This window comes from Macaca fascicularis, chromosome 8 (assembly GCF_037993035.2).
Source record: "Macaca fascicularis isolate 582-1 chromosome 8, T2T-MFA8v1.1".
Lineage (NCBI taxonomy): Eukaryota > Metazoa > Chordata > Mammalia > Primates > Cercopithecidae > Macaca > Macaca fascicularis.
The window spans coordinates 76,559,695-76,686,834 of NC_088382.1; the positions used below are offsets into that span (position 1 = coordinate 76,559,695).

The following is a 127,140-nucleotide window of genomic DNA, read 5'->3' on the forward strand; positions in this document are numbered from 1 at the left end:
TAATGAGTTAATTCCCTCAGACTTCTGAGCCTACAAGGCTAAAGATAGAATCTAGATGGTGATGAATTTACTGAGGTAATATAATACCAAAGAGCCCTGCCTGGATGACCAGTGTGCCTTTCCCAGATGACACCCTTATGCCACTGTTCAATTTCTTGACATTTCTATAGAATGGAGACAGAGGCCATATGCAGGCTGAGAATTCACAGCTGACTTCAATGTGGGGGTGGATTACTCACTGGGTAAATGAAGGGAAGGCAATACCACTAAGTGACAGAACAAAGGAAGGGCAGGTCAAAGTTGGGAAAAAGGAAATCTGCTTTGAATATGTGTTTAAGGCGCCAACAGGAAGTGTCATGTGAAAGTATCTGAAAGGCAGCTGAAAATCTGGTTTTAAATGAGGCTCAATAAAGGGGCAATGTTGTATTTACTGGTAAAATCACCATTAAGAGAGTTCTAAGTGAGAAAAAAGGCCTAAGAACAGAATGTTAAGTCTCTAAGGATTCTATCAGTCCTTATAAAGCACAAAACCAAGTGAAATGAGCAATGCCAAGTCAGCTTGTACACAGATGCTTTATTTTGGATGTTAATATGTCGACATTGTATGCAAGATTCTCTTACAATGGAGTTTTCCATATATCACAAAACTCAATTTAGTCAGGGTAATTGCTGTATTAATGTGAAAACCTTACAATAAAATGCAGTATTATATATGTGTAGTCAGTTTCCATGCAAGTATGGCTGCTACATGTATGTCTGGCATTTGTATAACATGCTGAAAGAAACTCAGAGGAACAAAACATTATAAAGGTGACTTAAGATGCCTGACATGTTTAAGATTAAAAATCTTGCAAAAAGCAACAAAGCAGTTAACTGAAGGATTCAACCAATACCAACCCAAATATGTGTTATGTCCAATAAGCCCAGACTTATCCACAATATATTACCATTTAGGATAATTTAATGCTCAAGAAAAAATATGCTTTAAAAATATAGCTCTTATAAGATATTATACTTTGGTGATTGCAGACTATGTATATCCAGGTAAGGGCTACATTAAAAACAACAACAACAAAAAACTATTATGTGCTATTAGTTCAAGGTAACTGAAATGATCCAGTATGAGTTTGCTACAATCATTGGTTTCACTAAGTGAAATTTCTGTGAGAAGTTCATTAATTAGAAAGCAATCAACATACTTAAACATGCTAAGAAGATTCAAATTGGTTTATCTATTTATCAACAAGGCATAATCTTAGTACCATACATTTTCTTCACTTCTCACTATATATATATGTGTGTGTGTATGTATATATATATAAAAAATATGCAAAAACTAGCAAGTAGATTTAAATAGCTTAAAACCCTTTTAGGTCTACTGTTCAAGAGCTAAGCATTAAAATACTTAGTATTTCCATTTCTATTAACATACGAACAAAGCAGAAAATCTTAACCTGCTTTCATTTTGTTTTTTAAGGCATAGTAGTATTTTGGTATTTGTAAGAATTTGCCTGGTAATGGTTGATTCCATTTAGTTAACTTGAGAACTTGCCATCATTTGTTTTTTATCTTTTCACACAGTGCAAGTGGTGGTCGCTCTTTCCTTCTCTCGTAGCAGCAAGCCGATTCTGCTATTTTCTATAGCAGCATACTTCAGGAGTGGAGAGGGAGAGAGTGTGTCAATTATAAATAATTCAAACTACAGTGTACAATTCTATTTACCTGTCAGTGTTTAAGTTGACAGCACACCATTATATGACTGAAAAAAATTACATATAATCTCTACCACAAAAGCAAATAAAAAATCTTTCAAGAAGAAATAAAATAAGTGCAAACACCTAAAACAGGCAACTGAAGCAACTGTTGTAACCTGTAGAGAAACACAAAACATTTAAAAAAGGACAAAATATTTTTATAAATAAAAGATAATGTTCTCCACTTCTGAAACACTGAGTAAATACAAACTTCTAAGTGCAGACTGTTTTTAGGGACCAAGGTACCATATTATTTTTTAAACAAAATGCAAAAATTTCAAAAACATATACAAATCACCAGATTAATGTATATGACCATCCCCGATATAATTTAAAAAGAAAATATTAAATTATTATTTAGTACATTTTTAGAACTACTTTATAACCAACATGATTTAAAGGGCATAGTGCAACATTTAGGTAGATGTGACATATAGTAGAGATATTGTATTCTTTGCAGCTATAACTTACTATTGTTTCATACTTAAAGTCAAAATTTTTCTTTACTGTGTTAGCTGTAATAACAGGAAACAACATTGGCTTCTAGGCACCCTGTATACGTATAAATATCTACATTTAAGCTTTAAAAATAAAAATAAATTATAAAAAACCGACTTCTTTCCAATTTACAAAGTCCTCCTGCTCCTACATACTGTACAATACATTCAACAAAATTCTCAGCTCTTCTGAGATTAAGAAAATACTATTTACTAATAAAGAAAAAACTCTTTTTTGAATGCTTTTTGTTTTCAGTACTATGCTCAAATAAATACATTTAACACTGTAGTTAATTTTACTGCTTCTGAAAAAAAAAAAATTAGTAGTGCAACTTTCTAGCCTTCCTTTAAATTCCTTTTCAATGTGTTTCTTTGTAAATGGTAGCCTAAGTAAATCAGCACGTGGGCAAAAGTACTTCATAAAATCGTGTGCTTTCCATACATAGACTAATTTCAGAAATCATATCTACTCTTACACCTATCTATAACAAAACTGCAGCATCAAGAGAGTAGCAACATATATCTTGTGAAGAAAATATGAGAATTTACTTTTAGAAATCCATGAACATTCTATTATTTTCCCATCTTGTTCTTTAAAAACAATTTTTTAAAATCTCATCTCTTAAAAAATAAACTATGAAACTGTCTACCCCTTAAGTGACTTACTAGCTTTCTGCCTACTATGTAGAATAGAAAAAAGATGCTGTATTAAAAGGGCTATCTTACAACTTTAAAAACAACTAATTGAGAAAAATTTCACTGCAACCTAATTTAGTAGAGATTGCAGTAAGGGAGGGGGGCATTTCATCAATTTTAATAATAATTACAGTATGAGAGCTCTTGAAGTACTACTGGTAGCTGTGTAAGTACTCAGATATCTTCTTGCTTGTTCAGTCATAATAAGTTGGTCTTCTGTCTTCCCATAAACCACTGTTTCCCATTCACAATTTGACTAGAAAGGAAATATTAATAGTGATGTGAAAAGTATTAAAATAACTATCCATATTATATCACAATTAGACTCTTAAAGTCAGTTATTTAAACTGATTAGATATTTCATAAGCAATAATTATAAAAATGTTTTAACAATGGCATTGTATTTTTTAATAATAATGTTTTTAAATATATACTGAAATATTTTTGATCAAGTTTTTAAAAAGTCAATTATTTTAGCTATCTATATTGCTTACAGGCCTATGAAGGCAGTTTAGAAGTCTTGTCCCCAACAATTCCCCCCAAATCAAATGAGTCTTAACATGGAAATAAATGTTAGTCATTACTGCTTCAAAATTTTGCAAAGGGTTTAAAGAGAGGATGTAATGTCAAAAAATGAGCCAAGAATGCTTTATTTAAAAATTAGGAAATATATTCATAGCAAAAAATCAAGTTTATGTTTTTTTCTTCCCTTATTATAAAGATTACTATGTTATAGACGTGATCTTCTATATAATAACTTTCCCCAAAAGTTCTATGTTAATTAAACGCTGGGAACTCAAATCATTTTACATGGATTAAGAGAATGTGCTACATGGCTCTTAGAAAGCAGCGGCTGAAAACAGATGTAAGGTGGTCATATGTGATTGCCAAAGATGTTTTCAAGGTATGCTTTAACATCAGGAATACTAATGCTGCAGTCACTGTGGCATAAAGAAGAAAATTTCCTACTCAATGAACTCTCAAATTCTCTGGGGTAAACTCTTAACGCAGTAAAAATTTTCCCAACCACAGTTACACACTGGCCACATCCCAACAGAAAAAAAAGGACCTTGTTTTACAACTTCTGAGCCAAAATGTTCACTGGAAACCATGGTACCAACAAAATCATGCTGAAACTGCTTCTAACCACTTACCCTTTTTCAGAATAGCAATTAGGGCTATACATATTTGTTACAGGAGAAGAGGTGCCAGAAGTAGATTTATACATCTTTAGTTTAAAAAAGATATAGTGCTGAGGAAATCACCAGATGACTCTTTGGTTACAGCTCCAATTGTTTAGTTTATATGTGCCCTGATGAATGAGTCTCTCAAACCCAAATGTGAATGACAAAATAATGGTAAATGTTTAGTTACTGTTACAATCAATTTTGAATTTAAAAGAAAAAGTATAATTTGTGATCAGTAAATCCAAAGTGATCATTGATTAAACAAAAACAAAAATCACTAAAGAAATTTATAAATCCATACCTGAAGATTCTTTTCCAATTTGACAACTTTGGAAGTGTTAGGGTTTGGTTTCTTTTTAGTAAGTGTGTATGTTTTGTTGATTGAATTTATATCTTGTTTTTCAGGAATCAAGTTGCACCTATTGTCATGTATTTCCAATAATGGTATCATTAATAAGGATGTAGTAAATATATTTTCTGACTAAGAGAGAAAAAAGAAAGAGGAAAATAACTAATTCAAAAATGGAGACAAATGGAGGTACTACTGAGTAAGTGGTAATGGAAGCCCTGTTTATTTCTCTCCAAGAATTTGGCTCTGCTGAAATTTCTAGCAATGTAATAATATTAAGTATTTTGGAAATGAACCAAAGATAAACTCTGATATTTAAAATCTTGAGAACTACAATTTTTTGACATCATATATAAGGCAGCTGACTCCTCTCATAACAAAAGAAATGTTAAAAAAGTAAATAAAATATTCTCTACAGTGAATAGTTTCTCTGCAAATTAGGCAAAATGATACTAAAATAAAAATCCTCCATGAATCTCTAATGAACTGGCTACACAATGAGTAAGAAATAAGAACCACTAGGACTTAAAGCAACCACTTAAAATAACAATAATAATAATCCTTTACAAACCTGCATGTCTGAAATGTCTTCAGTCAACAGTTGAGTGCCTGATTCTTCTTTTTCCCAATTATCTAAGACTAGTGATTTTCTGACTTTCTTCCCAGAAGCGGTATTCTAAAATGAGTAATTTGTTGTAGAAGCTTTATGGCAAAGTCTCTTGGATACAATAAGACTTTTAGTAACAATAATACTAGAAGATTACCTCTTGTTTGCAGCTTTTGTAGGCAGGTTCATCTTCCTCTTTGAGGAATAGGTCTGTTCCAGTTTCTTCTTTTAAAACTTCCCGAATATCTTCTTCCAAGAAGGCAAGTGGCTGGGACTAAATTGTTTTTTAAAATGTTGTAAAAAGTCATTTACAGCAATTCCTTTTTCTCCCTATACATAGGAAACCCATCTTTTATACTTTCCCATTATTGTCATAATTTTCTCCTAGGCCCTATAGATATATTAATTAAATTAATCCATTTTATAGCAAAACAGTATTACACATTTGCAAGTACTGAGTAAAGAATGGCAATTTCTTCTTTCTAGGCTACTAAACAAAAATCTTCCTTTTGGGGAAACCACTGTAGCTCCTGCTTCAGGTCAGGATCTTCAGAATTAAACAGAAAAGAAAGATGTTATTTCTCAAGTATTTTTTTTACATAAGAATAAGAAATACAGAACATATTGGAAATACACTAGCTCTTATTCTACTTTTATTGTATTTATTACACGGTATGTAATTACTAGTTAACATGTTTCTGTTACCACTAAGATTGTGAGATACTTGACAGCAGTGATCAGGTCGTTTTATACCTAGCCTAAGCATCCTTGTATACCTAGATATAAGATCCTTGTATATATAAGATATAAGATCCTTGTATACCTAGCCTAAGCAAAGAGCTGACACAGTATCCAAGAAGAGGGAGAGAGTGAGTGTGTGTGTGCACGTGTGTGTAGTGTGGGAGGGTAGGTTATGAAGAGTGTGAGCTAAGTGATGAAATAGTCTCAAAATATTATTCATCTAGCTTTCTGTCAAATAGGTAAGCACAACTTATAACCCAGAAAAAAATTTTAAAATTATATCTAACTTATACCTATCATAACCAAGATATACTTGAAAAGGTAATCAAACCTCTACTAAATAAAAGAACTGGCAGCACTTAATAACCAGCAGCTGCCCGGTATGGTGGCTCACGCCTGTAATCCCAACACTTTCGGAGGCAGAGGTGGGCGGATCACGAGGTCAAGAGATCGAAACCCCATCCCTACTAAAAACACAAAAATTAGCCGGGGGTGGTGATGCGCACCCCAGGAGGCTGAGGCAGGAGAATTGCTTGAACCCAGGAGGCAGAGGTTGCAGAGAGCCGAGATCACGCCACTGGATTCCAGCCTGGGTGACAGAGCCAGACTCCATCTCAAAAAAACAAACAAATAAACAAAAACAAACAAAATCAAAAAAACACCAGCAGCTTATGTCCCCAGCCAGCAAAGTTAGAGAGAATAGTATTCATATATAAATAAGATTTCACAGAACTTACAAAAACTTTTAAAATGAAAATAAAATGTTAAAAGTGTTCTCATCTAGACTGAGACATACAGGAATTATGTTAATGTTTCTGTATACTTCTCAAAGAGCTTATTATTATTATTATTATTTACTTATTTATTGAGATGGAATCTTGCTCTGTCACCCAGGCTGGAGTGCAGTGGCACAATCTCAGTTCACTGCAACCTCCACACCCCCCGACCCTCCGGTTCAACCAATTCTCCTGCCTCAGCCTCCCGCGTAGCTGGGATTGTAGGCATCTGCCATGATGCCTGGCTAATTTTTTGTATTTTTACTAGAGACGGGGTTTCACCATGTTGGCCAGGCTGGCCTCGAACTCCTGACCTCAGGAGGTAATCTGCCCACCTCAACCTCCCAAAGTGCTGGGATTACAGGTGTGAGCCACCACACCCGGCCTCAAAGAGCTTTTTAATGATGATATTTCACCAAGAACATAAAGTATTCTTTTTTCAAATTAACTTTTAAGTTCAGGGGTCCAAGTACAAGTTTGTTACATAGGTAAACATGGGGGGTTGTTGTGTAGGTTATTTCATCACCTAGCCAGGCGCAGTGGCTCACGCCTGTAATCCCAGCACTTTGGGAGGCCAAACCAGGCAGATCACGAGGTTAGGAGTTCAAGACCAGCCTGGCTAACATGGTGAAACCCTGTCTCTACTAGAAATACAAAAATTAGCCAGGGTGGTGGAGGGCACCTGTAATCCCAGCTACTTCAGAAGCTAAGGCAGGAGAATCGCTTGAAACTGGAAGGCAGAGGTTGCAGTGAGCCGAGATCACACCACCGCACTGTAGCCTGGGCAACGAGAGTGAAACTCTGTCTCAAAACAAAACAAAACAAAACAAAAACAAAAACAAAGATTATTTCATCACCCAAGTATTAAGCCTAGTACCCATTAGTTATTTTTCCTGATCTTCTATCTTCCCACCTTCCACTCTCTGAAAGGCCCCAGTGTGTGTTGTTCCTCTCTAAATGTCCACATGTTCCCAACATTTAGCTCCCATTTATAAATGAGAACATGCAGTATTTGGTTTTCTATTCCTGTGTTGGTTTGCTAAGGATAATGGCTTCCAGCTCTATCCATGTGCTTGCAAAGGACATGACCTCATTCTTTTTTATGGCTGCATAGTAGTCCCTGGCGTATTTGTACCACATTTTCTTTCTTTTTTTTTTCCCTCAATTTTTTTTGAGATGGGGTCTCACTCTGTCACCCAGGCTAGAGTGCAGTGGCATAATATCAGCTCACTGAAACCTCTACCTCCCAGGGTCAAGTGATCCTCCCACCTCAGTCTCCCAAGTAGCTAGGGCCACAGGTGCACACCACCATGCCCAGCTAATTTTTTGTATTTTTGGTAGAGATGGGGTTTCACCATGTTGTCCAGGCTGGTCTTGAACTCCTGAGCTCAAATGATCTGCCTGTCTTGATCCCCCAAAATGCTGGGATTACAGGCATGAGCCACTGCATCCAGCCCACATTTTCTTGATCTAGTATAGTATTCTTAAAAAGATCTGGAGTTTTTTCCCCCTTTAAGAATATAAATGTCCTAGAATAGGGCTAAGACAGATTAATTCATTCACTAGGAAGAATCATTCTCTTAATTGCTCTAATGTGTCAAAAGCAAAGAACTCCTCCATTTAATACTTTTCAGGTTTGATACTACCAAACTTAATACTTCTACAGAGTTTTTAGCCTTTTGAATAATTCATAGTAAATATTAAAACAATCAAAGTTTATTAAAAAGGCAACAGATATTTAAGATATACCTGATTAAAATTCCAAAGCCAATCTCCAAGAAGTGCATTTGACTCATAGTAAGATACAAAAGAAAGCTAAGTGGTTAGCATATAGTAGATGCTCAGTAAATAACTGGAGGAGGAGGAGGAGGAGGAGAAATGAGAAGTCAACTTACTGCAAAGAAATATATGAGCCTATAAATATTCTAGGAATTTTAATTTCTAAATCATTGCCTTCCTTTTATCTTAAATTGCTGATGCAAGTAATCTGTTTTGGCAATGGTCAAATTCTATCCAAAGAGCTGTGAGTGCTGCTGGTATTAAATTTAAAATGTCAGAAGGCTAGTAAACAAACTGACAAGGAATTTAGGTATTTGAAACCTATTACAAATGATACTTTTGTTTTTGTTTTTGTTTTTCAAACAGAGCTGCACTCTGTCCCTTAGGCTGGATTGCAGTGGCTTGATCACCACGCACTGTAGCCTCCACTTCCCAGACTCAAACAAACCTCCTGGGACTACTACAAGAGCATTCTACCACACCCAGCTATCAAATGATAATTTTTATTCCACTTATATGTTGACCAAATGACCCTGACTCACTGTAGAATTTTTTTTTTTTTTTTTTTTTGAGACGGAGTCTCGCTCTGTCGCCCAGACTGGAGTGCAGTGGCGCGATCTCGGCTCACTGCAAGCTCCGCCTCCCGGGTTCACGCCATTCTCCTGCCTCAGCCTCCGGAGTAGCTGGGACTACAGGCGCCCGCCACCACGCCCGGCTAATTTCTTTTTGTATTTTTAGTAGAGACGGGGTTTCACCGTGTTAGCCAGGATGATCTCGATCTCCTGACCTCGTGATCCGCCCGCCTCTAGTTTACATGCCCCTATGAAGGCAGGTGACCTTTTCAACATTTATTCCATCCCTAAAGCCTAGTGCAGTGCCTGGAACCTATTAGGCACTCAATCAATATTTCCTGAATTAATGATGAATTTTTAAAATAAACAGCAAAACACTGAAACAGACAGGCTAAATCAATCAGGTAATTCCACACAATGGAATATTATGCAAACATTAAAAATTATGGGATAAATATATACATTTACTTGGTTAAATTAAAAAATGGTGTTATAAAATAATAAAGTGTGGTCATACTCTTGTTTTATTTACGTATATGCATAAATAAAAACTCCAGGAAGCTCTAAAGGAAACATGATTGTTCACAGCAGTACATGGAGCTAAATGACAAAAAGACTCGATCAACCCTACTATGTACCCTTTAACACAGTATTTTGAAAAAGAAAGAAAAGACTAGTAGATGTGTGTGTAACATGCTTTTGGGCAGAAAATTAATTAAATCAAGTAAACTAGAATTTGCTAACGAATCTAACCAAAAAGTGACTAAAAATAGAAGAACATAACTAAACCCTGAAAGTCACCAATATTTTAAAAATTGTATTTCTAAAGAACTTGTCAGAAATCTGTAACTGCCTAAAATGCCCATCACTTTTCCAAGGTATTTCAAAGGCAGTAAGATATATGAAAGCACAGTAACTAGAACACTTCCCAGTCCTATTCATTCGTGAACTACTACCGCAAATACTATTATTAGAATAACAGCAGCAACCAAGCACACACTACTTGAAACTCAGACAAGCTCTTTTAATTGCATCAACTCTTTCAGCTTCACAGTAACAATTTGGGGTGTGTTTTATGATCTCCTTTGCATAGAAAAGGAAACTGAGCCTTTTCCTAATTAGTTTCCTAAAGAGGTACCCTGATTAGTTTCCTAAATATTATCATGAAAGTGCTTCAGTATATTAAAATTATTTTATTCTAATACATGTAACCATGACTGAAACTACTAAAATGTAAATTTCAGTATTAAGAAAAGCGTTTCAGCCGGCCGCAGCAGCTCACTCCTGTAATCCCAGCACTTTGGGAGGCCAAGGCGGGCGGATCATGAGGTTAAGAGATCAAGACTATCCTGGCCAACATGGTGCAACCCAGTCTCTACTAAAAATACAAAAATTAGCTGGGCGTGGTGGCGCAAGCCTGTAGTTCAAGCTACTCAGGAGGCTGAGGGAGAATTGCCTGAACCCGGGAGGTGGAGGTTGCAGTGAGCCGAGATTGAGCCACTGCACTCCATTCTGGTGACAGAGCAAGACTGTGTCTCCAAAAAAAAAAAAAAAAGAAAGAAAAATGAAAAAAAAAAACAGAAGAGTTCCACTGACACCTGATCTGTTTTCTCTGGATGCTATAAAGCTAAGAATTCAAAACAAGCCAAGCAAGGATTTACAAGTTAAAGAAAAAGGTGGACACAAAATTCAAACTTAAAAATTAGGCAAGGTGCAGTGGCTCACACCTGTAATCCTAACACTTTGGGAGGCCGAGGCGGGGGTGGATCACCTGAGGTCAGAAGTTCAAGACCAGGCTGGCCAATGTGGTGAAACCCCATCTCTACTAAAAATACAAAAATTAGCTGGGTGTGGTGGCGGGCACCTGTAATACCAGCTACTCAGGAGGCTGAGGCCTGAGGATCACTTAAACCCAGGGGGTGGAGGCTGCAATGAGCTGAGATCGTGCCACTTCACTCCAGCCTGGGCAACAAAGCGAGACTCCATGTCAAAAACAAAACAAAACAACAATAATAAAAAACTTGAAAATCAAAAGATAAAGCTTTGTATCTGTTTCAGTAAACATCTTTTTTAAATGTTAAAAATCAAAGTGATAAAAATCACAATGTGTTTTTTTAAAATTAGGAAAATTATTAAAAATAAAATGAATATACATACCACAATTTTAAGAGGTCCATATTTTTTCTCCTGAGCAGCAAGCGCATTCTTAAAAGGAGTAGGAGTTCTTGGTGTGGTACCCAATATAGATCTTCTAATAGTAGGTGTTCTGAAACTATCCAATCATTTAGATATTTATGTTATAGTCACAATCTGATTGCATACGAGTTAATGAAAGCAAAGCAATTTAAGCACACACTAAATTTTCTCACACACACACACACACACACACACACACACACATATATATATATATGCTTCATCTAAACATTCTAAGACTATTTTACAGTATGCCTGCCTATGGTAATTCTGATTTCAATCACTCATCTTAAAATAGAAAAAAGAATTAATACAGAAAAAAGTACTAGAAATGTTTTCATTGAAATCAAAGATACTATATTTAAGTTGGTTTTGACTGTCCTAAGGAGAAAACATAAGGCTATGATTTAAAAAAAAAAAATTCTGGCCCAGCCCAGTGGCTCACGCCTGTAATCCCAGCACTTTGGGAGGCTGAGACGGGCAGATCACCTGAGGTCAGAAGTCCAAGACCAGCCTGGCCGACACAGTAAAATGCCATCTCTACTACACATACAATATTAACCAGGTATGGTGGCACATGCCTGTAATCCCAGCTACTCAGGAGCCTGAGGCAGGAGAATCACTTGAACCCGGGAGGTGGAGGTTGCAGTGAGCCGAGATCTCACCATTGCACTCCAGCCTGGGCAACGAGAGCGAAATTCCATCTCAAAAAAAAAAAAAAAAAAAAAAAAATTCTAAGTCCTGTAGGAATAGGGATTATGATACATGCTATTTATATGCACAAAAAGCTAATCTACTGTTGATATTGTGCTCCCCATTTTCTCTAACACAATTATTTAATACCTACTTACCCTACATTTTCCTTTTGATCTTTGGGAGTTGTTTCCTTATGAAGAGGAGTTGTAATAAGAACTTTCTGCCCACAAATAGGGGTTGATGTAAATGAAGGATTTTCTATATTAAGTTGTTCATTTCCAGGACATGTGTTGAAAAACTAAAAATGGAAGAGAGTTTAAAGATGATTTCTAGAACATCAAAATCCCTACACAAATATTAAACTAAGATTTTCAAATTATTTCTTCATACCTCTTTTAAAAAGCTTATGAATAATATTACACTTATACTCCATGGAAATTATGCTCCATGAGGGTAGGAATTTTTGTCTGGTTTGTTCATTTTTGTCTCCCCAGCTCTTAGAACAGTGTTTAGCACATATAGGAATTCAAGAAACATTTAACAAATATTCAAAAGTTACCAAAAAAAATACTAAAAATTGTAAAAAGTGTATTATCAAATAGAGATCCATAGAAACTATAAACAGTTGCCGTGTTAAATCTAACAGTTTTGTACAACAGTGTGTAACTGAAAAAAGTTTTTTTAGCTCTTATTAATAAATGACCTTAAGTGGCTTTTTCTATGAGAGTATTTTAATTTAGAATATAATAACGCTTTGCTGATGAGAAATACAGCTGTCTGGCAAATTTGCCTATCTAGAACACAGAACCTCTAAGAAGTCAAAATTGGTATCACCGAGTCCATCTTCTAAATTATATAATTTACAACTGTGAAATACTAATTATATTCACAATACAATTGTGAAATACTAATTTATTTTTGTAGTCAAAAATTAGAAACAGTGGTATGAAGCCATAGAAATGGCTTCAAAGCTCCTTATAACTAGAATGAAGTCTAGCTCTATCACTTCTGGCTCTGAATACTTGAATTTATTTTACCCTAAGATTAGTAATCAAACCTTCTTTTACAGGATAAAATCCAAGCAGTTTGCCATGGCAAACAAGCATCTTTCAGACACTTCTACCTTAGAATTCACACTTCAATAAAAATTGCTAGTGTGCAAAACTCCAGAATAGAAAACTGCTAGTGTGCCCAAGCCTACTTCACTTTCCCCAGTGCTTTTTAACTCTGAGAGCAGGTCTGGGGGTGAACAGACTATTCACATTGTAGTCTATACAAATAGCATTCCCTGAAGCATGGGTGCACAATTTTTAGAGATCTATGTTCTGCCAGATCCTACTTATCTCCCTAGCCTCAAAATATACCTCCAATAATATCCCAGCATTCTCCATGTTTATTTGACCATTAAACTCCCTTCTTCCCCCTTAAACTTTGTAGCCTCTGCCAAACACTTTCAGAAAACATCAGCTCCATCTCTTACTAACTGTTGCCTTTTACAAGTGGCTCAACTTCAGAATTTTATTCCACCTAACTCCTTTTGAAAGAGCATCAACTGAGATGCTATAAGAAAAGTGTTTGGAGGCCGGGCCGGTGGCTCACGCCTGTAATCCCAGCACTTTGGGAGGCGGATGTGGGCAGATCACCTAAGGTTGGGAGTTCGAGACCAGCCTGACCAACATGGAGAAACCCGTCTCTAATAAAAATACAAAATTAGCCAGGCATGGTGGCGCATGCCTGTAATCCCAGCTACTGGGGAGGCTGAGGCGGGAGAATCACCTGAACCCAGGAGGCGGAGGTTGCGGTGAGCCGAGATGGTGCCATTGCACCCCAGCCTGGGCAATAAGAGCAAAACTCCATCTCAAAAAAAAAAAAAAAAAAAAGTTTGGCAAACAGCCTGGAGCATAGCAAGTGTTCAATAGGAAACTGTCCTAACATGAACATCTACTGTCCAGGGGTATTATAAGAGAAGAAAGTAAGTAGGTAGTTCTGGACATCCTTGGGAAACCTCTTGACACATTAAATTCTTACAGTAAGCAATTATCTAAGTTTCTTCCAAGGAACGTTAAAAGGAAAAATTCAGCGGGCAAACTAAATAAATTACTTTAAATAGGTAAGGTCACTTTAAACTTTATCAGGTGTATCTATCGCACAGTAGTCAGTCAGGAAACTGGATCTCAGTCTCAGCCTTGCATTAGATAACTTTGGGCAAATCAATTTTACCTTTCCAGGCTTGTTTTATGATGAGTTCTATAAAGATATGGGACTACAAGATAAAGAAAATGTCTCTCTAAACACTGTAGTATAATATCATGCAGAACCGGGAGCAGTGGCTCACGCCTGTAATCTCAGCACTTTGGGAGCCAAGGCAGTTGGATTACTTGAGTTCAGGAGTTCAACACCAGCCTGGGCAACATGGCGAAACCCCATCTCTACGAAAAATACAAAAATTAGCTAGGTGTGGTGGCACGCATCTATAGTCCAGGCTACTTGGGGGCTGAGGCGGGAAGATCACTTGAGCCTGGGTGGTTGAGGCGGCAGTGTGCCATGTTTGTGCCATTGCACTCCACCCTGGGCAACAAAACAAGACCCTGTCTCCAATATATATATATGCCACTATTACATTTTGTGAGATACTTTCTAATCTCTCAGAGTTCAGTATTCTCAAGTATACATTTAAACACATTATTTTTTTATGTTATCAAAGTTACCAACTGCTAGTAAGGATATTAAAGATCTAATTTAATCTAACTCATTGACATTTAGAAACATAAACAAAATCAACACCGCTACCTGTGAAGGAGAAAATGGTAGTGTTTTCAGTGGTGTATGTTTTAGCGCTGTATTACCACCATCGTTCAATAAGCCATCCCTAAGTTCGCTGCCTGGGGAAAGGCCCACTCGCATTTTTCTCTTCTTTCTGAGGATGGCTGGTGGAGTGCTAAACTTGGCTACATTTGGGGATGTTAAAGGAACAGCTTCACTGTTGCCACCATTACAAGTGTTTTTTTTCCCTTCAAGTACAAGACTGACGTTAAATTGGCATTCCATGGCTCCTTCATTGTGCTGAATTCTCATTAATTTAACTGGGGTGGATTTGATAGGAGAAGCAGCAGCATCAGAAATATCAAAACTGGTAACATCACTCCATGCTACAGGATCCTGCAATAAATTAAACTGTTAGTAAAGTTAATGCTATAACCTAGTTAAATCTGATCTTGAACACAGGATGATGATTTCCACAGAGTTAATTAACAACTCATTTTATCAGTGGAAACGCTTTCCTTGGACATTTTTTTTTTAAGCAAGGTCATTTGAGAGGAACAGATTATGGCTTTCCTATGATTCCAGAATACATAATAGTTCATCTAATTCAGTAGTTGAAGCTTACTGTCAAAGTATTTTAAGAAGAACAAATTGTAAGTTATTATCAAAAATTAAGTTATTATCAAAAAGTATAATTCGTTATAAAACTTCACATTCTACTCCACATCAGGAAGACACCATCAAATTCTGCATAATCATTTGGTAATGTGTATGGAACATGTTAAAAATGGTGATACACTTTGATCCAGAAATTCAATTTAACCTAAAGACATAATCATGATTTTGCACAAAGCTTTATATGTTATTCGTAATGCTGAAAAGCTAGACACTACCTAAATGTCCAATAATAATAGTACATTGGGTAAATATATTTTCTTATATTCATCTGATGGAATACTACAAAGCCCCTAAAATTCAAATTTAGGCCAGGCATGGTGGCTCACGACTGTAATCCCAGCACTTTGGGAGGCCGAGGTGGGAGGATCACTTGAGGTCAGGAGTTCGAGACCAGCCTGGCCAACATGAGGAAACTCCATTGCCACTAAAAATATAAAAATTAGCTGGGTATGGTGGCAGGCACCTGTAATCCCGCTACTCAGAAGGCTGAGGCAGGAGAAGCGCTTGAACCCAGGAGGCAGAGGTTGCAGTGAACTGAGATTGTGCCACTGCACTCCAGCCTGGGCGACAGAGTGAGACTCCATCTTAACAACAACAACAAAAAATTCAAGTTTAAAAAAGTTAAGGAAACAGAAACATGCTCATGATAGGGTGGAAAAAAAAAATCCACAAATGTAATACAGAAGTGTATTTTTGGGTTTAAAAATATAATGCATTTTCTAAGTATAGAACACAGACTGAAAGGAAAATATCAAATTATTAACTCTGGGTTTATGAAACATTTTAATTTTCTTTTTTACAGTTTTCTCTAGTTTCCAGCTTTCTCTAATGCACCTGTATAACTTATATAATAAAAAATGAATTAAGTTTTTAATTTTTAAAAATTCCTCAAAAGGCACATATTTGAGAAAATTTTAAACTTTTTTCCCCTAGAAGCCACTGCAAAATACCAGAACAAAATTAAGTATGGCATACAAAACATAAAACTGGTCAATGTCCAAAACTCAGTTTCTGAGCATGAAATCATGTAACTAAAATTGAACTTTTGATAATCTTACAATTTTTTACTTACAGATTCAATAAGTTCTAGAGTCTCTGCAAATTCTGGGATGGTCTGCAAAGAGGACAACACAGCGTTGGCCTCCACGGCCAGGAACTTTGTAGGTGAATTCTGCTGAGCAGACACAGGCTGATTTTCATCCATACTGTAAAACTCACTAGTGTGCTCGTCAAGGCTATTTAGAGTATTAGACATGTTATCATCCATGAGGAAACTACCAGACCAGCTAGAAAAACTTCCAGGCTGCTAAAAGTACAAAAGAAATTTTAATATTATTTGTCATTCTCAATGTAGGCATAAATTCAGATTTCAACACATTTCAATTAGGCTAAAAATATAGTAGCAAATATTTTGTCTTTCCTCAAATTGGTATACTTCTTTTCATTAAACGACATGCTTTGACTATGTTTTTTTCTAATTAAAATTTTTAATCTATACAATCATGATGAGATAAAACAAGCATTGACATACAACATAAAGTCCAAACTCTTAGAATTTGGCTACTCCCTTCCTTCCAAACTTAATTTCTCAACACTTCTACTCAAGAGCTATATATTTAAATCTTACCAGGTATATCTATTTATTCCTGGTAGTTATCAGGAATACCCAACTATAGCACTTGCAATTCTCCCAATGAATTATACTATTTTGACCTTGAGTGCCTTTGCACATATTGCTGCTCCCTTTATCTATTAATAAAATGCTCTGTAACCTACTGACCAGGGAAGCTATTCTTTTTTTTTTCCTGAGGTGGGAGTTTTCACTCAGTTGTCCAGGCTGGGGTACAGCGGTGCGATCTCAGCTCACTGCAACCTCCACCTCCTGGGTTCAAACAATTCTCCTGCCTCAGCCTCCTGGGTAGCTGGGATTACAGGCACCCACCACCACACTCAGCTAATTTTTTGTATTTTTAGTAGAGACGGGATTTCACCATGTTGGCCAGGCTGGTCTCAAACTCCTGAACTCAGGTGACCTGCCCACCTTGGCCTCCCAAAGGGAAGCTATTCTTACCACACAGTTCAAATACTGGAAAGTACTTCATCTGATTGTACACTTTTATCTGCTTCATTTATAATAATGTTCTAATTCATTTATCTTGCTAACATATAATCATTGTCCTTCAAGGCTGAGTTCAATTAGGACTTCTTCCAGGAACTTCTTCCACCTTTCCCTGGTGACAACAATCTAAATCAAGCACCTCTCCTATATGTTACCATAAACTTTGTGACTCACAAATTGTCAAAAGTCAAAGAGAGAATTCTAAAAATAGCACGAGAGACCATGTATGGTGGCTCATGCCTATAGTCCCAGCACTTTGGGAGGTCAAGGCAGGCAGATTGCTTGAGCCCAGGAGTTTGAGAACAGTTTAGCCAACATAACGAAACTCCATTTCTACAAAAAATACAAAAATTAGCTGGGCATGGTAGCACGCGCCTGTAGTCCCAGAACTCAAAAGGCTGAGGTGAGGGCATCACTTGAACCCAAGAAGTCAAGGCTGCAGCAAACTGTGATCACACCACCGCACTCCAGCCTGGGTGAGAGTGAGACCCTTATCAAAAGAAAATTAAAAATAAAAATTGCAAAGTAAAAGTATTACATCACACATAAGGAAATCCTTATTAGATAACAGCAGATTTATCTGAAAAAACCTTACAGGCCAGAAGAGAATGAAATGATATATTTGAGAAGTACTGAAAAAAAAAAATGCCTGCCAAGAATACCCAGCAAAGCTGGGGCATAAGCCACCAATCCCAGCCTATTTGTAGCTTCCTAACAAAAACAAATTAACTTTAAGGTAAGTATATGTCAGGTCTTCCTAGTTGCTCATGGTTTTTGCAGTTTCAAAACAGAAACTGCAACATAGGGAAATCCTATCTCTACAAAAAGTATATTTTTAATTAGCCAAGTGTGGTGGCACACACCTGTGGTCTTAGCTACCCAGGAAGCTGAGGTGGGAGGACTGCTTAAACCCAGGAGGCTGAGGCTGCAGTGAGCCATGATCGTACCACTGCACTCCAGCCTGGGCAACAGACCAAGACCCTGACTCAAAAACCAAAAAACAGAAATTGCTTTTCTTATAATACATATCTTGCCTATTATAATCAATAAATATCATTTTTATTAATATCCTCTTAAGTAGTATAAAGACATCACCAGTTGCCTCATAATACTATTTCAAGATTTCAGGTTATCTTTGTAGTAATTTTGCCTGAGTTCCCAGTCACTCTCAGTATTCTGTCCTCTCATTTAGTCCCAAACAAAAAAACAAAGAAACCCTTTTCTAAATGTAAAAAGGGGCGAGGAATGGTGGCTCAAGTCTGTAATCCCAGTACTTTGGGAGGCCAAGGTGGGCAAATCACTTGAGGTTAGGTGTTCAAGACTAGGGTGAAACGCCATCTCTACTAAAAAAATTTTAAAAATTAGCTGGGCATGTTGTTACATGCCTGTGATCCCAGCTACTCGGGAGGCTGAGGCAGGAGAATCACTTGAACCCAGGAGCCTCCTGGGTAGTTAGGACCACAGTTGTGCACCACCACACTTAGCTAATTTAAAAAAAAAAAAAAAAAACTTTTTGTAGAGCCAAGATTGCGCCACTGCACTCCAGCTTGAATGAGAGTGAGACTCTGTCTAAAAAAAAATAAAAATATAAGGCTCAAGGCATTATTTTAAATTTTTAAAAATGTTATTTAAAGGAAGGGTAGGGTGAAGGGAGGGATAGGGAAATATGCGTTAAAGAATACAAAATCACAGCTAGATAGAAGGAACAAGTTCTAGTGTTCTATATCACTGTAGGATGACTATAGTTAACAATATTAAATAGTTTCAAATAGTTAGAAGGGGAGATATTGAATGTTCCCAAGACAGAGAAATTATAAGTATGTGAGATGATGGATATGCTAATTAACATGATCTGGTCAATATACATCACATGTATGGAAACATCACTATGTACCCCATGAAAATGTACAATTATTTCCCAATTTAAAAATTTTAATTTAAAAACCTAAAAAAAAGTCATTTAAGTATAAACTTGTATCTTTCTTTTAACCAATCTAGCATAACCTGCTTAATTCTACTAGGATAATTACCTTTGATCCTAATTTAACACTCCTAGTCTCATCAACCAAATCTTACAATAGTTTTCACATGGGGTAACCAACACCCAACATCTATATAAAATTTTTTCTTTTACAAGAATTGTTTAGAGAGCATAAAATCTAAATGTTCCTTTTCCCATATATTTTTAGTGTTATTACTTTCTTTAATTTACTGAGCTCATATTCTAAATCTAGTAAATAGGAAAAAATTTTAAAGAGAATAAAAGTAATTTTGGAGCTTATAAATCCCTCTACATCTATTCGATTCTTTATTTTAAAAAGAATTAAACCCATCATTACATGGAATGTCTAAAATAACGCCAAAGCCTAATCTAAACACACATAATTTTTACAAATATATATGTGTGTGTATATATAGTTTACTTTACACCTGCTTTGCATTTATGACTCAAGAAGTATCCTAACACAGAACACTGTAAATTATGCTCAAAGAAATGTATATCAAAATCAGGCAACCTTGGGCCAGGCACAGCGGCTCACACCTATAATCCCAGCACTTTGGGAGGCCAAGGCAGGAGAATCACTTGAGCCCAGGAGTTTGAGACCAGCCTGAGCAGCACGGTGAAACCCTGTCTCTACAAAAATAAAAAATAAAAAAAAATTTGTCAGGCATGGTGGCAGGCACCTGTAGTCCCAGCTACTTGAGAGGCTGAGGTGGGGCATCATTTGAGCCAAGGTCAAGGCTTCAGTGATCAGTGATTACACCACTGCATTTCTGCCTGGGTGACAGAGCAAGATCCTGTCTCAAAAAGAAAAAGAAAAAATCAGGCAACCTGAAAGTTGCAAATGAAAAAAATAACAAAACCATTTTTACTCCATATTAAAATCTGCAGTCATACTGAGTATGCTTTCTAGCTGATAAAAATGACAAAAAGCATATATGAAAGATTCTAACAATACAAATAACACTTAAGCTTATTTCTTACTGATGGAATTCGCTTTCTTCTAACTTCATTCTCAGCTGACATAAGCAGCAACTCAAGTTCCTTTATTTTCTTTTCCTTATCAGGATCTTCATCAATGAAGGGTTGCTAAAATAAGTTAAATAAAAGAGAAAACAGGCTACTTACATAATTGCTTTATTATTAGTGTTCTCATGTTTATTTTCTTCTATGCAACATGAAATATATTTTTTCTAATAAAGCTTAATGCTACTAAATACTAAATATTCATTATTACAATCCCTCTGGTATCTAAAGAGCTGCTGGTAAATATTTTCAACTTAACAGATTTGGGAAAATTTTAATGCCTTAAAAAAATGTTGCATCATCTATATCAGCTGAAATGTATGTTTGGAATATTTTAGATTTTTAAATCTTAATACATACATTCTATACAATTTAGCAAAAATATGTCCATTCACAACTTGAATGCTTTACCTTGAAAGAATGAAAGGACTACCATACTGGTATTGTTAATCATCTTATACTTGTACGGTTTATATTTCTTAAACCCCACTTACACACTTTCTTCTTTAAGGTTAGAGTACTCCAAGTAGGACAGATCGTATTATTTTTATACTAGTTTAATAAATGAGGAAATAGATACTATTAGGCTTTTTAAAATGTGACTGAACACATTTCCTTTGGTTTTTGTTGTAAATAAAAGTTACCTGAATAAAGGCAGAAGTAGGCTGAACATGTTCTATACAATTGCCTTCAGGTGACACATACTGATACCCAGGTATCTAAAAAGTAATTAATGCATTTTATCACACATATAATGATATATAAATGTTTAAAATCTAAAGCAAATGACAAAAACTTTTGAAATAGTATCAACATAAAAAACTTAGAAAGTACCTGTATTAATTTTGAAATTTTATACCTATAATACTTTCTTATCTATTAAATAATAACTACAGCTCCAATCCTAGAACCTATGGATTAAAAGTTATAACACTTAGAAAAGACTTTTTTCCCCAGATGAAATATGAGAATTACTTAGCCTAGATTTATCAGCCAGTTTATTAAATCTGACATTTCCCATATATATTTAAACGTCTACTATTAGAAGGGTTGCTCTATCTCCTAGAGAAAACAAAGTAATTGTGTTCCTATGTGTCCATATGAATGAAGCACTCACAAGGACAGAGACTGAAGCAAGTTTTCAATGTTCATACCTCCTACTTTTATCACCACTCCATTCGAAAGGCTTCTCCTATTACTTGTCTTAGAAAAACAATCAGAATCACTCATATACTTTTAATAGATATACTTATGATAGGCTACGTATCATTCTGCTTCTTTCTTAAACATCTGTAATAAGAATTTTCAAGATACATATAAATTTAGTAAGCAGTAGTGGGAAGACATATGAGAGAAGGTGTTTTTAAAAGCCTTAAAATTGGGGCTGGGTGCAGTGGCCCAACCCTGTAATTCCAGCACTTTGGGAGGCTGAGGGAGTATGGTTGCTTGAGCCCAGGAATCCAAGACCAGCCTGGGCAACATGGCAAGACCCTGTCTTTACAAAAAATTAAAAAATTAGCTGGGTGTCGTGGAACATGCCTATAGTCCCAGCTACTCAGGAGGCTGAAGCAGGAGGATCACATGAGCTCAGGTGGTTGAGGCTGCAGTGAGCTGTGTGCGTACCACTGCACTCCAGCGTGGCAACAGAAAGAGACTCTGTCTCAAAAAAAAAAAAAAAAAAAAAAAAGGCTTAAAATTTAAAAATATAAATATGAAATTGTCTGCTTTCCATAATGATCTACCTAAATCACTATATAATGCAGAATTATTATGTATAACTTCTAACATAGAACTTAACGTTTAGAATATTCGATTAGTACCACTTATCGCTCAGCTTGCTAACTCCAACGAATTAAAAACTTATCTTTCCCAAACTTTTCATGAAAATCTGTGACAGTATTTTAAACCCATCTATTTTTTTTATCAAGTCACACATATAATAAAATTATCTTATTAGTTTAAATTAATTGAATAATGAATATATCTAAATTAAAAAGGAAACAATTCTTGTAGTACAAGAAATATCCTCATCTTTCCAACATATTTAGATTAAGACTGTTAAATACTCTGTTGGCCCCATGTATTATCTTTCTACAAGTTAAAAAAATAAATTTAAATGATAACCTTTCTAAGACAGAAGCAGAATGTTTCAGTTTATGCTGCTGAAATCTAGACTCTAAAGAAAAATGTAAAGAAACATAATAAAAACCTTAAGGTATTGAGTCTCAGCAGATATACTGTCTTCACTTGTTTTCCTATTGTTAATGAAAATGTCATTACTCTAAGTGGTTCTTTTAAAATGATGCTTAAAAAACTTAATGTCCACAAAATGTCAAAAATCAAATCTCAGGCATAAAAAGCACAGATTTTTAATATCTCGCCCAATTTTATCTTTTGGTAGACAACCACTAAGTCCTGACTTAATCTTTACAATTTATGTGACAAGAACCAAGAATTGCGCATTGTGAAAAATGGCATAACAGGTAGACAAGGAAATGTAAAACAAATCCCATGAAGACTCCTACACTAATATCTTCCAAGTAGAAAAATGCACTGTAAGGGACAACATAGAGCTTGCCCCATTTTGAGCTCATGTAATATCTACTTTAATGAATCATCTAAACAAAGACTAAAATTACCCAAGTGATTAGTTATTAGGGGGAAAAGCAAAGCTGAATGTCAGCAAAGGCCAATTAATTACCACACCCCCCAAAACAATTACTTGTTATTTTTTGCTACTTTCTCCTTTAAGCCATTTTATATATACCTACCTCTTAGAGATAAGCAATACTATAATTACACCAAAATTTTTTAAATGGAAAGTACAGTAGAATGTTAAAGCACAGATGACCATTAGCTTTGAATCATAAATGAAGATTCAAAGAATTAGAGTATTAGGAAATGTATATAGTTTCTTAATGTAAAAATTACATATAAAAGGAAACATTTTAATAAATCTGTTCTCAAAATACTTATAAATCAAAGTTACACATTTTTTTCAATTTCTCTATTTACCCCTTAATATGCATTGTACTTGTCCTATTAAGAAACAAAACACCTTCTCATATGGCAACTTAAGAAATTTTTTAAAATAATAAAGGTATTAAAAGTATGTGCCTGAACAGGTATGTAAAACTGATTCTGGGTTTGCATATGATCCATAGCTGCACAAGGTTTGTGTTGAAGTTTAGATGAAGATCGTTCTGATTTTACTCCATCTTGTAAATAGCCCTCCTGTTCCACTTTTCTTCGCATAGTAGAATTCCAATGATTTTTGATAGAATTATCAGTCCTAAGAAAGGAAAGGTACAATTTAAAAAGAAAAAAGGATTCCACAGATTTCAACACTGTGTAACTTGTACAAAATGCTTAAAACAAATTTTTACACTGATGAAATTAGATACTTTTTTCTTAATTTTTCTTTTGGAGTTTCTACTCAGGAATATAGGTGCTTTTTTTAAATTCAAAAGATAAACTGTATGTGTATATGTCAGGCATAGTTCTAAGCACCAGAAATATTGCAGTGAATAAGGCAAAGTAGGTCACTGCTCTCATGGAGCTTACACTCTCCTTGGAAGTGTGGAAGTGGGAAGGAAGGAGGAATAGAAAAACAAATAAATAAATAAATAATCAGTACAATGCAAATAAAGTAGGACAAGAAAAGTGGGTAATAGAGTAATTTTGGTTTGGTTAGAACAAATCAGCCATACAAGAACAGAAAAAAAAAAAAAAAGAGCATTCCAGATAAAGAGTATAGCAAGAGCCAAGGTCTTAAGCCAGGTACAAACATGATCATGAAAAGCAAATCACAAACTAAAGAATCCCGGTATTCTTTTTCACTTCTTAGAACAAAATATTTATGGTAAGAAAGAATTAATTGGCTCCCTTCTTATCTAAGGTTCCCTTTATAAAAATGTAAATCTTCAACCTATAGCTACTTATAGTGCAAATTTCATCCCTCATAAAATATACACATATAAAGCAGGTTTTCAGTAAATGTTAAGGCACTAAGCTAGGTTCTATGGAAAGTAGGAAGACGTACAAGAGATTAAAAGTATCTAGACCTGGTTTAATAACTTCAATAAAAAATTTAACACTATGCCTTAATATCTTATCTATAAAACAAAGATAGCAATGTTTGCTCTGTATACTTTCCAAGTCTATAAAAATTAAGAATACATGTAAAAGCACGTAATGCTATAACGTACTATACAGATAGAGACTACAGCAACAAAAGACAAATGCATGCCTTCTAAGTTATGAATTTTCACAAGGTTGTTGATCTGCTGTACTAAACACTACTAGAAAACATATGAATCAGTACAATGTAGAGTATACTTAGCACACCACTGCCTCTGAGGAAAATTTTGTATTTTAGCCACATGGATATATATACTAATTCCATGGTTTGGATCATACCATAATTAATTAAGATTGAATTTTCCCCAACACACTTCCATAGCAGTTTACTGCAGCTAGCATATTATTCCCTGGTCTTACACATAGAATGCAATATGAAAGAAATCTTAGATTTAGATTCTGTTCCAACAAAGTTTATACAAAGGGGGTCTCACTTGATTGGCACTGATATGTCAACATGATTTTAGGAGTGTATTAAAGGTTTATATAATCTAAAATCTATCATTTCATTGTACAAATTATTGCCATAAAATAATTCATTAAAAAAGCAATCATACCCTTTACCACAGAATTTAGTACAAATGGTCCCAAAAGGTTGCTTATGTAATATAGTCTACATTTTAATTATAAATTTTAAAAAGTCATAGACGACTTGCAAATGTATTTAATAGTAAGGTAATAAAGGTCATGTTTAAGTACAGAAAAATATATATACATTTATATAAGCACCTTCCTGGAAGTAGTTTAGCAATTTCTGCCCAACGATTTCCCAATCGCTTATGTGCTTCATAGATGATCCTGTCCTCCTCTTCTGTCCAGGAAGATTTCTTTACCTCAGGATTCAGATGATTATGCCATCTTTCTCTACACTGCTTGCCTATTCTTCCTTTTAAATGTTTTGCAATTAAAGACCATCTTTTTGGTCCATATTTCTGAACTAATTCAATAACCTAGGAAACAGAAAAACAAAGTTTAAAAAAGCATTACCTTGAAAGAATTTTAAAACATAATTCAAGAATACCACTTTAAATAAATGCATCAAATCCAAGCCACAACTACAATTTGTAAAAAAAAAAAAAAAAAAAATTACTAATAAATACCTCTTTAGCATTTGCCAGCTTCAAAAATTGATTCCAAATGCATCTAAAAATCCAAGGGGCTAATTAAAGACACTTGAAATTAAATTGCTCTCATACACTATTAACTTGAAATAACTGTAAACATGTTGAAACTTGTGCATTTTCTACTCTTACATCTATTTAAAAAAAAAAAAAAAAAAAAAAAAAAAGCTTCAGCACAAAGCCAAAAACAAAACAAAAAAACAATTTGGAAGCAGAAAGATTCTACCAAGTTATTGGGGCTGTCATTTCTTCCTTTCTCAAACTGAAAGGACACAGATTACATATTCTTTTTTCCACATTTTACAGTTGTTTTTATTTCACCTAAAATCGCAAGAATAGTTATTCCAGCCCACTTTACCTCACTGCCCTATGTCAAATATCACCTCATAAACATTTTATATTGGTAGACTAACTTTAATATATGTTGATATTTTCACTGTATGTATATCTATTTACTATCTTTAAAAAATAAAATTTAAGGCTTTGGTAAATGTATTTTTAAACAAGATCACACATTTTAAAACTTATGAGTAGCCATCAAGTAAATCAGAGCAGTCTAGGTGAAGTAACTTTAAAGTTTGTTCTGGCTGGGCATGATGGCTCAGCCTCTAATCCCAGCATTTTGAGTGGCCGAAATGGGCAGATTGCTTGAGCCCAGAAGTTCAAGACCAGTCTGGAAAACATAGCGAGATTCCATCTCTATTTATTTAAAAAAATTTTAAAAATAAGAATAACAAATAAAGTTTGTTTTGAGCAGGAGTAAGCATGCTCTAATGCCTCAACTGCATTAGCAACTTTTATGACTTAAAAGGCATTAACTAAAGAACAATTCCTAGTGGAGTGCAGAAAAGTTTCTATTCATCTCCGACTTTATAGCACAAACAATGACCTTCGTTTTTAAATTACAAAACCTTTGGAAACATGATGCTCTGACATCTATCTAATCCACGGCTCATTATAGGTCAAGAGAAAAAGTTAAGAATGACTTCTGTGCATATCAAGTTATTAGATGTAAAAATAAAATGAAAATCTGTTTTAAAATGTTAATTAGATTTTTGACAAAAAACTGTACCCTAACAGTTATGAAATAGAGCTCAAAACAAGGTAAGTAACCTTACAGCAAGTATTTTTCCTTCTGCAAACCAAACTCTCAGAAAGAAAGGGCTATATGTTATACTTGGTTTGACTCAATTTTTTAAAAACCCAACAACATTTCAAGACACTTAACATTCAATTCTCATGCAAGTAGCCTCCAGAGAACAAAATCAAAGTGACTTAAACATATATTTCATATGTCAAAACAACACATTAGGAAGAAAAAAACTAGTCTACCTATATAGTGAATATAAAGAGTATGAACACATTACCCTCTGATCTTCTTCCTTAGTCCAAGGACCCTTTATCAATTCAGGATTTAAAACTTTCTGCCATCGATGCTGGCACTGAAAATCAGAGCGATTCTGAAAAAATTTAGATGATTTTGTTATTAAACAACTGTCTTCCAGAAAGCAAGTCAGCCCGAATTTATGTCTCACATCCTTAGAACAAAGACTTCAAGAATAGTGTATTCAACAGCATTCTTTAAACATGTAACATTTATGTTACATGTCTGTGTCCCAATTTTTTTTTTTTTTTTTTTTTTTTTTTTGAGAGGGAGTCTCACTCTGTCGCCCAGGCTGGAGTGCAGTGGCGCAATCTCAGCTCACTGCAAGCTCCGCCTCCCGGGTTCATGCCATTCTCAGCCTCCCGTGTAGCTGGGACTACAGGCGCCTGCCACCATGCTCGGCTAATTTTCTGTAGTTTTAGGAAAGACAGGTTTTCACTGTGTTAGCCAGGATGGGCTTGATCTCCTGACCTCGTGATCCACCCGCCTCGGCCTCCCAAAGTGCTGGGATTACAGGCGTGAGCCACGGCGCCCGACCTATGTTTTTTCTTAATTACAGTAGTCAACAGGGCTTAGACTACAAATAAAAAACAATTTATTTAAAACTAAAGTGTGTATCTTTACACTACACCTTATAATACAGCAAACAGCAAAGATAAAACACAGATAACCGCCATAAAGAAATGGATTTAGAGCTGAGGAATAAAAAGCAGTGGACAGAAAACTATACAAAGCTGACATAAGAACTCAAATAGGGCCAGGCACGGTGGCTCATGCCTATAATCCCAGCACTTTGGGAGGCCGAGGCGGGTGGATCACCTGAGGTCTGGAGTTCAAGACCAGCCTGACCAACATGGAGAAACCCTGTCTCTACTAAAAATACAAAATTAGCCGGGTGTGGTGGTGCATGCCTGTCATCCCAGCTACTCAGGAGGCTGAGGCAGGAGAATCGCTTGAGCCTGGGAGGCGGAGGTTGCGGTGAGCCAAGATTGCACCATTGCATTCCAACCTGGGCAACAAGAGCGAAACTCCCGTCTCAAAAAAAAAAAAGAAAAAGAAAAAGAACTCAAATAGCCTATCAGTCTGGATTCATGTAGTTCAGCGGTACCTAACCATACAGTTTTAAAAAAATGTAAAGGCTTTACTATACTACTTCATGGGATCAAAAGGATGTTATAAATTATGACTCCAAGTTATTAAGAAAACATTACATAGTCTATATAGAAGATGCATGTTACATTTCAATTAAATTGGTTAAGTGTTCATACTTAAAAAGAAAATGAATTCACCAGAATAAGAAAACCTATGCAGTATCTGGGTAGAAACATCTCAAACTCCAAAAATTATAAATGAAGCCTTATTTTAGTCAGTTCAGAACCTGGTAACTCCTATATATTACAAGGATAATGACACCGACACCTAACACTTTATTAGTGATTCACAGTTTACAAAATTGTTAGTTCATAAGATTACAGATAATCTAGAAACATATAAAGGGACAGATACAAATGTTTTGTCTACCAATGGCTCTTTTGCCCAATGCACTTAAAATTATTTTTATTCAAACTCAGCTTCATTTATGGCTTCTGTACACCAATGCTGATCCATTTTAAGGCTGATACTTTCTTCAAAATAATCAGGTTGCTCCTGTATGTCCTTGTAGCATTTCTGTTAATGCTAATGTAAATAACTTTTCTAACCTAGCTTCCATTTATTGAACACCTGGTAAAAATTAAGAATTGTGCCAAACATCCTATATGTTATTTCTAGTTCTATACAACCATACTACAGAAACGAGTATGATTACCTAGATATTATAGATAAGGAAGGTGACAATCAAAGAGGCTAAGTAATTTTTCTACGCTCATAGAGCTGACATTTGAACACAATTCAAACTGACTCCAAAATTGACGCTCTTTCACATTACTTGATCTCAATTTCTGGGTTATGTTGAAAGGCATATGACAATATAGAAAAAACATAGTTAACATGGTTTATGAAACCCAAAGTAGTCAATATTTAAATTCAAATACGTATATTTTCCCTCACTACTCACAGTGTATTGAGGATACAAATAAGAGTATATGTGAGGGCTGGGCACAGTGGCTCACACCTGTAATCCCAGCACTTTGGGAGGCCGAGGTGGGCAGATCACCTGAGGTTGGGAGTTTGAGACCAGCCTGACCAACATGGAGAAACCCCATCTCTACTAAAAAAAAAAAAATACAAACAAAATTAGACGGGCGTGGTGGTGCATGCCTATAATCCCAGCTACTCGGGAGGCTGAGGCAGGAGAATCGCTTGAACCTGGGAGGCGGAGACTGCAGTGAGCCGAGATCATGCCATTGCTCTCCAGACTGGGCAACAAGAGCGAAACTCCGTCTCAAAAAAAAAAAAGAGTATATGTGAAAATACTTCATAAATTATAAAGCTATATAATGAACAGCAGGTGAATAGTAAGTAATATGGTAAACAATAGGCATAATAGTTTTTAAAATCAACATTTTAAAAGGTAAGCCTCAGATGATAAGCTTTTTTAAATAGGGCTTTTCTGGATTTTTTGGTTAGCTATCAAATATCTCTATATATTTCTCACAGAATGTTTTAAAGTGTATTAGCAAATATTTATAAGGTCCCACATAAATTTATTACCATTTTTGTTTTAAGTTAATAATCTTTTTAGGCCCCAGGATAAACACATTACTAAAAGACCAGACTTTCTAAGCCATTAGCAACCAACTATAGGCAGACCAAACAAACAGGGATGTTTTTAGGAAGGAAACCTAAAATTAAAATACGTGGACACATTTTTGAAAAATAGCAAATTTAACCCAATGCCTTAAACCAGCCATGTTAGAAATATAATTTAATATTTCACTTACTTGAAGATGACTAGCAATTAGAGTCCAATCATCAGTTCCATGTTGTTCAACCAACTTCTTTAATTTATCGTCCTATTAAAACAGTACGAAAATTAAAAAGCTTTCCCCCATCCTTTTCCTCTACCCCTAAATATAGGTAACTCTCCAGTTATATTAAGGAGCATCTGGTAACCATAGAATAACTAAAGCTATCCACTATAATACAAATTCCTCCATTTATTATACTGTTTCTGTAAGTCCCAATGTCATCTATTATTCATGTCTCTGGTTGAAGAAAAAGAATGTACAGTTAATTGATGCATACTTTTTCTCATATTTTGTTTTTAAATCTTTCATAACAACAGTAGGTTTTTTTTTTGTTTTTGAGATGGAGTCTCGCTCTGTCACCCAGGCTGGAGTGCAGTGGTGTAATCTCAGCTCACTGCAACCCTCTGCCTCCCAGGTTCAAGCGATCCTCCTGCCTCAGCCTCCCAAGTAGGATTAGGATTACAGACACATGCCACCACACCAGGCTAATTTTTGTATTTTTAGTAGAGACAGGGTTTCATCACGTTGGCCAGGCTGGTCTTGAACTCCTGACCTCAAGTGATCCGCCCATCTCGGCCTCCCAAAGTGCTGGGATTACAGGCGTGAGCCACCACACCTGGCTGTATAACTATAGTAATATTAATCCATAAATACATGTAAGAAACTAGTAAACTTTGTCAGATAATAACCTCATCCCTTGTCCATTTTACTCTGTTCCAGAGCTTCTTCAGTCCTTTTTGTTGTGGTACTTCATAATCATGATCGGCATACTGAAGGTCATCATCCTCATCCTCACTACAAAAAAAAAAAACACAATTTGTGAAATCAAGAATTTTATTTAAATTTGTAAATTCAATCATTGAACCTGTGTGTGCAGGTATGACTGAAGAAATCATACAGACTACAAGATGCATTCACAATGAGACTATTCAAAGTATAAAAAATTAAGAGTCAGACAATGGGGTGGGGTGTGGTACTTTTTTTTTTTTTTTTTTTGAGACAGAGTCTTGCTCTGTCGCTCAGGCTGGAGTGCAGTGGCACTATGTTGGCTCACTGAGAGCTCCACCTCACGGGTTCACGCCATTCTCCTGCCTCAGCCTCTGGAGTAGCTGGGACTACAGGTGCCCGCCGCTACACCCGGCTAATTTTTTGTTTTTTTAGTAGAGACAGGGTTTCACCGTGTTAACCAGGATGGTCTCAATCTCCTGACCTCGTGATCCACCCACCTCGGCCTCCCAAAGTTTTGAGATTACAGGCGTGAACCACCGCGCCCGGCCTGGAGCTATACTTCATACTGACACCAAACACATGGGGTTGGATATGCCACTATGGGAAAAATCATAATCTTGTATGTCATGTTAAGGAATTCGACCTTTACTCTTCATTTGACCTTTATTCTAAAGAGTTAAAGAACTTAAACACAGCAAAAGACAAAAGACAAATATCTTGTGTTTTAGAAAAATCAATGACAAGAGTGTGGTGAAATTGAAAAAGAAAAACCAATTAGTAATCTTCACAACAACCCAAGCAAGAAATTATTGGGGCCTGACAAATGGTAATGGAATATAAACCACAGCCAATTAAAAGACACAATAGAAGTGATCCAATTAACAATACCAACAACAAAAAATTTTTAACATCTAAAAATAATTTTAACATACAAGCTAAAGGTACAGTAAGTGACAAGACACTATTGTGAGACACAGAAGTCTTGAACAAATGGAAAAACATTCTGACTTTTTTTTTTTCAGAGAGCGTCTCAGCTTGCACTGTCGCCCAGGCTGGAGTGCAGTGGCTTAATCACAGCTCACTGTAGCCTCGAACTCCCAGGCTCAGGCAATCCTCATGCACTATCATGCCCAGCTAATTCTTTCTATTTTTTGTAGAGATAGGGTTTTGCCATGTTGCTCCACCCCCAAGGCTGGTCTTGAACTCCTAAGCTCAAGTGATCCTCCTGCCTCAGCCTCCCAAATCCCACGCTTGGGATTACAGGCATGCATCACCATGCCCAGCCTTCTGACCACATTCTTGGATAAGAAAACAATATTATAGATATGTCCATTCTCTAATTTAGGGAGATGTCCATTCTCCCTAATTCATAAATTTAAATAAAATGAATAAAAATACCAATAGATTTTGGGAGAGAATCAGACAAGCTGAATCTACAATTCATATGAAAAAAATCAAGAATAGAGAGAAAAGTTTTAAAAAATAATAATCAGAGAATTACCACTACCCAATATCAAAACACACTGTAAAGAAATAAAACAGAATGGTACTACCACACGAACAAACACATAGATAAATGGAACAGAACAGAACATTCAGGAAAGAAAAAAGACCCACATGGAATTTGGTAAATTATAACAGTAATATTTCAAATCAGTGGAGTAAAGGTAGACTTTTCAACAAATGGTGTTAAGACACTGGGTAGCCATTTTTTTAAATTAAGATGGGCCGGGCTTGGACACCTGTAATCCCAGCACTTTGGGAGGCTAAGACGAGCAGATCATTTGAGGTCAGGAGTTCGAGACCAGCCTGGCCAACACGGTGAAACCCCTGTCTCTACTAAAAATACAAAAATTAGCTGGGCATGATGGTGGGTGCCTATAATCCCAGCTACTTGGGAGGTTGAGGCGGGAGAATCACTTGAACCTGGGAGGTAGAGGTTACAGTGAGCCGAGATCACATCATTGCACTCCAGCCCGGGTGACAGAGCGAGACTCCCTCTCTATAAATAAATAAATAAATAAATAAATAAATAAATAAATAAACAAACAAACTGAATTAGAGGATTCTGAGTAGGCTGTGGACTGAACAAAGTCATGGCATCTGAAAATAACACAGTCTAACACTTACTTAAAACTCTCTAAGTACCAGACATTGTGGTAGTCTATGAAATTTTTCTCTTAATGCCTCACAACTGGAAGAGGGGAATATTATCATTATTCCTATTTCACAGAATAGGAAACTTTGACTTAGAAATGTAACCTCTTGCCCACAGTCACTACTTAACCACTATACTACAACATACTGGAAAAATAGGGGGAAAGTGCTAGGAAGCTGGAAAATACTAAAGACAACCTCAAGTTCATTTTGGAATCAGAACAAGGTTCTGGTTCTAACTTAATGACTCACTCTGTAACCGTGAACACATTAACCTCTCAGGGATTTAGTTTATTTGTTTGTAAAATGATAGTAATACCACCTACCTTATAGTGCTGCTTTAAGGATAAAATTAAATGAGAAAACATATATAACACCTCACACAGCATATGGCACAGAAAGGTGCCTCAATATTAGTATTACGTGCATAGGCTGATCACCTAATAGTATTCAAAATTATTTTTGCCTTACTAGATTCAACTCTTTCTCAAAAATTCATTCTGATTTCAAACAGCAAAAGTCTGAAGATTTGTTTAACCTTACTCTAACATAGTTAAGCGCATGCAAGTAGTTTCTAGTATCTATGTAAGTTAGTAATTTTAATCTTACAAAATTGAAAAATGAAGGTCCAGATTTAATATATACTGTCTATAGATCCTTTGCAGGAACGTCTAACTTCCATTGACTTGTCAATTCCATTGGAACAAAATTCTTCATATTTGACCAAGCAAAACACCAAGATTCTTCCATTTCCCTATGATCTGCTTCTACAGTTCAATGCACTTCAGTAGTCCAATGTTCTCTCTCCCTGAAGCCATTGTCTATTTGTAACAATAATCCACCAGTCATCCTTTCATACATGGCTGTTTTGTTTTGTTTCTTTTTTGAGATGGAGTCTCGCTCTGTCGCCCAGGCTGGAGGGCAGTGGCACAATCTCGGCTCACTGCCACCTCCACCTCCCCAGTTTAAGCAATTCTCCTTCCTCAGCCTCCCAAGAGAAGGAATTACAGGTGCCTGCCATCATGCTTGGTTAATTTTTGTATTTTTTTAGTAGAGACCGGGTTTCACCCTGTTGGCCAGGCTGGTCTCAAATTCCTGACCTCAGGTGATCAGCCAACCTTGGCCTCCCAAACTGTTGGGATTACAGGTGTGAGCCACCACGCCCGGCCCACATATGGTTGTTTTATTAAACTATGTTAAAAAAAAAACAAAAAAAAAAAAAAACAAAAAAACACCTCTACAGGCTTGATTAAATACCTGATACGTGCAGCCATTTTCAGCTATCAGAAATATCACCCGATTGGCCAAGATTAAATTGTTAAATTCAACATCTTCAGGGTCCAATGACTTCATAAATTTCTAAGAAAGCTACTGAATCAGATAAAACACCATACTGTAGCTTTCTGTCCTATTTGTGTGTACTAAGAGCACCTACCTTTCTTCTTTTTAATGTTTATCACATTTGCCAACCTCCACATCCAAAAAGTAAGCTCATGAGTGCAGACCATGTCTATCACGTTCACCTCTCAGGACTAAGCACAGTACCTGCCACTCAAATATTTGTAAAACTAATGAACAATCTTCCCTAACCTTCCAACTCCACCAAGTGCTCTATATTCCAAAATTATCTCACTCCTTTCCAACCCAACCAAAACTTCCACTTTCTTCAATACATGTGATCTCGAAGTGGATCTAAGAAAGAAAATGTTTTAACAAATGAAAATACCTCTAGGAAGAGGCAAAAGGCATTCTCATTTGTTAAAAGAATTTCAAAACCCTAAAAAACACCTCCAAGTGGTAGAATTTTAAGAAGCAGAACCTGCTGAAACATTTTTAAATATTGAATACCAGAAAACGTCCTTTGAAGGTTATCTACCGTACTGTTTAACCTTTCTTAGAAATGCCACCAGCAACATTACCACTTCCTGACACCCCAAATAGCCCTCAGGCATGCTTTCCACAGGGTCTCTTTCTTTTCCTCCCTCTCTTCAGATCCCCAAAGTTTCCATAACAGCGTATTTGAGACTGCTTTAAAATACAAGTTATTTCTAAGTCAAAATATTTTTTACCTTGGGAATTTGCCCATATAAATCTTGAGTATTCACAAAACTATCTACGTCACATTTAATCTATACGAAACCCACTTTAAGATTCTTACAAAATATTTTAAGGATATGAGTCCAAAAACATTATTTTGGTCAAAAACACGAGTTTCCAAAGAGTAATTTTCCTAAAAACTTTTTCATTTTAACTGTAAAATTTTGCCCCTTACTTTTTACCCACTTTATTGTGAGAAATTTCTATTTCTACATGAGGTTTCATTCTCTGTTTCGCATTTCAGCATGGTCATCAGTTTCAGACACTGAGTTATACAGCCCATTCAATGTTCAGTAAGCTGGGCTTTTTGAATGGGTAAGTGTCAGGGAGCAAGTAGAACTCTTAGAATTATTTACCACTGGGACTTTCCTAGAGTCCACCTCCTTCTTAGTTATGGCATCGAGTTATTTCTACATATATGTAAGTGAGTATTGAAAAGACAATGTTAACTTTCAAATACATATAACCAAAAAAAAGATCCTAGATATGTATCAACATCACTAGCTACAAAGAAAGATGCCTGAGAATGCCTATAATTTGCAAAGAAAACAGGGAAAGGATAAAACCCCACAAATCACTGCACCAATATCCCACTTTCACCATTTAACAATGAAAAAGTCCCATCACTGAAAAATGATTAGACATCATCAAAATGGATCTGTTCTGTCTACTTTTATATAATCTTTTGACATTTCTGTATTATAGCAATCAATGCTGATAATATGTAATAATTTAATAAAACTGGCTTCCTACTATGTAGTTAAATAAACCATTTCTAGCCTAGTGTAATTATCTAGAAGATAGCAAAATAAAGTGACATTATTTCTCTAGTCACAAAGCAATAATAGATTAATTCGGTCTTTGACTCTCCAACCCAGGACTTGGTTTCCAGAATGATTCTGCTAGTTTTCTTAAGTCAAAGAAAATATTTATTTGATAAATGTCTAATACATAACCAAACTACTATATTCAAATGGAAACAGTTTCAAAGATTGTGAAGTAAAGGGATTAGGGTGATTATGAAACAGTCAAAGGAAGCACACAAAAAAATTTATAACTCATTAGGCCAGGAAAATAGTTAAGAGTAACTTAACATTGGGGTGCAAGCTAACAGGACATGATAGTCATGACTTTGTGAAATAATACCCACTTGATGAAATAATTCACATGTGATGTTAAGATAAAACGTTTAGAAGTTCAATTTTAGAGGATAACAATTATATCACTTAAACCAGTAAATGAGGTATTCCAAGGAGGAAACTGAAATTTTAAAAAAATTTTTATTCTAAAAGAAAGAGAAATACCGGTTCTATAAAATTTGCTCTAGTAAAATTGCATCAAGTTGATAATATTTTAAATCACAAATTAACTCAAGTCCGAAATCTTTATCACAGACAAAAAAAATATATCTTTATTATACAATCTTGAGGACAAGTCCAATCATATTCAAGGTATGAAAATTTACCAGGTTGATTTAATAAAGTGAAATTAGGCCACCCAGTGGTTAATATGATGTACTGCATACATGAATATTTTATTTCCAAATCTGAACTGTGCAAGCCAGCATTATTATAGTAAGACAAATTTGACTTTACATAACCTTTGATCATTATTAATAGCAATACTAAAGAGAGTTCTACCTAGTAATTCCATAAACAAAAACAATGTGAGAAATTTTCTATTTCATTAGTATGTATATGCTTTTAAATGAGAAAAGATTACAAAATGTCTTCAAATATATATATTAAAGCTAGAAACTACCTTACAGACCATAAAATCCAAACTCCATACATTAACCAGATGAAAAACCGAGGCAGAGTTTACCAGCTTCCCCAAACAGTATTGCCAGTTAATGACAAAACCGATTAAAAGATCAGTTCTCATATTTCAGTATAATTTCATCCCCACCCGTTTTGCTGGAAACAACACAGTAAAATTGGTTCCTACACACACACATCTACATAACATTGAAAAAACATCTTCTATTTCAAGAGCTGGCTTTTATCTTTTCAGGTTAGTATAGTCATAGGCCATCCCAAGCGTAAATACTTTAATCTGTTACTAGTAAGCAGGTTTCTAAATGACTTTTTAAAAGTTTACTTTAAAGGGTAAAACTGATTTTCGAATCCAAAATTAATTATGTATATATAAATATGCTTAAAAGTCAAATATATATTAATAACAGATATATTAATGTTAGTATTGCCTGTAAATTGTCATTGCAATTCCCAGTGGGACGTAAAATTATTTAAAGTCACAATACAAATGAGTCTTCCTTTATGTAAATCTAGAGGAGAGATACTACAGCTATCTTAAAGGTCAAAACAGCTAACGTCCTGCAGTTATTTCACACTTGAGGTAACACTTAGTTTTCTACTTTTAGGTTTTCTTTTTTCTTTTTTTTTTTCAGATCACATAGGAAACGTATATTACAGGATTTATGCCTATGCTCTTAGGCAAAACTTTTATATAGCAAAGTATAGTTTTCACTTGACCGCTAAAATGGTTGTATACTGGAGATCTCAAATTACAACCTGAAGTAACTTTTATTTCTTTTCCCTTTCAGCTATAAATTGAGTTCAAATATATTAAGATACTTAGCTAAAAGGCAAGAGAGATTTTTCCCAATGACTACATTATTTTTGCTTCAAAACAATTCACATGCTATCTTCTTTTGTTTTTGGTTGAAGCACAAAAGCAGAGCATCTACTATCATCTAAGATATGTAAATCATATTTACGTATGCAAGAAATGTAATTTAGAGTATGAAACACATTCAAGTATGAAGACTTAAGAGATACATCATTCAGAGATGATAATTTCTCCCACATCCTCTATCTGTATACTCCCAGGGACAGTGTAGCTTCACCCCACCACATTTAATTACTCGGGATTTGACTCTTTAAATCACTCTATCATGTTTAAATTAACTTACACAACTGGCAAGGGATAAATGTCAAAAGTACAATATTTAGATTTCAAGCTCACAGTATTCTTAATAAAACAACTTACATAGGCAAACTAACATTAAGTTATTTCTCCTTTGTCTATTATTATGAAACATACACTTCATACATATGAAATTGACAGAAAACCCTTTGGGGAGGGGAAGGTTCTGACATTTAAACATTCATGTCTAGTCATAATTTTAATTTAACTAAATGCTGATGACAGAATTAGCCAAGAAACTGTTTCAAATAAGATTAACAGCAATACTGATAAGTAGATATCACACATTAATAAACTTGTTATTGAGTTAACATATTCAATTGTCATCTTATTTTTACATTTTTTTAAATTTAAAAATTCAAAAAGCCTAAACCAGTACTTCAGCAATCATAAATTACAAGAGGTTTAAATATCTATCTTTTCTGAAGATTGATGTTAATTGGGTCCTTGAAGTTCTAGAGGGGTGGTTCTTTCCTGAGTGATTTTGTCCCCCAAAATATATCTGGCAATGTCTGGAGACATTTTAACTGTCATGACTGAGGGAAGTGGAGTGTTCCTATCTCTACTGGGTAGAAGCCAGGGATGCTGCTAAACATCTCCCCATTACAAGAATTATCTGGCCCAAGATGTCAATAGTGCAAAGGTTGAAAACAGTTTTAGAGGGGTCTGTGTATACATTTATATCATCTCAAGGGTTTGCCCTATAACTTAGTACAAAACTAGTAAGTTTACCGGGACTTAAGGATTTCTGCAGAAGCATCCTGCACACAGCAGATATTTAACAGACAAAGCAAAAAACAATTATGTATAGTTACTGCCAATTTTTAGCAGAACTCTGCAGTGAATGACCCCCATTACTAAATTTCAACTTAGGAAACACATCTCTAGTTAAGATTTTGGGGCTGTGGATCTAGATAAAAAAAAATTTGGAAATTCTGCCAAACATCTTTTCAGGTTTATCTGATAATGCTGAAAATCAGAAGACACCCTATATTTTTGTTATCTAAGCAATTACTCCACATAATTTATGAGTAGCTGCTGTAATGGCATGTAAACAAAAAGTAGACACATAAATTCATCCTAGCACATTTTCCAGGCAAAGGTGGAAAAAAGTGCTTTACCTCTGTGCAACACTTAGGTACGGTCAGAGTCAAACACAGACACTCAAAATATTAAGTGAATCAAACACATTGTTTTATTTTAAGATCAAGCTACTAGTTGTTACTACTAGTTGTTACTATGTGACATGGTCCCAATAGAGGATATTAAAATATACATATATACATAAAGCTGAGAATATGGGTATGGAAATTACAGAAAACATCGAAAAGTTTCGCTCAGCTATTCCCCAGAGGATTTTCCACAACGTTTCAAGATAGCTAGGTTGGCAGAGGGGTGGCTGCCCAGGTTCACCGCGGAGTTCCTATTTTGACTGTACTGTCATTCAGAAAAGAGTCGCCCGAACACCATTTTCAAGTCCTCCTGGCAGGACACAGCCAGTTTTCTCTGCGTAGCGAACTCCCTAAAAGCGCTCAACTTACCTGGCAAGAAACCTGCCCCGAAGAAGTGGCAGCGTGAGGTCAGGGGCCTGGACACGCACTGTGAGGAGAGCCACGGAGAAACCTGGGCATCTCGTACGTCCCGCGCCTCAAACACCCTGGTCTCCAACTCTCCACACGTCGCGGCTGCGCTCCGGCCATCGAGGCCAAGCGGCCGCGGGCACGCGGGAATAAAAACCTCTGCCCTCGCCGGGGAGGGCCTTATGGCGGGAGAGGGCAGTGGGATAGGAAAGAGAATCTAAGCCGAGACGGCGCCGACAGGCCTGAGCGAAAGGGGTGCCACCCACCTGCGCGACCTCTTCGCCATCCTTCAAGTACCGCATAGGAGCGGGCTGGGCGGGGACGCGGGTCAGCCTCCTCCAGCCTCCGGCGAATGCTCCTTCTCCCTGATTCTCCAGCAGCTTCCCTCGCTCCCTCTGGAGACTGCCGAGTGCGGAACGCACGTCCTCGACAGGGTAGGACGGAGGGACAGCGGGGGCGGACCGCGACCCGCCCCCGACCCCGGCCCGCAGTGCCGCTCTTAGCCCCGGCCCGGCCCTGCCAGGGATGCCCCCAACATGTCAGGAGGCGCGATCCCGCCCTCCGCCGGCTTCTCCCGCCGCTTGTCAGCCTCCCCGCCCCGGTCCCAGACCGGCTCCGCCACAGGCGCCGACCCTCCCCTCTCCCCGCAGCTAGCAGTTCTGCAGGGCTCGCAGTCTCCTGCAGGGTTTTGTCCGCACCGCCGAATCTCGCGCCCAGCCTCCCTCAAGAGCCGCCGTTTGAATCTGCGCACGCGGCCCTGAACCCCATTGGCTGTGGGGACCGCACGCGGAGCAGCGGGGGCGGGGCGGGGAGAGCGCGCGCGGCTGAGGGCGGGGCTGGGGAGCTGGAAGCTGGGACTGGAACTCGCGGAGTCGGGGAACGAGCCCGGAGCCAGGGGGTGGGGCCGCGGGTGGGGCCGCGGGTGGGGCATGCGGGCCGAGCTGTCACAGGACCCGGAACGCGCCGAGAGGCGCACCGCGCGGGGCCTGCTGGGAGAGCAAGTTCCTGCGCTAGCCGAGGAGCGGGTCCGGAAGCGGCGCTGGAGCGGGTCCGGAAGCGGGCGGTGGAGTCATCCAGCTGCCCCAAACTTCTTAGGGTGAGAGGACTGAGTTTCTAGCGAGGTGGGTGGTCCCGCGGCCCAGTGTGGGAACGTCTCCGCAGCCTCGCCTCGGCCACAGCTCCTCGCTCCTTAGGTGTCTTCCGTCTCACTAGTTAGGAGGCGCGATTTTCAGACTTGAGACAAACCTAACCATAAATTTGCGCTGCCGTTATTTTTTAAGCAAAAATGTGAGCTATTTTTACCCAGACATCATAGCCACGAGAGTGACGGAGACTGGCAGGAAACCAAATATCACCTGTTTTCCTCAAAAAGCAGCTGAAGCGTGACAAGTGAAAAAAGTTCCTAGCGGGAGACGTGCTTGGAACGGGAGATAATCCGTGTCTACCGCTGGTCCTCAAGGTGCTTAATTTCGTGTCCGCTCTACGGGAAATAACGTGCGCGGCGGAGAAGCCCGGACTGGAGAATAACCCGTGAAGACGACAGTGGACTGAGCGTTTCGTCCAGATGAATGAGCATGGTAGTTAAGTGTAGAAGACGACCTTCTTTCCTCTGGAGAGACCGGGGAGGGGGGAACCACCGGAGGAGTTTCTAGCGGTTGCAGCTACTTGAGGTTCCAGTCTAATAACTACGAACTGTTCATTTCAAGTAGCATTAAAGTAGATTTGCTACAGTGACAATTAGACTTGGCTAAGGAAAATTTGCAAGGCAGCATGGTCTACTGCATAGAGCACTGAGCCGCATGTTAACACTGTAACAAACACTTGCTATTTTGAAATTTTACACTTCATCTTTTGCAAATCAGATGCAGGTGCGGAGTGAATTAAGCGGAGCTGAATTAAGAGAAGCTTGCATGCACTACTGTCAAAACCTAAATACACTGGCTCTGTTTTTTTTTTTTTTTTTTTTTTAACAGTTCCTTTTTTTAAGGTATGGATTCTGGGAAAGTAAGGGAAGGTAAAACAGCATTTCTTTTTCTCTCTCTCCTTTATTATTTATTTATTTAGAGACTAGGTCTTGCTCTGTCCCCCATGCTGGAGTGTAGCAGCACAGTCATAGCTTACAGTAGCCTCGAACAGCGATCCTCTTGCCTCAGCCTCCAAAGTAGCTGGGATCACAGGCGCGTGCCACAAAACCTGGCCAAGAGTTTCTTCCAGATCATTGCTTACTGGGTTGCTGGTTCAGTAAAAATAAAAAATAAATAAAAATTTAGAAATGAGTTTCCAAATTTCATTATGTTCCTAATGTCATTTGGAATCACTGTTTGACTGTTTTCTTATTTGCCCCTGGGTCATACATTAATGCACTTACTTATATCTAACAGGAAGCAGAGCTTCTGCTATATTTTAGGCTGTATTCAGTTTTATACAGAATATATTTTTTACAGCTTGAAGACAGATGTGTTGGATTTTGACAGTAAAACAAATTTCCTTCATTCCTACATATAGAGAAAAACAATTCCCAGAAAGATAACATTGTGAATTTACTTAAATCAGTTATAAAACTCAGGGCAAAGTGTGGAATTAAAGTGGTTCACAGTCATTTGAATACACATACTCAGATGTATTATAAACTAAGACGGGTTTTTTTTAAGCAAATATTTAGAGATTTTATTCAGAGTATATAAAGAATTCTCAAAACTCTGAGAAAAAAAGCATTTTAAAAATGGGCAAAAGATTTAAACAGATTTCACCAAACAAGATATATATATATACATATACATACATGACAGGCACGTTAAATGATGTTCCACCTCATTAGTCATTAAAGAAATGCAAATTAAACCACAATGAGATACTACTATACTTCTGTTAGAATTAGCAGTGAAAATGACTGACTCTACAAATGTTGGTAAAGATGAAAATGCTGAGCAAGTACAACTTGCATATGTTGCTGGTAGGGATGCAGAATTCAGCCGTTTTGGAAAACGTTTATAGTGGCTTTGTTTCATTTGTTTTTTAATTTTTATGGGTACATAGTAGGTGTATATATTTATGGGGTACATGAGATGTTTTGATACAGGCATGCAATGTGAAATAATCACATCAAGGAGATGGGGTATCCATCCCCTTGAGTATGTATCCTTTGTGTTACAAACCCCTTACACTCTTATTTTAAAATGTACAACGAAGTTATTGACTATAGTCAACTTGTGCTATCAAATAGTAGGTTTTTTGTTTTTTTTAAGAGTCTCACTCTGTCACCGAGGCTGGAGTGCATTGGCTCAATCGCCACTCACTGCAACCTCCGCCTCCCATGTTCAAGCAATTCTTGTGCCTCAGCCTCCCAAGTAGCTGGGATTGCAGGCATGTGTCACCATGCCCAGCTAATTTTTGTGGGGTTTTTTGTTTTGTTTTTTGGGTTTTTTTTTTTTTTTTTTTTTGAGACAGTCTCACTCTGTCGCCTAGGCAGGAGTCCAGTGGCGTGATCTTGGCTCGCTGCAACCTCTACCTCCCAGGTTCAAGAAATTCTCCTGCCACGCCAGGCTGATTTTTTTTGTATTTTTAGTAGAGATGGGGGTCTCACCATGTTGACCAGCCTGGTCTCGAACTCCTGACCTCAGGTGATCCTCCTGCCTCGGCCTCCCAAAGTGCTGGGATTACAGAGATGGGGTCTCACCATGTTGACCAGCCTGGTCTCGAACTCCTGACCTCAGGTGATCCTCCCGCCTCAGCCTCCCAAAGTGCTGGGATTACAGGGGTGAGCCACCATGCCTGGCCTAATTTTTGTATTTTTAGTAGAGATGGGGTTTTGCCATGTTGGCCAGGCTGGTCTCGAACTCCTGACCTCAGGTGATCCATCCACCTCAGCCTCCCAAAGTGCTGGGATTACAGGCATGAGCCACTGACCCTGGCCTGTTTTTAAAGGTTTTAGATTTGGGGTCTAGCTGTGTAGCCCAGGCTGGAGTGCAGTGGTGTGATTATAGCTCACTGTAACCTTGAACTCCTGGGCTCAAGCAGTCCTCCTGCCTCAACGTCCTAAAGTGCTGGGATTACAGGCATGATCCATCTGTGCCCAACCAGGGCCATTCTTCAGAGATGCTGGTGTGATTACTAAAAGAAACAATCTTCCTTGGTTTTCTTGCACTCCTATATACATCTTGCTGGGTGTGCCAAGATTGCAAGGCCCTGAGTACTCTTTTATACAGGCCGTTTCTAAGGGTTGTTTGCAGCTAGTTGCCTTGAGAGATGAGGTAACATCTCAGTCTGAGACAAAAACCAGGTTTACTTACTGCTTACTATAAAAGCAGTGGATTCCCAAGTTCAGTGTTTCTCAACTGTAGCACAAATCCACTCTATGCATGACATCCATCTGGTACCATTACATTGCCTCATGGGACCTGAAAGCAAGAATAACTGGCACAAATATGTCGATGCTCAAGGTGTTTGCTGTGCTGTAAGTAATATCAATACATTGTCCCCAACCTGAGAGTCTGGTGTCTTCTGGTAAAAGCATCCATGAGCCAGTAACAGTTTAACTTAGTTTGTAAGTAGGGTAAAATCAAATCCCAGACCTGACAGCTAGAGTGTCATGAATGAAGGGGCACTCACAACCCCTGTCACTCTCCTTATTGTATTTAAATCTCCATGAAGTAAATTTTTATTTTTCCAATTCGAATTTTTATTTTAGAATTCCTAAATTCTTCAGTCCAATTTTTACTGGATAAAGTGCATGTCTTGGGATTGAAAATAACCATCAGACAGGTGTGGTGGCTCACATCTGTAATCCCAGCACTTTGGGAGGCTGAGGCGGGTGGATCACCTGAGGTCAGGAGATCGAGACCATCCTGGCCAACATGGTGAAACCCCATCTCTACTAAAAATACAAGAATTAGCTGGGCATGGCGGTGTGTGCCTGTAGTCCCAGCTATTCAGGAGGCTGAGGCAGGAGAATAGCTTGAACCTGGGAGGCGGAAGTTGCAGTGAGCCAAGATTGCACCACTACACTCCAGCCTGGGTGACAGAACGAGACTCCATCTCAAAAAAAAAAAAAAAAAAAAAGTAACCATCATCAGATATAACAAGAAAAAGAGAAAGAAAGATAAGGAAGAAGGAGGGAAGGAGGAAGGAAGGAATGGATCAGACCCTTCTTTCATAGCTATAGTTGTGTTGGATGTGAAGCTCCAGAGACATAGAAAGCATTCATAGCTAATGGTGACCCCTTTCTGCTTTGTGAATGACTGGCTTTTGCTTATTTGGTAAAAGGTTAAAATCTTTGAAAATAACAATTTCAACGTTCTGATTTTTGGTTTTAGAAAAACCTACTTTTAAAAGCTGCAATACTGGACTCAAATACTGAAAAGCTAGTGATACTCTGCTGTTCCTCTTTAGTGAATTACTGATAAATATCACAGTAAAGACATTAGTGCAAAGTTGGTTCATTTGTACATATTCATGTAAATTACCATAATAGGGAGGTAGTGGTATAATGTAAAATTTCTGCACAGAGCACATAGCACCTGGTGCTATAATAAAGATTGAGAATCCCTATTCTTAGAAAAGAAATGCTTATTAATCTTATTTATTTCTTATTAATCGTATTTAATTCGATTTAACAAACAGTTCTTGAACACCTACTCATGCTACACGTTAGTACTACAGAGATAAATTTTGCTCTCAAAACAGTCTCAAGTATAGCACCTTAACCTGTTACCAGGAAAGTTAAGCATTCTGTCTTCTAAATTACTCTTATTTTTCAACTTAAGTTAATTTTTTTAGGTAGAACTAGCTAAAAGAAACTAACTAAAAGTAAAAGCAAAGTCAGATTTGTACATAGATCTCTAAATTGAGAGAACCAACTTAAAAAAAATTTAATATATGAAAATATACTTTAAAATCATGTACATGCAAATAAAGGGCATACTCATTATTTTAATAATATCTGCAAAGTATGTTTTAGATTAGCTATAACTTGGTAAATTAATTCTCAATATTAAAATGAATAGTCTTTTCCTCTACTATATAAATCTACAAGTCTTCTCCCAATTATACTTCCTTCCTTTCTTTTCTTTCTTTTTTTTTTTTTTTGACAGAGTTTTGCTCTGTTGCCCAGGTTGGAGTACTGCATGCAGTGCAGTGACACAAACATAGCTCACTGCAGCCTCAAACTCCTGGGCTCAAGTGACCCTACCACCTTGGCCTTCCAAAGTGTTGGGATTGCAGATGTGAGCCACTGAGCCTGACTCAATTATTTTGAATTCAGATCTATTAGCAAGTTCATATTCTATTATTCTCTCATACTGTAGTAATATGATCCATTCATGTAAAGTGTACAATTTAGTTTTTAGTATCTTCAAAGAGTTGTGCAACCATCACCACAATCAATTTTATGCCATTTCATCACCTCCTCCAAAAATCTGTACCCATTAGCAGTCATCCCCCATTTTCTCCCAAGGGCCTCAGCCCTAGGCAACAACTACTCTACTTTCTGTCTCTTTGTTTGCTTTTTAAACAGGGAAGAGCTAAACAGATTTATGTTTCAAAGGATACCCTAGGTGACCATGTGGAGGATATATTGGATTGGACATGACTAGAAACTGGGAGATGAGTTAAAAGATTTGCTATAAACTGGGTGAGAGACAGGAGCTTAAACTGATGCATTGGCAGTGGCGATGGAGAAGACACGTTGATGGAGAGAGAAAAAGGTGAATCCAAACTCTCAGGTTCTTACTTGAAAGACTGGCTGACTGGTGATGCTACTAATTTGGAATAGGATACAGGAGTAATTATAGATTGGTGGGTAGGAAGTGAGTTCCATTTTGGAACATGTTGAATTTTGGGTATTTGGTGCTTCCAGATGGAGAGAGATGTAGTTCACGAGTGGGGTTGGGATTGAAAATAAAGATTTTTAAATCACAGGATGTGACTAAAGTCACAGGAGTAGATGAGATTGCCTAGGAAAAGGGTGTAGAGCGAGAAACAGGGCTAAAAGTTAAGTAATGGGAAATGCCAACAAGGAACAGGCAAAAGAGCAAGACTTGCAAAGAAGTTTAAGGGATAGAAATCATGGAGATGATATAATATAAATCAAGGAATGAAAGTTTCAAATAAAAGGGAGAAATGAACTCAAATGCTGTAGAAAGTAAAATGGGACTGATTTCTTTCTACGGGTATATATTGGATTTAACAGGGTTTGGTGACTTTGTGGCCATCGTTTCAATGTCATGGTAATGGTAAAAGTCAGATTTCAAGAGGACTGACAACTGATTAGGTAATGAAGTCAAGGCACTCTGAAGATATTTGTGAGAGAAGGGAAGGCAAGGCAGTGATACATGGTTATGGGAGGGAGGGAGGGAGGGAGGGAGGGATGGATGGATGGATGGATGGATGGATACATTTAAAGCAATGATTTCAACCCTACTGGAGCCAATATCCCCTTTTTATAACAATATTTTCTATTCCCTATACCATACTAAAATGAAATTTATAGATAACTTACACATTACTTTTTTAAAAATTGTTTTTACTGCTCTATCTACAATATAGAGGACAGAAAAAAAATTTATAATAAAATCTCTCTTGGGCACAACTAATACAGCTGATATATATAGGTAGAGTCACTATGAACACAATATCTACAAATACAGACATCCATACATGGGCTGTATTAGTGTCTTAAAACTTTGAGCTGGGTTGCCTTCAGTAATGTGATTTTCTAAAATGGGGAAACAACTCTTGGTTCAGCCTGAACAAAATAAAATACAGTTTTTCCTTGGTTTACATGGTAGTTGCATTTCTGGAAATATTCAATTATTTTAAAATAGCGCAAAAAACACTTGTGCACTTAAGTATAAAAGGAAGTCTGGTTCTAGCTTACGTAATTATAATCAGGTGTTTCACTTACATGACTGGTTGAAAGGTGAATGGAATGCAGGATACTTCTTCCTCGTGCAGGACTGTCTCACACATTGCAAGAGCAATGTGTTCCCAGTCCCAGGACACTAAATGCCAGTAACCACTGTCAAGAAGCACAGATTCCCCTTAAACTTTCAAAAATTCACTGTGCCCATTAGTAATGCCTGGACATGCCAGGCCAGTAGAGAAGGAGAGGCTGGAAAAAGACAAGATAGATTATTATATCTGTTAAAGTAGAAGGTGATAACATTTAGAGTGGAGGTAGAAAGATCAGAATTTAAGAGAAGCACACATACTCATATCTTGGTGGATGTCATGTTTCCCACCAATTAGTAATAACCCTGCTTTGAGGATTTTGTGGCATGCTGGTAAGTTATCATTTTAATGCCCTGAATACCCTCTTCCCTAACTTGGAGTTCCTATCCTTCATTTTGAACCCTCGGTTAGTAGGCTTACTTGTAAATGAGGACTAGAGTTTGAACATTATGGAAAATTACTTTTTGAAGGAAACATTACTTTTATTATTACAGGCCAAAAATGTTGAAAATTTCAGCAAAGGTGTATCAGTTTCCTATTGCTGCTGTAACAAATTACCACAAATGTAGTGGCTTAAAGCAATACAAACATGGCCGGGAGCAGTGGCTCACAGGTGTAATCCCAGCACTTTGCGAGGCCGAGGCGGGCAGATCACGAGGTCGGGAGATCGAGACCATTCTGGCTAACACGATGAAACCCTCTCTCTACTGAAAATACAAAAAAATTATCCAGGTGTGGTGGCACATGCCTGTAGTCCCATCTACTTGGGAGGCTGAGGCAGGAGAATCGCTTGAACCCGGGAGGCAGAGGTTGCAGTGAGCTGAGAGCGTGTCACTGCACTCACTCTGGGTGACAGAGTGAGACTCCATCTCAAAAAAAATAATAAAATACAGGCCGGGCGCGGTGACTCAAGCCTGTAATCCCAGCAGTTTGGGAGGCCGAGACGGGCGGATCACGAGGTCAGGAGATCGAGACCATCCTGGCTAACACGGTGAAACCCCGTCTCTACTAAGAAATACAAAAAACCAGCCGGGCGAGGTGGCGGGCGCCTGTAGTCCCAGCTACTCGGGAGGCTGAGGCAGGAGAATGGCGGGAACCCGGGAGGCGGAGCTTGCAGTGAGCCGAGATCCCGCCACTGCACTCCAGCCTGGGCAACACAGTGAGACTCCGTCTCAAAAAAAATAAAATAAAATACAAACATTACCCTAAGGTTCTGGAGGCCAGAAGTACAAAAAGGATTTCATTGCGCTAAAATCAAGGTGTCAGGAGGGCTGTTTTCGTTTTCTGGAAGTTCTAGAGGAGAATTTGTTTCCTTGTTTTTGCCAGATCCTAAAGGCACTGTGCACTCCTTGGCTCACCACCCCTTCCTCTATTTTCAAAGCCAGTGGTGTAGCACCTTCAGATCTTTCTCTGACTCTCCTGTCTGCCTCTTCCATTCGTAAGTATTCTTGTGATTACACTGGGCCCACCTGGATAATCCAGGTTAATCCCTCCATGTCGAAATCCTTAATCACATCTGTAAAGTCCCTTTTGCCATGGAAGGTAATATATTCACAGGTTCTGGGTATTAGGACATGGACACTTTTGAGAAATCATTATTTTCTCTACCACAAAAGTGTAGAGCAAGGGGTCTTGGGTTTAAGTAGGGACACTTTAAAACATTTTTTTCTCTTTACAATTTTTCTTCCCATGCAGTTCAAGTGCTCTTATTTTTAACTTTAAAAGCCAAACTAAGAATTCTATAACTGCTTATGTTAGACAGTGTGATTTCTATTTATAATTTCCATCAAATTTAAAATAGCACCCTAAATGTAGACTGAAGATTAGCAAAAATATTGGTGGTGAGGGGACAGAGAATGGAGCAAACATTTCTCTATCCAAGATAGAGTTCTGAACCTGAGTTTTGTTTTCAGATTGAATACATAGTTTCATCATTTCTGTCCAAGCACTTTTATTTTTTGGAGCTATTTCCTTCTAGGATTGATTGGATTGACTGATTGATTGATTTTTTTGGAGACAGAGTTCACTCTGTCACCCAGGCTGGAGTGCCGTGGTGCGATCTTGGCTCACTGAAACCTCCACCTCCCGGATTCAAGTGATTCTCCTGCCTCAGCCTCCGGAGTAGCTGGGATTACAGGTCCACACCACCACGCCTGGCTAATTTTTTGTTTTGTTTTGTTTTGGTATTTTTACATGTTGCCCAGGCTGGTCTGAAGCTCCTGAGCTCAGGCAATCCGCCTGCCTGGGCCTCCCAAAGTGCTGGGATTACAGGTGTGAGCCACCGTGCCTACTCATTCTAGAATTAAAAAAAAAAAAAAAAAAATAGCTGGGCCTGGTGGCACCCCTCTAGTTCTAGCTACTGGGGAGGCTGAGGCGGAAGGATCCCTTGAACCCAGGCATTTGAGGCTGCAGTGAGCTATAATCACACCACTGCACTCCAGCCTGGGTGAAAGTGGGGTGGCTCACATGTGTAATCCCATCACTTCAGGAGGCTGAGGCGGGCGGATCACAAGGTTAGGAGATTGAGACCATCCTGGCTAACACTATGAAACCCTCTCTCTACTGAAAATACAAAAAATTATCCGGGCGTGGTGGCACGTGCCTGTAGTCCCATCTACTCGGGAGCCTGAGGCAGGAGAATTGCTTGAACCTAGGAGGCAGAGGTTGCAGAGGGTAAGAGTAGGTTAAAGAGTAAGATCTCATCTCTTTAAAAAAAAAAAAAAAAAAAGAAGTATAGTCTTCTAGGTACTGTATTAACCAGGGCTTTTCAAACCAGCATAAGCAAATCCTGGAGTATTGTCCTTTCGTTACAGGAGGATGGGAAGCAGTAGGGACAGCTGTGTGGATGGTGCATATTCCTGGGGAAGCAATTTAAAGATTTAGAGTAGAAAATGAATTACGTATTTTTTATTATTTACATAATAAAAATACAAATATATTTATCATATTTCCAAACTGAATTTGTAGAGATAAAACAATTCGCAAATAAAATGCCAAAAATTAGCCAGGTGTGGTGGCATGCGCCTGTAATCCCAGCTCCTTGGAGGCGGAGGCAGGGAGAATTGCTTGAATCCGGGAGGCAGAGGTTGCAGTGAGCCGAGATCATGCCACTGCACTCCAACCTGGGTAACTGGGCAAGACTCGTCTCAAAAAAAAAAAAAAAAAAGTGAATAGTGGGACATAAAACAAGATAGTTGAAGTGTCTGTTAATCTTGTCCACAATCTATTCCTACTTTCTTCTTGTGGAATAACTGCTAATGAATTTATACCCAGGCAAAAACAAGAAGCTTGTTCTCCAAATAAATTAAATTATAATGACTGCCTTGATTTCACTGGGTGAAGAAATAGGTGAAAAAACAATTACAATGTTTGCCTTGAAAAAACTCCAACTTCTAATTGGTGTCCCGGGGGGGGGAAAAAAAAACCCTTTTCATTTTATTATTTTTTTAATTATTCTAGGGAAAATGAAACCCTTTTCATTTTAATATTTGGGACCACCTTGGCTATTTATTTGCTTAATTAAACTATAGACTTTTAAAAAGGCACTTATGGCTAAAAGAACATAACTTGAATCCCATCAACCTTGACAAAGGTTGTAAATGTAATAAATAGGATAGTTGTATGTAAAAGTAATAAATAGGATAGTTGATTTAAAAAATTAGGAAGTAGAATGAGAAGATAAGGGATTTCAGAAAGTGTAAAAATGCTAATTTCCTCATTATTCATAGGGAGAGTCAAGAGATAATGTTTGAAATTAATGGATTAATAAACAGAGACCTAACTATATTATTTAAAGTTATAGAGAAACCTAAAAAGGGCAAGGGAACTAGTATTTTTCACAATGGAGGAATAAAATACTGTCTAAAGTCGACAAATCAAGAGATTGTACCTCTGATATCTTATTTAAGTTGTGGAGGTAACCACCAAAGATAGAACAGTTGATTTAGCAATTGGGATGGGAGAACTGGGTGCCTTCTATAGTTTTGAATTATTTTAGCCATGTACATGTATTCCTTTGAGAATAAGTTTTTGTTTGGTTGTTTTGTTTTGTTTTGTTTTTGAGATGGAGTCTTGCTATGTCGCCAGGCCGGAGTGCAGTGGCGCATCTCGGCTCACTGCAAGCTCCGCCTCCTGAGTTCACGCCATTCTCCTGCCTCAGCCTCCCGAGCAGCTGGGACTACAGGCGTCCACCACCTCGCCCGGCTAATATTTTGTATTTTTAGTAGAGACAGGGTTGCACCGTGTTAGCCAGGCTGGTCTCGATCTCCTGACCTCGTGATCTGCCGGCCTTGGCCTCCCAAAGTGCTGGGATTACAGGCGTGAGCCACCGTGCCCGGCTGAGAATAAGTTTTAAATGGGAAAAAATTAAAGCCTATTTCAATGAGAACTTTTCCAGATAGTAATTTTCCTAATTACCCCATGTACTAAACATAAATTTAATAACATTCTAACGTTTAGAAAAGAGCCAAATCACCTGCCATAAGAAAGATCACGTAATGATAATCCTAAATTGAAATGGAATACTGTAAGCACAATTTAAGATAGGCAGTTGATTACTAGACGCTTAGGCAGTCCCACTGCTTAACGGAAACAGAGGTGACAGATACTGGTATAGGCTGTGAGAAGCTATAGGAAGAACTGAAACTAATCTTTCTAGGTCGGGCACCATGATTTGTGCCTGTAATCCCAGCACTTTGGGAGCCGAGGTGGGTGGATTGCTTGAGTTCAGGAGTTCGAGACCAGCCTGGGCAACATGGAGAGACCCCCATCTCTACAAAAAATACAAAAATTAGCCAAAAGTGGTTGGTGTACGACTGTAGTCCCAGCTTCTTGAGAGGCTGAGGCACAAGAATCACTTGAACCCATGAACAAAGATCATCCGCAGCACTCCAGCCTGGGCAACAAAGTGAGACTCCGTCCAAAAAAAATAAAAATGCCAGGCGCAGTGGCTCACGCCTGTAATCCCAGCACTTTGGGAGGTCGAGGCGGGCGGATCAGGAGGTTGGAGATCGAGACCATCCTGGCTAACACGGTGAAACCCCGTCTCTACTAAAAAATACAAAAAATTAGCCAGGCCTGGTGTCGGGCGCCTGTAGACCCAATTACTCGGGAGGCTGAGGCAGGAGAATGGCATGAACCCGGGAGGTGGAGCTTGCAGTGAGCAGAGATCGCGCCACCGCACTCCAGCCTGGGAGACAGAGCAAGACTCCGTCTAAAAAAAAGAAAGAAAAAGGCTGGGTGCTGTGGCTCATGCCTGTAATCCAGTACTTTGGGAGGCCGAGGTGGGTGGATCACTTGAGGTCATGAGTTCGAGACCAGCCTGGGCAACATGGTGAAACCCTGTCTCCACTAAAAATACAAAAATTAGCTGGGCGTGGTGGCATGTACCTGTAGTCCCAGCTACCTGGGAGGCTGAGGGACGAGAATCACTTGAACCCGGGAGGCAGAGGTTGCGGTGAGCCGAGATCGCACCACTGCACCCCGACCTGGGTGATAGGGCAAGACTCAGCCTCAAAAAAAAAAAATAAAATAAAATAAAGAAACTAATCTTTCTATAGTCCTGCTAATGTTGAAAGAAATCAGAATAACTGAGGGCTTCTAATCCCTAATTTGATTCTGGCTTCACTGTTTTGCTTACATTTGTGTTATTCATCTATGTATCTAATTTACATTGGTCATATTACAAAGACAGCTTTTCATTTCAAAGGAGAAGCTTATGTATGTTACTTTTGTATACTCAGTGCAGAATCTCATTCCTTGCTAAAGGTTTTTCTTTTTCTCTAGCAACCCTATTTTCAACAGTTTTCTCAAAGTTCCTCATCCTTTTCTATTCAGCTGGCTCACTGCCCCCTTATAGGAAAGATCTGGAGTCTAAAGTATGGCAAACATAAGCATCCCATTTAATTTTGTTTGATAGACTGACCTAGTTAGTAAAATATTTTTGGAGATACTGAGTCTTGCCAATTTATTTTTAAGAAACAGGGACTCACTCTGTTGCCCAGGCTGAGTGCCGTGACACAATCATAGCTCACTTATAAACTTCCCCAGCCTCCTGAGTAGCTGGGACTACAGGCATGCACCACCGCACCCAGCTAATTTTTTTTCAATAGTGTTGGGGTCTCGCTATGTTGCCCAGGCTGGTCTTGAATTCCTGGCCTCAAGTGATCCTCCCATCTCTGCTTCCCCATGCACTGGGCATGATCCTCCATCCCTGGCCAGTTTGATTTTTTTTTTTTTTTTTTTTTTTTTTGAGACGGAGTCTTGCTTTACTGCCAAGACCGGAGTGCAGTGGCGCCATCTTGGCTCACCACAACTTCCGCCTTCCGGGTTCAAGCAATTCTCCTGTCTCAGTCTCTCGAGTAGCTGGGAGTACAGATGCATGCCACCATGCCTGGCTAATTTTTGTATTTTTAGTAGAGACTGAGTTTCACTAAGTTGACCAGGCTGGTCTCGAACTCCTGACTTTGCGATCTGCTGGCCTTGGCCTCCCAAAGTGCTGGGATTACAGACATGAGCCACTGCGCCTGGCTGGCCAATTTGATTTTTAAGTATCCTATCAATTATTTAGGTTTCAGATGGTACATCACCTCTCAGGAAGCATTCCCTAACCATTTCACAGGTCAGGTTAATTCCTCTTGCAGCATAATCCCACGCCACCCAATGCTCCCCCAATATGTACAGTTACTTGCTTGTTTAAATGTATCTCTCTCTCTCACTAAAAATGTAAGTGTAATGAAGGCAGGAAGTGTCTTTTTCAGTTTATCATTCCTTATGTTTAGCAAAGTACCTGACACATGATTCCATAGAAATAAATTTTCTAGGTGAGATGCATATAGCCCATGAACTATTTTTTGAGAAACATCACCTTTGGGAAACCTCCCCTCCAAAGCAGCAGACACACTTAGTAAACAAGAATTATTTTAGGTCCTTGAAAAACTGGACTTTAACCAGTGATTCTCAAATGTACCCAGGTTAGTCATGTAAGAAATTCTGAAACTCTTCCTTAAAGCACCTCCAAATTTACAGGAGGCAAGAAAACAAATTCAAGGAAGGAAGAACTTGGGATAGAGGACTAGGGTCCAGGAAGGGAACTAGTAGGAAGTGAAATTAAAGCTGTTGCTCATGCCTGTAATACCAGCACTTCTGGGATTTGAGACTAACCTGAGCAACATAGGGGAACCCTTTCTCTACAAAAAATAAATTAGCCAGGTGAGGTGACACACATCTGTAGTCCCAGCTATTTGGAAGGCTGAGACAGCAGGATCACTTGAGCCCAGGAGTTTGAGATTGCAGTGAGCTATGATGCCACCACTGGGCACTCCAGCCTGCACAGCAGAGTGAGACCATCTCTTTAAAAAAAAAAAAAAAAAAAATTTAAAAAAGCCAGATACTCTATACACTGAAATCAATTAAAACCATGTTGGTGTATCTGAAAACAAGCTAGATTGAACAATAAATGTAAAGACTTATGTGACCACCAAATTTTATTCCTTTGCTAAATTACAAATGTAGCATTAAAGTTAAGAGCATAGACCCTGGAGTCTTAAACATCTGGATTTAAATCTTAGCTCTGCCACCTAACTCCAGGACTTTAGGTAAACCAACTAATCAACTTGTTTCCTAAAAGATGATAATGATAGTACCCAACCACGAAGGGTTTTGACGGTTAATTTAATTATTGCATGTAGTGTTCAGCCTATTGCCCAGATATAAGGAAAAGAGTCACTAAACGTTAGCTATTACCAATGTGTTTTGTGATCATCTCCATCTTTGGGATGTAAGCTCTAAGGACACATGGAATTTGTCTCATTTGGAACTGTTTCCCAGGTTTTTAAAACAGGCATTTGATCAGTACTTGTTTAAAATAATGAATAACCCCTCTATTTAGTAGAGACCCCGTTTCTACTAATACAAAAATTAGCCAGGCATGGTGGCAGGCGCCTGTAATCCCAGCTACTCGGGAGGCTGAGGCAGGAGAATTGCTTGAATCTGGGAGGCAGAGGTTGCAGTGAGCTAAGATGGTGCCACTGCACTCCAGCCTGGGCAGCAGAGTGAGACTCAGTCTCAAAAAAGAACAGAAAATAAAAAATAAAATACTGATTCCATCAATCAAATATAAAAATGTCATCATTTTATAGGTAGACTTCGGACTATACCTGTTTCTATAAATAGAACAAACAGGGATAATCCCCCCCCCAATTCCTACATAATGTATCTGTTTTTCAAATAATTTATGTGGTATGACAAATGGGCCAAAGACAGGTTTACTTCTAAGGAGTGTGCAAATTTGAAGAGCCCATATGTTTTTCACCTCAGTGTATCATATACAGTTCAGAAAATCAATTAAAGACTTACTTCAGTTTTTCTATATACATTTTTAATGATTAGAAACAATCGATTATTAAGTCAGAATTGCAGTTACTGGGGTCTGAAAGAGCCAGACAATAAAAATAAAATCCATAATGAGCTGTTATAAGTAGGATGTTTATCTTACTCACTAAAGAGTTTTTGAGAATTCTATTCTGATGGTATGTGACCAATGGCATGCATATACAAGACCTCAAGTCCAAGTTTGGGATAACTGTAGTCAACACCTAAAGGAAAGGTAATTATGTTTAGTTTACATGGGGCTCATACCCATGTCACTTGTCCCATCAGCACTATGCCCTCTGCAAGTGAGACTATGACGACAATGGTAGGCAGAACAAAAGGTTAACAATTATGAAAACACAAGGTTACAGAAGAAATGGAGGCCTTGAAAGGCTCCAAGACTTGCCTTGGGTCACAGAGCACACTGTCGGTTCATGAGATTCTCAGTGCTGCACATGGTCATAAAGCCCTTGCATAAATGTTTGAATGTACAACCATCCATTTTTTAGTCAATTATGTACAAGTAAAATAAGTTTTAATGTAACAAATTACTTAAATAATGTGTGCCCTGTGAAGATTTATCCCACTTAATGGCAACTGAACTCTACCATATTACATTAACATATAACAATAGCGAATATTTACTATGTGTCAGGCACTCTTCTAATCATCAGATACGTGTTAACTCATTTAATACAGCCACCCTAGGAGCAGATGTGATTATCATCCTCTCACAGAGGAATGCACAGAGAAGTCACAGAAAGCAGCGTACCAGGACTCAGACCTAGAAAGTCTGGTGTCTAAGGCTAGACTCTAAATTACTGAGTTAAATGATCTAATAAAATGTATATTACGCATATACAGTAAAACTTAAAAGTAAGTATGTGTTGACTGCTAAGCTACACAAATGTTATTTAGTACTATTATCTGTAATTCCTTTCATTTATCACTAACCAGTATTTTTTTAAACCACCACAAAATCAAGTTCTCTATTAGAATTTGCCTTTATTTTTGAATATTCAGTAAGCATTATGGCCCAATTATGTAATATGTCTAAAGAAATTTTGCTGGCTGGGTGCAGTGGCTCACGCCTGTAATCCCAGCACTTAGGGAGGCAGAGGAGGGCAGATCATTTGAGCTCAGGAGTTCAAGACTGGCCTGGGCAACATGGCAAAACCCTGTCTCTACAAAAAATACAAAAATTGGCCAGGTGTGGTGGCACATGCCTGTAGTCTCAGCTATTCAGGAGGCTGAGGTGGGAGGATCACTTGAGCCCAGGAGGTTGAGGCTGCAGTGAGCCCTGATCGTGCCACAGCAATCCAGCCTGGGCAGCGGAGTGAGACCTGTTTAAAAAAAAAAAATTGTGCACTCTTTTTTCACTGGGTCCATTTCATCTAGCAATGAAATCTACATTAAGGGGAAAAATTACTATTCCTGTATGATAACTCACTTAAGTTCAACAAGAAAACTTTAAGAATTTCTTTATAAAACTGAATTATATGTTCATGCATTGTAATTCCAGGAAACTAAAGAATATAAAATTACCTTTAAAAACTAATGTGGAGAATTTCAGGGGAAAATCAGTATTAACTTATAGTTTTATTACTGATATAAAAGAAAACCCCAAATACTGTACAGTAAGGTATGTTGTAGAACACTATAATACACTATTACCAATTATTCATTACTCAAATGTAATATATACAGCAATCACGAAATCAGAAAATAATGGGCAACAGCCAGTGCCTTAAGGGTGACATAACATCTATACTATTTTATTGAGCAGTTAAAGCACTTGCTATTTTTCTAAATATTTACACTATTACTGCTTATGTTTACAAATTCTAAATATCGTTTCCCTCCAAAAAGTAGACTTTCCAGTTCTTGGCACTAATTCTTAAGTCAAATAAGCCTGGAAATACTGATAACCTTTTCATTATTTTATTGCTCTACCACAGGCATAAGGGCTCAGGACGAGATTTCTGCATTCTAAAGAAAAGTATGCAACACCTTAAACTTTTAAAAACTAAGTAATTGATACTCACAAGCAGGTAACATCAACTAAAACTTTTTTCTTTACTAATTTTTCCTTTTCTTTTACAAGAGAATAATCATTAATATTATACTACAAAAGCATGTAGTCTCCATAATTAAAAAATTAAATGTCAGATATACAAGTAATGGCATTTTCTCCAATAATTCACAATTTTTACAATTTCTGCTATTTTGGAACAAACATTAAAATTCCCACGATTTAGGTATCATTAAATATTAACTGAAACACTTAGCATCTCAAAGAATTATCAAGAATGGTAGAACTTGTAATTAACTCTATAACTTACATTGGTGATATAGTTCCCCTGTTATTTTATTTCTTAAATATACATTCTACTAAGCAATATTTTCATGTGAACAGCTCTGGTTTGAAAAATTAATTTATACTGTGAAGAGCCTTAAGATTGTACAATTTTGTTAAATTATATGATAACCTTGAATGGTAGGATACATTTACTCGACTTAGAATATGGCGTTCACTATTATTATTATAAATGGTCATTTTTAATTCACATTAAGTGGAATTTAATCCAGTTTTGCAAAGGCTTTGTTTTTATAAAAAGCTTAAGATGGAAACCTTGCTTTGAGAACCGTAAAACTCAAAATCTGTGCTGCAGTATTTTAAGTATGGACCAATTGAAATTACTATTGAAAAATGAAGACAAAACTGTATTGATATTCTGAAATAAACTTTATGCTGTCACTATATTGACCAGTTGAAGTGTAATTAATGACAGAAGTAAATTTTTTACCTAAAGGTTATTAGTGAGGTCTACATATTTAGAGAGTTATTCAGTAGCAGATAGTATTGGTAGGTAACTACATAAAACAATACTTTTATACATTTTGCATTTAGTAGCTAACATGTGATGTCAGTACAATTCTCAAAAACCTGTCATTAGTAGTATGAGTTGCTAGCAAGTGATCTTCCCTGAGGTAAGAGACCATATGCAAAAGTCAGTGTTCATCTCCAATGAAGATACTTAAAAATAATGGCATTAAGGACCTGTGGCCAGGAATTATGGATGCATTTCAGATTGATATCTTAATTGCAAGCAGTAGGCTTGACTGTAAAAACCAAACTAAAAATCACTGGAAGACACAGAGCCAGTATCAGTCAAAAAAAGTTAGTATTTGCTAACTTTCTCAGGCCTCTACCCTAACATTTTCCAATAAAATATCTGAAACAGAGTGAAGCGGGAGAAATGGGTTTGCTCTTTAACTAGTTCCTGAGTAACCATTCTCATGGAGTTAATTATATTCTATTTTAATATATGGCAGCATCTTGTTTTCTTCAACTTACACCAATTTCTCACTACCAGTATTCTAGATATATACTATCTTCAACACTACCTGGACTTTAGGTCATCAACTTAAATTTGGTATGATTAACTATAGAATGGATTATTGAAGAAAAAATTTACAACTTTATTTCAGTGTTTAGTGAAGCACTGCAAACAGAATTGCAGGAATGCATTTTAGTTATAATCTTACATCTAGGGCTAAAAAAAATTTTTTTTTACCTGAGATGTCTAGCTTGCACTCCAAGATGTGGCTATATCACAAATGGCAGTACTAGAAAAATAACCATTCTACAGTAATGTATTTGGTTATGAAAACCATATGGAAAGACAAAGGATGATATTTAAAAACTTAAAGAAACCCTATTCTAAAACTTTTTTGTGAGGATACCTGGCCTACTTCTCAAAAACCATCAATCACCCCCACCAAATTTTCAGCTGATTTGAAATAATTTCAAGAAATTTGATCACTTATCAGAATTGAGCCTTTTATTCATTTATCAAGGGAGAACCCAAACTGTTATTGTACTATTCATACCTAACTGGCTTTTAAATAGCATTGCTGTAGCTAGAGAAATAAAGTTGTCAGAGATTAAGTCCATCTTCTAACATTCACATACGCATTCTAATTTGCACTAAATGTAAGAATAGGGAGATAAAGTTTGTTTCTGATATTTTATGTTAATGCTATGAGAGATCTGTCAGTTATCAATGAAGAAAATATTTGTTACAGATGATTATATCATTTTACATGAAAGCAGTGCATTTTTTGATTAAACAGTTTTCCTGTATTTAAATCCCCCCCAAAAAAGTTCCAGTGGCTGAAAGAGCCAAAAATAATTATAGTGGTTAGTGAAGTGATATTTGTAATTTGTAGTTTAATACACAGAAGCCACCTTTACTAAGTAGTGAATAGTATTTGGTAGCTACAGCTCTTATTTTATGCAAAAATAGTGTACAATATAAAAGTTTAAAAATTTCCTGCTGTTTTGATAGGGAGAAGATGCTTGAAAGAAAATTTAGGATGAAGATAAAATATGAAGACAAAACGTGATAATGTGACAAAAACTAACCCAAATATATATTTTGTTCAGATACACCTGTAAAATGTCTAGATTCTCCATTCTTTCCTTATTTAAAATAGAGTAGTTTAAGAAGTGGGTTCAGTTAGAGATACTTTCACAGAAAGATGACCAAAATCTGCCTTATCTGGAAACACAAGTTAAAGTACTGTCTATATCCCTTATGAATCAACAGGCAGAGATTTTTAAACATCTGATAAAATACTTTCTGACATACATTTTCTTAGAATTACAAACACAGTTCTGCATCTGTTACATGTGCAAACAGAGACAGCCAGGCTTTGAATGCTCTAGGTAAGAGATTGTATTAACATACATTTTGTCTTTCAGCCATTCAAATTCAACTTAATTTCAGTGAACAGAGGAAAAATATGGGTTGAAATGTACATTTCAGAATACAGATTTGCAGAATAAAATAAAATAGTGCAATACCAATCTCAGGATAAACACTCTTTTGTTGTTTTTAAGGAATAAGCATGAAAGCTGCTTCTCAAGGAAACTGGCACTAAAGATTTGATGAATACACTAAGCAAACACCCAGCTGATCAGGGTGTGATGCAGTAAAATTTGCATCTAAACCCAAGTGAAGCCAACAAATACAGAAACTTATGGATTCTAAGAAAAAAAGAAAAGAAAACATTTTGGCTCAAAGGGGCGTAAATACACTTAGCATATACAGGCTTAAATACCACTGATCAAAATTGTAGAACAATTAACTCATTCATAAAGATAAACTCTTATTTATAAATTCTCTACTGCTACCATTATTTCTTTTTCTACCACACTTTGCAATCAACTTTTCTGCAAGATTAAAAAAAAAAAAAAAATCAGGTGGTTCTTGACCAAGCCAGGAATCAAAAATAATGGTAACATATTAATAACGCACACACACAATTGGCTGTGTTGACTCAGACAGCAACACAACTGAATCACATTGACCTCATCAATCTAGAAGAGATTTTTCCCCAACCTTGCACAAATCAGCAAAATGTTATATCATTACATTCTATTCTCAAGACATTTTCGCCAAGAAATCTCTATGAATGTGTTTACGTTCATGGAAACACTTGCATCCCACTGTCTAATAAATAATTGTATGAATTTTAAGATACAATTTAGTCCAGATAAAATTCAAGTTTACGTAAACCTTTTGACACTAGTATGTGAGATGGTTACCTTGATGACATCAACATTAGCAAAATCTCATTTCCCCTCCATTTCTAGCCTTTTCAGAAATCAAACATATTTAGTAAGACAATTTTCTTGTTGGAAACATTAACACTTTTGTGGAATTAAAATTACAAAGAACTTCCAATGAACCACATACATGGAAGAAAGTCATCTCAGCAGATCTAATAGCTAATTTATAGAAATTCAGAGCCAGCCTGGGCAGCAGTATATTAAAAGCTATGGCCAATCACACACTTGCTATCATGCACTGAATAACAAGATATAATCTTTGAATTACATACGTACAAGATTTTTAATGACTAATCAAGTTACGTGGCCCAGCCAACAAATATTACATATTCACAATAAACATTCTGCCTTTATTAGCCTCTAATTAAATCAAGAGTGATCCATTGGCTCAGTTGTGTTAGTCATCTCAGCATCTTGACTATCCATCTCTTCAAGCTCCTCCACGGAATTTCCCCTTTGTGCTTTTGACCTTGTGGCAAAGGCTGCTCCCAGTGCATCTGCTACACAGCCATCAGTTGTTTCTGTATTCAAATTTTCAGTACCACCAGTTAAAGGAAAAGATTCAGGCAAGCCAGTCTGAAGACTCCCAGACTTTGCAGAAGAACTCACAACTTCTATTTTCCTTTGAGGAAGATCAGATGGTGACTGCTCTGTACTTTGATCCCGCAAGTGCCTGTCCATTGAAGCCTGAATAGAAGAAACCATTTCCTGCAATTTTTTTCGCTGGGCCTCAACCAAATCAGGATCAAGCTGCCTGCCGTCTCTCATTGTTACTACTCCAGGAGCTATTCGAATAAGCTCACTATTACTAGAGGAAGCTGTGAATACAGAAGGCTCTGTTTTAGTGGAACTATTACTAAAGTCTGTCCCTGTGTTATGCTTTCTTACAACTGAAGTTTCCCTAGCTCTTGGATCAAGGTGTGGGTTACCAGATGCAGTTCCTAAAGAATGCCCTTTTCCCTGAAAGGCAGTTACGTTATGAAGTTGCTCAGATTTCTTTTTTACTACTCCACCACTACCTAGTTTTAATAGCCCATGTGAGGGACTTGATTCCCTACTTCTTGTAGTAGCCTCTGCTCGAACCTGACTTACAGCCTCTTTAACTAAATCTTCAACATCAGGACCAATGGGGAAATGTCCTGCAGCATCCACACACAATTCCAGTCTATCTTCAGAAGCATTATAGACAAAGGTTTTGCCAGGCAGATGTGGAAAAGTACAATGCTTGCCATCAGCCATTCCTAAAAAGGGGAAAAGATATTTAACATATTAAAATCTTAAGTTATTAACAAAAGTGTAGTCAAGACAATTATAGTTAAAATAGTGAATTTTAAATAACAATTCACAGATAACAGCTTTCAAAACAAAATTCAATCAAATTTATTGTATTACAAAAAAGAACCATCACCACAGACCCTGAAGTAGTTTTCCCCAGAGATCTTTTTTAAAAAATCATCCTATTAGCAAAGTTAAGAATGGGGCTTGAGGTCGTGCAGTGGCTCACACTTGTAAACCCAGCACTTTGGGAGGCTGAGGCAGATGGATCACCTGAGGTCAGGAGCTTCAGACCAGCCTGGTCAACATGGTGAAACCCCATCTCTACTGAGAATACAAAAAAATAGCTGGGCGTGGCAGCAGGCACCTGTAACCCCAGCTACTCGGGAGGCTGAGGCAGGAGAATCGCTTGAACCTGGGAGGCAGAGGTTGCAGTGAGCAGAGATCACGGCACTGCACTCCAGCCTGGACAACAAGAGTGAAACTCCATCTAAAAAAAAAAAAAAAAAAAAAAATTGGGGCTTGAGGCCAGGTACCGTGGCTCATGCATGTAATCCCAGCACTTTGGGAGGCAGACGGGTGGATCACCTGAGGTCAGGAGTTCAAGACCAGCCTGGCCAAAATGGTGAAACCCGTCTCTACTACTAATACAAAAAAAAAAAAAAAAAATACCCGGGTGTGGTGGCATGAGCCTATAGTCCCAGCTACTCAGCAGGCTAAGGCAGGAGAATCGCTTGACCTTGGGAGGCAAAGGTTGCAGTGGGCCAAGATCAAATCACTGCACTTCAGCCTGGGCGACAGAGTGAGACTCTGTCTCAAAAAAAAAAAAAAAAAAGAATGGGGATTGAAACAAACAGCTGAGCTATAAGGAAAACACAATATCAACAAATAAAAGAATATACTTTTATTACTAAAATTCAAATTATGAACTTTGCCAAAACAGTTATCAAGGCAAAGTGAGGTATACCTAACTTGTTACACAGTGTGTTGAACTAAAAATCAAGTCATTCTATTGAACTGTAAAATACCAGAAAGGTGTTTTCACAGTGTGCCGTAGATATGTATCTTTCACAAATATAAAAAATAAGAGCTTTCAAAGTAAGATATTCCATAGTTAAAGCAGTAGCTATGGGGCACATTTAGAAAAACTAAATAATGCACTATGACTTCAGTGTGAACTAACACTTGCTTGTAAAAAATTTAAAATACCTTATTCAATTAAATTCCTTTGAAATAATTCTTATTCATTTCTGGTAGGCCAGAACCACCCAAGTAAGCCAGGGGTTATGGATGCTCCTCACAAGGCTCACTGCTGTTTATTTCTCCTGGTCCACTAATGCAGCAGCAGAGGATAAAAATTTTAAAGTAAACTTCTCTTATTTTCTAGTCAAGGAGGTGGTCTCACTACAGGGTATTCAAAAATTTTACACTTGTTTCAGCCTGTGTATTAAAAAAAAAATGTGTGTTTTAAACAATCCACTACCTTTACATTTTAAAATTGTCACTCTAAGTATACTCCACATATGTGACAGTAAGACTTTTCCAATTTATAACATTATATACTATTTTGAAAAAAAAGATAAAGAACATTTTATAATATATGGTACATAGTAATATGTTTATGGCAAAATATAAAGGCAAAAGTAAACTAGTTAGAAACAAATGAAAGGGTAAGTGCTAGCTACAGAAATTCAGAGAGGAGGGATAATGAATAAACTCAGGAATGCTTTGTGGGCATTTGGCATTCTACAGTTTTGTAAGATATTAAGAATAGTTCTTCCTTCCCTTAAAAGAGCTTCAATGGTTCTAATGTACCTCTCTGAGAATATTCCAAACAACTAGCAAAAATAGCTCAGTTGCAAATGAATAAATAACATACATTAATTTCAAATAAACATTAATTTCAATGGTAGCTAAAGTATCAATTAATAAAAATCCAAGTAGAATTTCCTCTTGACACATTTTCAGCAGAGATAAATGACAAAAACAGACATGCCAAAGTTGAAGTCAGAGATGTTGTCTAAATACTACTTTTCTGGGCACATCTGGAATGAGTTTATTGGTTACCAATCCCTGTCCTCAGAGATCTATAAATTATAGCTCAGGAAACAAAGGTAGCAAAGAAGAGAATTTTATAAGGCCAAAACTGCCTCAAGGCAAAGCTTTTAAACATCCATCTGAATAGATAACATCTACTGAGCCTCACTATGTGCCAGGAACTAAAATAGACTCTGAGGATTTAAAAATAAAATACCATAATTCTTAGAAGACAGATACAAACAGATTATTATAATACAATTGGGTAAGTATAATGATGGGTATATTACTCATTTCACTCAATTATTTAAAGATTAAATGAGAAAACATTTAAGCACATTAAAAACATTAAAACAATGAAGCACATACCACAGTGCCTAATATCAATCAGGTAGTCAATATGTTTTAATTCTTCTATTAGAACAAAAAGGCCGGGCGCAGTGGCTCAAGCCTGTAATCCCAGCACTTTGGGAGGCCAAAGCGGGCAGATCACGAGGTCAGGAGATCGAGACCAGGCTGGCTAACACGGAGAAACCCCATCTCTACTAAAAAATACAAAAAACTAGCCAGGCGAGGTGGCGGGTGCCTGTAGTCCCAACTACTCGGGAGGCTGAGGCAGGAGAATGGCGTAAACCCGGGAGGCCGAGCTTGCAGTGAGCTGAGATCCAGCCACTGCACTGCAGCCTGGGCGACAGAGTGAGACTCCGTCTCAAAAAAAAAAAAAAAAGAAGAACAAAAAGGTTTTGTGACCGGGCATGGTGGCTCACTACTGTAATCCCAGCACTTTAGGAGGCCAAGGCAGGCAGATCACTTGAGGTCAGGAGTTCAAGACCAGCCTGGCCAACATGGTGAAACCCAGTCTCTACTAAAAATACAAAAAGTAGCTGGGCATGGTGGTGTGTGAGCCTGTAGTCCTAGCAACTGGGGAGGCTGAGGCAGGAGAACTGCTTGAACCCAGGAGGTGGAGGTTGCAGTGAGCCGAGATGGTGCCACTGTACTCCAATCTGGGCGACAAAGCAAGACTCTCAAAAAAAAAAAAAAAAAAAAAAAAGGTTATGCAGTTGTTTCCAGATTGCTACTGTGATGCTTTCCCTTGGCTATCTCTAGAAAGAGTCATAGTTCCACATAAGTTCATCACAGTATTACTTACAATGCAACAATGGAAAAAATCTCAATTTTCAACAAGAAATAATTAAGTAAATTATTTCCTATCTACCTGATGGAAGTATATGCAGCTATTAAAATTTAGATAAATAGGCCTGGTGCTGTGGCTCACACCTGTAATCCCAGCACTTTGGGAGGCCGAGGCGGGCAGATCATGAGGTCAAGAGTTTGAGACCAGCCTGGCCAACATCGTGAAACCCCATCTTTACTAAAAATACAAAAATTAGCCAGGCATGGTGGTGCGCGCCTGTAGTCCCAGCTACTCAGGAGGACGAGGCAGGGAGAATTGCTTGAACCCAAGAGGTGGAGGTTGTGGTGAGCCAAGATCGTGCCACTGCCCTCCAGTCTGGGCAACAGAGCAACACTCCATCTCAAAAAAAAAAAAAAAAAAAATTAGATAAATAAAAAAGCTGTGATGCCTAATATATACAGTAAAATGTGCATGATGCTGCAATAGCAGGAAAAAAAATCTAAGTACTATGATTACATTCTTGCCTAAAACATGTATGTATAAGACAAATATTTTTAAATGATAGGTGACGTTTCCCATTTCTATAGTTTCTGGACGTTTATACCGTTATTAAAAAACTCCAGCCAGGCGTGGTGACTCAGCATGTTGGGAGGCTGAGGCGGGAAGATCGCTTGAGGCTAGGAGTTTGATACCAACTGGGCAACATGGTAAGACCCTGGTCTCTACAAAAATACAAAAGGTTAGCTGAGAGTGATGGAGTACACCTATAGTCTCAGTTTTTTGGGAGGCTGAGGCAGGAGGATCATTGAGCTCTGGAATCTGAGGCTGCAGTGAGCTATTACTGAGCCACTGAACTCCAACATGGGTGATAGCAAGAAACTGTCTAAAAACAAAACAAAAAACAAACGCCCCAATTTAAAATATATATTTAAAAATCAATGGATAGGCCAGGCACAGTGGCTCACACCTGTAATCCCAGCACTTTGGGAGGCCTGGGCAACAGAGCAAGACTCCGTGTCAAAAAAAAAAAAAAAAAAAAAAAAAGGATATACTTTAAACACAATAAAAATACTGTTGTGATACTTTTAAGCATAATTGTTTATGGGTGTTTTTGGCAGGTATAGACAGAATGTTCAGATTTCATATAGTCCTTTGAATTTTAAGAAGCAAGGCACATTAAAAATTCTCTATTACATATCAACAATTCCATTACTTAAGGCCGGGTATGGTGGCTCACGCCTGTAATCCCAGCACTTTGGGAGGTTGAGGCAGGTGGATCACAAGGTCAGGAGATCGAGACCATCCTGGCTAGCACAGTGAAACCCCATCTCTACTAAAAATACAAAAAAAAATTAGGCTGGTCTGGTGGCGGGCGCCTGTAGTCCCAGCTACTCAGGAGGCTGAGGCAGGAGAATGGTGTGAACCCAGGAGGTGGAACTTGCAGTGAGCCGAGATCGTGCCACTGCACTCCAGCCAGAGCAACACTCCGTCTCAAAAACAAAACAAAACAAAACAAAAATTCCATTACTTATATATGCTCATGATATGTATGCTAGTATTTATAGTTAAATTATTCTTTACATTAAAAACCTAGAAACTACCCAAAAGCTCATGAGCAGAACAATGAATTGTGTTAAAAATAATACAACAGAATACTATGCAGCAGTGAAAATGAATAACCTATAGTTGAATTCATCAACATAGATGTATCTGAAAAAGTGTTGCTAAACTAAACAAGTTAGCCAGGTATGGGGCTCATGCCTGTAATCTCAGCACTTGGGGAGGCAGAGGCAAATTGACTACTTGAGCCTAAGAGTTCCAGCCTGGGCAACCTAAGGAGACCTCACCTCTACAAAAAATTTTAAAAATTAGCTGGGTGTGGTGGCACATGCCTATAGTCCCAGCAACTTGAAAGGCTGAGGCAGAAGGATCACTTGAGCCTGGGAGGCTGAGGCTGCAGGGAGCTGTGATCATACCACTGTGCTCCAGCCTGAGAGTAAAACCCCATCTCAAAAAAAAAAAAAAAAAAAAAAAAAAAAAGCCAGGCGCAGAGGCTCACACCTGCAATCCCAGCACTTTGGGAGGCTGAGGCGGGTGGATCACGAGGTCAGCAGATCAAGACCATCCTGGCTAACACGGTGAAACCTTGTCTCTACTAAAAACACAAAAAATTAGCCAGGCACGGTGGCAGGCACCTGTAGTCCCAGCTGCTCAAGTGGCTGAGGCAGGAGAATGGTGTGAACCCGGGAGGCAGAGCTTGCAGTGAGCCGAGATCCCACCACTGCACTCCAGCCTGGGCGACAGAGCAAGACTCCGTCTCACAGAAAAAAAAAGAAAAAAAGAAATCATAGAAGAAGGTATACAGCATAATTCCATTTTTATAAAGTTCACAGGCAAAGCTGAGTATTATATAGTTAAAACTAAATTTGCCATTCATTTCTTCATTTCTCTGTACAAAAACCTGCAAGAAAACTTACTATATACGTATATATAGTGGGGGACAGGGTCTCACTCTGTCAACCAGGCTGGAGTACAGTGGTGTGATCATGGCTCACTGCAGCCTCTACCTCCTGGGCTCAAGCGATCCTCCCACCTCAGCCTCACCTGCAGCTGAGACTATGGGCGCATGCCACCACACCTGGCCAATTTTTGTATTTTTAGTAGAGACAAGGTTTCGTCATGTTGCCCAGGCTGGTCTCGAACCCCTGAGCTCAAGCAATCTGTCCACCTTGGCCTCTCAAAATGCTGGGATTACAGGCATGAGACACCACACCTGGCCAAAAACACCATATTTTAAGTCAATTAATTTTATTCTATTTTTTGTTGTTGGGTTTGGGGGGGAATGGAGTCTGCTCTCAACTCTGTTGCCCAAGCTGGAGTGCAGTGGTGCAATCTCGGCTCACTGCAGCCTCCTCCCCCCAGGTTCAAGCGATTCTCATGCCTCAGCCTCCTGAGTAGCTAGGATTAGAAGTGCCTGCTGCCATACACAAATAATTTTTGCATTTTTTGTAGAGACAGCATTTCACCATGTTGGCCAGGTTAGTCTCGAACTCCTAACCTCAAGTGATCTGCCCACCTAGGCCTCCCAAAGTGCTGGGATTATAGGCATGGGCCACCGTACCTGGCCTGAGCCAGTTAATTTTAGAATACCTTTCCAAAAATGAAGAACAGAAATAGTAATAGTATAGTTTAGTTATAATGGGCAATACTGTTTTTCAAATGTAGATGTAACCATCTGTATGTTAAGGTGGATTTGAATAAAATAAGAGAGTTATGTATGTTCCTTTCCTGTTTTTGGAAGACGGAGGTAAATGGCTGAGGTTGAGAGAGGCTTGATATGTTTTGATTCTTTGACCACAGGATGATGATGAGGAGGAGGATGATGATAATTATAAAATGGGAGCTAAATGATGAGAACATACGGACACAAAGAGGGGAATAACAACACACACTTGGACCTTTCGGACGGTAGAGGGTGAGAGGAGGGAGAGGATCAGGTGGGTGCTAGGCTAAATATATGAGTGATGAAATAATCTGTACAACAAGTTTATTTACAACAAATCCCCATGACACAAGTTTACCTAGGTAACAAATCTGCACTTGTATCCCTGAACTTAAAAATAACAGTAATCACTTGCTACATGAATCTGTTATAAAAATACAGAGAAAAATTTACCACAAATATCAGAAAAAATTCTATTTTGGAAGGTACTTTTCTGAGGATGATCCATTTTAAATGGCTCTGTTACAGTCAGAATTTTAATTTTGCAAACAATAGCTGGAATTCTAGTAACAACAACAAACATTTGCTAAGTTTTTATTAGGTACCAGATCTTCTGCTAACTGGTGTATATCTACTATCTCCTTTGATCCTCACAATCACCCCGACATTATCATACTCACTTTACAAATAAACTGACACTTAGAAGTCAGAGTGCAATGCATCCAGAATTTGATCTCCAATGTTCTGACTCTGATACAGAAAGGAGGTGGTGAAATACTAGGCAGAAAAGGGCAGGGTCCCTGGTGGTGGCCTACCCTCAAGCCCAGACCTGCGGCCCAAAGTGAGAACATGTATTCCTGTTTTTCTGCTCAAATGTTGCTTTTTGGCCTGCCCTGCCCCCTTTCCTGTACCCATAAAAACCCCAGGCAGACCAGCAGACTGGCAGAGAAGGACAGAAGAGAAGAAAACAGCTGGATGTCACAGAGAAGTAGCTTGACTTCAGAGGGATAGCTTGACGGGGGTACTTCAGAGAAGAGTTTGGCTGGGGACAGCTGAACTCCAGGGGAAGACCACCTTTCCACTCCATCCCCTTTCCAGCTCCCCACCCCACTGAGAGCCACTTCCACCACTCAAAATCCTCCACATTCAGCACCCTTCAATTTATTTGTGCAACCTGATTCTTTCTGGATGCCAGACAAGAACTTGGATACCAAGAGGGTGGGTGCAAAAGGCTGTCATCCTGACCCTCCACTGAGCTGTTAAACATGCTATCAGTGGAGGGGAAAGTTAAAACAGCACACTGTAACACATGCCCTCTGGGGCCCTGGGGGTCACAGGTACCCCGCTAGACGCTGCTGCAGGGCCGCACAGAGTTCTACTCCTGCCGATGTCCAGAAGCACTCGTCCAGGCCCCTGTATCTGCTGCCTGTCCCATGAAGGGTTGAGAGCTGCGGGCTGAGTAAGCAAGCCAACCCCTTCACAAGCCCCTCCAAGGGGTCAAGGGAACTATCACGTTTCAACTCCAGAGCTCTAAACTACCTCTTAATGATAAATACCACATGCAACATTCTAAGAAATATGACCACTCTATTGAGATACAGTTCACATACAATTCACCTATTTTAAGTGTATAACCAAATGGTTTGGGATATATATGTAGTTTTTTTGGAGACAGAGTTTCCCTCTATCACCCACGCTGCAGTGTGGTAGTGCCATCATAGCTTGCTGCGACCTGGACTCAAGAGATCCTTCCGTCTCAGCCTCCCAAAGTACTGGGATTACAGGCATGAGCTACTGTGCATGGCCAGCTTTTAGCGTATTCACAGAGTTTGGAACTTTTAGAACAGTTTCATCACCCCAAAAAGAAACCCTGAACCTTAGTAGTCATTCCCTCTACCTCATTCTCAGCCCTAGGGAAGTCACTGATTGACTCTCTGTTTCTCTAAGTGTTCCTATTCTGGATATTTCACTATATGCTCTTCTGTGACTGGCTTCTTTCATATGGCATAATGTTTTCAAGGTTTGTCCATGATGTACTGAGTACCAATACTTTACTACTTTTTATTGCCAAATAATACTCCACTGTATGGCTATACCACATTTTATTTATCCAATCATCAGTTGATGGACATTTTAGTAACTTCCGTTTTAGGCTATGATGAATAATGTACCTACAAACATTTGTGTACAAATTTTGTGTGGACCTATGTTTCCATTTTTCTTGAGTATACCCCTAAGAATAGAACTGCCGGATCATAGAGTAACTCTACGTTTAATCTTTTGAGGTACTGCCAGAATTCCCAAGTGGCTGCACCATTTTTACATTCTTACCAGCAGTGTATGAGGGTTCCAATTTCTATATATTCTCGCCTACAATGCTTATTATGTGACTTTTGGACCACAGCCAGACTAGTGAGTATGAAGTATTATACCATCCCATTTTTGTTTTGATTTGCATTCCCCTGATGACTAATGATGTTGAGCATCTTTTCACGTGTGATTGGCCATTTATATATTTTCTCTGGAGAAAAATCTATTCATATCCTTTGCAGATTTTTAACTGTTATTTGTCTTTTTTGTTTAGTTGTAAGAGTTCTTTATATTCTAGATAAAAATCCATTCTCAGATATACGGTTTGCAAAAATTTTCTCCCATTCTGTGGGTTGTGTATTTATTTTCTTGATGGTATAATTTGTAGCACAGAAGTTTGCTTTTTATTTACTTTTTTCTCTTCTTATTTATGCTTTTATTTTCGTATCTAAGATTATGCCTAATCCAGGTCAATACATTTTATGCCTATGTTTTCTTCTAAGAGTTTTCTAGTTTTAGCAAGTAAACTTAGGTCTTTGATCCATTTTGAATTAATTTTGTATATGGTGTGAGGTAGAGGTCAAACCTGAGGTAGACATCAAACTTCAATATTTTGCATGCTGATATCTAATTGTCTGAGGATCACTTGTTGAAGATTATTCTTTCCCTACTGAATTGTCTCAGCACCACACTTAACATTTAAAAAATAATTTCAAACTAGAAACAAAACTATTTTGAAAATAGTAAAGATAGCCATCCCCATGCCACCCTCTTATCCTTCAACCCCCTCCCATACACAAAACACAACTGAAGGAAGTTATTTGCAATTGCATGGAAGACAGTGCATATCGATCCAGATTACTGGAATCCCCCATAATCAATCCTAATTAAATACTAACTTCTAAAAACCACTGATTAGTATCAATATATGTCAGAAATTAGAATTTAAAAAAGAATTTAAAAAAAAAAGTAGAATGAAAGATAAAAAGTTTAAAAGGGATGTAAACAGGCCAGGCACAGTGGCTCACGCCTGTAATCTCAGCACTTTGAGAGGCCGAGGTGGGCAGATCACGTAAGGTCAGGAGTTCTAGACCAGCCTGGCCAACATGGCAAAACCCCATGTCTACTAAAAACACAAAAATTAGCCAGGCATGGTGGCACGTGCCTTTAATCCCAGCTACTCGGGAGGCTGAGGCAGGAGAATCACTTGAACTCGGGAGATGGAGGTTAAAGTGAGCTGAGATTGCGGCACTGCACTCCAACCTAGGCAACAGAGTGAGACTTCGTCGCAAAAAGAAAGAAAGAAAAAAAAAGGATGTTAAAAAAAAGGGAAGGGAAGGGATGCTTAGAGAGAAATTTATAGCTTTAAATGCCTACATTAAAAAAAAATCTGTAGGCTGGGCATGGTGCCTCATGCCTGTTGAATCTCAGCACCTTGGCAGGCCAAGGTGGGTAGATCTCTTAAGGCCAGGAGTTCAAGACTAGCCTGGCTAACATGAAGAAACCCCGTCTCTACTAAAAATACAAAAATTAGCTGGGCATAGTGGCGCATGCCTGTAATCCCAGCTACTCAGGAGGCTGAGGCACGAGAATTGCTTGAATCCAGGAGGCGGATGTTGCAGTAAGCCAAGATTGCACCACTGCACTCCAGCCCGGGCAACAGATTGAGACTCTGTCTCAAAAAATAAAATAAAGAAATTAGGAAAAAAAAGAGCGAATTAAACCTAAAGCAGGCATAAGGAAGGAAAAAACAAAAACAAACAAACAAAAAAACATGAAAGTAGAAATCAATGAAACTGAAATCAGAAAAATAACAAACAAAAAAACCCCTATGAATCCAAATGTTTCTTTGAAAAGATCAACAGCCAGACCGGACAGCCAAAAAGAAAAGAAAAAAGAGGCACAAGTTGCCAAGATCAGAAATAAAAGAACTACAGATTCTACAGACATTAAAAGGACAACAATAGGGGAATATTAGAAACAAGTTTATGCCAACACAGCTGATAACTTGGATGAAGTGCGCAGATTTCTTGAAAGACAAAACTAACAAAGCTTACTCAAGAAGAAATAGATAATTTTAAGAGTATTCTATTAAAGAAATTAAATTTGTAGTTAAAAAACTGCCCAGTAAAGAAAACTCCAAGCAAAGATGGCTTCACTGGTGAATTCTACCAGTTAAAATAAAACTATTATAAAATCTACCAGAAAACAGAAGAAAAGAGGAGGCAAAGCTTCTCAATGCTATTTTATAAAGCCAACATTACCCTGATTAAACAGTCATTACAAGAAAACTACAGATAATTATCCTTCCTAAACACAATCACAAAAACACTCAACAAAATATTAGCAAATTAAATCCAGCAAGTAAAGTTGGTTCAACATTCAAAAAAATCAATGTAATTCACACTATCAACAAACCAAAAGAGAAAAACCATATGATCATCTTGATACATTTAGGAAAAGAGCATCTGACAAAATTCAACATCCACTCATAATATAAACTCGCAACAAACCCAGGAATAGAAAGAAATGTCCTCAATCAATCCTCAGTCTTACAAAAGGTATCTCTGAAAAACCTGCAAGCTGAATGCTTCCAAGATATGGAAAAAGGAAATAATGTCTACTCTCACCATTCCTACTCAACACTGAACTGAAGGTCCTAGCCATTGCTAATAAAATTGTCTTTTATTTCCAAAAGACATGATGATCTACATAGACAACGATCTGTTAAAAGTTGCTAAAATATGTGAGTTTAGCAAGGTCACACACGGGGTACAAGGGCAATTAAGGGCAATGTTTAAAAAAAAAAAAAAAAAATTTTAGGCCAGGTGTAGTAAAAAAAACAATTTTAGCCCAGGTTCACAACTGTAATCCTAGCACTCTGGGAGGCTGAGGCGGGCAGATTACTTTGAGCTCAGGAGTTTGAGACCAGGCTGGGCAATATAGTGAAACCCTGTCTCTACAGAAAATACAAAAATTAGCCAGGTGTGGTGGCCCACGCTTGTGGTCCCAGCTACTTGGGAGGCTGAGGCTGGAGAATCCCTTGAGCCCAGTTGGTGGTGAGGCACGGGTTGTGGGGGTTGCAGTGAGCTAAGACTGCGCCACTGCACTCCAGCCTGAGCAACAGAGTGAGACCCTATATCCAAGAAAAGGAAAAAAAGAGGCCAGGCATGGTGGCTCATGCCTATAGTCCCAGCACTTTGGGAGACTGAGGCAGGCAGATCACGAGGTCAGGAGTTCGAGACCAGGTTGGCCAACATAGTGAAACCCCATCTCTACTAAAAATAAAAAAATTAGCTAGGCATTGTTGTGTGCACCTGTAGTCTCAGCTACTCCGGAAGCTGAGGCAGGAGAATCGCTTGACCTCAGGAGGCGGAGGTTGTGCTGAGCCAAGATCGTGCCACTGCACTCCAGCCTGGGCAACAGAGCAAGACTCCATCTCAAAAAACAAAACAAAAGATAAAGAAAAAAGCAAGCCAATTTTATTTCTATGTACTAGAAATGAACAATAGGAAATTTGACATTTGTAGAAGCATCTTTTACGGTATCATCCAAAAAACAAGTATTCATGGTGATTTACACTAACAAACTATGTGCCAGACCTATATGCTGTAAACTATAAAATTTTGATGAGAGATATTAAAGACTTAATGAAGAAATATAACATTTTTGCATTTTTGGTCAGGCACAGTAGCTCATGCCTGTAATCTCAGAACTTTGGGAGGCTGAGGCAGGAGATGCCTTAAGTCCAGGAGTTCAAGACTAGTCTGGGCAATATGGCAAAATCCTGTCTCTACAAAAAAACACAAAAATTGGCAGGGTGTGGTGGTGCACACCTGTAGTCCTTGCTACTCAGGAGGCCGAGATGGGAGATCAACTGAGTCAGGAAGGTCAACGATGCAGTAAGCTGTGATTGTGTCACTGCATTCCAACCCAGGTAACAAAGTGGCACCCTGTCTCAATAAAACCAAAAACAAGAAATATAACATCTTCATGAATCAAAAGACTCAATGTTGTCAAAATATCAACTATCCCCAATTTGATCTATACAGATACTCCTTAACTTACAATGGGTTACAGCCAGATAAACTCACGGTCAAAATGCATTTTTTTTGAGACAGTCTTGCTCTGTCACCCAGGCTGGAGTGCCAGCGGTGTGATCTCGGCTCACTGCAACCTCCGCCTCCTGGGTTCAAGGGATTCTCCTGCCTTAGCCTCCCAAATAGCTGGGATTACAGGCGCATGCCACTGCACCTGGCTAATTTTTGTATTTTTAGTAGAGACGGGGTTTCACCATGTTGGCCAGGCTGGTCTCAAACTCTTGACCTCAAGTGATCCGCTTGCCTTAGCCTCCCAAAGTGCTGGGATAACAGGCCACTGCACCTGGCCCACAATGCATTTAATACCGTGATAAACCCATCATAAAGTCAAAAAATCCTAAATCAGGCACGGCCTGTATATTCAAATGCAGTAACAATAAAAATCCCAGCGGACTCTTTTTGAAGAAATCAAGCTGATTCTAAAATTTATATGGATAGGCCAGGCACAGTGGCTCACACCTGTAATCCCAATACTTTGGGAGGCTGAGGAAGGCAGATCACTTGAAGTCAGGAGTTTGAGATCAGCCTGACCAACATAGTGAAACCTTGTCTCCACAAAAATAACAAAAATTAGCCAGGTGTGGTGGCATATGCCTGTAATCCCGGCTACTCAAGAGGCTGGGACAGGGAAGAATTGCTTGAACCCAGGAGATGGCGGTTGTAGTGACCTGAGATGGTGCCACAGTACTCCATCCAACCTGGGTGACGGAGTGAGACTCCATCTCAAAAAAATAAATAAATACAGGAGTTCGAGACCAGCCTGGCCAACATGGTGAAACCCCGTCTCTACTAAAAACACAAAAAATTAGCCAGCTGTGGTGGTGTGCACCTGTAATCCGAGCTACTTGGGAAGCTGAGACAGGAGAATCACTTGAACCTGGGAGGCAAAGGTTGCAGTGAGCCAAGATCGCACCACTGCACTCCAGCCTAGGTGAAAGAGCAAGACTCTGTCTCAAAAATAAATAAATAAGTAAATTAAATAAATAAATAGGCCAGGCGTGGTGGCTCACGCCTGTAATCCCAGCACTTTGGGAGGCCAAGGCGGATGGATCATGAGGTCAAGAGTTCAAGACCAGCCTAGCCAAGATGGTAAAACCCCGTCTCTACTAAAACTACAAAAATTAGCCAGGCGCGGTGGCAGGTGTCCGTAATCCCAGCTAGTTGGGAGGCTGAGGCAGGAGAATGGCTTGAACCTGGGAGGCAGAGGTTGCAGTGAACCAAGACTGCAACACTGCACTCCAGACAGAGTAAGACTTCGTCTCAAAAAAATAAGCAGGTAAGTAAGTAAATAAATAAATAAATAAAATAAAATTTATATGGATAAACAAAGGACTCAGAACACCCAAAACAATTCTGAAAAAGAAAAAAAGATGGAGGACTCACACTGATTTCAAGAATAACTATAAGATACAATAATCAGGATGCTATACTGGAGAAAGGAGAGACATAGATCAACAAAACAGAAAAGAGATTCTAGAAATACTAATAGAACCACACATATAGTCAGTTGATTTAAGAAAAAGTAATTTCACTGAGGTATACTGTGCATATCACATAATTCATCCTTTTCAGGTGTATGACTCATGGTCAACTGATTTTTGACAAATATACCAAAATAATCCAATGGATAACATAAAGCCTTTTCAACAAATGGTGCTGGCACAACTGGGCATCCATACATTAAAAAATGAACCTTGACCCATACCCTGCGATATATTGAAAAATCAACTTGAAATAGATCATAAACCTAAATATAAAACCTAAAACTATAAACTCCTAGAAGAAAACACAATTGATCCTCCCATTTCAGCCTCCTGAGTAGCTGGGACCACAGGCACACATCACCACGCCCGACTATTCTTCATATTTTTAGTAGGGATGGGGTTTCATCATGTTTCCCAGTCTGGTCTTGAACTCCTGAGCTCAGGGAATCCGCTCACCTTGGCCTCCCAAAGTGCTGGGAATACAAGTGTGAGCCACAGTACCTGGCCAGTTACAGGTCTTTTAAAATGTGACACATCTATATCATGGACTACTACTCAGCAACAAAAAGGAATAAAATCTAGTTATTTGAAGTGTTTTTAAAAAACGAAGGAATAAACTAATACATGCAACAAGACAGATCTCAAAAGCATATTAAAACATAAATAGGCACATTTTTTCTGTATAGGGCAACATTTGTGCACCATATGGTTTCTTTCACAAGTATTCAATTCTGCCACTGTAATGTGAAAGCAGCCACAGACATGTAAACATGAGTGTGGCTGTGCTCCAGTGAAACTGTCTATCTATCTATCTATAATCTATCTGATCTAATTGATAATTTATCTAATCTATCTATAATCCATCCACTACCTATCTAATCTATCACCTATCTGATCTATCTAATCCATCATGTATGTATCTAATCTATCTACTCTATTATCTATCTATCTATCTATCTATCTATCTATCTATCTATCTATCTATCTATCTATCTATCTATCCATCCATCCATCCTCACTCTGTCACCCAGGCTGGAGTGCAGTGGCATGATCTTGGCTCACTGCAACCTCCGCCTCCTGGGTTCAAGCAATTCTCAGGTCTCAGCCTCCCAAGTAGCTGGGACTACAGTCGTGCACCACCACACCCAGCTAATTTTTTTGTATTTTTTGAAGAGATGAGGTTTTACCATGTTGGACAGGCTAGTCTCACACTCCTAGCCTCAAGTTATCTGCCCAACTCGGCCTCCCAAAGTGCTGGAATTACAGGCGTGAGCCACTGTGCTCAGTCCCAGTAAAACTTTTAAGTATTCAGCCAGGTACAGCGGCTCACGCCTGTAATTCCAACACTTTGGGAGGCTGATGCAGGAAGATCACCTGAGCTCAGGAATCCGAGACAAGCCTAGGCAACATAGTGAGACCTTGTCTCTACAAAAAATTTTAAAAAAATTAGTAGGGCATGATGGCGCATGCCTGTAGTCCCAGCTACTCAGTAGGGTAAGGGATGAGGATCACTTGAGCCCAGAGGATTGGGGCTGGAGGCTGCAATGAGTCACGATCATACCACTGCACTCCAGCCTGGGCAATAGAGCAAGACCCTGTCTCAAAACTAATAATAATAATAATAAATTATATAAACAAGCAGCAGGTCAGGTGCAGAGGCTCATGCTTGTAATCTGTCGCTTGTAATCCTAGCACTTTGGGAGGTCGAGGCGGGAGGACTGCTCGAGCTCAGGAGTTCAAGACCAGCCTGGGCAACATGGCAAAACCCCATCTCAACTAAAAATACAAAAAATTAGCTGGGTATGGTGGCAAATGGCTGTGGTCCCGGCTACTTGGGAGGCTGAGCTGGGAGGATCACCTAAGCCCAGGAGGTCAAGGCTGCAGTGAGCCATAACTGGGCCACTGCACTCCAATCCAGGAGATAGAGTGAGACCTTGTCTCTAAAACAAAAAAACAGGCAGCAGATTTGAGATGGCCGCACAGGCCACAGTTTGCCAATTCCTGTGCTAAATTAAAGATGCCAGACACAAAAAGTCACACTATAGGATTCTATTTACATGGTAATATGAAAAAGGCAAACATATAGGGGCAGAATCAAATGAATGGTTGCCAGGGCCTGGGATTGAGGAGAGTTGACTACAAAGAGGCACAAGAAAACTTTTTGGAGTGATGGAAATATTCTGTATCTTGATTACAGTGGTGGTGTTGGTTACATGACTATATATGCTATATATATGTGTTTGTCAAAATTCATATACAGTATACAAAATTTGTATACTTGTAAGTCTGAAAAGGATGAATTTTACCGTTTATAACTTATGTCTCAATAATCCTGTCTTAAAAGAAAAAAACAAGGCATTTTTTTGGTCTCTGATTAAAGAAAAACCAAGAGAAGAAAACATCTTTTAGAAAATTATCAACATTAATTATCGAAAAAATTCAAACACTGACTGGATATTTGGTGACATTAAAAAAAATTGTTCTTTTTTTAGGCTGTAATAATTTTTCTTTTTTAAAGAGTTCTTATCTTTAGAAATACATATTGAAGTTCGAAGGAGAAAATGAGAAGGAAAAAAAAGGAAACATGTACCAATGTACTTACAGGTGAAATTATAGTATATCTGAGATCTACTTTAAAATAGTCCAATTAAAAAGGGGACAGAGATGTACTAATCATTATTGAGGCTGGGTAGTAGGTAAATGGGGGTTCATTATATTATTCTTGCTACTTTTGTATATGTTTGAATATTTCTACAACAACCAAGTTGGAAGGAAAAAAAAGTGTATGAGGAAGAGATGAAAACAACAAAACAGATTATGCAATTAATGTCTACAATGGCCAGGTAGGTGAAATATATAAGCCAGAGCGGTAAGTCTGGGGCCGAAAGCATTAACATAAAATCTTTGAAAAAAATGTGTGAAGTCCAAACACATGGCCTGGCAACCTCTCTCTTAAGACCACTCTGAAGATACAGACATACACTTGTACACAAATCTGTCTTTACAAACAATGTATGTACAACGTGAAAGAAGCTAAATGTATAATGAGCTGTATCCTAGAACTTAGAAAGCAATCAGATATATGCTAAATATGGCCAAACATAACAACAACACCACAAATATTATCTGGTTCTTGAATACTAGCATTATAAACAAATCTGCTTCTAATTTCACAATTTGTCTTTAGTTGTCAAGAATCATACACATGGCTAGGCGTGGTGGCTCACGCCTGTAATCCCAACACTTTGGGAGGCCGAAGCGGGCAGATCACCTGAGGTCAGTAGCTTGAGACCAGCCTAGCCAACATGGTGAAACCCTGTCTCTACTAAAAAAAAAACACAAAAAATTAGCCAGGCGTGGTGGCAGGCGCCTGTAAGCCCAGCTACTCAGGAGGCTAAGGCAGGAGAATTGCTTGAACCCCGAGGTGGAGGTTGCAGTGAGCCAAAAGCATGCCATTGCACTCCAGCCTGGGGAACAAGAGCAAGACTTCATCTAAAAAAAAAAGAAAAAAAAAAGAATCATACACATGGCCGGGCACAGTGGCTCACGCCGGTAATCTCAACACTTTGGGAGGCCAAGGTGGGCAGATTACCTGAGGTCGGGAGTTCAAAACCAGTCTAACCAAATGGAGAAACCCCATCTCTACTAAAAATACAAAATTAGCCAGGCGTGGTAGCACATGCCTGTAATCCCAGCCACTCGGGAAGCTGAGGCAGGAGAATCGCTTGAACCCAGGAGGCAGAGGTTGCAGTGAGCCAAAATCGTGCCATTGCACTCCAGCCTGGGCAACAAGAACGAAACTCCATCTCAAAAAAAAAAAAAAAAAAAAAAAAGAATCATACACCCATACACATAATTTAAATGAGAAAAGAATAGCAACAAAGTGATAGATTTTTAGTAATACTAGCAGAAAACATAGCTGACCATGTCAGGGTAATAATCCATTTTAACTAGGCAAACTGCTAAAGAATATAAACCTAAAATTAACTTTGAAAATATTTTAGTAGAAAACTATATGAACTTTCTTAATCTTGAAATAGCTTCAGTAGAGCTATTATTTAAGAATAAAATCAAATTAACTATACCCATGGTTTTCTTCATAATACTGTAGAATACACCACCCTGCTGAAACATGTGAGGAAGTCCCTTTGCATAAGACCATACATCTTCTCCTGTAAGACAAAAACAGATACAGTATTAGCAACAAACAAAAGAGTTCCATCCCCGGCTGCTTTAGTAAAGATTAACCTAGAATAAACATCAAGGCAGAGCTCCTAAATGAGTGAAACACCCTGATACGCCATAGAGAGATGATACTGAGTGACAGGATTGTGGCATACTAGAAAATGCATGGCCTATCTAACTGTGCCAGTCATTGACAAGGGCTGTCATAGAAGAGTGCATGCCTAGCGTTTCAAGACCATGTGGCTTTTCAAGAGAAGCCCAAAATTCAAGTTTTTAATATGAATTCTCCCAATTTTAAAATGTAGGAACTAATTAAAAAGTGTCTTTAAAACCACATGAGTCAACAAACATGGTGGCTCATGCCTGTAACCCCAGTACTTTGGGGGGCTATGGATAGCTTGAGTTCAGGAGTTCCAATACCAGCTTTGGCAACGTGACGAAACTCCATCTCTACCAAAATAAACAAATAAATAAATAGCCGGACGTGGTGGCGTGTGCCTGTCATCCCAGCTACTTAGAGGGCTGAAGCGGTGGAGTGGCCAGGGGGAATCCCTTGTGCACAGGAGGTCAAGGCTGCAGGGAGCAGTGTTTGCATCACTGCACTCTACCCTGGGTGACAAAGTGAGACCCTGTTTCAAAAAAAGAAGAAACAAAACCACGAGTCAAGGTAGTCAATATTATGATGAACAAAATAGATCTGAAGACTCAATCCAGCTCAAAGGAAACTAGTCTGTAAACTCTGTACTAGAACAGATAAGATTATTAAAAGATATTTTTGGGCCAGGCACGGTGGCTCACTCACGCCTGTAATCCCTCACTTTGGGAGGCCGAGGCGGGCAGATCACCTGAGGTCTGGAGTTCAAGACCAGCCTGGCCAACATGGTGAAACCCCGTCTTTACTAAAAATACAAAAATTAGCTGAACGTGGTGGCGCGCACCTGTAGTTCCAGCTACTTGGGCAGCTGAGGCAGGAAAATAGCTTGAACCCAGGAGGTTGAGGTTGCAGTGAGCCGAGATCGTGCCATTGCACTCCAGACTGTGCTATAAGAGCAAAACTCTCTCTCAAAAAAAAGAAAAGAGACATTTTTGAAAGTAAAATACAAAATTGTAAATATAAATCTTATATTTATATTAAAACCAAGAAATAAACAGAAGGGGCTATTTCAATACTTATTTCAGTAAGAAATTTCAAATAAAATGTAAAGAATGATCATCACTGTTGAAGAAATCAATAAAGAATGGCAGGAACATAACAGTTACTATGGCTGTTTCTATTTGTTTCTTTATAGTTTACATTCTAATCTGCTAATGTATATGTACTACTTTTATAATCAGGAAGTTTTTAATTTTAACAAAAAAAGTTAACTTTTGTCTTCCCTACCTGAAGATTATATTGTTGGACCTGACCTCTGAATAATTATGACTGACAGTGCTAATTAATCACTATGTACTTACAATATCTCAGAGTTCTAATCCCGCCTCACATTCATAAACAGGATATGACTTTGTGTGGCAGCTGGCTAAACTTACCTTCAGTACACCAGCTTAAAGTAGGTAAGTTTTAGAAGACTTGACAATTAAAGTTTCAGTTAATCAAAACATTTACTTATAAACACTTCCTAATGATGCAGTTCTACTAGAATATCTATATTTAAGGGTGGACACACAGAAGTTTAATATTAATAAGAGTCTACAAATAAAGAAATATTAGTAACCACTGGTGGTGGCTCTGATTGCTGAGCTTACTATTAAACCTCACTTAGATAAATTATTTCTGTGAATGATAACCTTTCATTTCGTTATTGTCAATGTTGTCCTAAATGTACTTAATATTTTCTAAAATATTCTAGTATAGCATTTATTTGGAAGTCATATCAAAAAAATATACGGCAGTAATTTTTTTGATAAGAATCCAAACAGGGCTGGTCTGAAGGTAGTGAGTTCTCTCAACTAACTGTTCAGTTACAGTTAGAACTGCTTGTTCTACCATTTCCCCCTTCTCACTACCTGCACTTGACTAGTCCAAACAAACAAAAACCACAAGAATCTGAATAGGTGCCAAAATGGTGAACTCCTCAGAACTGACCAACTGATTAATAAGAAAAATCACATCTCTTAGTACTTTACATATCTAGTTATTCATAATTTAAATAGGCAAATCACTTAACTCTGCTGCAGTGTTTGTCAACCTTGTTTCCATTATCTCCCCCTAAGGAGCCTTTACAGGCATTATTTTTCTAGTCCTCCCCACGTCCTCATGATATCTGAATTACACATATATACTTTATATCTGCTTATGTACTGTATATATATCTTAGTTTTATATATTAATGATAAGATTTTTTCACCCTTTCTCCAAGAACAAATTTTCACCCCCTTCAAAGCAATATGGCCCCACTGTTCTATTACTTTAAGGGAAATACCACGTAAGCCTCTACTATCTACCAAGCTTTGAGCAGGCTCTTCACACAGTTTCATTAACTCATCACAACTAAGCTCTACGGAAAAGGAAACAAGCTCAGAGAGCTTAAATAACTCTTCCAAGATCACACAGCTAGTAAGTGCTAGAGCCAGGATTTGAATCTTGTATATCAGTCCAAAGTGTATACCCTCCTTTCCATTGACATTAAACCTCTACTGAAGGTCAAATTGGCCAGGCTCACACCTGTAATCCCCGCACTTTAGGAAGCCAAGGCAGGCGGATTACCTGAGGTCAGGAGTTTGAGACCAGCCTGGCCAACATGGTGAAACTCCTTCTCTACTAAAAATACAAAAATTAGCCAGGCATGGTGGCACATGCCTGCTATCCTAGCTACTCTGGAGGCTGAGGCAGGAGAATTGCTTGAGCCCAGGAAACGGAGGTTGCAGTGAGCCGAGGTCGTGCCACAGCACTCCAGCCTGGCTGACAGAGTAAGACACTGTCTCACACACACAGGAAAAAAGGTCAAGTTGTTTTGGCAAATTTGAAAGAACTATTCAGTCTTTTCTTAATAGAAATTCACGGCATCAACAACTGGTTGGAGAAAAAAGTAGGTAATTTCTTTTGGTAAACAAATATCTCCACTGAAAGTCATGTTTGTTGGTAAGAAAAATGAGGAAAGGGATTAGAGATCAGGAAGCAGGGGTTTTGACACTTTGCACAAGTCCTGCACCACTCTCATATGGCTCTCCACTGCATTTCTCTCCAACCCTCCTAATGCCCAGGTTCAATGCCTGGATTACTGCCACTTCCTCACAGCTGGTTTCCCTTGAGTCTTATCCCCCATAAATCCCTCCACTATACAGTCTTCAGAGTTAAACCTATAATGGTTCCCCAATGCCATATGGCAAAGTCCAAGTTCCTTTTCCATGGCATACAAGGCACTCTAAGAGTTGGTCCTTGCCTTTCCCATCTGACATCATACCATACCTTTATTTTTACAATGTTATACCACCAAACAACTGTTCCTATTCCCTAAAGGCCAATAATTGTTACATATTATTTAAAACTCAATCTAGGTATCACTTCCTTTAGGATTCTTTGGAGTGTTGATTAGGTAGGTACCCTTATTTGATGCTCCTACGTATATGAATACCATAGCCCTTATCACACTTTAGGTTAACTAACTTTCCTGTTTTACCTTCTAGACTAGGTTTCCCTTTTATACTTTTCAGATTCAGGGAAAGGTCAGTGGCCTGACTTTTTACCCCCAGGGCCTGGCACAGTGCTGAACAGATGGCAGCACTCTTAGTATTGGTTGAATGAATGTATAGATGCAAGCTTATCCAATCAGCCTTATTTTGTTGTTGTCCTGTTTTGTTTTGTTTTGTTTTGTTTTAGGCTTTTAGCAGCCTGAAGCTATGGTTTTAGTTTCTGTCTCTAGTGATAAGCAGAAAAGAGTGATGAGGAAGGGGCTCTAATGGTCCATCCCGAAACAAAAGCTAAGAACCCATAACTATATTCTCTCCCTTAGACACCCTTGACGGAGTGAATATTATAAATGAGGTTTTTCCTTTTAAACAGTGCCTGAAAGCAATCCAGAATAAACTTAATTGAAGCATCATGATGATAACCATTCTTCAATGTTACACATATAAAACACAACTAATGATTATATGCCACTGACTTTTCCCTGAATCTTGTTTTCTCTTCAAGAATCTAATAAAACAAAATAATAGCAAAGACAAAGGGAAATAGTTTTTCTAACATTTTATTTGAAAGCAAACTTTTAGAGAATAGGAACAGTTTGGAAAAGCTTCTAACAAATATGTTAATTTATATTTTTGTTAGTCTCCAATTATTTTTACTTTATAATCCAACTGTTTCTTCATACTACAAAAGTAAAAATACTTCTATCCAATGTACTGTGTATATATAAATATAGAAAAAAAACTATACTACTGCGAGCACCATAGATAACCTCTGTTAATTACCTTGCTTCCACAAATCCTTCCTCCTCATAACCTTCAACCTTCTACCTGACACAGTAGCTATATATGGCAGTGGTATTATGAACGTTTTTTCTTTTGGTTTATCCAATTTTTTTCCTATTTGATGTAAAGTAACTTTTGATATGTTAAAATACATTTTTTAAAATGTATTTTTCTAATTTTTTCTAATAAAATTATAGAGTTAAAGTTTAAAGTCATCATCAAAAAAAATTAAGAGATTACCATTCTAATTTTTAAATTTTAGGTGTTTATTTATTTTTTGAAATAGGGTCTCACTCTGTCACCTAGGCTGGAAAGTATTGGCTCAATCACGGTTCACTGCATGATCTCCTGAGCTCAAGCAATCCCCTCACCTCAGCTTCCTGAGCAGCTAGGACTACAGGCGTGTGCCACCACAGCTTGTAGAGACAGGGTCTCCATGTGTTGCCGAAGCTAGTCTTGAATGCCTGGTCTCAGGCCATCCTCCTGCCTTGGCCTCCCAAAGTGCTAGGATTATAGGCATGAGCTACTGTGCCTAGCCTTCTAACTTTAAATATTTTAAAAGGCAATTTGAATTTTTTACTTTGCAATTTACGGGACAAAGCAGTAAATTTAAAAATCTAACACCTAAATGAAATATATTTTTGTTTTATTTATTTATTTATTTATTTTTGAGACGGAGTCTTGCTCTGTCACCTAGGCTGGAGTGCAGTGGCATGATCTTGGCTCACTGCAGTCTCTATCTCCCACGTTCCAGCAGTTCTCCTGCCTTACCCACCTGGGTAGCTGGGACTACAGGCACAAACCACCACATCCGGCTAATTTTTGTGTTTTTAGTAGATACCGGATTTCACCACGTGGGCCAGGCTGGTCTCAAACTCCTGACCTCAGGCAATCCGCCCACCTCGGCCTCACAAAGTGCTGGGATTACAGGCGTGAGCCACCGCACCCAGCCTATTTCATTTTTGAGACAGAATCTTGCTCTGTCCCCCAGGCTGAAGTGCAGTGGAGCAATCTCTGTTCACTGAAACCTCCGCCTCCTGGGTTCAAGCAATTCTCATGCCTCAGCCTCCAAAGTAGCTGGGATTACAGGCGTGTGCCACCACTCTCGGCTAATTTTGTATTTTTAGTAGAAATGGGGTTTCCCCATGTTGGCCAGGCTAGTCTCAAACTCCTGATTTCAGACAATCTGTCCACCTCGGCCTCCCAAATTGCTGGGATTACAAGTGTGAGCCACCATGCCCAGCCAAAATGTATTTTTAAACCCCAAAAGAAATACCCAAAATGAACTCTGAAGTATTTACGACCATAAAGTACTTAACTTTATTTAAATTTAAAATTTAAAGAAACAATTCAAAATTGTTTAATAATTTGAATAAATGGTTCCAAATATAAAGTAGGAACACAGGACTGTTTCAACTAGACAGAATTCCAAAGGTATTTATTTGCTGAAAGAATTGTTGGCATCTCTCTAACCTTCCTGACGTAATCCTCGCATTTAAAAGTTTATCTACCCTACTGATAATCAAGATGGTTTATAAAAAAGGCATATCTGTTTCTTGCCTGAAATTCAGTCCCCTTAAGGGTATACAGTCACACAACTTTAGTGTCACCAGCGGCATTAATGAATATTTTTATTATACACAGACATGCACACAAACTCAATAGTGTTTAAATGAGTACAGAGTCTGAAAGGACACATCCCAATTTATTAATAATGATTTTATCTGGGGAGTACAAATGTTAAGAACTACCATATTTTATAGGTACTTGAATTATTTGAATTTTTAAAATTATATTGTAATTGAAAAGATATTAAAAATAAAAGTGATCAAAGAAGTTGGAACAGAATCTATTATTATCTAGATTTCCTTTTCTATCTAGAAAGGAATAGCATCAACATTTGACTTAATCTTCAATTATAATTATATAAAATCACCATTTACAATATATACATTTATCTTAAGATACATCTATGCATTATTTTTTATCAACTTTATAACTGCTCTCCTATTACAAATATGCTACATATAAATCAACAGAAGGGCTACCAGAAGGCATAGAAAGAATGATATGTGGCCAGGCACAGTGGCTCACGCCTGTAATCCCAGCACTTTGGGAGGCTCAGGTGGGCAGATCACGATGTCAGGAGTTCAAGACCAGCCTGGCCAACATAGCAAAACCTTGTCTCTACTAAAAATACAAAAATTAGCCAGGCGTGGTGGCAGGCCCTGTAATCCCAGCTACTCGGGAGGCTGAGGCAGGAGAATCGCTTGAACCTGGGAGGCAGAGTTGCAGTGAGCCAAGATTGCGCCATTGCACTCCAGCCTGAGCGACAGAGCAAGGCTCTGTCTCGGATAAAAAAACAAAAAAAAAAGAAGAAGAATACGCATGAGCACTATCTAGATTTGAAGCTGCCCCTTTACCCAACATTTGAAAAAAAAAAAAAAATCAAGGTGCAATAATAATACTCAGTTGTTGCCTAAAAAATAAGTGTCTCAGTCCCATGCGTGATTCTGGAAAATTCTTGCTTTTTTTTTTTGAGACAGAGTCTCACTCTGTCGCCAGGCTGGAGTGCAGTGGCCCGATCTTGGCTCACTGAAACCTCTACCTCCCGGGTTCAAGCAATTCTCCTGCCTCAACCTCCCGAGCAGCTGGGATTACAGGTGAGCGCCACAATGCCCGGCTAATTTTTGTATTTTTAGAGACGAGGTTTCACCATCTTGGCCGGCCTGGTCTCAAACTCCTGACCTCATGATCCACCCGCCTCAGCCTCCCAAAGTGCCAGGATTACAGGCGTGAGCCACTGCGCCTGGGTGATTCTGGAAAATTCTAAGGCATTTACAACATCAAGAGGTATTATGAAATTACAAAACACTGTGTATTTTAAATATATATATTAAAAAGTCACACAGTTCTTTCAGGAACAGAGAAAGTATATCAAAATGAAACAAGTTTCTCAACTCCTGAAAGGTTGGTACACTTTGTAGTAAAGCAAGGAAGTGTCACGTAGCCTAATTTCATTTAAGTAACTCCAAACTGACAAATTCTATTCTTCACATAAATCTGTTCTTACCTCTAGGAAAACAAAAAAACAAAACTAGAAACTTAATGAAATATAACACTAAGAAAAAATAAATTGGCCTAGATATTTATGGTGGATAATGTACCACCTATCCTATCTACCATGAAAGAAAACCTACAAATAACTGATCTACAAGAATTTTTTTTTTTTTTGGAAAGAGTGTTGCTCTGTTGCCCAGAATGGAGTGCAGTGGCGCAATCTCGGCTCACTGCAACCGCACCAGGTCTACAAGAAATTTGAACGACATATTTTGCAAAGCCAGAGTTAATCTTTTAAGTATTATGTAAATAATGAAGATGACTGTCTGCAAAAAGTTAAGTTCAATTACCTCATGGTCTGGATAAAAGAGATTAAAATGTGAAATATTATGGGTAGAATATTGTTATTCCAGTTTATACTTCCTAAGATTCAAAGTTACTAGGTTCCAGGAATGACTTGTACTAAGCCAAAGACAAATACACATACTTATTGTTTTATTAATATAAGTAATAGACAATCTAGTCAATGAATATTCTACTTAAAAACGAAAGAAAAAGCTCACGTCCCTGGCTATCATGCAGTCAGCCTATTTAGTGAAAACATACAGGCCGGGCGCAGTGGCTCACACCTGTAATCCTAGCACTTTGGGAAGCTGAGACAGTGGATTGTCTGAGCTCAGGAGTTCGAGACCAGCATAGGCAACATAGTGAAACCCCATCTCTACTAAAAATACAAAAAATTAGCTAGGTGTGATGGTGTGCACCTGTAGTCCCAGTTACTTGAGAGGCTGAGAATCACTTGGACCCAGGAGACAGAGGTTGCAGTGAGCTGGGATCATGCCACTGCACTCCAGGCTGGGCGGCAATCTGTCTCCAGAAAAAAAAAAAAAAATTATACAATCCCCATGTATATATTTGATTCTTAATCAAATGAGAAGTTCTAAAATGCTGTGTTGGTCCTATTTGGGGATTTTATAATTTTTATCTATTTAGAAAATAAAGCTGGAGATCTGCTGATGAAAGCTAAAAAGTATGGAACTCCCTCAGCTGAAGGCCTGTAGGTAAGTTAATGGAGGGCAAGGACTGACTCTCTTTTATCTTCGTACACTCAACATACATACAAGTTCACAGAATACACTGATTTTGCTGAAATATTGCATTCATTAATTCAACAAGCATTTACTTGGCATCTACTATGTGCCAGGCCCTGAACTAGGAAATAAGGTATTCATTAGTGAAGAAAATAGAGTACAGTCTCTGTCTTGATAGACTTTATAATATAGTGGGGGAGGCAAACAAATAATTACACCAACAAATAAGATTATTAAAAATTGTGACAGATGCTGTGAGGGACATCAACAGGGTACACTGATAGAGGGAACCCACTTAGAATGGTCAGCAAAGGTTTCTCAAACCCTTACAAGGTGGTGGTATTTAAGCCTAAACTTAAACGAGAACAAGCCAGCTATCTGAACAGCATAAAGTCTGATGAGCTATATTCTAAACTAACATAACACAGCTTAGCTCACATTTGGTAATTTACAAAGTAATTTCTGCACTTTGAAATCTGCAATCTTCTAAACAAGGTCTGTCATTCCTAGCCCTCTCCAATCTAAACATCAACAGTTACCCAGCACTCTTTACATATGGTTAGCATTTATCTCCAAATTGACTTTTGTAGAAACATCTTTTTTTAAAATTAAGAATATCTTCGGCCAGGCACAGTGGCTCATGCCTGTAATCCCAGCACTTTGGGAGGCCGAGGGGGGTGGATCATGAGGTCAGGAGATTGAGACCATTCTGGCCAACATGGTGAAACCCCATCTCTAGCAAAAATACAAAATTTAGCTGGGTGTGGTGGCGCATGCCTGTAATCCCAGTTATTCAGGAGGCTGAGGCATGAGAATTGCTTGAACCCAGGAGGTGGAGGTTGCAGTGAGCCAAGATCACACCACTGCACTCCAGCCTGGTGACACTGCGAGACTCCGTTTCAAAAAAATATACCTATCTTCTACATAATTCAAATACAGTTACAAGAGAACCAGAGGGAGAAAACTAATATGTATAAGGGACTAATATAGGCTATGCACTTAATACTTCAATTTGAAGCAGAAAGTATCTCAAGTGACACCATTACAAAATTAACAAAATGCTCTCTTTTACACCCAAATTTTGTGTTGGTAGTGGAAGCAGTTTTAAAGAAATGTATGGGTTTATACAGGCATAAATGTTGGATGTGAGGAGGGAAGGGATCAGAACAGAAAGACATTATCTTGGTAAACTCATTGCAGTCCATACTTAGTTCTCTCAGATATTCAGGTCCAAGAACTTCCACCCAAACTCAAAAAGTATTTATACACTAGAATTATATTTTATTAATTTTCATTATGAAATATATTATCAACCAGGCACAGTGACTCATGCCTGTAACCCCAGCACTATGGGAGGCTGAGGTGGGCGGTTCACGAGGTCAGGAGATCGAGACCATCCTGGCTAACACGGTGAAACCCCATCTCTACTAAAAATACAAAAAAATTAGCCGGCCATGGTGGTATGTGCCTGTAATCCCAGCTACTTGGGAGGCTGAGGCAGGAGAATCGTTTGAACCCAGGTGGCGGAGGTTGCAATGAGCGGAGATCATGCCACTGTACTCCAACCTGGGTGACAGAGTGAGACTCTGTCTCAAAAATCTATATATAATCATATTGATCAAACCTTTTTTTTTTTTTTTTTTTGAGATACAGTCTTGCTCTGTCGCCCAGGCTGGAGCGCAGTGGTGCAATCTTGGCTCACTGCAACCTCTGCCTCCCGGGTTCACAAGATTCTCCTGCCTCAGCCTCCCGAGGAGCTGGGACTATAGGCGCCTGCCACCATGACCGGCTACTTTTTTTTTTTTTGTATTTTTAGTAGAGACAGGGTTTCACCATCTTAGCCAGGATGATCTCGAACTCCTGACCTCGTGATCTGCCTGCCTCGGCCTCCCAAAGTGCTGGGATTACAGGCGTGAGCCACCGTGCCCAGCTCTGATCATATTTTTAAGGCTACTGCTCATAATCCTGCCCATGTCAATTTATTAGTCTACAATGGAGAATACAGCTTTCAAAGTGAACATGTCCTTATCTGCACTGTCACCTGTACATCAAAACTTGTTATCAGGAAGCTAAAAGTGTTAAGAATACATGCCTGATGAACATGGAAATCAGGCAAAGGGATAGAGATGTTTCAGTCAGGCCATAGTCAGGATTGATCAAATATTCCTACCCCTCGACAGAGATTACCTTTCTAGTTACCAGAATTTTCATGAACCCCAGATGATGTATCTTTTTCCTTTGTACAGCAGTATATAAACATTGCCGAATTTTGCTTTTCACTTTTTTCAATGTTCAGTGCTGACTGACCATCCATTCCATTTCTGCAGATACAGCCTTTCTTTAGCTGTGTTAATGTCATCTATTTAATTCAATTAAAAACATTTCAGAGTGCATACTACCTGCTGAGCACTATATCAGGTTCTGTGCATACAAGGATAAAGATAAGAGCCACATTCTCAAGACTCCATCTTCTATTGAGGAAGACCTTCTCTTTCCTGTTTTTGACCTGGGAGATTGCAGGTCTTTTACTTTATTTATCTATTTATTGAGACAGAGTCTTGCTCTGTTGCCAGGCTGGAATGCAGTCGCGCAATCTAGGCTCACCACAACCTCCAACTCCCGGGTTCAAGTAATTCTCCTGCCTCAGCCTCCAGAGTAACTGGGATTACAGGCACGGGCCACCTAAGATTTGTATTTAAGTACACTAGCATTTGTATTTAAGTGACCTTGATCACAAGGTCAGGAGATCAAGACCATCCTGGCCAACAAGTTGAAACCCCATCTCTACTAAAAATACAAAAATTAGCTGGGCATGGAGGCGTGGGCCTGTAGTCCCAACTACTTGGGAGGCTGAGGCAGGAGAATTGCTTGAAGCCAGGAGGCAGAGTTTGCAGTGAGCCGAGATCGCGCCACTGTGCTCCAGCCTGGAGACAGAGCAAGACCATCTCAAAAAAAAAAAAGGAAAAAAAAGAAATACATAAAGTGCGCAGGATAGCTCCTGACATATCCCCCAATTCACTTACTATGTCTGGCAAACTAAAATCAACAATTCCAGGTTCTAAATTTGTGCAGGGTTTTTAGATCCCCTATTTACTACTCCCCCAGATAAGCCAGGAGTAGTATTCATTTTGGTAGATTAAGGCCCAATTCACTGCCATATAGTACTATCAGAAAACAGAATCAAAACCCAGATCACTTTTCTAGCTGAAAGCTTTAATCTCAGCAAAAATAAAACCCTTCCAGTAACTAACACATTTAAATTTTACTTCATACTTTAAGACTTAATAAAGCATATTAACAGTTATTTCAAAACAAAGACTAAGCAAATACAGACACTGTAAAAAGTACACCATTGAACAGTATCTGAAATCATCTAAAGCTTTAAATTACACATTTGGTTGATAATATATTTTTCTTTATGCTGAATTATTAAAAACAAATACTTCTTTACATGATTACCATCTATCTCTGTTAGTTATGTTTCTCATGAACTACAACTTACAATAGTTCATTACAATTGATGGCAAAGACTTATTGAGTAGTGAAATTACTTAAATACAAATCCTAGTGTATGAATAAGAAAAATGTGATGAACTGGGAAAGGAAGAAAATGAAATGTAAGAGACTACTAGGTGGGAGTGCAGTGAGAATATAAACACCAGAAACTGCAATTCATCAAACAGGAAGTCCTGAAATCACATGACATACAGGAAAATAAAAATTAAAAATAAATGAAAAAGGGGCAAGGTAGGCAGGATCCATAGAGCCTACCAAAAATTTAAAACGCTTTAAATAAATACAAGTCTGTTTTTTAAAAAGCAATTGCGAGAATAAGACATATTTAAATAATCTGTTGACTATTATTGAGGGAATACCTTAACTTTCTATTTTCCTAATAGTTACTCAATAATCCTATTAACATCTATCCATTAACTGTCAAAATACTAAAAATAATTCTCTCCTGAAATATATAATTAAAAACTTACAATGGCCACAGATTTCTTTTCCCCCAAAGACAACAGGAAAACTCAGTGTATTATATTTACAATTAAGATATACCATCAGAATTAAATGTATCTTACCCATTAATGTTGCTAAAAGACACAAGGAGTACATTTCTTTTTCAGCTTGCTCCTGAAGTTCCTTAGATGACAGTTTACCAGTAACAGCAATATCTTCTTGTTTCACAGTGTGGGCTGAGTGTGCTGCAGCAGACTGACCACCTTCAGCTTTACTTTTTAGAATTTCTATTGTAATTCTGTCGCCGTGCTGTAAAGGAACTGGTTCCTTTTCCATTCCTGCCTGTGGTGGCATTAACTCTTTAGGAGGAAACCCGTATCGAATACACTGTAAATATGGAGGAATGTTGAACTCTCTGGCTATACTTTCCTGAAGTTCAAAAAAGGTTGTTGAAGACTTAAGGGTAACCATGGACTGTCGTCCATCATTAGTTGTGATTCGGATCTTCTTCTCCTTAGAAGTTGTAGGTGAATAGGGAGCCTTGGTAGGTGTAGCAGGTGCAGAGGATGGACCATCACGAATGGTACTGGGAGAAACAGTCCTGGGTTGCCCTTTTTGTTCTTGTTTTAACTTCTCTGTTTTCCGTTTCTGCATTACAGAAGCCTGTTCCGTAATATTCTGTTGAATAGTTCTTTCAGTTTTACTCATGTTTAACTCCTCCTTGTGCAAAGTTTTTGTTTTCTGTCCGGTAAGAATAATTTTAGTTGGGAGCTGAGACTCTGATTCTTGTCCTTGAACATCTCCAACTCTTTGGGCATGAGCACCATCTATATTTACAGGAGTATAATCATCGGGATTCTTTTTGGCAGTCTGATGCAATATAGTGTGGACAACTTTCTGAACTAGGATTTCACTCCCAAATTCACCTGGAAAGTGCTTGGTAACAAGTTTCATTGCAACATCGTAAACATTACTATTCAAAGATGAATCACTTTCATACTGGAACCAATATACTGTCTCTCTGACCACTCTTCCACCCCATTCTAAAGTAATAGGGAAAGCTTCTGGTAGATTGTCATACTCCTTACCATCCCAAAAGTGTTTGAATCCACAACCACATTTGCCACCAGTGGACCTAGAATTAGTTCTGTCTCCATCCAAATACACAATAGAACCATCTCCTCTGACCTTTCGCACAGATGTGCCATGGCACCAATTACAAGCTGTTAGGTTACTCAATCCATAGTCTGGTACCAGAACATCTTTCACTGAATCATATGAGCAAACCAAATTGTTCAAGGGAAAGCTATAATTTTTGTCAGTCCTCAGCTGTCCATGAGTACTTTTTGCCAGGTTATACAATTTCCCTCCAGGAGCCAACCACTCTGGAGGAACATGAAGTTCAGAAAGGGCACCACAGAGCAAACATTTGTGAAGGCGATTATCCATTACTGCTTTTTTAGCAGCTGCTGTGACTTCTTCAGGCTGAACTCCTATCACTCCAGTCCTTCTGTAGAAATACTGATGGACATCAGCAACCAAACTAGGATGGATACCATGTTTGTCCATAAAGACTTCTTCCATAGCAGCAACAAGCCTAAGTAAGTATTTATCTTGCAAACTTCTGTCACCTCCAATAACACAACCACCATCCTCTTCAAGTTTGATGTACTTTTTAATAAGGTCCTGAGGCACACCCCATGCTTTAGGAAGCAAATTCATAGGCAGTTTGGGCAAAGCAGCCCCTTTTATGCCTACCAAGGGGATATAATGGTTTCTACCGGAGCTGCTCCATGCAATACAGATTGGTTTGTTCAAATGACCATCTTTCCCAGTGCATTTCTCTGCAGGGATGAGCCCAGGTAGAAAGGTGGCTGAATAATCACCAGAGCTTCTCATGCCACTGAGGGAATCTAACAGAATAATAGGACGATGTAACACATTGGCAAGACCAAATATGTGGATATTCCTCAGGCCCAAGGGAACACCCTCAGGTGGTACAAACAGAGGGTCACACTCATTGATAATGTCCTCCCACTCAGCGGCATCAATGAAGTCATGGAACAGAGCTTGATATCGGGCCAAGTGCTGCTGAAAGTGCTGTTTAAGATTCTCTCTTAAGGCATGCCAGAAGAGCTCTCGGCCTACTAGAGCACGAGACACAGCATGCACCAGGCAGTGTCCATCCCCGTCCACATGCACTGGAATGAGACATTCCTGACTTTTATTGGCCCGCTTAATGTCCTCCAGAGTATCATGCAAATACAGGAGGCTTCCGGAGCGGTCCTTGCCATAGCCCACAGTGTTAACATGCTCTGGTTCTATGAGGAAGGCGCGGTCGCCCAGTAAGGCGCAATCGAACAGTTCGCCCTGGTTCATGTCCCGGAGAAGCTTGGCCCGGCCTGTCTGTTTGTCCATTCCATAGCGAGCTAATATGGGCGACAACAATTTGCAGTGATAGTTGGAAAGGCCCATCACCTTTACCAGTTCCGTGTTCTTCTTGGGTGCCCCCGTCACCCCGAGCAGCGCGTTCCGCAGCAGGTTGTGTAGCACTACGTCCGGGTCGGTCACCTCCTCAACCCCCAGCAGCTGTTGCTGCTCGTGCCGCTGGCCGCACTCGGTACACTCGATGCTGACAGAACCGGAGGCCGGGAAGAACAGACGCGCCTGGCACTTCGGATCCGGGCAGCTCCCGGAAAGGATTCTCCGGTCTCTCCGCTTCAAAAGCCCTCCCGAAGCAGCCGCCGACGCCAGGGACGACGGAGTCTGTGGAGCCTCAGGGGGAGGAGGTGGCGGCGGCAGCGGAGGCGGCGGCGGCGGCTGAGACATAGCTCCCGGCTCTCGTGTCTTGCTCCGCGTCCCAAGCGACCCTCAAAAGCTCATAGCCCAGACCCCCACCAACCCGACTCGGTCTAATCCAGGCCCAGGGTGAAACACTTTCCTTTCCCTACCAGCTCCTCCTCCTCCTAAGCGAAGGCGGAAGCGCCGGACGTTGTTTCTCTTCTTACTTCTCCACTGCCGTAGCCGTTGCCCCGAACGTAACGGCCACCACCCCACCCCGCACTCACACTCACTCACTCTCGCTCTCTCCCTCAGACACAGACATACACGCCCTCATTGCGTGTGCGCAGGCGCAGCTTCCGCTCTGCCCTCTGGGAATTAGAGTCTCCTAGCCTCTGTGCTGGCCATCGAGCCCTAGGATCTTGAGTCCAGAAGGAACTACAAGTACCGTGAGGCCAAGCGGTTCAGCGCTAGCGGGGAGGAGGAAGAGGACGGCAAGAGGAAAAGGGGCCAAAGAAAGATGGTGACTCGCGTTGCCTGCCGGTAGTTGTAGTTTTGCTGGGCTCCCCTTCGTCTTCTTCCCCACTCTGCAGCCCAAGCCAAAGAGTCTGAGAGACCACATTTCCTAGGATGCCGTGCGGTGCGTCCAGCTGCACTTCCTCCTTAGGCGGAGGGAAGGATTCAGGGAAGCTTGGTTAAAACCAGAGTTAAAGGCAGTGGGAGTCGAAGGAGAGGGTCTGAAGTTCACGACTACTAGAAGGGGAGGGGAGTGGAAAGGATCTCAGTGAAAAAGGTACAGTAAATAAATGTCCAGGGATACTGTGGGCTGGGAAATTGAATAAATGGTCCAATCTAGGCTGAAAGCCATAAGGGGGAAAATAGTTGATTCTCGGAAGCTCTGCCTTCTCCCCCTCTCTAGTGCGAGTCACTGAGGCGCCATTTGAGTTCCCGTTTCCTGCGTGTCTTGGCAGTTTACAGTACAAATAACGGTACCTTGGATGTCTGTAGAGTTTTATGTGCATGTACAAAGCCTCTTAACTAGGTTTAATTTCATTTGTTCTTTACCACCCTAGCCCCCTACAGAGTAATAAGAGCTATCATTTATAAAGTGCTTAATATGTGCCTGGACAGCATTTGCATAACACGATTATCATTTGATCTTAAAAATAACCTTCTTAGGAAACAGGCCCAGAAAGGAAATGACTTGCCAAAGTTCACGCAGCTGATAAGTGACTGGATAGACCTTCAGATCTCAATCCGTCCTCTTTTTACAGATAAGGACATAGGCAGGAAAGGTTAGGCCTGTATTACATAGAATAGTAACTAGCATTTGCTTACTATTGCCTTATAGTTTACATTTTAGTAATATGTTCACATGTATCATCCTCACCAGTCCTGTAATACCTTTACCAGGTGGTGTTGACTTCATTTACAATTAGGGAAACTGAGACTAAAAGGAATTAAGTAACTTGCCCAAGGTCAAGTCACCAGTTACGCTGGATCCCAATCTCAAACCTAGAGTGATTTTTATGCTGCTTCTTACCAAAAAATCCGGCCGGGCGCGGTGGCTCACGCCTGTAATCCCAGAACTTTGGGAGGCCGAGGCGGGCGGATCAGGAGATCGAGACCATCCTGGCTAACACGGTGAAACCCCGTCTCTACTAAAAATACAAAAAATTAGCCAGGCGTGGTGGCGAGCGCCTGTAGTCCCAGCTACTCGGGAAGCTGAGGCAGGAGAATGGCGTGAACCCGGGAGGCAGAGCTTGCAGTGAGCCCAGATTGCGCCACTGCACTCCAGCCTGGGCGACAGAGCAAGACTCTGTCTCAAAAACAAAACAAAACAAAACAAAAATGTTAGGCTCAGATCTTTTGCTAAGCCTTAGAATCTCCTCTTAGTGATGCAGGGATGTTTACTGTTAAGGAGTCAACAGCTTTATTCTTTTTTCACCTGTGTAGGAAACTGCCTCTTCATACAGAACAATATTCATATGTTAATTGAAAGCTAGTATTAATTATTTTTGTACATTCATCCCCTTTCACTTATCATTCCGGAAATTCTTGCTTTCTGGAAGCTTAGTATCACCTTGAGTAAGTGGACTACCTCAAAAGTTCTAAAACATTTGGCACAAACTAGAGACATTAGTGAAGTCCATGAGATCATTTGCGTCTTCTGTAGCTGCCCAGGAAACCTCCTGATTAGGTTTTGTGTGTGCGTGTGTGTATGTTTATGTGTATGTATGTAGAATTTGATGCTTTGAAATGAACCATCTGTAAAATAGAGGCCCATAAAGGGTATTAGTTTTGATGTGCACCTAATTGTTACAATTTTATTGAAAAGAAATTAAATATTTGAAAGAGAAATCCTTCGAATGTTATTTTCTTGCCAATTTTACCTCCATGATGGACCCAACCAAGAGAAGTGATTTTTCCTATCTTGGGATATTTTTCTTTATTTTTTATTTTTTTATTTTTTTTTTGAGACAGAGTTTCACTGTTGTTGCCCAGGCTGGAGTGCAATGGTGCCATCTCGGCTCACCATAACCTCCACCTCCTGGGTTCAAGCGATTCTCCTGCCTCAGCCTGCAGAGTAGCTGGGATTACAGCAATGCCACCATGCCTGGCTAATTTTGTATTTTTAGTAGAGACGGGGTTTCTCCATCTTGCTCAGGCTGGTCTTGAACTCCTGACCTCAGGTAATCCGCCCGCCTTGGCTTCCCAAAGTGCTGGGATTACAGGCGCCAGCTACTGTGCCCAGCCGGAGGGGATATTTTTCAATAAAGTTTTTCTCAAATAGTTAATGCAGGAAAAGTTGCTTATTCCAACACGTTTGGTGGTAACTACACAGATTGGTTTTGGCACTGATTTTTTATTAACAATTGAATGCTTTATGAGTAGAGGAATTGGATATCTCCTTTAAATGGAGATTATTTGATGCTGTGACTAAAAGGTTACACCTGCAGCGAAACTTTTTCTCATACAGAATCCAAATAATTGAATTAAAGCTTTGTAGCACGTGAGATGACAACAGTCTGCAATTCTTACACCATCATGTACTTTTATATCTTAACAACTCCAAGCCACATTTTTCTTATTGATGGTACATATAGTGAAGTAGATTTTTAAAATTGTATTTGAATGTGTCATTCTGAATCATACCTTTACAAAATAATCACTTCCCACCCCACTGAAGAAATGAGAAGCCTTTTTCTGGCTTGTCTAGATCGTTTTTTAAGTTTGTAGATGTACTCAAAGTTCAGAAAGTAAGAAAGCTAACATACAGGGGCAATGAAATTAATCATGCCAAGTTTAATGTGTGAATTAATTCTTTATTACTAGCACTTAGAAGGCATGGGTACCTACAAAGAAAAAAAATTGTTAGGTCAAAAATAGGACATACTGTTTCTTATAAGAGCATAGGAGGGTAGAAAGCCTCTCACCTGCTTATGCAAGATCTACAGGCTTCCTTCCTCCATCCCCCCCAAATTCCATGATCTTGCCTAATGAAGATTAACTTAACTACCTAATTAACTTTCACAGGATTTTTGTGGGGTAGATAATAGTTCTTGTTTTTAGTATTCCAGATGAAAAGAATAAGCTGGGCCCCTGACATTAGCTGTGCTGATACACATCTCTTCTACCACCATCACCCCAGCATCACTAATATCTAAATGGCCAAAATTCAGTTGAAATTGAAATTCATCTTTTTCATAGTTTCTAGTATGGCACTTGTAAACTCCCTGTATTGCTTTTAACAAACATGGTAAATGTAAATGCAGAAGTCACCCACTTTTACCAACAGAACAACTATCATTGTTCTTGATCTTTTATATTTTATATATATAAGGAAGGTAATCATAACTTTGGGGATTGCTGTAAGTTGGCCACATACCTGCTTATATAAACTATACATCTTTACTAAGAATTGACTGTGTTCTTCCAGACCCATACCACATATAGTCAGACTTCCAGTCACAAACTTCCACTGAAGCTCAAAGTGGATTTGTGAACACTAATTACTGAAGTAGGTATTATAAGAATTTAAAGGGATGCAAAATTTCATCTCTGTCTCAGAGGAGCTTTGAGTTTAATAGAAGAGAGAGGCTAAACTAAATTGTTCATAAATATAAGTAGAATAAAGCATAGACTCAAAATACAGGAAATATCACAAATGCTAAGAAAATTTAATTAAGGATTTATTAGAGGGCAGTGTTTTGAGTATATCATCTTCATCTTTAAAACACTCCTGTGATACAGTATTGTCCTTATCATACAGGATAAGATTTAACTCTAAAGGTTAACATCAGTTTTATTACCACCAGCTATGAAATAGAGCTGGGCTTCAAATCAAGGTTTTCCTTGTTCGGCACTCAGTCTTTCCACTACATCACAGCTGTTTACTGATTTGAGAGAGAATTAGCCAAGAAGTCAATACAAACTGGTGGCCAGTAGCCAAACTCGGCTTGATGTAGTTTTGTTGGGTCAGCAGCAGTTTAACTTCTTTTTTGTTGTTGTTGTTGTTTTTTTTTTTGAGACGGAGTCTCGCTCCGTCGCCCAGGCTGGAGCGCAGTGGCTCGATCTGGGCTCATTGCAAGCTCCGCCTCCTGGGTTCACGCCATTCTTCTGCCTCAGTCTCTGAGTAGCTGGGACCACAGGCGCCCGCCACCACGCCCGGCTAATTTGTATTTTTAGTAGAGATTGGGTTTCACCTTTTTAGCCAGGATGGTCTCGATCTCCTGACCTCATGATCCGCCTGCCTCGGCCTCCCAAAGTGCTGGGATTACAGGCGTGAGCCACCGTGCCCGGCCTTTTTTTTTTTTTTTTTTTCCTAATGTGAATGTCTTTCAGCAGTGGCCAGTATTTCGCTCTTTAAGGCCTTACACAGGGCCCCTTGAGACAAATGACCAAGTACAGAGATACAAGTTATTCCTTCACACAGTAGTCCTCAAGCTTTAATGTGCATGACAGTCAAATGGAAGGCTTGCTAAAACACAGATTGCTGGGCTTCATCTTAGAATGAATGTGTCTCAGGTGGAGCCTGAGAATTACATTTCTAGCAGGTTCTCTGGTTGCAGATGCTGCCAGTCCTTGCGAGGATCACACTTTGAGAATCACTGCTTACCAAACTTGTAGGACACTTTTGGGGAAGGTCTTGTTGTTGTGTTTCTGTTGTTTATAATACAAAAGGAATTGCGTGTCAGAATGTGCAGAAATAGGTAAAAAAGAAAATTAAAATTATCTATCAATTAGAGATTACAACTGCTAACATTTTTAATGGACCATTCAAGCTCTTTTTTTTCTATGTGTATATAGTATGTACTTCTTTAAGAAACAAAAATTATATAAAAATAGCTATTAACACCTTTTAGCATCTATTGTGCACCAGGATCTTTACATGTAGTATTTACTTAATCCTTTTAATATCCTTATGAAGCAGGTACCATTACTATTATTATTTTTCAGATGAAGAACTTGAGGCTCAGAAAGGTTAAGTAACTTGTTCAGTGTCTCATTGCTAGTAGGTAGCATAATTAGGATTAAAACCAAAGCAGGGCTGGGCTCACACCTGTAATCTCAGCTCGTTGGGAGGCCAGGACAGGTGGATCACTTGAGGCCACGAGTTCGAGACCAGCCTGGCCAACATGGTGAAACCCTGTCTCTATTAAAAATACAAAAATCAGCCAGGCATGGTGCCTGCCTGTAGTCCCAGCTACTTGGGAAGCGGAGACAGGAGAATTGCTTGAATGCGATAGATGGAGGTTGCAGTGAGCCAAGATCACACCACTGTTCTCCAGTCTGGGTAACAGAGTGAGACTCTGCCTTAAAACAAAAAACAAAAAGGAAAACAAAAACTAAAATAAAATCAAAGCAATCTGGTGCCAGAACCACTCTGCTATACTGACTCTTATACTGTGCATATTGTTTTTCCCCTGTATTGTGTAATCACATCATGAGCAATCTTGTTATTAGATATTTCTTGTTTAACATTTAATTTTTTAATTTTATGTAATTTTTTGTTTAAGAGACAAGGTCTTGTTATGTTGCCCAGGCTGGAGTTGAACTCTTAGGCTCAAACTATCCTCCTACCTCAGCCTCGCAAGTAACTGGAACCTCCAGCACGTACCACCACACTCATCTTCTTGTTTAACATTTTAAGTGAAAGTCTACTTTTTTCTCTTAAAAGATTTGAAACATTTAAAGATATACACAAAAATAATGTAAAAAAACTCATGCACCCACTACTAGATTTAACAAATGTTAATTTTTCAGCATATTTGCTTCATAATCCCCCCTCTTTAAAAAACACATTATAGGCCGGGCGCAGTGCCTCACACCTGTAATCCCAGCACTTTGGGAGGCCGAGACAGGCGGATCACAAGGTCAGGAGATCGAGACCATCCTGACTAACACGGTGAAACCCTGTCTCTACTAAAAATATGAAAAAATTAGCCAGGCCTGGTGGCAGGTGCTTGTAGTCCCAGCTACTCGGGAGGCTGTGGCAGGAGAATGGGCGTGAACCCGGGAGGCAGAGCTTGCAGTGAGCTGAGATTGCGCCACTGCGCTCCAGCCCGGGTGACAGAGCAAGACTCCATCTCAAAAAAACACATGTTGGCCAGGCTGGTCTTGAACTCCTGACCTCAGGTGATCAGCCCTCCTTGGGCTACCAAAGTGCTGGGATTACAGGTAGGAGCCACTGCGCCTGGCCCAATGAGGTGTATTTTTAAAAGTAAAAGAAAAAAATTGAGCTCCAGAGCTAGAAGTTCCATCCTCAGTCTGTCTGAAGCATGCCTCCTGCAATCCTTTTTCTTTTCTAAGGACCAACAAAGTCATCACTACAACATAAAGGACCCTGTGTAATCTGGCACCTGGCTTCTCTGACATTATTTCCGTGGTTTATGTGCTTCAGCCACACTGACCTCCTTGTGGGTCCTCAAACATTGCAAGTACATTCCTGTCTTAGGACCTTGGCACTTGCTCTTCTGCCTGGAAAACTCCTCCCAGGTAGAATTTATATAGTTGTCAGCTCAAATCTCAGTTCCAATGAGATGGCTTTTCTAACCAACGTCTCTAAAACACCACCTCTATCCTTTTTCTCTCTTCCCCTATCCCACTCATTTTCTTTCTTTTTTTTTTTTTTTTTTTTTTTTGCTCCATCGCCCAGGCTGCAGTGCAGTTGCGCGATTTTGGCTCACTGCAACCTCTGCCTCCTGGGTTCAAGCAATTCGCCTATCTCAGCCTCCTGAGTAGCTGGGACTACAGGCGCCCACCACTATGCCCGGCTAATTTTTGTATTTTTAGTAGAGATAGGATTTCACCATGTTGGTCAGACTGATCTCGAACTCCTGACCTCAGGTGATCCACCCTCCTTGGCCTCCCAAAGTGCTGGAATTATAGGTGTGAACCACTGTGCCTGGCCCTCACTCATTTTTTTTACACCACTAATCATCAGGAATTATATGATTACTTGTCTGTTGTCGTCCTTGCCCACTAGACTCTTTAGTAAGGCTTTTCATAAGGGTGGGCAGTTTGTTGATTGTTGGGTTCCCTGTGCCAGGCATATATAGCCTCAATAAATATTGTTGAATGAATTAATGGCTATCATCTATGGCAGTGTGTTTCAGCCTGATATTCAAGCATAAGTTCCTGGAGAATCCACCATTTCTTTACAGTTTAAAAATGTTTGTGCTGTCATTTTGATGCTAATCTAAAGCAAAGTCATATTATTTGTGATTTTTTTTCCAGATGGCATCTTAAAACATGAAGTTTTGAGTGCCTGAATTCACAGAGTTTAGGATTTTGTTTTTATCAGTTGAAAGCCAAAGAACATTGTGACAAAACGTGTAAGGTTTCACGATCATTTTGAGAAAAGAGGTGGGAGAGTTGAGTCATCACATGTCACACAGTAGCCCATGGCAAACTCAGTGCTGTAACTGTCAGTGCCACATTCCCACTAAAAATAGAAATTGCACATAACACGCAGGTACTTACATATATTTGCAAAAACTTAGTCACTGTAAGTAAAGTAGTAAATACACAATGAGGAAAATTTTTTTTTTTTTTGGTTCCCAGGAAGAATTAAATTAGATACTATATAATTCAGATTTAAAATAGTCAAAAAATACTAACCTTGTCTTAAAGTAAGACTGCTAAAGATTTATCAAGTGATATTCAAACAAAACTGGCTTTCCGGGGTTTTGTAGTGCCAGAATTTTTATTAGAATTTGAGATCTGGTTATTTGAAGCTAGCAACAGAAGACCAGGAAGTTAATAATGCAGTGTATTTGTGCAAACAGGTGTTTTTGCATTGACATTATTAAATGTATAGAGGGCCTGGGAGCTGTGACTCATGCCTGTAATCTCAGCACTTTGGGAAGCTTAGACTGGAGGATTACTTGAGGCCAGGAGTTCAAGACCAACTTGGTCAACCCCATCTCTACAAGTAATAAATTTAAAATTTTTTAAAATTAGCCAGCTGTACTGGTGTGTGCCTGTAGTCCTAGCTACTCAGGAGGTTGAGACAGGAGGACTGATTGAGCCCAGGAGTTTGAGGCTGCAGTGAGCTATGATAGTACCACTGAACTCCAGCCTGGGTGACAAGGAGAGATGCCATCTCTAAAATAAAAATAAACAATAGATTAGAAGTTGAATCTTAATGCTCATAAACCTAACACTTTACAATTCAAGTTACTATTGAGTTTAGTTTATTTTTGTATTTATTTATTTATTTTTTGAGACAGAGTCTCACTCTGTTGCCTAGGCTGGAACGGAGTGGCACAATCTTGGCTCCCTGCAATCTCCACCTCCCTGCAATCTCCACCTCCCAGGTTCGATTCTCCTGCCTCAGTTTCTGGAGTAGCTAGGATTACAGGCATGTGCCACCATACCCAGCTAATTTTCATATTTTATTTTATTTTTGTAGAAATGGGGTTTCACCATGTTGGCCAGGCTGGTCTTGAACTCCTGACCTCAGGTGATCCGCCTGCCTCAGCTTCCCAAAGTGCTGGGATTACAGGTGTGAGCCACCATGCCCAGCCGAGTTACTATTAATTTTAAATGGCAAAACCACACAACCAATATTGTTGGAGCAGGAGAATGCTTATCACTGCAACTGTATTACTTTTGCCTGTTACCTGTCTTTATTTTCCCTTTATTTAGAACCTGAAGGATGCTTTTAGGGTAGAAGAATATAAAGTTTAAGAATTAAGTGAAAGACTTGTTATATCTTCATTCTAGTAAGAATCTTGAGTTTTTGTAGAAGGGCCCGATCCGTCTCTCTCTGATCCATTTAACTCTGTCTCCTAAACACAGTCTAATTCAGTTCCTTTTGTATGACATAAAAATCAGAATAAGAAGTACCTGACATACTTTCTACATCTGTAGTTGCAGAAGACATTTTAATAGGTAAGAGCAAAAGCACAAGCCTGCATACTTCTTTTTTAAGTGTTTCATTTAAATAAATCCTTTCGTATTATTCCGAGATATAAGTGCATTGTGATGATGTATAAGAATTTAAATATGCCGGGCGCGGTGGCTCAAGCCTGTAATCCCAGCACTTTGGGAGGCCGAGACGGGCGGATCACGAGGTCAGGAGATCGAGACCATCCTGGCTAACACGGTGAAACCCCGTCTCTACTAAAAAATACAAAAATCTAGCCGGGCGAGGTGGCGAGCGCCTGTAGTCCCAGCTACTCAGGAGGCTGAGGCAGGAGAATGGCGTGAACCCGGGAGGCGGAGGTTGCAGTGAGCTGAGATCCGGCCACTGCAGTCCAGCCTGGGTAACAGAGCGAGACTCCATCTCAAAAAAAAAAAAAAGAATTTAAATATAAGGCAGTCTGCAAGCAGGGTTTTTTAGTAGGTGGGCAGCAGTTTATTGTAGGAAATTATGTGTATGTACTAAGTTAAAGCGTCAGCACTAGGTGTCCACAGATTACATCAAAGAGGGCCTCAAATTGAGTATCAGTAAAATCACAAGAAATGGACTACATCTTTTACAAGGACACCTCTGGTACAGCATTTTCCTGTTCAAACATTAATTTCCACATAGCCTGGAATTCTATGGATATTAGTAGGCATCTTGTTGAAGGAAGAGTTCTGTAGTCAAATGTGGACTAAATTAGTTTTATTCTTTTTCCACTGTAGGTCTTCTCAGAGCCTTTCTATGCTAAGGACATTGTGACTCTCCAGAGAGCAATAGTGATGGCTCTAGAATGTCTAGGAAAAAGAAAGGCTTAATGTCAGAAGTCTGCTGGGGGCACACAACACTGGACTATGTCCTCCTGCACATTGTTTCATATCGAGTGTTTATTTTATGGTGATCTGGGATGCTGATAGAAATAATTGGATGTTAGTGCCCTAAGCCACCTCTGCACTATTTTCATTATTTATTTATTTATTTATTGAGACAGAGTCTCGCTCTGTCACCCAGGCTGAATTGCAGTGGTGCGATCTTGGCTCACAGCAACCTCCGCCTCCCAGGTTCAAGCGATTCTCCTACCTCAGCCTCCCAAGTAGCTGGAATTACAGGCACCTGCTACCATACCTGGCTAATTTTTGTAGTTTTTGTAGAGACGAGTTTCACCATGTTGGCCAGGCTGATCTCAAACTCTTGACATCAGGTTATCCACCTGCCTCGGCCTCCCTACTGGGATTACAGGCGTGAGCCACTGTGCCCGGTCCTCTCTGCACTATTATTGATATGTAGCATTTTCACACTTCTATGGCTATGAAACCATTTTGAACCTATATCAGAGGCGCACACTTTAGGAAAAACCAATACAGACAATAGTGCCTCTTGTTATGGTTTTTGCTTTTATCAGAGTGTTGGAAAAGGTCCTCTTTATCCCCAAGATCAGTTAATGCTTCCTTATGTTGTCATTTCTGTGGGCTTTTTTCCATTTAATGTTTTAATCCAGTTGAAATATATTTTTGTATATGATGTAAAAGACATTCAGCTCATTTTGTATATGTATTTATTGATTGAAAAATGCCAGTTATTCCCAAACCTTGCATTAAATGTGTTTTTGTTTTTGTTTTCAGGTATGGAACCCTTCAGATCAAAGCTTACCAATAAATTCAGTATGTAGAACAGATTAGTGTAGTTGAAGTGGGGAAGAATGAGAGTTATCCCAACCAGCCAGCACCCCCTACTCCCATTCCCACACTTTCCCTCATGGGAGGCTGCCAGGAGCACTTTGAAAACCACTGGAAAGGCCGGGCACGATGGCTCATGCCTGCAATCCCAGCACTTTGGGAGGCCAAGCAGGCGGATCACCTGAGATCAGGAGTTTGAAACCAGCCTGGCCAACTTGGCGAAACCCCATGTTTACTAAAAATATGAAAATTAGCCAGGCGCAGTGGTGCACACCTATAATCCCAGCTACTGGAGAGGCTGAGGCAAGAGAATCGCTTGAACCTGGGAGGCGGAGGTTGCAGTGAGCTGAGATTGTGCCGTTGCACTCCAACCTGGGTAACAGAGTGAGACTTCGTCTCAAAAAAAAAAGAAAACCCGTTGGAAAAATTAATCCTCTTATAAATGACTTGAAATGCCACCTCCGTAGTATACTACCTTAAAAACTTTACATACTTCAATTGTTTTTCTCTTTTTGTGCCAAGTCATACTTTAAAGAGCCCAAGAGCTTTATAACATAACAAAAGAAGAAACTGAAATGTCTAATAAATGTGTATGTAACAATATGAGTTGTTTGTGTCTTTTTTGGCCTATAAAATTAGCATAGAACTTTAATATGCAGCATTGGTAAGAGCTGAATAAATACCTTTAATATAGAGAAGATTTAACTTAGTAAAACTATGGTAGATAACGTGTGTCAAAAGTTTATAATGCTCATCGTTTGATCCAGCATCTCACAGGGTTTCACCCTAAAGAAATAAACAGAAGCATGTGAAAAAAATTTGCTATTATTGACAAAATTGAAGATGATCAATAACAGTGTGGGACTGGGTAAATGAATCATGACACATCCCCATGAGATGGGATACTCTTCAGCCATAGAAGTGATACTGTAGAAAGAAAAATAGTGAGTGCTTGTGATGAATCTGGCACCATACCAGGCACCTCATTTATACTGTCTTAAGCCTAACAATACCTCTATACGATTGGTATTATTATTCCCATTTATAAGTGAGAACACACTCAGAGAAGTTAGGTAAGGTTCAAACAACTAGTCAGGTAGTGTTGCTGAACTTCAACCCATGTCTACTCTTAACCCTTATTCTTAGCCACTGTCATGATACAAGAAAATACTATTTACTGACAGGTTGTTTTAATGCAATTTAACTGACATTAAACATCAGATGAAAACTCCTATATGCAATCCCTTCTTCCTTTCCAAAGTTCCTAGGCTTGGTAATTTTTTATCCTAAAGTGAATTTGTATGTTTTTTATTGCTTATGAAAGTATTACATGCCTACTCTAAGAATTCAAATTGTACAGAATATTATAAAATAGCTGCATCTTTAGTCATAAATTATACCGTCTGTATATGATATGATGGATTCATAGGCTCTTTCTCTTCCCTCAATTCTGTTCTTGCTGTGGTATCAGCTTGTGGGCCCTGGTTTTGGATAGAGATGAACTAGAAAGGCAAACTGAGTGGAGTGCAGGTGTGGGTGGTTGACTTTCACCACAGGTGATTAGAAACACTGATTCTGGAGCCAGTCTGGCTAGATGGAGTCCCAGCTCTTTCTTACCAGCTGTTTGGACTTGGGCAACTAATAGGAGTGCTTACTGCTTGTGATATGCGTACATGGTTTCCCCATTTGGTCTTTATGAGTTAGATATTTTTATTCCCTTTTTATACAGATGACAAAACTAAAATTCAGGGAGGTTACATATGGAAGTAGAATGAATCATTAGACCCATTTCTAGGACTATGGACAAGATAAATACTGACAGCTGCTTGGCCAGGAGATAGCAAAATGCTGACAAATGAGAAACAGACCTGCATAGCCGTCACACCCTCTAGAACCAAGGGGTATTGTTTTAAGATAGAGGACTGGGGGAGTATCAGAAAGCTGTGCTTTGAAAACCTGACTGCTTTTAAGTATTTCCTATTTTGTTCTCATATTGTAGGTATTAGAATTATTTCTGAATTTATCAGTCTCTCATTTGTGCTTTGGGGAAGCAGAAAAGGCAAAAGGGCTCTTTGGCCATCTTCTGCTGGAGCTTTTAGGGAGGATGTGTCTCCGAGAGACCAGATGTGCCGAGTTTGAAATCCCAGAAGCCCAAGAGGAAAAGAACCACAGGGAGGAAAAGACTGTCCAAAGGCTTCTGGAGTCTTCTCTGCTCCAGAGAGACCTTGGAAGGTTTTGAATAATATTTCTCTGAGGATGGCCTTTCACTTACTCATCTGTCCAGCATGACTTATCCCCAGGAGTGTTGAGTAAGTGAAATTTTGCTGTATTCATGTTTTTGTGACTTATAAAATATGATGATAAGGAGAGAACATGAACTCTGGAGTCAGACATGTTAGCTCGGACACGATACTCTTGGCTTTGTCATTTAGTAGTTGAGTAATTTTGGCAAGCTAACGTCTCTGGTCTTTCTCATCTGTAAAATGAGAATAAATGAAACCTACTAACCAGAATTGGTATGAAAATGAAATGTGGCAGAAAAAAAATGAAAGTGAATAGTATCACCACTGACACACAGGCACTCAAGGCCCTTCCTGTCTCCAATCAGGTATAAATTTGGGGCAACATTTGGCCAGGTCTTGTTTATCTTTCTGTTCATCTCTTCTGTCTAATTCAGTGCTTTGTTTACAATGAATGTCTTACAAATGCTGACTGAACACCACTAGCATACCTGCATGAACAATAGGTACATAAATTTTGGATTTGTTTTAATGCTTATTAATCTATCCTGTCAGAGAAGAACTGCCAGTTATAGATAAATATGCCAGGTCAGGGCTGAAGAGTTGGGCAGGTTGTTACCTGCATGGGGTCACTAGGCTCCAGTGGAGAGGTGGGGGCTAAGCTCTCACCCCCTCTGCAGCCACCTGGCACCCAGTTTCAGTTTCCTGAAAGGGAACCTTCTACCTGCTGACAACTGCCTCATCTCTTCTGAGGTTTCCTCTTATAAACAATTTGCTCTGCTTGAGTTTTTTTTTATTTTGAAATTATGAAATACTTAAAATGTAAAGAAGATAATGTGACACACATTTACCCATAATTGAGATTGCCATAATTGCTGTAACTTTTTCAAAATTTTGACTTAATTTCAGACTTTCAGTAAAATTGGCCAGGTGTGATGGCTCATGCCTGTAATCCCAGCACTTTGGGAGGCCAAAGTGGGTAAATTACTTGAGCCCAGCAGTTCGAGACTTGCCTGGGCAACATAGTAAGACCTCGTCTCTACTAAAAACAAATAAAAAAATAATTAGCCAACCATGGTGGTGCATGCCTGTAGTCCCAGCTACTCAGGAAGCTGAGGCAAGAGGATGACCTGAGCCCAGGGGAGTTGAGGCTGAAGCCTGGGTGACAGAGGAAGACCCTGCCTCAAAAAAAAAAAAAAAAGAAAAAAGAAAAATTCTTTTTATTACAAAGAATTCCCATATACCTTCCACAGTTTCCCAAATGTTAATATTTTCCCACATTTGCTTTATCCTTGTCTCTCGATATTACATTTGCTGGTTATATTTTTCTGAACCATTTAGGAGAAATTTGCACACATGATGACTGTTTCCTCCTAAATACGCCAGTCCTAATTTTCTAAAAATAAGGATATTCTCTTACACAACCATGGAACAGTTATCAAAATCTGGGAAACTAACATTGATACAATACTTTAATCTACATACCTTATTCAGATTTCACCAGTTGTCCTACTAATATACTAAAATTATTTCTGGATTATGTCTGTCTCATTTATAGTAAAAGAAAATCCTGGATTATGCATTACACTCTGTTGTGTATCTTTAGTCTCCTTCACGCTGAACACTTCCTCAGTCTGGCTTTATCTTTCATGACATTGACATTTTATAAAAATACAGGCCAGTTTTTTTGGTTTTTTTTTTTCCTTTTTGAGATGGAGTCTCAGTCTGTTGCCCACGCTGGAGTGCAGTGGTGCGATCTCGGCTCACTGCAACCACTGCCTTCCGGGTTCAAGCGAGTCTCCTGCCTCAGCCTCCCAAGTAGCTGGGACTACAGGTGCCTGCCACCACGCCAGGCTAATTTTTTGTATTTTAGTAGAGATGAGTTTCACTGTGTTGCCCAGGGGTGGTCTTGACCTCCTGAGCTCACACAGTCAGCCCAACTTGGCCTCCCTAAGTGCTGGGATTACAGGCGTGAGCCACTGGCCTAGGCCAGTTACTTTTGCAGAATATCCTTCCATTTGGATTTTTCTTCTCTTTTCTTCCCTTCCTCCTTCTCTCCTCTCCCCTCTCCTCCTCTCCCCTCTCCTCCTCTTCCCCTCTCCTCCCCTCCCCTCCCCTCTCCTCTCCTCTCTCTCCCTCCTTCTTTCCTGTCCTTCCTTCCTTCTAAAGCATTTTAGGTAGAGCTAAAACTTCACCTCTGCACCCATCTCCTGCTCTCCCTGTCTGTTTCTTCCTTTGTCAAGGAAACTGCTTTCTAATGTGTTTTTGTCCTTTTACTACATGTGATAAGATCTATAGATACTGATTTTTTGGTATCTATTGAGACTTGCTTTTTGACCCAGTACATGACCACTTTTATAAATGTTCTGTATAATGTAAGAAAGAATGTGCACTCTTCAGTTCTTTAAATGAGTTAATAAGTGTAAAGCACTTACAACCAGTGCCTGTTGCATCATAAGAACCATGCAGTGTCAAATTTTTAAAATAATAATATGAATGTATAGTTTTATATAAATCCAATAGCTCAAATTTGTTAACTGTCTTGTTCATATTTTGTATGTTTGTGCTCTCAATCTTTAGATAAGTTCATTAAAACCTCCCTGTGATTGTGTTATGTCCGTTTTTGCATGTCTCCTACCAACTGTGTCTCCCGGCGTGGGAGTGAGAGGTCCAGGCCAGTCATCTGGATCCTGTCTCCCGATCCTTCCTGTGAGTGAGAGCTGTGCTTCACTGCACAGCAGAGAATTCAGACAGAAGTCTGGGCACTGACTGAGCAGAAAGGGCATCACAGGGACATAGAGATTAATGAATTCAAACAGACAGAGAATCACAGTGGCACTGCCATCTCCCCTTTTGTAAGCTTTTGCACTGCAGTCTAATCATCACTTGCTGCCCTCTGATATTTCTTCTCTCAAAATGCCCCTTCTGTTCTCCCAACACTAATTCCTCAGAAGTGTAGGCCAATTTTTTGGACAATAGTCACCAAATTCCCTGTTTTTAACATTTCAAAACTACATTTCAATATTCACCTGATACTTACGGGACCGGAAGCTTGAAGAGAAATGTTTCTTAACTGATTAAATATTGAATACTGTTGGCTGTACAGTGGTAAACAAAATACACATGGAGATTTCAGAAGAGTGGAGACATGAAACAAATAAATTGCTAGAGGATAGAGAGCTGGACTCTATAAGGGAAAAAACAATAAGTGGGGAAGGGTGTGCCAAGAGTAACATCCCAACCGGCTCTCAGAGGGTCACGGACCAGGGCAGACCTTGGCCACTAAGCTCTGAAAGAAGCCACGAAGCTAGAGCACATGCAACCAGGTGGTGTCCAAAAGACAGGGGCTAGCTCCCGGAGGGCTACATGAGCCACAGGAGAGCTTTGGATTGTGTTCCAGGAATGGGAATCCATTGAAGGGTTTTAGGAAGAGTGAGGCCAGGTGCAGTGGCTCACACCTGTAATCCCAGCACTTTGGGAAACTGAGGTGGGTGGATCACCTGAGGTCAGGAGTTCAAAACAAGCTTGACCACCATGGTGAAACCCTGTCTCTACTAAAAAATACAAAATTAACCAGGCATGGTAGTGCATGCCTGTAATCCCAGCTACTTGGGAGGCTGAGGCAGGAGAATCACCTGAACCTAGGAGGCGGAGTTTGCAGTGAGCCAAGATCATGCCATTGCACTCCAACCTGGGCAAATAAGAGTGAAACTCCATCTCGGAAAAAAAAAAAGAAAAAGAAAAGAATGAGATGACTGTATTTATGGTCTTAAATACAGCTATAGCTAGTAGGTAGAGAATGACTACAGAGGGTCAAGAGTGGAAGCAGGAGCCGGATGTGGTGGCTCACGCCTGTAATCCAAGAATTTTTGAAGGTTGAGATGGGTGGATCACTTGAGGTCAGGAGTTCGAGACCAGCCTGGCCAAGATGGTGAAACCCCATCTCTATTAAAAATGCAAAAATTATCTTGTGTGTGACACACGCCTATAGTCCCAGCTACTCAGGAAGCTGAGGCAGGAGAATCACTTGAACCTGGGAGGCAGAGGTTGCAGTGAGCTGAGATCACGCCACTGTACTTTAGCCTGGGCGACAAAGTGAGACTCCATCTCAAAAAAAAAAAAAAAAAAAAAAAAGAATTGTTTACACAGTTCATGGTGACCACCATAGCCACCTCATAAGTCTGGAAGGTCTACTGTTATAACCATAACTCCCTCCCCTTCTTTGAATGTTTTGAGTATTTTGTTAAAAACTTTTCATTTTGAAAAAGTCAAACTTACATAAGAGAATAGCACAATAAACATCCATGACTTTGATTCAATAATTCTTGTTTGCCAATATTCACATCACCTGACTTTTTTTCTATACTGTAATATTTTAAAGCAAATCCTAAATATTGTGTAATTTTGTTCCTTCATTAATCAAGGATCCATCTCTAAGATATGAACATTTTCTTACGTACTACAAAGCCATGTTCATTAAACTAATAATTTATTAGTAATATCTAATATCAATTCCATAACCAGATATCCTTGATTATGTCAAAAATGTCTTTTTACAGTTGATTCATTTGAATCAGGATCTCACTAAGGTCCACACAATGCATTTGGTTGTTAGATCTTTTAGTTCTCTTTTAATCCAGGACACTGCTTTTTTTCCCTCCTTTTTACTTTCACTCTTTTTAGAAAATGTATGTTACTGACTCATAGAAACTGAATTAATTGTCCTATAAAAGTCTCAATACTATTATAAATAACAAAAATTCATAAATTTTTTTTAAAAAGGACAAACTATGGTGTTTGAGGCTTAACTTTAAACTTCAGCAAGTCAGATTATCACTTTGGAATGTTCTTTGAAGTATATGGCATACAGTCCAGTCCAGTGAACCATAAAAACTTCCTACTTGGCACACATATTGCACATTGTTTAATAAGAATGCTTATTGCACATTAATAAGAATGCTTGTGCTTAGTGTTTTTTGTTTGTTTGTTTGTTTGTTTGGAGACAGAGCTTTGCTTTTGTCACCCAGGCTGTATACAGTGCAATGGCATGATCTCAGCTCACTGCAACTTCTGCCTCCCAGGTTCAAGCAATTCTCCTGCCCCAGCCTCCCAAGCAGCTGAGATTACAGGCGTGCCACCATGTCCAGCTAATTTTTGTATTTTTAGTAGAGTCGGGGTTTCACCATGTTGGCCAGGCTGGTCTCAAACTCCTTACCTCAGGCAGTCTGCCCATCTCAGCCTTCCAAAGTGCTGGGATGACAGGCGTGAGCCACCACGCCCAGCCATGCATAGTGTTTTAATTTATCATCCAGTCTTCTCAGGTGCTTGACCTGCTTACTATGATTTGTCAACTGTTGTTAACTGAATCTAAAAATAGCACACGGTTTCTCAGACATTTTTTTTTTTTTTTTTTTTTTTTTTTGAGATGGAGTCTCGCTTTGTCGCCCAGGCTGGAGTGCAGTGGCCGGATCTCAGCTCACTGCAACCTCCGCCTCCTGGGTTTACGCCATTCTCCTGCCTCAGCCTCCCGAGTAGCTGGGACTACAGGCGCCCACCACCTCGCCCGGCTAGTTTTTTGTATTTTTAGTAGAGACGGGGTTTCACCATATTAGCCAGGATGGTCTCGATCTCCTGACCTCGTGATCCGCCCGTCTCGGCCTCCCAAAGTGCTGGGATTACAGGCTTGAGCCACCGCGCCCGGCCTAGTTTCTCAGACATTTTTAAAAACCATTAAGATGATACTTCAGTTTGCTAACCTCAGTCTTCACTTCAGAAATTAGAAAACTAAAAATAGTTGAAATGAAGGTAGCATCAGTAAAAACCAAGTTTGTTTCCACTTTGAGGATATATAGAAGGAGCCATGACCAAATAACACATGTGTTCTTCAACCCAGTGTCTGTCTTCACCAAGAAGGATGACTTTGGTTGGCTGTAATTGGCCACTGTTGTCAATGGAGTAGAGAGTCTTGCTACCTGCAGGAACTAGAATTATATCACTGGGATTTTTGGCTTTGTTTCTTCAATGGGTTGTAGTGTATGAATATTATTATAAAATAAAATGATTTTAAAATATCCATCTAATGTTAATCATTTTGAATTATTTACTGATTTGATGATTCAAAGCCAGTGTATATTTACAGAAAATGGGGTTTTTATCTCCCATTGAATTTGTGCTCATACATTCTGGGCTTAATCCTGATTCTACCACTTGCCAGCTCTATGACACTAGAGAAATCATTTAACTTTTCTGAGCCATAATATCCAATGTGTAATAATCACATCACAGTAAATGGAGTATCTGTCACCTCAAGCATTTATCATTTCTTTGTGTTTGAGACAGTGAATTAAAAATTTAGCTTGGGTAATTCTGGGTGTGTTTATTGGATCAGGCCTTAAACTAGGAGGCATTTTACAGAGACACATTAGTTACTTTGAGATGAAAGAGGGTTAGGAGCCAGGATCCTTGAATTGTCAAATAGCCATTTACTATGGCTTCAGCCACTCCTCCTTGATCCCTATAGTAGATACGTGTTTAGAGGACCACGCTGGACAGACACTGGCCATCAATACATCCAGAACCTTGACATAGTGTCTGGGATGAATTGACTAGTCAGTGGATGACCTCCCCGCATCTTCACTGATAATTAGTCACTGATAATTAGTCATTCTCATAATTAGTGTTCCCATAGCTCTTTGGATTCCTCATATCCTGCCTTGTATTATATGTGCTTGTATACAAATATATACCTTCCACTAAAATATAGGTTTCTTGAGTAGGGATCACATTACTTATCTTTCTAACTTCCTGTGCTTAGCATAGAACTTTTAATGTAGTAAGAACTAGATAAGTGTTTCATTTAATTGAATTGGCACTCAAAGAGCCAGAAAACATCATAGCCAGTTATCCTGGTGCTGTTTATTAAATAAGCCAGTCTTTCCCCACTGATCTAAAGTGCTACTTTGAGCATGTATGAAATCTTAAATGTATGAACTTGATTTATTTTGTGGATTCTATTCCACCCCACTGCTCCACTTGTCTTTTCCTGGTCAGTACCGTTCTGCTCCACTTGTCTTTTCCTGGTCAGTACCGATCTGCCCTGCTTACAATGTAGTTTCACAGTTCTTTTTAATATCTCATAGGCCAAGTCTTATTTTGTCAGTTGTTTTTCAAACTTTTTTTTTTTTTTTTTTTTTTTTGAGACAGAGTCTCACTCTGTCGCCCAGGCTGGAGTGCAGTGGAGCAATCTCGGCTCACTGCAAGCTCTGCCTCCCGGGTTCAAGCGATTCTCCTGCCTCTCAGCCTCCCAAGTAGCTGGAACTACAGGGGCCCGCCACCACGCCTGGCTAATTTTTTATATTTTTAGTAGAGATGGGGTTTCACCGTGTTAGCCAGGATGGTCTCAATCTCCTGACCTCGTGATCTGCCTGCCTCCGCCTCCAAAAGTGCTGGGATTACAGAGCGAGCCACTGTGCCCGGCCTATTTTCAAACATTTGCTTCCAAATAAACTAGAGAATCAACTTAATTGCCATTTGGATTTTTAATAAAAATGGCACATAATTTATAGGTCAATGTGAAGATACTTCCCTTTTTAAATGGGTTTTAACATTTCTTATTAATTTTGTTTCAGAATATTTTATAGTTGTGATTATTATGAATGGGATTTTTAACATATTTTTAAACTTTCTCATGTATACAGATAAGGAAACTGAGGCACAGAGAGGGGAGGTAACTTACACTGGCTCTCACAGCTGGTAATAGGCAGTCAAGTATGTCATGTTCCAAGGTCAATGCCTCTTTCTATGTCTTCCCCAATACCAATTATTTTCTTTTTTTTCTTTTTTTCTTTTTTTCTTTTTTTTGAGACGGAGTTTTGCTCTTGCTGCCGAGGCTGGAGTGCAATGGCACGATCTTGGCTCACTGCAACCTCCACCTCCCGGGTTCAAGTGATTCTCCTGCCTCAGCCTCCCGAGTAGCTGGGATTACAGGCATGTGCCACCACCCCGGCAAATTTTGTATTTTTAGTAGAGATAGAGTTTCTCCATGTTGGTCAGGCTGGTCTTGAACTCCTGACCTCAGGTGATCCGCCCGCCTCAGCCTCCCAAAGTCCTGGGATTACAGGCATGAGCCACCGCACTCGGCCTATTTTCATTTTTCATTATGTTTTGAAACTTTAAAAGGTACATGAGACATGAGACTTTATGTTGCATTTCTTTCTTTTTTTTTTATTTATTTATTTTTATTTATTTATTTTTTTTCATTTTTTTGAGACGGAGTCTCGCTCTGTCGCCCAGGCTGGAGTGCAGTGGCGCGATCTCAGCTCACTGCAAGCTCCGCCTCCTGGGTTTACGCCATTCTCCTGCCTCAGCCTCCCGAGTAGCTGGGACTACAGACGCCCGCCACCTCGCCCGGCTAGTTTTTTGTATTTTTTTAGTAGAGACGGGGTTTCACCGTGTTAGCCAGGATGGTCTCGATCTTCTGACCTCATGATCCGCCCATCTTGGCCTCCCAAAGTGCTGGGATTACAGGCTTGAGCCGCCGTGCCCGGCCTTTTTTTTTTTTTTAAACAGAATTTCGCTCTTGTCCTTCAGGCTTAAGTGCCATGTTGCAATCTTGGCTCACTGCAGCCTCCACCTCCTGGGTTCAAGCGATTCTCCTGCCTCAGCCTCCCAAGTAGCTGGGACTACAGGCACCCGCCACCACACCTGGCTAATTTTTGTATTTTTAGTAGAGATGGCGTTTCACCATGTTGGTCATGCTGGTCTTGAACTCCTGACCTCAGGTGATCCACCACCTCAGCCTCCTACAGTGCTGGGATTACAGGCATGAGCTACTGCACCTGGCCTCATTTCTTAACTAATAAGTAGGCTGCCTGATAACATACTTTTTAAATTGCTTTTTCATCTCCTTTGGCCACTTATCCAATAGACTAATGGTGTTAATTATGTATTTGTTAGAATGCAGTTTACATATTGGATAGAAAGTTTTTAAGGATTCTGTTTTTCCTCATACCTTCTTAAATAGCCTTGGGTCTTCTTGCTTACTAATTCCTCCTTTCCTCTAATTATTCTAACTTACATCTTCTGTAACAACTTCTCATCTGAAAATTCTACTGCCAGCACATATTACAGTGTATTAGGTATTTGTTGTTATATGGAACATCCTTATCTTGTTAATGTTATAGTAGTAATAGTAACTAATAATAACAGCTATCAAACATTGAGTCATTGAGTGCTTTCAGGTGCTAAATCTCATTTAATCCTCACTATGACCCAATAAGATATCCTCATTTTAAAGATAAAGAAATAGTCTCAGACAGATTTATCAACTTGCCCAAAGACATGCTATTAACAAAAGGAAGACCTGTCAAATTCCAAAGTCCATGTTCTTCATTGTCATACTGTCTGGTCCTCCATTAAGTGTAAAGTCAACTCTCCGTGGGGAAAACAAAAAGCTCTCTATTGTGTTAAGAAAGAAAACTTCCACACTAATTTATTAAAATTCCTATACCAATTTATTAAAGACTTTAAGTAAAAAATATTTTTAGTTTTATAAAATATTTTCTCAGCATTTGTAAAGAACTCTGCTGCCTGCCATCTCCCATGCCTACACTGGCTTCCCTTCTCTCTTGGGGTCCCTGGGCATTGCCACTATGACCTCCAGGGGGCACTGTTTCCCCTTTATTATTGAGGCTCAAGCATTTGACTCATTTCCTGAAGTACAGATGAAACAAGGGACTTTTAAAAAACTTTAACAGGCTGGGCGGGGTGGCTCACGCCTGTAATCCCAACACTTTGTGAGGCCGAGGCAGGTGGATCACTTGAGGTCAGAAGTTTGAGACTAGCCTGGCCAACATGGTAAAACCCCATCTCTACTAAAAATACAAAAATTAGCCGGGAGTGGTAGCGCATGCCTGTAATCCCAGCTACTTGGGAAACTGAGACAGAAGAATTGCTTGAGCCCAGGGGGCAGAGGTTGCAGTGAGCTGAGGTCGCACCACTGCACTCCAGCCTGGGCAACAGAGTGAGACTCTGTCTCAAAACAAAAATATAAAAATAAAAACTTTACAAAGGGCTCCAGGCAAACAATGCAAAGAGTACAGGAAGTAATATACAACTAGATAATTCGGTTCACTAAATGCAGGGTAGACATTTCAGCATTTGACACCGTAAAAGGATTCCTCTCTACTTTGCTTCCCACTATGTGCACAAAGCAGAAGTCACCTTTTCCTAACCTGCATAATGTCCTCAAGCAAGCTAAATTCTTCAAAAACCAGCTCCAAGATTGGTAAGACCAGTTCCAGCTTTCTTCTAAATTCCAGTTTCCAGGCTCAGTATCTGCTTCCTACCTAGATGGTGGGCCCTAAGCTTTTCAGCCCTCTTCTGGGAAGACGGCATTTCTGAGCTCTAAGGTTCTAGTTTTACCCTGTTGTTGGGAGATGGTTATCTATGGGTCTCTGTGTCCCTGCATGTCTGGCCTTAGAATGTCAAGAATGCAAGCCCTGGCTCCTTTTATTATCTATTACTGCTCAACAAATTACCCTAAAACATAGGGGCTTAAAACAACATTTATTTTCTGACAGTTTTTGTGGGTCAGGAATCTGGATGCAGTTTAGCTGGGTGCCTCTGGCTCAGGGTCTCTCACAAGATACAATCAGGGTGTGGGCTGGAGCTGTTGTCACCTCGAGGCTTGAGATGATCTCTCATGTAGCTGTTGGTGGGCCACAGGTCCTCACTGACTATTGGCTAGACATGCAGGTCCATCCATGAGGCAGCTTGCAACATGGCAGCTGATGAGATGATGCCCAACACAGAAGCCACAGTATTTATAACCTCATCTCTAAAGCAACTTCTCATCTCTTGTGTCGTACTCAGTTAGTTAGAAGTGAGTCAATAAACTCACCCACATTCAACTGGAGGAATTACAGCAGGCAAGAACCATTAAGGGCCACCTTACAGGCTTTCAGCCACACTATGCTTGACCCAAGCCATTTCTTATGGTTGTGTTTTCAGTGAGCAGTCTTGAGGAATGAGGTAACATCTCTCTCTGGGACAAAAAGCAATCTCACTGCTTGTTATAATAGCAGTGAATTCCCCAAGATTATTGTTGTTCGTTAGCTGCAATGCAAACCCACTGTCTGTGTCCATGCATGTCATCCCTGTGGAACTTGGGACTTGAGGGCAAGAGAAACTGATACAAACATTCTGATGGGCATGGCTTTTTTTTTTTTCCCCCCTGCACTGTGAATAATAAAGTTCTTTTTCTCCGGCATAGATGTCTCCTGTCTTTCTCCAGCATTCACAAACCAGGAACAGGCTAGCTTTTTGACCTATAAGTAGCATAAAATCAAATCACAGACTTGACAGTTTGACTCAGCAAGACAACTTTAACAGAATTGCATACAGCCCTTCAAGACCAGCATTCACTCACATCATATTATACATTTTATTTAACAAACATGTATGTTCCAGGTGTTATTCTAAGAGTTTATAGATATAAACTCATTTAATCCATGAAGTAAGTACTATTAAAAGCCCCTGTTTTATAGATGGGGAAGAAGATGCACAAAGATGTTAAGTAACTTGCCCAAATCAGTCGGTTCTTAAGTGTCAGAGCCCCGTTATTCAAACAGAAACAAATACAAACAGCTGGGCATGGTAGCTTATGCCTGTAATCCCAGCACTTTGGGAGGCTGAGGTGGGCAGATCACCTGAGGTCAGGAGTTCGAGACCAACCTGGCCAACACGGTGAAACCCCATCTTTATTAAAAATACAAAAATTAGGCCAGGTGTGGTGGCTCACATCTGTAATCCCAGCACTTTGGGAAGCCGAGGCGGGCAGATCATGAGGTCATGAGATCAAGACCATCCTGGCTAACATGGTGAAACCCTGTCTCTACTAAAAATACAAAAAAAAATTAGCAGGTATGGTGGCACACACCTGTAGTCCCAGCTACTCAGGAGGCTGAAGCAGGAGAATCACTTGAACCTGGGAGGCGGAGGTTGCAGTGAGCTGAGATCGCACCACTGCACTCCAGGCTGGGCCATACAGCGAGACTCCGTCTAAAAAAAAAAAAAAAAAAATTTAGCCAGGCTTGGTGGCATGTGCCTGTAATCCCAGCTACTTAGGAGACTGAGGCACGAGAATTGCTTGAACCCAGGAGGTGGAGGTTGCAGTGAGCCGAGATCATGCCACTGCACTCCAGCCTGCGCAACAGAGCGAGACTCCATCTCAACAAAAAAAAGGGGAAAATAAAAAGAAATACAAACAACATTGCTACAGAGTCTATTGACCCACTGTATCACGCTGACTGTGTTAAGGGCTAGGAATGGATGGGGCAAAGAGATAATGGAAATGCTCAAACAGTTTAATTCCTCAAAACATTTGTTGAGGTCATCAATTTAAAGAGCTTTTTATTCCTAACATAATATTATAGTTTTTATTGCTTTATTATGTTTTTGAAGGATAAACTCTTCTGGTCATATTGATATACACTTTGATTCAGTGTGCTATACTTGACTTGTTAGGATTTGATTGAGAAAATTTGTATCTATATTCAGACTATGTATTCAAAAATGGTTTGTCTGCAAAAACCTACCCATGAATGTTTATAGCAGTTTCTTTATTTATAATAGCCAAATTGGCAGCAACCAAGATGTCCTACCCTAGGTGAATGGATAAATAAACTATGGTCCATCCATACAATGAAATATTTTTGGCACTAAAAAGAAATGAACTAGCAAGCCATGATAAGATGCAGGGGAACAACTTAAATGCATGTTGCTAAGTGAAAGAGACCAATCTGAAAAGCCTACATGCTGTATGATGCTAACTACATGACACTATGAAAAAGGCAAAACTATGGAGACAATAAAAAGAACAGAGGTTGGTGGGAGGGAGGGATGAATAGGTGAAACATACAGGATTTTTAAGATAGCAAAACTAAGCCAGACGTGGTGGCTCACATCTGTAATCCCAACACTTTGGTAGGCTGAGGCAGGTGGATTGCTTGAGCTCAGAAGTTGGAGGCCAGCCACAGAAACATGGCGAAACCTCCTCTCTACAAAAAATACAAAAAGTAGCCGGGCATGGCAGCATGCACCTGTAGTCCCAGCTACTTGGGAGGCTGAGGTGGGAGGATTGCTTGAGCCCAGGAGGTCGAGGCTGCAGTGAGCTATGATTGAGCTGCTGCACTTGAGCTTGAGAGACAGAGGGAGACCCTGTTTCACATGTACACACACAAAAAGTGAAACTGTTCTGTATGATACTATAATAACAGATATATCATTATACACTTGTTAAAACCCACAGAATGTACAACACCAAGAGAGAACCATACTGTAAACCATGGACTTTGGGTGATAAAGATGTTTCAATGTAGGTTTATCAGTTGCAACAAATGTACCACTTGGATGCAGATGTTGGTAATCAGGGAGGCTGTGCTTGTGTGGGGGCAAGGAGTAAGTGGGAAATCTCTGTACCTTCTCAGTTTTACTGTGAAGCTAAAACTGCTTTAAAAAAGTCTATTTTTAAAAATAGTCTATCTTTGAATCTTGCAGTGTATTTTAAAATATAAAATATTGGTAATGGTGTGATCGTGTGTAATAAGTTTTTGTCAACTTCATTCTTTACCTGTGCAAGTCCCCCATGCCCTTGGCCTTTCCTTTCTGTCTGTCACCTCCTCCTTTCCTGGGAAGTGTAAATGGCATGGTCCCCTCTTGGGCTCTCTTCCTTTACTCCATTGTCCTTTTCTTAAACTTTCCCAAGCCAGGTTCAATCCATGCCTCCTCCATGGCTATATCAGTGTTGCAGAGCTTTGCTGGGGGAAAATCACAATGGTGAAGATGATACCCTATATACAATTCACAGTCTCCCACCTGGACTCATCCTTCAGTGTTTCTTCCTTCCAATTATTTCTGTTTCTCTAATCAGAGCTTTCTACTTCAAATGTGTATACTTTTTTTTTTGAGACAGAGTTTCGTTCCTGTTGCCCAGGTTGGAGTGCATGGCTTGATCTCCGCTCACTGCAACCTCCGCCTCCCAGGTTCAAGCGATTCTGCTGCCTCAGCCTCCTGAGCGGCTGGTATTACAGGCATGCGCCACCACGCCCAGCTAATTTTGTATTTTTAGTAGAGACAGGGTTTCTCCATGCTGGTGAGGCTGGTCTCAAACTCCTGACCTCAGGTGATCCACCCGCCTCGGCCTCTCAAAGTGCGGGGATTATAGGTGTGAGCCACCATGCCTGGCCCTAATTTGTTTTCTATTTGCTGCCGTAATAAATTACCCCAAACTCAGAGGCTTAAAACAACACAAATTTATTACCATACATTTCTGTAGGTTACAAGTCTGACATGGGTTTCACTGGACTTGGCAGGACTGTGCTCCTCTTTTGGAGGCTCTAAGAGTAAATCCATTTCTTTGCCTTTTCCAGCTTCTAGAGGCCACCTACATTCCTTGACTGTGGCCCTGCTGTCCACCTTCAAACCCCGCAACGTTGCATCTCGCTGACTATTCTTTCATAGTCACATCTCCTTCTCTGACTCTTCTTTTTTTTTTTTTTTTTTGAGACGGAATCTCGCTCTGCTCTGACTCTTCTTTTATTGCTTCCCTCTTCCAGTTTGCCCAGGTTGGAGTGCAGTGACCTGATCATGGCTCGCTGCAGCCTCAACCTCCTCGGGCTCAGGTGATCCTCTCAATCAGCCTCCTGAGTAGCTGGGACTACAGGCATGGATGCCACCACATCCAGCTATTTTTTTTTTTTTTTTTTTTTGTATTTTTTGTAGAGATGAGGTTTTGCCATGTTGCCCAGGCTGGTCTGGGACACCTGAGCTCAAGCATTCCGTCAGTCTTGGCCTCCCAAAATGCTGGGATTACAGGCGTGAGCCACAGCACCTGGCTCACTATTTGTTTTTTTTTTTTTTTTTTTTTTTTTTTTGAGACAGAGTTTCACTCTTGTTGCCCAGGCTGGAGTGCAATGGCCTGACCTTGGCTCACTGCAACCTCCGCTTCCCGGGTTCAAGCAATTCTCCTGCCTCAGCCTCCCTAGTAGCTGAGATTACAGGCATGTGCCACCATTCCCAGCTAATTTTGTGTTTTTAGTAGAGACGGGGTTTCACCATGTTAGTCAAGCTGGTCTTGAACTCCTGACCTCAGGTGATCTGCCTGCCTCAGCCTCCCAAAGTGCTGGGATTACAGTCATAAGCCACCACGCCCATCTTTGTGTTTTAGTGTTCTTTTTTGTTTTGTTTTTTTTTTAAAGACAGGATAGGCCAGGCGCAGTGACTCACGCCTGTAATCCCAACACTTTGGGAGGCTGAGGAGGGCGGATCACAAGTCAAGAGATGGAGAACATTCTGGCCAACACTGTGAAGCCCCATCTCTACTAAAAATACAAAAATTAGCTGGGCGTGGTGGCATATACCTGTAGTCCCAGCTACTCGGGAGGCTGAAGCAGGAGAATTGCTTGAACTTGGGAGGCAGAGGTTGCAGTGAGCCAAGGTCACGCCACTGCACTCCAGCCTAGCAACAGAGTGAGAGTCCGTCTCAAAAAAACAAACAAACAAAAGAGACAGGCTGTGTTGCCCAGGCTGGAGTGCAGTATCACAATCATATCTCATTGCATCTTCAAACTCCTGAGCTCAGGCGATCTTCCTAGCAGCTGGGACTATAGGCACGAACCCCTCTTCTACTTTTAAGGACCCTTGTGATTATGTTCAACTCACCAAAGATATTCTATCTTAAGGTTAGCCGATTAGAAAACTCAATTCTATCTGCAACCTTTATTCTTTGCTATGTAATGTAATGCATTCACAACTTCTGGGAATGAGAACATGGACATCTTCAGGAAGCCATCGATCTGCCTAAAAGGTGGGTATATATTTTATATATGTCATTTACATAACGGTTCCCCTTATCTGCAGGGGATACATTCAAGACCCCTAGTGGATGCCTGAAGCTGCAGATAGTACCAAACCTCCTACCTATACTATGTATTCTCCCATACAATCACACTGTATAGGGCAGGCATTGTATATACCATGAATATACTGGACAAAGGAATGATTCACATTCAGGGCAGGACAGAGTGGGATGGCACAAGATTTCATCACACTACTCAGAATGGCGTGCAATTCAAAACTTATGAAGGGTTTATTTCTGAAATGTTCCATTTAATATTTTTGGACCACAGTTGACCATGGGTAACTGAAACTGTAGAAAGTGAAATCGCAGATAAGGGGAACTACTGTATAATGTATCTTACACAGTAGTTGGTATAAAATTTTAAATTTTACCATGAATTATTTTCTTATTATGGGTTTATCTCACTTAAACCTCACAACCCTATGAAGTAAGAGTTACATTTACAAATGAGAAAACTAAGGCTAAGAAAGTTAGGAAATGTGGCCAGGCGCGGCGACTCATGCCTATAATCCCAACACCTTGGGAGGCCAAATCACCTGAGGTCAGGAGTTCAAGACCAGCCTGGCTAACATGGCAAAACCCCGTCTCTACTAAAAATATAAAAATTAACCAGGCTTGATGGCATGCATCTGAAATCCAGGCTACTCGGGAAGGGGAGGCATGAGAATGGCTTGAACCCGGGAGGCAGAGGTTCAGTGAGCCAAGATTGCGCCACTGCACTCCAGCCTGGGCAACAAAGTGAGACTCCATCTCAAAAAAAAAGAAAGTTAGGAAATGTGTCTGGGGCAGGGCTGGTAAGCAGCAGAGTGAGATTTGAACCCCAGGCTGTTTAAAGCCATATTCTTCATCACTATGCTATGCTGAAATTGGTTCAAATTGTATTTTTCTATTTTCCAAGAAAAAAGATTAATATAATGAAAATTGGATTCTTTGTTTTTGTGGGAAGAATAGTTCAAGGACTATGAATCAGTTAAAATTTAAATAAACATATTGTCTTTCTGAATAACAAAATTGCCTTAATGTGCAGCTTATATTTTTTTGAATTGAATTTTATATGATCACAGATTTTTGGTAACTATTTTTTACTTTTTATCCCATGCCCTACATTTGTAAACTGTTAGTACTGCTTGCTTTTAAGAAACCAAACGCTGGCTAGGCGTGGTGGCTCACGCCTGTAATCCCAGCACTTTGGGAGGCCGAGGTGGGCGGATCATCTGAAGTCGGGAGTTCGAGACCAGCCTGACCAACATGTAGAAACCCCATCTCTACTAAAAATACAAAATTAGCCGGGCGTAGTGGCACATACCTGTAATCCCAGCTACTTGGGAGGCTGAAGCAGGAGAATCACTTGAACCCAGGAAATGGAGGTTGCTGTGAGCT

At 39.3% G+C, this 127,140-nt stretch overlaps 2 protein-coding genes and 1 long non-coding RNA gene across 4 annotated transcripts; 1 reads left to right on the forward strand and 2 right to left on the reverse strand.

Annotated features, from left to right (window-relative positions):
* Positions 1-554: 554 nt before the first annotated feature.
* Positions 555-40,249, reverse strand: MYBL1 (MYB proto-oncogene like 1). 2 transcript variants are annotated; one of them, XM_005563452.4, is made up of 16 exons: positions 39,771-40,249; positions 30,682-30,787; positions 29,966-30,037; positions 27,067-27,159; positions 25,308-25,528; positions 23,556-23,730; positions 21,083-21,157; positions 20,397-20,501; positions 16,364-16,597; positions 14,641-15,009; positions 12,006-12,148; positions 11,116-11,230; positions 5,248-5,364; positions 5,055-5,159; positions 4,436-4,615; positions 555-3,203 (listed from the first exon to the last, which is right to left on the reverse strand). In XM_005563452.4, exons 1-16 carry the CDS (start codon positions 39,788-39,790, stop codon positions 3,075-3,077), a joined length of 2,259 nt encoding a protein of 752 aa, XP_005563509.1. In that variant the 5' UTR covers positions 39,791-40,249; the 3' UTR covers positions 555-3,074. The 2 variants fall into 2 exon arrangements, with proteins under 2 accessions (XP_005563509.1, XP_005563510.1); XM_005563453.4 differs by lacking the exon at positions 4,436-4,615.
* Positions 40,250-55,806: 15,557 nt separating this feature from the next.
* On the reverse strand, positions 55,807-96,808 carry VCPIP1 (valosin containing protein interacting protein 1). Its single transcript, XM_005563455.5, has 3 exons — positions 93,855-96,808; positions 81,109-81,195; positions 55,807-62,700 (listed from the first exon to the last, which is right to left on the reverse strand). Exons 1-3 carry the CDS (start codon positions 96,559-96,561, stop codon positions 61,829-61,831), a joined length of 3,666 nt encoding a protein of 1,221 aa, XP_005563512.1. The 5' UTR covers positions 96,562-96,808; the 3' UTR covers positions 55,807-61,828.
* Positions 96,809-97,196: 388 nt separating this feature from the next.
* LOC135964745 (uncharacterized) lies at positions 97,197-108,202 on the forward strand. Its single transcript, XR_010577330.2, has 2 exons — positions 97,197-97,306; positions 107,548-108,202. It is a non-coding gene; the product is annotated as an uncharacterized lncRNA (long non-coding RNA).
* The last annotated feature ends 18,938 nt before the right edge of the window (positions 108,203-127,140 follow it).

What these genes read in the sequence shown, in the direction of transcription:
- VCPIP1 (XM_005563455.5), bottom strand. Translation starts at nt 96,561, where the DNA reads ATGTCTCAGCCGCCGCCGCCGCCTCCGCTGCCGCCGCCACCTCCTCCC. An exon ending in TCTTTTAGCAACATTAATGG is followed by an intron (nt 81,196 to 93,854) that starts GTAAGATACATT and finishes TTTGTCTTACAG; the next exon opens with GAGAAGATGTATGGTCTTAT. An exon ending in TATTATGAAGAAAACCATGG is followed by an intron (nt 62,701 to 81,108) that starts GTATAGTTAATT and finishes TCCCCTTTTTAG; the next exon opens with GAATGGCTGATGGCAAGCAT.
- MYBL1 (XM_005563452.4), bottom strand. Translation starts at nt 39,790, where the DNA reads ATGGCGAAGAGGTCGCGCAG. An exon ending in AAGACATTTCAGACATGCAG is followed by an intron (nt 4,616 to 5,054) that starts GTTTGTAAAGGA and finishes TTTCTCTCTTAG; the next exon opens with TCAGAAAATATATTTACTAC. An exon ending in AATTGGAAAAGAATCTTCAG is followed by an intron (nt 3,204 to 4,435) that starts GTATGGATTTAT and finishes TTTCCTTTCTAG; the next exon opens with TCAAATTGTGAATGGGAAAC.